The sequence below is a fragment of the Hesperophylax consimilis genome, unplaced genomic scaffold (assembly GCF_061612785.1).
Source record: "Hesperophylax consimilis isolate HC1 unplaced genomic scaffold, BYU_Hcon_1.0 scaffold_72, whole genome shotgun sequence".
In the NCBI taxonomy this organism is placed as follows: domain Eukaryota; kingdom Metazoa; phylum Arthropoda; class Insecta; order Trichoptera; family Limnephilidae; genus Hesperophylax; species Hesperophylax consimilis.
Window position 1 is genome coordinate 6,687 of NW_028301301.1, and position 144,179 is coordinate 150,865.

The window sequence follows — 144,179 nt, forward strand, 5'->3', positions numbered from 1 at the left end:
AACCATTAAAAAGTGTTTAATCGTCGTATTAAACTAAAAATCATTGAAAAACCCTTATAAGAGCGTTAAATCGTCGTAAAATCGTGAAAATACCAGAAAAACCTTATAAGAGCGTTAAATCGTCTTAAAACGCTGGAAAATATAGAAAAACCATTAAAAAGTGTTATATCGTCGAATTACACTAAAAATCATTGAAAAACCCTTAAAATTTGTCAAATCGTCGTAAAACAGTGAAAATACCAGATAAACCTGACAAGAGCGTTAAATCGTCGTAAAACAGTGAAAATACCAGAAAAACCTTATAAGAGCGTTAAATCGTCGTAAAACAGTGAAAATACCAGAAAAACCTAATAAAAGCGGTAAATCGTCTTAAAACGCTGGAAAATATAGAAAAACCATTAAAAAGTGTTAAATCGTCGAATTACACTAAAAATCATTGAAAAACCCTTAAAATTTGTCAAATCGTCGTAAAACAGTTAAAATATCAGAAAAACCTCATAAGAGCGTTAAATTGTCGTAAAACGGTGAATAGACCAGAAAAACCTTATTAGAGCGTTAAATCGTCTTAAAAATGTGAAAATACCAGAAAATCCTTAAGAGAGCGTTAAATCGTCTTAAAACGCTGGAAAATATAGAAAAACCATTAAAAAGGGTTTAATCGTCGTACTACACTAAAAATCATTGAAAAATCCTTAAAATTTCTTAAATCCTCGTAAAACAGTGAAAATACCAGAAAAACCTTATAAGAGCGTCAAATCGTCGTAAAACAGTGAAAATACCAGAAAAACCTTATAAGAGCGTTTAATCGTCGTAAAGCAGTGAAAATACCAGAAAAACCATATAAGAGCGTTAAATGGTCTTAAAACGCTGGAAAATATAAAAAACCATTCAAAAGTGTTTAACCGTCGTAATACACTAAAAATCATTGAGAAACCCTTATTAGAGCGTTTAATCGTCGTAAAACAGTGAAAATACCAGAAAAACCTTAAAAGAGCGTTAGATCGTCGTAAAGCAGTGACAATACCAGAAAAACCTTATAAGAGCGTTAAATGGTCTAAAAACGCTGGAAAATATAGAAAAACCATTAAAAAGTTTTTAATCGTCGTATTATACTAAAAATCATTGAAAAACCCTTATAAGAGCGTTAAATCGTCGTAAAACCGTGAAAATACCAGAAAAACCTTATAAGAGCGTTAAATCGTCGTAAAGCAGTGAAAATACCAGAAAAACCTTATATGAGCGTTATATCGTCGTAAAGCAGTGAAAATACCAGAAAAACCTTATAAGAGCGTTAAATGGTCTTAAAACGCTGGAAAATACAGAAAAACCATTAAAAAGTGTTTAATCGTCGTATAACACTACTAATCATTGAAAACCCCTAAAATTTGTCAAATCGTAGTAAAACAGTAAAATAACAGAAAAGCCTTATAAGAGCGTTAAATCGTCGAAAATCAGTGAAAATACCAGAAAAACCTTATAAGAGCGTTAAATCGTCGTAAAACAGTGAATTACCAGAAAAACCTTATAAGAGCGTTAAATCGTCGTAAAACAGTAAAAATACCAGAAAAACCTTATAAGAGCGTTAAATCGTCGAAAAATAGTGACAATACCAGAAAAACCTTATTAGAGCGTTTAATGGTCTTAAAACGCTGGAAAATATAGAAAAACCATTAAAAAGTGTATAACCGTCGTATTACACTTAAAATTATTGAGAAACCCTTACAATTTGTCAAATCGTCGTAAAACAGTGAAAATATCAGAAAAACCTCATAAGAGCGTTAAATCGTCGTAAAACAGTGAAAATACCAGAAAAACCTTAAAAGAGCGTTAAATCGTCTTAAAACGCTGGAAAATATTAAAAAACCATTAAAAAGTGTTTAATCGTCGTATTACGCTAAAAATCATTGAAAACCCCTTAAAATTTGTCAAATCGTCGTAAAACAGTGAAAATAACAGAAAAACCTTATAAGAGCGTTAAATCGTCGTAAAACAGTGAAAACACAAGGAAAAACATTATAAGAGCGTTAAATCGTCGTAAAATAGTGACAATACCAGAAAAACCTTATTAGAGCGTTGAATGGTCTTAAAACGCTGGAAAATATAGAAAAACCATTAAAAAGTGTTAAATCGTCGAATTACACTAAAAATCATTGAAAAACCCTTAAAATTTTTCAAATCGTCGTAAAACAGTTAAAATATCAGAAAAACCTCATAAGAGCGTTAAATTGTCGTAAAACGGTGAAAAGACCAGAAAAACCTTATTAGAGCGTTAAATCGTCGTAAAACCGTGAAAATACCAGAAAAACCTTATAAGAGCGTTAAATCGTCTTAAAACGCTGGAAAATATAGAAAAACCATTAAAAAGTGTTAAATCGTCGAATTACACTAAAAATCATTGAAAAACCCTTAAAAATTGTCAAATCGTCGTAAAACAGTTAAAATATCAGAAAAACCTCATAAGAGCGTTAAATTGTCGTAAAACGGTGAAAACACCAGAAAAACCTTATTAGAGCGTTAAATCGTCGTAAAACCGTGAAAATACCAGAAAAACCTTATAAGAGCGTTAAATCGTCTTTAAACGCTGGAAAATATAGAAAAACCATTAAAAAGTGTTATATCGTCGAATTACACTAAAAATCATTGAAAAACCCTTAAAATTTGTCAAATCGTCGTAAAACAGTGAAAATACCAGATAAACCTGACAAGAGCGTTAAATCGTCGTAAAACAGTGAAAATACGAGAAAAACCTTAAAAGAGCGTTAAATCGTCGTAAAACAGTGAAAATACCAGAAAAACCTTATAAAAGCGGTAAATCGTCTTAAAACGCTGGAAAATATAGAAAAACCATTAAAAAGTGTTAAATCGTCGAATTACACTAAAAATCATTGAAAAACCCTTAAAATTTGTCAAATCGTCGTAAAAATGTTAAAATATCAGAAAAACCTCATAAGAGCGTTAAATTGTCGTAAAACGGTGAATAGACAAGAAAAACCTTATTAGAGCGTTATATCGTCTTAAAAATGTGAAAATACCAGAAAATCCTTAAGAGAGCGTTAAATCGTCTTAAAACGCTGGAAAATATAGAAAAACCATTAAAAAGGGTTTAATCGTCGTATTACACTAAAAATCATTGAAAAATCCTTAAAATTCCTTAAATCCTCGTAAAACAGTGAAAATACCAGAAAAACCTTATAAGAGCGTCAAATCGTGGTAAAACAGTGAAAATACCAGAAAAACCTTATAAGAGCGTTAAATCGTCGTAAAGCAGTGAAAATACCAGAAAAACCTTATAAGAGCGTTAAATGGTCTTAAAACGCTGGAAAATATAAAAAACCATAAAAAAGTGTTTAACCGTCGTATTACACTTAAAATCATTGAGAAACCCTTAAAATTTGTCAAATCGTCGTAAAACAGTGAAAATATCAGAAAAACCTCATAAGAGCGTTAAATCGTAGTAAAACAGTGAAAATACCAGAAAAACCTTAAAAGAGCGTTAAATCGTCTTAAAACGCTGGAAAATATTGAAAAACCATTAAAAAGTGTTTAATCGTCGTATTACGCTAAAAATCAATGAAAACCCCTTAAAATTTGTCAAATCGTCGTAAAACAGTGAAAATACCAGAAAAACCTTATTAGAGCGTTAAATGGTCTTAAAACGCTAGAAAATATAAAAAATATTAAAAAGTGTTTAACCGTCGTAATACACTAAAAATCATTGAGAAACCCTTGTAAGAGCGTTTAATCGTCGTAAAACAGTGAAAATACCAGAAAAACCTTATAAGAGCGTTAAATCGTCGTAAAGCAGTGACAATACCAGAAAAACCTTATAAGAGCGTTAAATGGTCTAAAAACGCTGGAAAATATAGAAAAACCATTAAAAAGTGTTTAATCGTCGTATTAAACTAAAAATCATTGAAAAACCCCTATAAGAGCGTTAAATCGTCGTAAAACCGTGAAAATACCAGAAAAACCTTATAAGAGCGTTAAATCGTCTTAAAACGCTGGAAAATATAGAAAAACCATTAAAAAGTGTTAAATCGTCGAATTACACTAAAAATCATTGAAAAACCCTTAAAATTTGTCAAATCGTCGTAAAACAGTGAAAATACCAGATAAACCTGACAAGAGCGTTAAATCGTCGTAAAACAGTGAAAATACCAGAAAAACCTTATAAGAGCGTTAAATCGTCGTAAAAAAGTGAAAATACCAGAAAAACCTTATAAAAGCGGTAAATCGTCTTAAAACGCTGGAAAATATAGAAAAACCATTAAAAAGTGTTAAATCGTCGAATTACACTAAAAATCATTGAAACACCCTTAAAATTTGTCAAATCGTCGTAAAACAGTTAAAATATCAGAAAAACCTCATAAGAGCGTTAAATTGTCGTAAAACGGTGAATAGACCAGAAAAACCTTATTAGAGCGTTAAATCGTCTTAAAAATGTGAAAATACCAGAAAATCCTTAAGATAGCGTTAAATCGTCTTAAAACGCTGGAAAATATAGAAAAACCATTAAAAAGGGTTTAATCATCGTACTACACTAAAAATCATTGAAAAATCCTTAAAATTTCTTATATCCTCGTAAAACAGTGAAAATACCAGAAAAACCTTATAAGAGCGTCAAATCGTCGTAAAACAGTGAAAATTCCAGAAAAACCTTATAAGAGCGTTAAATCGTCGTAAAGCAGTGAAAATATCAGAAAAACCTTACAAGAGCGTTAAATGGTCTTAAAACGCTGGAAAATATAAAAAACCATTCAAAAGTGTTTAACCGTCGTAATACACTAAAAATCATTGAGAAACCCTTATAAGAGCGTTTAATCGTCGTAAAACAGTGAAAATACCAGAAAAACCTTAAAAGAGCGTTAGATCGTCGTAAAGCAGTGACAATACCAGAAAAACCTTATAAGAGCGTTAAATGGTCTAAAAACGCTGGAAAATATAGAAAAACCATTTAAAAGTGTTTAATCGTCGTATTATACTAAAAATCATTGAAAAACCCTTATAAGAGCGTTAAATCGTCGTAAAACCGTGAAAATACCAGAAAAACCTTATAAGAGCGTTAAATCGTCGTTAAGCAGTGAAAATACCAGAAAAACCTTATAAGAGCGTTAAATGGTCTTAAAACGCTGGAAAATACAGAAAAACCATTAAAAAGTGTTTAATCGTCGTATTACACTACTAATCATTGAAAACCCCTAAAATTTGTCAAATCGTAGTAAAACAGTAAAATAACAGAAAAGCCTTATAAGAGCGTTAAATCGTCGTAAATCAGTGAAAATACCAGAAAAACCTTATAAGAGCGTTAAATCGTCGTAAAACAGTGAATTACCAGAAAAACCTTATAAGAGCGTTAAATCGTCGTAAAACAGTAAAAATACCAGAAAAACCTTATAAGAGCGTTAAATCGTCGTAAAATAGTGACAATACCAGAAAAACCTTATTAGAGCGTTAAATGGTCTTAAAACGCTGGAAAATATAGAAAAACCATTAAAAAGTGTTTAACCGTCGTATTACACTTAAAATTATTGAGAAACCCTTACAATTTGTCAGATCGTCGTAAAACAGTGAAAATATCAGAAAAACCTCATAAGAGCGTTAAATCGTCGTAAAACAGTGAAAATACCAGAAAAACCTTAAAAGAGCGTTGAATCGTCTTAAAACGCTGGAAAATATAAAAAAACTATTAAAAAGTGTTTAATCGTCGTATTACGCTAAAAATCATTGAAAACCCCTTAAAATTTGTCAAATCGTCGTAAAACAGTGAAAATAACAGAAAAACCTTATAAGAGCGTTAAATCGTCGTAAAGCAGTGACAATACCAGAAAAACCTTATAAGAGCGTTAAATGGTCTAAAAACGCTGGAAAATGTAGAAAAACCATTAAAAAGTGTTTAATCGTCGTATTCAACTAAAAATTATTGAAAAACCCTTATAAGGGCGTTAAATGGTCTTAAAACGCTGGAAAATATAGAAAAACCATTAAAAAGTGTTTAACCGTCGAATTACACTAAAAATCATTGAGAAACCCTTAAAATTTGTCAAATCGTCGTAAAACAGTGAAAATATCAGAAAAACCTCATAAGAGCGTTAAATCGTAGTAAAACAGTGAAAATACCAGAAAAACCTTAAAAGAGCGTTAAATCGTCTTAAAACGCTGGAAAATATTGAAAAACCATTAAAAAGTGTTTAATCGTCGTATTACGCTAAAAATCAATGAAAACCCCTTAAAATTTGTCAAATCGTCGTAAAACAGTGAAAATACCAGAAAAACCTTATTAGAGCGTTAAATGGTCTTAAAACGCTAGAAAATATAAAAAATATTAAAAAGTGTTTAACCGTCGTAATACACTAAAAATCATTGAGAAACCCTTGTAAGAGCGTTTAATCGTCGTAAAACAGTGAAAATACCAGAAAAACCTTATAAGAGCGTTAAATCGTCGTAAAGCAGTGACAATACCAGAAAAACCTTATAAGAGCGTTAAATGGTCTAAAAACGCTGGAAAATATAGAAAAACCATTAAAAAGTGTTTAATCGTCGTATTAAACTAAAAATCATTGAAAAACCCCTATAAGAGCGTTAAATCGTCGTAAAACCGTGAAAATACCAGAAAAACCTTATAAGAGCGTTAAATCGTCTTAAAACGCTGGAAAATATAGAAAAACCATTAAAAAGTGTTAAATCGTCGAATTACACTAAAAATCATTGAAAAACCCTTAAAATTTGTCAAATCGTCGTAAAACAGTGAAAATACCAGATAAACCTGACAAGAGCGTTAAATCGTCGTAAAACAGTGAAAATACCAGAAAAACCTTATAAGAGCGTTAAATCGTCGTAAAAAAGTGAAAATACCAGAAAAACCTTATAAAAGCGGTAAATCGTCTTAAAACGCTGGAAAATATAGAAAAACCATTAAAAAGTGTTAAATCGTCGAATTACACTAAAAATCATTGAAACACCCTTAAAATTTGTCAAATCGTCGTAAAACAGTTAAAATATCAGAAAAACCTCATAAGAGCGTTAAATTGTCGTAAAACGGTGAATAGACCAGAAAAACCTTATTAGAGCGTTAAATCGTCTTAAAAATGTGAAAATACCAGAAAATCCTTAAGATAGCGTTAAATCGTCTTAAAACGCTGGAAAATATAGAAAAACCATTAAAAAGGGTTTAATCATCGTACTACACTAAAAATCATTGAAAAATCCTTAAAATTTCTTATATCCTCGTAAAACAGTGAAAATACCAGAAAAACCTTATAAGAGCGTCAAATCGTCGTAAAACAGTGAAAATTCCAGAAAAACCTTATAAGAGCGTTAAATCGTCGTAAAGCAGTGAAAATATCAGAAAAACCTTACAAGAGCGTTAAATGGTCTTAAAACGCTGGAAAATATAAAAAACCATTCAAAAGTGTTTAACCGTCGTAATACACTAAAAATCATTGAGAAACCCTTATAAGAGCGTTTAATCGTCGTAAAACAGTGAAAATACCAGAAAAACCTTAAAAGAGCGTTAGATCGTCGTAAAGCAGTGACAATACCAGAAAAACCTTATAAGAGCGTTAAATGGTCTAAAAACGCTGGAAAATATAGAAAAACCATTTAAAAGTGTTTAATCGTCGTATTATACTAAAAATCATTGAAAAACCCTTATAAGAGCGTTAAATCGTCGTAAAACCGTGAAAATACCAGAAAAACCTTATAAGAGCGTTAAATGGTCTTAAAACGCTGGAAAATACAGAAAAACCATTAAAAAGTGTTTAATCGTCGTATTACACTACTAATCATTGAAAACCCCTAAAATTTGTCAAATCGTAGTAAAACAGTAAAATAACAGAAAAGCCTTATAAGAGCGTTAAATCGTCGTAAATCAGTGAAAATACCAGAAAAACCTTATAAGAGCGTTAAATCGTCGTAAAACAGTGAATTACCAGAAAAACCTTATAAGAGCGTTAAATCGTCGTAAAACAGTAAAAATACCAGAAAAACCTTATAAGAGCGTTAAATCGTCGTAAAATAGTGACAATACCAGAAAAACCTTATTAGAGCGTTAAATGGTCTTAAAACGCTGGAAAATATAGAAAAACCATTAAAAAGTGTTTAACCGTCGTATTACACTTAAAATTATTGAGAAACCCTTACAATTTGTCAGATCGTCGTAAAACAGTGAAAATATCAGAAAAACCTCATAAGAGCGTTAAATCGTCGTAAAACAGTGAAAATACCAGAAAAACCTTAAAAGAGCGTTGAATCGTCTTAAAACGCTGGAAAATATAAAAAAACTATTAAAAAGTGTTTAATCGTCGTATTACGCTAAAAATCATTGAAAACCCCTTAAAATTTGTCAAATCGTCGTAAAACAGTGAAAATAACAGAAAAACCTTATAAGAGCGTTAAATCGTCGTAAAGCAGTGACAATACCAGAAAAACCTTATAAGAGCGTTAAATGGTCTAAAAACGCTGGAAAATGTAGAAAAACCATTAAAAAGTGTTTAACCGTCGAATTACACTAAAAATCATTGAAAAACCCTTAAAATTTGTCAAATCGTCGTAAAACAGTGAAAATATCAGAAAAACCTCATAAGAGCGTTAAATCGTCGTAAAACAGTGAAAATACCAGAAAAACCTTATTAAAGCGGTAAATCGTCTTAAAACGCTGGAAAATATAGAAAAACCATTAAAAAGTGTTAAATCGTCGAATTACACTAAAAATCATTGAAAAACCCTTAAAATTTGTCAAATCGTCGTAAAACAGTGAAAATATCAGAAAAACCTCATAAGAGCGTTAAATCGTCGTAAAACAGTGAAAATACCAGAAAAACCTTATTAAAGCGGTAAATCGTCTTAAAACGCTGGAAAATATAGAAAAACCATTAAAAAGTGTTAAATCGTCGAATTACACTAAAAATCATTGAAAAACCCTTAAAATTTGTCAAATCGTCGTAAAACAGTGAAAATATCAGAAAAACCTCATAAGAGCGTTAAATCGTCGTTAAACAGTGAAAATACCAGAAAAACGTTAAAAGAGCGTTAAATCGTCTAAAAACGCTGGAAAATATAGAAAAACCATTAAAAAGTGTTTAATCGTCGTATTTAACTAAAAATCATTGAAAAACCCTTATAAGAGCGTTAAATGGTCTTAAAACGCTGGAAAATATAGAAAAACCATTAAAAAGTGTTTAACCGTCGAATTACACTAAAAATCATTGAAAAACCCTTAAAATTTGTCAAATCGTCGTAAAACAGTAAAAATATCAGAAAAACCTCATAAGAGCGTTAAATTGTCGTAAAACAGTGAAAATACCAGAAAAACCTTATAAAAGCGGTAAATCGTCTTAAAACCCCGGAAAATATAGAAAAACCATTAAAAAGTGTTAAATCGTCGAATTACACTAAAAATCATTGAAAAACCCTTAAAATTTGTCAAATCGTCGTAAAACAGTGAAAATATCAGAAAAACCTCAAAAGAGCGTTAAATCGTCGTAAAACAGTGAAAATACCAGAAAAACCTTAAAAGAGCGTTTAATCGTCTTAAAACACTGGAAAATATTGAAAAACCATTAAAAAGTATTTAATCGTCGAATTACGCTAAAAATCATTGAAAACCCCTTAAAATTTGTCGAATCGTCGTAAAACAGTGAAAATAACAGAAAAGCCTTATAAGAGCGTTAAATCGTCGTAAATCAGTGAAAATACCAGAAAAACCTTATAAAGGCGTTAAATCGTCGTAAAACAGCGAAAATACCAGAAAAACCTTATAAGAGCGTTAAATCGTCGTAAAACAGTGAAAACACAAGGAAAAACATTATAAGAGCGTTAAATCGTCGTAAAATAGTGACAATACCAGAAAAACCTTATTAGAGCGTTAAATGGTCTTTAAACGCTGGAAAATATAAAAAACCATTAAAAAGTGTTTAACCGTCGTAATACACTAAAAATCATTGAGAAACCCTTATCAGAGCGTTTAATCGTCGTAAAGCAGTGACAATACCAGAAAAACCTTATAAGATCGTTAAAGGGTCTAAAAACGCTGGAAAATATAGAAAAACCATTAAAAAATGTTTAATGGTCGTATTAAACTAAAAATCATTGAAAAACCCTTATAAGAGCGTTAAATCGTCGTAAAACCGTGAAAATACCAGAAAAACCTTATAAGAGCGTTAAATCGTCGTAAAGCAGTGAAAATACCAGAAAAACCTTATAAGAGCGTTTAATCGTCGTAAAGCAGTGAAAATACCAGAAAAACCTTATAAGAGCGTTAAATCGTCGTAAAACAGTAAAAATACCAGAAAAACCTTATAAGAGCGTTAAAACGTCGTAAAATAGTGACAATACCTGAAAAACCTTATTAGAGCGTTAAATGGTCTTAAAACGCTAGAAAATATAGAAAAACCATTAAAAAGTGTTTAACCGTCGTATTTCACTTAAAATCATTGAGAAACCCTTAAAATTTGTCAAATCTTCGTAAAACAGTGAAAATATCAGAAAAACCTCATTAGAGCGTTAAATCGTCGTAAAACAGTGAAAATACCAGAAAAACCTTAAAAGAGCGTTAAATCGTCTTAAAACGCTGGAAAATATTGAAAAACCATTAAAAAGTGTTTAATCGTCGAATTACGCTAAAAATCATTGAAAACCCCTTAAAATTTGTCAAATCGTCGTAAAACAGTGAAAATAACAGAAAAGCCTTATAAGAGCGTTAAATCGTCGTAAATCAGTGAAAATACCAGAAAAACCTTATAAAGGCGTTAAATCGTCGTAAAACAGTGAAAATACCAGAAAAACCTTATAAGAGCGTTAAATCGTCGTAAAACAGTGAAAACACAAGGAAAAACATTATAAAAGCGTTAAATCGTCGTAAAATAGTGACAATACCAGAAAAACCTTATTAGAGCGTTAAATGGTCTTAAAACGCTGGAAAATATAGAAAAACCATTAAAAAGTGTTTAACCGTCGTATTACACTTAAAATCATTGAGAAACCCTTTAAATTTGTCAAATCTTCGTAAAACAGTGAAAATACCAGATAAACCTTACAAGAGCGTTAAATCGTCGTAAATCAGTGAATATACCAGAAAAACCTTATAAGAGCGTTAAATCGTCGTAAAACAGTGAAAATACCAGAAAAACCTTATAAGAGCGTTAAATCGTCTTAAAACGCTGGAAAATATAGAAAAACCATTAAAAAGTGTTACATCGTCGAATTACACTAAAAATCATTGAAAAACCCTTAAAATTTGTCAAATCGTCGTAAAACAGTGAAAATACCAGATAAACCTGACAAGAGCGTTAAATCGTCGTAAAACAGTGAAAATACCAGAAAAACCTTATAAGAGCGTTAATTCGTCGTAAAACAGTGAAAATACCAGAAAAAACTTATAAAAGCGGTAAATCGTCTTAAAACGCTGGAAAATAAAGAAAAACCATTAAAAAGTGTTAAATCGTCGAATTACACTAAAAATCATTGAAAAACCCTTAAAATTTGTCAAATCGTCGTAAAACAGTGAAAATACCAGAAAAACCTTATAACCACTGGAACGATTTCGGTCGAAAAATCGACCACTTTTATTTTTCTGCGATTGATATCGGTCCAAAAATGGACCGATTTTTCTACCATTCGTAAAATATTTATTGTAATTATTTAAAACGTTTATATGGCCAGCTACTTGTTTTATCGAATAGCTGATAATATATTCTCTTTGTCTATGAACTTATCCGTTGTCTTTGAAGTGTTATTTAACGAGTTTTCGCGGTTTTTTTATGGCGTCCTGTCAAAAACATAATTATAAATTTTCAACATTCACGAAATTTTGGACTCTTCCTTAAATGCCGTAAGTAATTAATTTATTGGGTTTTTAACGCATAATTATATATCTGTGTAATCATGATTGACTTATCTATCTTTGAAATGCGTTTTTAATTCGTTTGTTTGTATTATATTGTTTTGGTTGAAGTTTTTGTGTAAGATTACGTCAACTGAAGACGTCATCTGTTTTTGATTTACAATAATGTCTTAAATACTGCACTCGCGCATTTGAAATATAGATATTCCATCACAGTGATTCAAAACAAAGAGATATATATAAGTTTTATTTGAATTGGTTCATTATTAATACAGATATTTGCTAACCAATTATTTTAAGTCATATGTCAAAAAGTTGACTCTTTTTCACATGTAAAATGGTGTAAAGCCTTCGTCACACAATAAAAATTTAGTAATTTAGTTGTATAATTAATTAATTTGTTTACTTTTACCAAATTTGTGCAGAAACAGCTGTCGTCCAGGGAAAGGGATCACTCCAAGACCCAATAATTATTTTCAAATTTTATATTAGTGCAATATTTAACAAAATTTAAACATTTTACATTTTACATTACTTACATTAAGTGTTTTCAATTTAAAATATATAGAGTGGTGCTGACTGCAAGAGGTGGCAGAGGAAGAGGGAGAGGTGGAGTACGAGCTGGTGCCGGACTACCTGCACGTGGACGTCAACGCAGAGCTGCAATTGCAGCCTCGTCTGGAGTGTTAGTATTTTTTAATGTTTTTTTATGAAAGTACTTTGCTGTGGCCGTTGAACTCATCATATATTTGTATTTATTTAAACAGCGACCCTGCTTTGCTACTGGTGCGAGAGGATCGCGTCAAGGCCCTAAAGGCTGTTAGGGCCCTGCCTGCTTCCTTCCGGCTAGAGCTGGAAAGCCGAAAATTCAAGAAGCAGGCGGCGCGCATTTTGCTCCCTACCGCACCTCCAAGAAAAACTAAACAAAAGTAAGCAATCGTATTTAGATGCTTGATACAATATTATTGTTTTTTCCTGACAGCGTTCCACACTTACAGTGAGAGTTGGTAAGATCAGCGCTCTGTGCATTTGGCACATTCAGTGCATATTTTACTGTTTATTTACATACTGTACTTACTGTTTCACACGTGAATGAGAACAATTTATATGATTTATGTAAATGTTTTCAGAATTCCATCTCCGGAGAGAACAACGTGTCCCTTTTCACAAGGGACGCCTTCACCGTTGCCACGACCCGTACCACCACCGTGGATGTCCACACCCAATCAACGGCTCCCAATGCACCAATTATGCCTATCCGGGCAGCATCTCCCGAGCCGTTACCTGGGACATCGCGGAGTGGGGAACTCTTCTCTCCGGAGGCCGGCTATCACAGCGAGCTGTGGGTGGACTTGCCATTCTACGAAGAATTGTCGGCGTTTGGGAACGGTGAGTTTATTTTTTTAAATGTCAAACCAGGGGCTCAATATAAAATCAATTATCTATATTTTATATTGATATCCCTAGCACAGTTTCACTGTTGGTATATTGGCAGGAAATAGGCATAGTACTTAAAAATTCCACATAACAAACATACAAAATGTATTGTTGTTATGACGTGGATGCATCATTACACATCTTTTTTTTCTGTAACGGGTATTGCAGAGTGAGAAATAAGACATGCCGAACTTCTTTGCGAGGATTACATTTGATTCACCGGCTTCTAAACGGTGTAATACAGCATTTTTTTCTTAAATTGAAAAAACACTTTCGCTTCACGGGACTCATTGTGTCGAGCTTCCTAGTCAAAGCGAGGCTGTATTGGTAGGTGGGTTTTGTAACCGGACAAATTATCATTAAAATAGGTCGCTTTACGTAGTTGGTCACTTTAAACGGATACGTTTTCCTACTAAAAGCTATGAAACCTTACTAGAGTTTACATTATCGTCACTTAAAACAGTAGACCGTTAAATGCAAAGTCATTATATCCAAATTCTACTGTAAATTTGTGTTTTCTTTTATTTCAGAGTCAGACATGGGCAGAAACAGTAACGTGGACGAGGCAGCTGTACTAGAAGAGTCTGTACTTGGAAACCGTGAGTTATAAAACTAACTAACTTACCTTCACGCCATTTCGGTAGGCAGAGAGGATGAACCACCATGCAACTCGATCTTGGCACACACACTCTTTTCTTCATTCCATACCTACCTGACTGTGCTATTCTGACTCCTGACATTGCCCGCCTCAAGTATTTGATTAACTTTTTATTTATTTTTTTATATGAATACCTCACAAGAGCCTTTTTTATCAACCACAATTTAAATACTAACGCAGACCCGTGAAAAATCATTAGATATATATTTTTTATGTGCTTACCGCACATGAGTATCAATTGCTCCCAACCGTATGGAGCCAGTGAGACTATGGCATCCCCAATCGGGGTATGTTGTGAGGCTGAAGGTAGCGGGTAGGGGAAGGAGGTGTGGAAGAGGGAGGTGGAAAAGTACCTGGCTATTCAGAACTGGTCACCAAACACGGCTAAAGCCATTTCAAGCAACGTTTCAATTCTGAATGGGGTCTTACACCAGGGCGATACTATGGGTATCTTCCACTCTGGAACGTTCCGCAAATATAACATATATTATTTTTAATGAATTTTGTGTTAAAATAACACTAATTATTCAAATATAATTTATTTGATTTGATCCCGCGACCATCGTATTGCGAGTCAAAAGCCGTACCAGAGGCAGTGGGTTATCGTAATATAGACACATTAAATTAATTTGGGTTTTCTGTTGTTTCAGAAATGGATATGGACAGATCGAGCGACGATATGACGAAGCGAGCGACGTCGACCACGAAGAGAGCGATGAGGATACCTTCTGCATGCCACCAATACCTTATCATAATATTATCAACGTTTCACCTAACTCCCATAGACTTTAGTAGACAAGACCAGGTAGATAGTGAGGCAATGCGTTCGATTCTGCCGCCTGAAGGTTACTCTTTCGATTGGTCTAATGATATCTTACGGGATAAGGGAGACTTTCACAGGCACGCCAAGACCAACTTTTAATAGCGACGAAATGGGCAAACCTTTCTTAAAGTCTTTGATGCAGATTTCGTTGAACTGATCGCGAGAGAGACCAACAGGTATGCAGATCAATCAGACTTACAAACCTCAACTCGTACTAGACTATAACAAGGTAATGGGGGGGGGTTGACCGAAAAGATCAGCTTTTGTCAGGCTTCCCCATTGAACGACAGCGAAACCTGGTCTGGTACAAGAAGCTTTTCAGGAGACTACTAAGCGTTTCGGTGCAGAATGCGTATATATTGTACCGCTCAAAGCTCCGCAAGGAAAATAAACGCATTTTGTACCGAAACTTCAGGAGTGAGGTTGCGGATGAACTCCTTCTGCTGTTCTGTCGTAGTCAAATTGACACGACTGTGCGGACCATTGGCCTAATAGCTGAAGGAAAGACTCTGCGACCTATCCTGAAAGGCAACCACTTCGTGGTCCGTAGCGGGAAAAAGGTGAAATGTGCGTGGTGCAGCATAAATAACATTTTCAAAAGGACCCTTACAAAGTGTGATGTGGCATTATGCTATGATTGCATGAAGCCATATCACACTACAATATAGATTTGCTGAGGGTTTTTTTTTATTTAATTTTTTTCTTTTTTGGTTTTTTAGTTATGAAATTAAAATTTATAAATTTAATTAAATTTGTTTGAACATCAATTATGATGGCCTGGATGGTTGGACTTAATCATTTCTTTCCGCATACTCACGTCTCATGTTATGTTGTCCTCAAAGGTTCTATATGATAAGGTTCGGTGGACATTTAATATGTATATTTCAATTCTGATCATTGAAATATGCATGAACAAATGCACAGGTATTCTAATTTTTCCCTGTTTATTGTACACATTAAATAACTCGTTTTATTTTTATGTCTTAATTATATTTTGTCAATTTTTCTGTAAAGAGGCTTTTCCAGATCTAGTCACTAAACATAACTAAGCCAATTCAAGCAATGTTCAATTCTGAATGGTGGTCCCTCACCAGAGCGATACTCAGAATCTCACTCTATAGCGAGGCACAATGATATTATTATGTATTGATTTTCTTAAATTATGAATAAACCAATAAACTGAATATATTTTTATTATGACAAAGTGTGTAAACAATGTTTAAATCAATATACTGCTCTTTCATTGTAACCATACAACTGTAATATTGATTTAAAAGGATATAAGGGCTTAATAAATAAATCAATTATTGGTTCCATCAATTATTTTCCATCCCCCATTTTTTTCGATACCTTTGCGTTTAGATATAAAATTATCACTATGATTTTATTTGCCATTCTACGGTCATACAAAGGTTTGATATATATATACAAATTTATCATCATTTTACATATTCCGATTTAACCTATGTAGATTGACCTTAAGGTAGCTGTCAGAAGTGATTTTTCGTCAAATATTGGTGAATTTCATCAACTTTCAAAGTATCCCCCTGAAATATTGGCAATGTTAATATCTATGATATATATCTCACTTTAAGTCTTATTTCCTCGTTTTGCACGTAATATAAAAACATGGTTACAAATCTCCAGTTCTAATTTACAATTATTTAAAAAGTAGCACCATGATTTTGACATCGTGAAATAGGCTCTCTGTATAATTCATCAAATCAATAAAATAAAGCCAACACGGCGACTATGCTTATAAATACTTGTAGACAGTTAATGTATCTTCCTAACGTTATACCAGTTTTTGTGGTAAATTTATTATATAGCATAATACAGTAATTTCAATTTTGACGCATCACGCACTCAAATTTTACAAAATTATTTTCTGACCAAACTTTTGAAGAGATCTTAACATGCAAAAAAATATTTTTCTATTACATTCTTGCATCTGTGATTATCAAACAGGCCATAGAGAACATAAAAACGTAGAAAATATTCTATAAAGATTTTTAAAACTGCCACTGGCGGCAATTTCAAATCACAAAAACGCAAATTTCGCGCATTTATAAAGTTTAAGATTTTTTAATAATTTATCTATCAATTCTAAAAATATAGAATAGTTATTAAAATATAGGTGAATTCATTGGCTGTATAGCACTACAATCAGTTTTATGTCTCCGTATTAAAATTCGGAGGTTTGATTTTTTTAATGTTGGCGGAAAATATTCAAAATCGTCGCCAAAAAACCGCGAGCAATCGGAGAAAAAAGTTTTTTGACGCGCGATCGTTCGAGTGGTTAAGAGCGTTAAATGGTCTTAAAACGCTAGAAAATATAAAAAACCATTAAAAAGTGTTTAACCGTCGTAATACACTTAAAATCATTGAGAAACCCTTGTAAGAGCGTTTAATCGTCGTAAAACAGTGAAAATACCAGAAAAACCTTATAAGAGCGTTAAATCGTCGTAAAGCAGTGACAATACCAGAAAAACCTTATAAGAGCGTTAAATGGTCTAAGAACGCTGGAAAATATAGAAAAACCATTAAAAAGTGTTTAATCGTCGTATTAAACTAAAAATCATTGAAAAACCCTTATAAGAGCGTTAAATCGTCGTAAAATCGTGAAAATACCAGAAAAACCTTATAAGAGCGTTAAATCGTCTTAAAACGCTGGAAAATATAGAAAAACCATTAAAAAGTGTTATATCGTCGAATTACACTAAAAATCATTGAAAAACCCTTAAAATTTGTCAAATCGTCGTAAAACAGTGAAAATACCAGATAAACCTGACAAGAGCGTTAAATGGTCTTAAAACGCTGGAAAATACAGAAAAACCATTAAAAAGTGTTTAATCGTCGTATTACACTACTAATCATTGAAAACCCCTAAAATTTGTCAAATCGTAGTAAAACAGTAAAATAACAGAAAAGCCTTATAAGAGCGTTAAATCGTCGAAAATCAGTGAAAATACCAGAAAAACCTTATAAGAGCGTTAAATCGTCGTAAAACAGTAAAAATACCAGAAAAACCTTATAAGAGCGTTAAATCGTCGAAAAATAGTGACAATACCAGAAAAACCTTATTAGAGCGTTAAATGGTCTTAAAACGCTGGAAAATATAGAAAAACCATTAAAAAGTGTATAACCGTCGTATTACACTTAAAATTATTGAGAAACCCTTACAATTTGTCAAATCGTCGTAAAACAGTGAAAATATCAGAAAAACCTCATAAGAGCGTTAAATCGTCGTAAAACAGTGAAAATACCAGAAAAACCTTAAAAGAGCGTTAAATCGTCTTAAAACGCTGGAAAATATTAAAAAACCATTAAAAAGTGTTTAATCGTCGTATTACGCTAAAAATCATTGAAAACCCCTTAAAATTTGTCAAATCGTCGTAAAACAGTGAAAATAACAGAAAAACCTTATAAGAGCGTTAAATCGTCGTAAAACAGTGAAAACACAAGGAAAAACATTATAAGAGCGTTAAATCGTCGTAAAATAGTGACAATACCAGAAAAACCTTATTAGAGCGTTGAATGGTCTTAAAACGCTGGAAAATATAGAAAAACCATTAAAAAGTGTTAAATCGTCGAATTACACTAAAAATCATTGAAAAACCCTTAAAATTTGTCAAATCGTCGTAAAACAGTTAAAATATCAGAAAAACCTCATAAGAGCGTTAAATTGTCGTAAAACGGTGAAAAGACCAGTAAAACCTTATTAGAGCGTTAAATCGTCGTAAAACCGTGAAAATACCAGAAAAACCTTATAAGAGCGTTAAATCGTCTTAAAACGCTGGAAAATATAGAAAAACCATTAAAAAGTGTTAAATCGTCGAATTACACTAAAAATCATTGAAAAACCCTTAAAAATTGTCAAATCGTCGTAAAACAGTTAAAATATCAGAAAAACCTCATAAGAGCGTTAAATTGTCGTAAAACGGTGAAAACACCAGAAAAACCTTATTAGAGCGTTAAATCGTCGAATTACACTAAAAATCATTGAAAAACCCTTAAAAATTGTCAAATCGTCGTAAAACAGTTAAAATATCAGAAAAACCTCATAAGAGCGTTTAATTGTCGTAAAACGGTGAAAACACCAGAAAAACCTTATTAGAGCGTTAAATCGTCGTAAAACCGTGAAAATACCAGAAAAACCTTATAAGAGCGTTAAATCGTCTTTAAACGCTGGAAAATATAGAAAAACCATTAAAAAGTGTTGTATCGTCGAATTACACTAAAAATCATTGAAAAACCCTTAAAATTTGTCAAATCGTCGTAAAACAGTGAAAATACCAGATAAACCTGACAAGAGCGTTAAATCGTCGTAAAACAGTGAAAATACGAGAAAAACCTTAAAAGAGCGTTAAATCGTCGTAAAACAGTGAAAATACCAGAAAAACCTTATAAAAGCGGTAAATCGTCTTAAAACGCTGGAAAATATAGAAAAACCATTAAAAAGTGTTAAATCGTCGAATTACACTAAAAATCATTGAAAAACCCTTAAAATTTGTCAAATCGTCGTAAAAATGTTAAAATATCAGAAAAACCTCATAAGAGCGTTAAATTGTCGTAAAACGGTGAATAGACAAGAAAAACCTTATAAGAGCGTTATATCGTCTTAAAAATGTGAAAATACCAGAAAATCCTTAAGAGAGCGTTAAATCGTCTTAAAACGCTGGAAAATATAGAAAAACCATTAAAAAGGGTTTAATCGTCGTATTACACTAAAAATCATTGAAAAATCCTGCAAATTTCTTAAATCCTCGTAAAACAGTGAAAATACCAGAAAAACCTTATAAGAGCGTCAAATCGTGGTAAAACAGTGAAAATACCAGAAAAACCTTATAAGAGCGTTAAATCGTCGTAAAGCAGTGAAAATACCAGAAAAACCTTATAAGAGCGTTAAATGGTCTTAAAACGCTGGAAAATATAAAAAACCATTAAAAAGTGTTTAACCGTCGTAATGCACTAAAAATCATTGAGAAACCCTTATAAGAGCGTTTAATCGTCGTAAAACAGTGAAAATACCAGAAAAACCTTAAAAGAGCGTTAGATCGTCGTGAAGCAGTGACAATACCAGAAAAACCTTATAAAAGCGTTAAATGGTCTAAAAACGCTGGAAAATATAGAAAAACCATTAAAAAGTGTTTAATCGTCGTATTATACTAAAAATCATTGAAAAACCCTTATAAGAGCGTTCAATCGTCGTAAAACCGTGAAAATACCAGAAAAACCTTATAAGAGCGTTAAATCGTCTTAAAACGCTGGAAAATATAGAAAAACCATTAAAAAGTGTTAAATCGTCGAATTACACTAAAAACCATTGAAAAACCCTTAAAATTTGTCAAATCGTCGTAAAACAGTGAAAATACCAGATAAACCTGACAAGAGCGTTAAATCGTCGTAAAACAGTGAAAATACCAGAAAAACCTTATAAGAGCGTTAAATCGTCGTAAAACAGTGAAAATACCAGAAAAACCTTATAAAAGCGGTAAATCGTCTTAAAACGCTGGAAAATATAGAAAAACCATTAAAAAGTGTTAAATCGTCGAATTACACTAAAAATCATTGAAAAACCCTTAAAATTTGTCAAATCGTCGTAAAACAGTTAAAATATCAGAAAAACCTCATAAGAGCGTTAAATTGTCGTAAAACGGTGAATAGACATGAAAAACCTTATTAGAGCGTTAAATCGTCTTAAAAATGTGAAAATACCAGAAAATCCTTAAGTGAGCGTTAAATCGTCTTAAAACGCTGGAAAATATAGAAAAACCATTAAAAAGGGTTTAATCGTCGTATTACACTAAAAATCATTGAAAAATCCTTAAAATTTCTTAAATCCTCGTAAAACAGTGAAAATACCAGAAAAACCTTATAAGAGCGTCAAATCGTGGTAAAACAGTGAAAATACCAGAAAAACCTTATAAGAGCGTTAAATCGTCGTAAAGCAGTGAAAATACCAGAAAAACCTTATAAGAGCGTTAAATGGTCTTAAAACGCTGGAAAATATAAAAAACCATTAAAAAGTGTTTAACCGTCGTATTACACATAAAATCATTGAGAAACCCTTAAAATTTGTCAAATCGTCGTAAAACAGTGAAAATATCAGAAAAACCTCATAAGAGCGTTAAATCGTAGTAAAACAGTGAAAATACCAGAAAAACCTTAAAAGAGCGTTAAATCGTCTTAAAACGCTGGAAAATATTGAAAAACCATTAAAAAGTGTTTAATCGTCGTATTACGCTAAAAATCAATGAAAACCCCTTAAAATTTGTCAAATCGTCGTAAAACAGTGAAAATACCAGAAAAACCTTATTAGAGCGTTAAATGGTCTTAAAACGCTAGAAAATATAAAAAATATTAAAAAGTGTTTAACCGTCGTAATACACTAAAAATCATTGAGAAACCCTTGTAAGAGCGTTTAATCGTCGTAAAACAGTGAAAATACCAGAAAAACCTTATAAGAGCGTTAAATCGTCGTTAAGCAGTGACAATACCAGAAAAACCTTATAAGAGCGTTAAATGGTCTAAAAACGCTGGAAAATATAGAAAAACCATTAAAAAGTGTTTAATCGTCGTATTAAACTAAAAATCATTGAAAAACCCCTATAAGAGCGTTAAATCGTCGTAAAACCGTGAAAATACCAGAAAAACCTTATAAGAGCGTTAAATCGTCTTAAAACGCTGGAAAATATAGAAAAACCATTAAAAAGTGTTAAATCGTCGAATTACACTAAAAATCATTGAAAAACCCTTAAAATTTGTCAAATCGTCGTAAAACAGTGAAAATACCAGATAAACCTGACAAGAGCGTTAAATCGTCGTTAAACAGTGAAAATACCAGAAAAACCTTATAAGAGCGTTAAATCGTCGTAAAAAAGTGAAAATACCAGAAAAACCTTATAAAAGCGGTAAATCGTCTTAAAACGCTGGAAAATATAGAAAAACCATTAAAAAGTGTTAAATCGTCGAATTACACTAAAAATCATTGAAACACCCTTAAAATTTGTCAAATCGTCGTAAAACAGTTAAAATATCAGAAAAACCTCATCAGAGCGTTAAATTGTCGTAAAACGGTGAATAGACCAGAAAAACCTTATTAGAGCGTTAAATCGTCTTAAAAATGTGAAAATACCAGAAAATCCTTAAGAGAGCGTTAAATCGTCTTAAAACGCTGGAAAATATAGAAAAACCATTAAAAAGGGTTTAATCATCGTACTACACTAAAAATCATTGAAAAATCCTTAAAATTTCTTAAATCCTCGTAAAACAGTGAAAATACCAGAAAAACCTTATAAGAGCGTCAAATCGTCGTAAAACAGTGAAAATTCCAGAAAAACCTTATAAGAGCGTTAAATCGTCGTAAAGCAGTGAAAATATCAGAAAAACCTTACAAGAGCGTTAAATGGTCTTAAAACGCTGGAAAATATAAAAAACCATTCAAAAGTGTTTAACCGTCGTAATACACTAAAAATCATTGAGAAACCCTTATAAGAGCGTTTAATCGTCGTAAAACAGTGAAAATACCAGAAAAACCTTAAAAGAGCGTTAGATCGTCGTAAAGCAGTGACAATACCAGAAAAACCTTATAAGAGCGTTAAATGGTCTAAAAACGCTGGAAAATATAGAAAAACCATTTAAAAGTGTTTAATCGTCGTATTATACTAAAAATCATTGAAAAACCCTTATAAGAGCGTTTAATCGTCGTAAAACCGTGAAAATACCAGAAAAACCTTATAAGAGCGTTAAATCGTCATAAAGCAGTGAAAATACCAGAAAAACCTTATAAGAGCGTTAAATGGTCTTAAAACGCTGGAAAATACAGAAAAACCATTAAAAAGTGTTTAATCGTCGTATTACACTACTAATCATTGAAAACCCCTAAAATTTGTCAAATCGTAGTAAAACAGTAAAATAACAGAAAAGCCTTATCAGAGCGTTAAATCGTCGTAAATCAGTGAAAATACCAGAAAAACCTTATAAGAGCGTTAAATCGTCGTAAAACAGTGAATTACCAGAAAAACCTTATAAGAGCGTTAAATCGTCGTAAAACAGTAAAAATACCAGAAAAACCTTATAAGAGCGTTAAATCGTCGTAAAATAGTGACAATACCAGAAAAACCTTATTAGAGCGTTAAATGGTCTTAAAACGCTGGAAAATATAGAAAAACCATTAAAAAGTGTTTAACCGTCGTATTACACTTAAAATTATTGAGAAACCCTTACAATTTGTCAAATCGTCGTAAAACAGTGAAAATATCAGAAAAACCTCATAAGAGCGTTAAATCATCGTAAAACAGTGAAAATACCAGAAAAACCTTAAAAGAGCGTTGAATCGTCTTAAAACGCTGGAAAATATAAAAAAACTATTAAAAAGTGTTTAATCGTCGTATTACGCTTAAAATCATTGAAAACCCCTTAAAATTTGTCAAATCGTCGTAAAACAGTGAAAATAACAGAAAAACCTTATAAGAGCGTTAAATCGTCGTAAAACAGTGAAAACACAAGGAAAAACATTATAAGAGCGTTAAATCGTCGTAAAATAGTGACAATACCAGAAAAACCTTATTAGAGCGTTAAATGGTCTTAAAACGCTGGAAAATATAGAAAAACCATTAAAAAGTGTTAAATCGTCGAATTACACTAAAAATCATTGAAAAACCCTTAAAATTTGTCAAATCGTCGTAAAACAGTGAAAATACCAGATAAACCTGACAAGAGCGTTAAATCGTCGTAAAACAGTGAAAATACCAGAAAAACCTTATAAGAGCGTTAAATCGTCGTAAAAAAGTGAAAATACCAGAAAAACCTTATAAAAGCGGTAAATCGTCTTAAAACGCTGGAAAATATAGAAAAACCATTAAAAAGTGTTAAATCGTCGAATTACACTAAAAATCATTGAAAAACCCTTAAAATTTGTCAAATCGTCGTAAAACAGTTAAAATATCAGAAAAACCTCATAAGAGCGTTAAATTGTCGTAAAACGGTGAATAGACCAGAAAAACCTTATTAGAGCGTTAAATCGTCTTAAAAATGTGAAAATACCAGAAAATCCTTAAGAGAGCGTTAAATCGTCTTAAAACGCTGGAAAATATAGAAAAACCATTAAAAAGGGTTTAATCGTCGTACTACACTAAAAATCATTGAAAAATCCTTAAAATTTCTTAAATCCTCGTAAAACAGTGAAAATACCAGAAAAACCTTAAAAGAGCGTAAGATCGTCGTAAAGCAGTGACAATACCAGAAAAACCTTATAAAAGCGTTAAATGGTCTAAAAACGCTGGAAAATATAGAAAAACCATTAAAAAGTGTTTAATCGTCGTATTATACTAAAAATCATTGAAAAACCCTTATAAGAGCGTTAAATCGTCGTAAAACCGTGAAAATACCAGAAAAATTTTAAAAGAGCGTTAAATCGTCGTAAAGCAGTGAAAATACCAGAAAAACCTTATAAGAGCGTTATATCGTCGTAAAGCAGTGAAAATACAAGAAAAACCTTATAAGAGCGTTAAATCGTCGTAAAACAGTGAAAATATCAGAAAAACCTTATAAGAGCGTTAAATCGTCGTAAAACAGTGAAAATACCAGAAAAACCTTATAAGAGCGTTAAATCGTCGTAAAACAGTAAAAATACCAGAAAAACCTTATAAGAGCGTTAAATGGTCTGAAAACGCTGGAAAATATAGAAAGAGAATTAAATAGTGTTTAATCGTCATATTACACTAAAAATCATTGAAAAACCCTTAAAATTTGTCAAATCGTCGTAAAACAGTAAAAATACCAGAAAAACCTTATAAGAGCGTTAAATAGTCGTAAAACAGTGAAAATACCAGGAAAACCTTATAAGAGCGTTTAATCGTCGTAAAACAGTAAAAATACCAGAAAAACCTTATGAAGCGTTAAATGGTCTTAAAACGCTGGAAAATATAGAAAAACCATTAGAAAGTGTTTAACCGTCGTATTACACTAAAAATCATTGAGAAACCCTTAAAATTTGTCAAATCGTCGTAAAACAGTGAAAATACCAGATAAACCTTACAAGAGCGTTAAATCGTCGTAAAACAGTGAAAATTCCAGAAAAACCTTATAAGAGCGTTAAATCGTCGTAGAAAAAGTGAAAATCCCAGAAAACTCTTATAAGTGCGTTAATTCGTCGTAAAAATGTGAAAATACCAGAAAAACCTTATAAGAGCGTTAAATCGTCGTAAAACAGTGAAAATACCAGAAAAACCTTATAAGAGCGTTAAATCGTCTTAAAACGCTGGAAAATATAGAAAAAGAATTAAAAAGTGTTTAATCGTCATATTACACTAAAAATCTTTGAAAAACCCTTAAAATTTGTCAAATCGTCGTAAAACAGTAAAAATACCAGAAAAACCTTATTAGAGCGTTTAATCGTCGTAAAACAGTGAAAATACCAAAAAAACCTTATAAGAGCGTTAAATGGTCTTAAAACGCTGAAAATATAGAAAAACCATTAAAAAGTGTTTAATCGTCGTATTACACTAAAAATCATTGAGAAAACCCTAAAAATTTGTCAAATCGTCGAAAAACAGTGAAAATACCAAAAAAACCTTATAAGAGCGTTAAATCGTCGTTAAACAGTGAAAACACAAGGAAAAACATTATAAGAGCGTTAAATCGTCGTTAAACAGTGAAAATACCAGAAAAACCTTATAAGAGCGTTAAATCGTCGTAAAACAGTGAAAATACCAGGAAAACCTTATAAGAGCGTTTAATCGTCGTAAAACAGTAAAAATACCAGAAAAACCTTATAAGAGCGTTAAATGGTCATAAAACGCTGGAAAATTTAGAAAAACCATTAAAAAGTGTTTAATCGTCGTATTACACTAAAAATCATTGAGAAAACCCTAAAAATTTGTCAAATCGTCGAAAAACAGTGAAAATACCAGATAAACCTTACAAGAGCGTTAAATCGTCGTAAAACAGTGAAAATTCCAGAAAAACCTTATAAGAGCGTTAAATCGTCGTAAAATAGTGAAAATCCCAGAAAACTCTTATAAGTGCGTTAAATCGTCGTAAAAATGTGAAAATACCAGAAAAACCTTATAAGAGCGTTAAATCGTCGTAAAACAGTGAAAATACCAGAAAAACCTTATAAGAGCGTTAAATCGTCTTAAAACGCTGGAAAATATAGAAAAAGAATTAAAAAGTGTTTAATCGTCATATTACACTAAAAATCTTTGAAAAACCCTTAAAATTTGTCAAATCGTCGTAAAACAGTAAAAATACCAGAAAAACCTTATAAGAGCGTTAAATCGTCGTAAAACAGTGATAATACCAGAAAAAAGATTATAAGAGCGTTAAATGGTCTTAAAACGCTGGAAAATATAGAAAAACCATTAAAAAGTGTTAAATCGTCGTATTAAACTAAAAATCATTGAAAAACCCTTATAAGAGCGTTTAATCGTCGTAAAACCGTGAAAATACCAGAAAAACCTTATAAGAGCGTTAAATCGTCTTAAAACGCTGGAAAATATAGAAAAACCATTAAAAAGTGTTATATCGTCGAATTACACTAAAAATCATTGAAAAACCCTTAAAATTTGTCAATTCGTCGTAAAACAGTGAAAATATCAGAAAAACCTCATAAGAGCGTTAAATCGTCGTAAAACAGTGAAAATACCAGAAAAACCTTAAAAGAGCGTTAAATCGTCTTAAAACGCTGGAAAATATTGAAAAACCATTAAAAAGTGTTTAATCGTCGTATTACGCTAAAAATCATTGAAAACCCCTTAAAATTTGTCAAATCGTCGTAAAACATTGAAAATAACAGAAAAGCCTTATAAGAGCGTTAAATCGTCGTAAATCAGTGAAAATACCAGAAAAACCTCATAAAGGCGTTAAATCGTCGTAAAACAGTGAAAATACCAGAAAAACCTTAAAAAAGCGTTAAATCGTCGTAAAACAGTGAAAACACAAGGAAAAACATTGTAAGTGCGTTGAATCGTCGTAAAATAGTGACAATACCAGAAAAACCTTATTAGAGCGTTAAATGGTCTTAAAACGCTGGAAAATATAGAAAAACCATTAAAAAGTGTTAAATCGTCGAATTACACTAAAAATCATTGAAAAACCCTTAAAAATTGTCAAATCGTCGTAAAACAGTTAAAATATCAGAAAAACCTCATAAGAGCGTTAAATTGTCGTAAAACGGTGAAAACACCAGAAAAACCTTATTAGAGCGTTAAATCGTCGTAAAACCGTGAAAATACCAGAAAAACCTTATAAGAGCGTTAAATCGTCTTTAAACGCTGGAAAATATAGAAAAACCATTAAAAAGTGTTATATCGTCGAATTACACTAAAAATCATTGAAAAACCCTTAAAATTTGTCAAATCGTCGTAAAACAGTGAAAATACCAGATAAACCTGACAAGAGCGTTAAATCGTCGTTAAACAGTGAAAATACCAGAAAAACCTTATAAAAGCGTCAAATCGTCGTAAAACAGTGAAAATACCAGAAAAACCTTATAAAAGCGGTAAATCGTCTTAAAACGCTGGAAAATATAGAAAAACCATTAAAAAGTGTTAAATCGTCGAATTACACTAAAAATCATTGAAAAACCCTTAAAATTTGTCAAATCGTCGTAAAACAGTTAAAATATCAGAAAAACCTCATAAGAGCGTTAAATTGTCGTCAAACGGTGAATAGACCAGAAAAACCTAAAAGAGCGTTAAATCGTCTTAAAACGCTGGAAAATATAGAAAAACCATTAAAAAGTGTTTAACCGTCGTATTACACTTAAAATCATTGAGAAACCCTTTAAATTTGTCAAATCGTCGTAAAACAGTGAAAATATCAGAAAAACCTCATAAAAGCGTTAAATCGTCGTAAAACAGTGAAAATACCAGAAAAACCTTAAAAGAGCGTTAAATCGTCTTAAAACGCTGGAAAATATTGAAAAACCATTAAAAAGTGTTTAATCGTCGTATTACGCTAAAAATCAATGAAAACCCCTTAAAATTTGTCAAATCGTCGTAAAACAGTGAAAATAACAGAAAAGCCTTATAAGAGCGTTAAATCGTCGTAAATCAGTGAAAATACCAGAAAAACCTTATAAAGGCGTTAAATCGTCGTAAAACAGTGAAAATACCAGAAAAACCTTATAAGAGCGTTAAATCGTCGTAAAACAGTGAAAACACAAGGAAAAACATTATAAGAGCGTTAAATCGTCGTAAAATAGTGACAATACCAGAAAAACCTTATTAGAGCGTTAAATGGTCTTAAAACGCTGGAAAATATAGAACAACCATTAAAAAGTGTTTAACCGTCGTATTACACTTAAAATCATTGAGAAACCCTTAAAATTTGTCAAATCGTCGTAAAACAGTGAAAATATCAGAAAAACCTCATAAGAGCGTTAAATCGTCGTAAAACAGTGAAAATACCAGAAAAACCATAAAAGAGCGTTAAATCGTCTTAAAACGCTGGAAAATATAGAAAAACCATTAAAAAGTGTTTAACCGTCGTATTACACTAAAAATCATTGAGAAACCCTTAAAATTTGTCAAATCGTCGTAAAACAGTGAAAATATCAGAAAAACCTCATAAGAGCGTTAAATCGTCGTAAAAAAGTGAAAATACCAGAAAAACCTTAAAAGAGCGTTAAATCGTCTTAAAACGCTGGAAATATTGAAAAACCATTAAAAAGTGTTTAATCGTCGTATTACGCTAAAAATCAATGAAAACCCCTTAAAATTTGTCAAATCGTCGTAAAACAGTGAAAATAACAGAAAAGCCTTTTAAGAGCGTTAAATCGTCGTTAATCAGTTAAAATACCAGAAAAACCTTATAAAGGCGTTAAATCGTCGTAAAACAGTGAAAATACCAGAAAAACCTTATAAGAGCGTTAAATCATCGTAAAACAGTGAAAACACAAAGAAAACAATTATAAGAGCGTTAAATCGTCGTAAAATAGTTAAAATATCAGAAAAACCTCATAAGAGCGTTAAATTGTCGTAAAACGGTGAAAAGACCAGAAAAACCTTATTAGAGCGTTAATTCGTCTTAAAAATGTGAAAATACCAGAAAATCCTTAAGAGAGCGTTAAATCGTCTTAAAACGCTCGAAAATATAGAAAAACCATTAAAAAGGGTTTAATCGTCGTATTACACTAAAAATCATTGAAAAATCCTTAAAATTTCTTAAATCCTCGTAAAACAGTGAAAATACCAGAAAAACCTTATAAGAGCGTCAAATCGTCGTAAAACAGTGAAAATACCAGAAAAACCTTATAAGAGCGTTAAATCGTCGTAAAGCAGTGAAAATACCAGAAAAACCTTATAAGAGCGTTAAATGGTCTTAAAACGCTGGAAAATATAAAAAACCATTTAAAAGGGTTTAACCGTCGTAATACACTCAAAATCATTGAGAAACCCTTATAAGAGCGTTTAATCGTCGTAAAACAGTGAAAATACCAGAAAAACCTTAAAAGAGCGTAAGATCGTCGAAAAGCAGTGACAATACCAGAAAAACCTTATAAAAGCGTTAAATGGTCTAAAAACGCTGGAAAATATAGAAAAACCATTAAAAAGTGTTTAATCGTCGTATTATAATAAAAATCATTGAAAAACCCTTATAAGAGCGTTAAATCGTCGTAAAACCGTGAAAATACCAGAAAAATTTTATAAGAGCGTTAAATCGTCGTAAAGCAGTGAAAATACCAGAAAAACCTTATAAGAGCGTTATATCGTCGTAAAGCAGTGAAAATACAAGAAAAACCTTATAAGAGCGTTAAATCGTCGTAAAACAGTGAAAATATCAGAAAAACCTTATAAGAGCGTTAAATCGTCGTAAAACAGTGAAAATACCAGAAAAACCTTATAAGAGCGTTAAATCGTCGTAAAACAGTAAAAATACCAGAAAAACCTTATAAGAGCGTTAAATGGTCTGAAAACGCTGGAAAATATAGAAAGAAAATTAAATAGTGTTTAATCGTCATATTACACTAAAAATCATTGAAAAACCCTTAACATTTGTAAAATCGTCGTAAAACAGTAAAAATACCAGAAAAACCTTATAAGAGCGTTAAATCGTCGTAAAACAGTGAAAATACCAGATAAACCTTACAAGAGCGTTAAATCGTCGTAAAACAGTGAAAATTCCAGAAAAACCTTATAAGAGCGTTAAATCGTCGTAAAATAGTGACAATCCCAGAAAACTCTTATAAGTGCGTTAAATCGTCTTAAAACGCTGGAAATATTGAAAAACCATTAAAAAGGGTTTAATCGTCGTATTACGCTAAAAATCAATGAAAACCCCTTAAAATTTGTCAAATCGTCGTAAAACAGTGAAAATAACAGAAAAGCCTTTTAAGAGCGTTAAATCGTCGTAAATCAGTGAAAATACCAGAAAAACCTTATAAAGGCGTTAAATCGTCGTAAAACAGTGAAAATACCAGAAAAACCTTATAAGAGCGTTAAATCGTCGTAAAACAGTGAAAACACAAGGAAAACCATTATAATAGCGTTAAATCGTCGTAAAATAGTTAAAATATCAGAAAAACCTCATAAGAGCGTTAAATTGTCGTAAAACGGTGAAAAGACCAGAAAAACCTTATTAGAGCGTTAATTCATGTCAAATCGTCGTAAAACAGTGAAAATAACAGAAAAGCCTTTTAAGAGCGTTAAATCGTCGTAAAACAGTTAAAATATCAGAAAAACCTCATAAGAGCGTTAAATCGTCGTAAAACAGTGAAAACACAAGGAAAACCATTATAAGAGCGTAAAATAGTTAAAATATCAGAAAAACCTCATAAGAGCGTTAAATTGTCGTAAAACGGTGAAAAGACCAGAAAAACCTTATTAGAGCGTTAATTCGTCTTAAAAATGTGAAAATACCAGAAAATCCTTAAGAGAGCGTTAAATCGTCTTAAAACGCTCGAAAATATAGAAAAACCATTAAAAAGGGTTTAATCGTCGTATTACACTAAAAATCATTGAAAAATCCTTAAAATTTCTTAAATCCTCGTAAAACAGTGAAAATACCAGAAAAACCTTATAAGAGCGTCAAATCGTCGTAAAACAGTGAAAATACCAGAAAAACCTTATAAGAGCGTTAAATCGTCGTAAAGCAGTGAAAATACCAGAAAAACCTTATAAGAGCGTTAAATGGTCTAAAAACGCTGGAAAATATAGAAAAACCATTTAAAAGTGTTAAACCGTCGTAATACACTAAAAATCATTGAGAAACCCTTATAAGAGCGTTTAATCGTCGTAAAACAGTGAAAATACCAGAAAAACCTTAAAAGAGCGTAAGATCGTCGTAAAGCAGTGACAATACCAGAAAAACCTTATAAAAGCGTTAAATGGTCTAAAAACGCTAGAAAATATAGAAAAACCATTAAAAAGTGTTTAATCGTCGTATTATACTAAAAATCATTGAAAAACCCTTATAAGAGCGTTAAATCGTCGTAAAACCGTGAAAATACCAGAAAAATTTTATAAGAGCGTTAAATCGTCGTAAAGCAGTGAAAATACCAGAAAAACCTTATATGAGCGTTATATCGTCGTAAAGCAGTGAAAATACAAGAAAAACCTTATAAGAGCGTTAAATCGTCGTAAAACAGTGAAAATATCAGAAAAACCTTATAAGAGCGTTAAATCGTCGTAAAACAGTGAAAATACCAGAAAAACCTTATAAGAGCGTTAAATCGTCGTAAAACAGTAAATATACCAGAAAAACCTTATAAGAGCGTTAAATGGTCTGAAAACGCTGGAAAATATAGAAAGAGAATTAAATAGTGTTTAATCGTCATATTACACTAAAAATCATTGAATAACCCTTAAAATTTGTCAAATCGTCGTAAAACAGTAAAAATACCAGAAAAACCTTATAAGAGCGTTAAATCGTCGTAAAACAGTGAAAATACCAGATAAACCTTACAAGAGCGTTAAATCGTCGTAAAACAGTGAAAATTCCAGAAAAACCTTATAAGAGCGTTAAATCGTCGTAAAATAGTGACAATCCCAGAAAACTCTTATAAGTGCGTTAAATCGTCGTAAAAATGTGAAAATACCAGAAAAACCTAATAAGAGCGTTAAATCGTCGTAAAACAGTGAAAATACCAGAAAAACCTTATAAGAGCGTTAAATCGTCTTAAAACGCTGGAAAATATAGAAAAAGAATTAAAAAGTGTTTAATCGTCATATTACACTAAAAATCTTTGAAAAACCCTTAAAATTTGTCAAATCGTCGTAAAACAGTAAAAATACCAGAAAAACCTTATAAGAGCGTTAAATCGTCGTTAAACAGTGAAAATACCAAAAAAACCTTATAAGAGCGTTAAATGGTCTTAAAACGCTGGAAAATATAGAAAAACCATTAAAAAGTGTTTAATCGTCGTATTAAACTAAAATTCATTGAAAAACCCTTATAAGAGCGTTTAATCGTCGTAAAACCGTGAAAATACCAGAAAAACCTTATAAGAGCGTTAATACGTCTTAAAGAGCTGGAAAATATAGAAAAACCATTAAAAAGTGTTATATCGTCGAATTACACTAAAAATCATTGAAAAACCCTTAAAATTTGTCAATTCGTCGTAAAACAGGGAAAATATCAGAAAAACCTCATAAGAGCGTTAAATCGTCGTAAAACAGTGAAAATACCAGAAAAACCTTAAAAGAGCGTTAAATCGTCTTAAAACGCTGGAAAATATTGAAAAACCATTAAAAAGTGTTTAATCGTCGTATTTCGCTAAAAATCATTGAAAACCCCTTAAAATTTGTCAAATCGTCGTAAAACATTGAAAATAACAGAAAAGCCTTATAAGAGCGTTCAATCGTCGTAAATCAGTGAAAATACCAGAAAAACCTTATAAAGGCGTTAAATCGTCGTAAAACAGTGAAAATACCAGAAAAACCTTATAAGAGCGTTAAATCGTCGTAAAACAGTGAAAACACAAGGAAAAACATTATAAGAGCGTTGAATCGTCGTAAAATAGTGACAATACCAGAAAAACCTTATTAGAGCGTTAAATGGTCTTAAAACGCTGGAAAATATAGAAAAACCATTAAAAAGTGTTAAATCATCGAATTACACTAAAAATCATTGAAAAACCCTTAAAAATTGTCAAATCGTCGTAAAACAGTTAAAATATCAGAAAAACCTCATAAGAGCGTTAAATTGTCGTAAAACGGTGAAAACACCAGAAAAACCTTATTAGAGCGTTAAATCGTCGTAAAACCGTGAAAATACCAGAAAAACCTTATAAGAGCGTTAAATCGTCTTTAAACGCTGGAAAATATAGAAAAACCATTAAAAAGTGTTATATCGTCGAATTACACTAAAAATCATTGAAAAACCCTTAAAATTTGTCAAATCGTCGTAAAACAGTGAAAATACCAGATAAACCTGACAAGAGCGTTAAATCGTCGTTAAACAGTGAAAATACCAGAAAAACCTTATAAAAGCGTTAAATCGTCGTAAAACAGTGAAAATACCAGAAAAACCTTATAAAAGCGGTAAATCGTCTTAAAACGCTGGAAAATATAGAAAAACCATTAAAAAGTGTTAAATCGTCGAATTACACTAAAAATCATTGAAAAACCCTTAAAATTTGTCAAATCGTCTTAAAACAGTTAAAATATCAGAAAAACCTCATAAGAGCGTTAAATTGTCGTAAAACGGTGAATAGACCAGAAAAACCTAAAAGAGCGTTAAATCGTCTTAAAACGCTGGAAAATATAGAAAAACCATTAAAAAGTGTTTAACCGTCGTATTACACTTAAAATCATTGAGAAACCCTTAAAATTTGTCAAATCGTCGTAAACCAGTGAAAATATCAGAAAAACCTCATAAAAGCGTTAAATCGTCGTAAAACAGTGAAAAAACCAGAAAAACCTTAAAAGAGCGTTAAATCGTCTTTAAACGCTGGAAAATATTGAAAAACCATTAAAAAGTGTTTAATCGTCGTATTACGCTAAAAATCAATGAAAACCTCTTAAAATTTGTCAAATCGTCGTAAAACAGTGAAAATAACAGAAAAGCCTTATAAGAGCGTTAAATCGTCGTAAATCAGTGAAAATACCAGAAAAACCTTATAAAGGCGTTAAATCGTCGTAAAACAGTGAAAACACAAGGAAAAACATTATAAGAGCGTTAAATCGTCGTAAAACAGTGAAAATACCAGAAAAACCTTATAAGAGCGTTTAATCGTCGTAAAACAGTAAAAATACCAGAAAAACCTTATAAGAGCGTTAAATGGTCTTAAAACGCTGGAAAATATAGAAAAACCATTAAAAAGTGTTTAACCGTCGTATTACACTAAAAATCATTGAGAAACCCTTAAAATTTGTCAAATCGTCGTAAAACAGTGAAAATACCAGATAAACCTTACAAGAGCGTTAAATCGTCGTAAAACAGTGAAAATTCCAGAAAAACCTTATAAGAGCGTTAAATCGTCGTAAAATAGTGACAATCCCAGAAAACTCTTATAAGTGCGTTAAATCGTCGTAAAAATGTGAAAATACCAGAAAAACCTTATAAGAGCGTTAAATCGTCGTAAAACAGTGAAAATACCAGAAAAACCTTATAAGAGCGTTAAATCGTCTTAAAACGCTGGAAAATATAGAAAAAGAATTAAAAGTGTTAAATCGTCATATTACACTAAAAATCTTTGAAAAACCCTTAAAATTTGTCAAATCGTCGTAAAACAGTAAAAATACCAGAAAAACCTTATTAGAGCGTTAATTCGTCTTAAAAATGTGAAAATACCAGAAAATCCTTAAGAGAGCGTTAAATCGTCTTAAAACGCTCGAAAATATAGAAAAACCATTAAAAAGGGTTTAATCGTCGTATTACACTAAAAATCATTGAAAAATCCTTAAAATTTCTTAAATCCTCGTAAAACAGTGAAAATACCAGAAAAACCTTATAAGAGCGTTAAATGGTCTTAAAACGCTGGAAAATATAAAAAACCATTTAAAAGTTTTTAACCGTCGTAATACACTAAAAATCATTGAGAAACCCTTATAAGAGCGTTTAATCGTCGTAAAACAGTGAAAATACCAGAAAAACCTTAAAAGAGCGTAAGATCGTCGTAAAGCAGTGACAATACCAGAAAAACCTTAGAAAAGCGTTAAATGGTCTAAAAACGCTGGAAAATATAGAAAAACCATAAAAAGTGTTTAATCGTCGTATTATACTAAACATCATTGAAAAACCCTTATAAGAGCGTTAAATCGTCGTAAAAACCGTGAAAATACCAGAAAAATCTTATAAGAGCGTTAAATCGTCGTAAAGCAGTGAAAATACCAGAAAAACCTTATAAGAGCGTTATATCGTCGTAAAGCAGTGAAAATACCAGAAAAACCTTATAAGAGCGTTAAATCGTCGTAAAACAGTGAAAATATCAGAAAAACCTTATAAGAGCATTAAATCGTCGTAAAACAGTGAAAATACCAGAAAAACCTTATAAGAGCGTTAAATCGTCTTAAAACGCTGGAAAATATAGAAAAAGAATTAAAAAGTGTTTAATCGTCATATTACACTAAAAATCTTTGAAAAACCCTTAAAATTTGTCAAATCGTCGTAAAACAGTAAAAATACCAGAAAAACCTTATAAGAGCGTTAAATCGTCGTAAAACAGTGAAAATACCAAAAAAACCTTATAAGATCGTTAAATGGTCTTAAAACGCTGGAAAATATAGAAAAACCATTAAAAAGTGTTTAATCGTCGTATTAAACTAAAAATCATTGAAAAACCCGTATAAGAGCGTTATATCGTCGTAAAACCGTGAAAATACCAGAAAAACCTTATAAGAGCGTTAAATCGTCTTAAAACGCTGGAAAATATAGAAAAACCATTAAAAAGTGTTATATCGTCGAATTACACTAAAAATCATTGAGAAACCCTTAAAATTTGTCAAATCGTCGTAAAACAGTAAAAATACCAGAAAAACCTTATAAGAGCGTTAAATCGTCGTAAAACAGTAAAAATACCAGAAAAACCTTATAAGAGCGTTAAATGGTCTTAAAACGCTGGAAAATATAGAAAGAGAATTAAATAGTGTTTAATCGTCATATTACACTAAAAATCATTGAAAAACCCTTAAAATTTGTCAAATCGTCGTAAAACAGTAAAAATACCAGAAAAACCTTATAAGAGCGTTAAATCGTCGTAAAACAGTGAAAATACCAGAAAAACCTTATAAGAGCGTTAAATCGTCGTAAAACAGTGAAAATACCAAAAAAACCTTATAAGAGCGTTAAATGGTCTTAAAACGCTGGAAAATATAGAAAAACCATTAAAAAGTGTTTAATCGTCGTATTAAACTAAAAATCATTGAAAAACCCTTATAAGAGCGTTTAATCGTCGTAAAACCGTGAAAATACCAGAAAAACCTTATAAGAGCGTTAAATCGTCTTAAAACGCTGGAAAATATAGAAAAAGAATTAAAAAGTGTTTAATCGTCATATTACACTAAAAATCTTTGAAAAACCCTTAAAATTTGTCAAATCGTCGTAAAACAGTAAAAATACCAGAAAAACCTTATAAGAGCGTTAAATCGTCGTAAAACAGTGAAAATACCAAAAAAACCTTATAAGAGCGTTAAATGGTCTTAAAACGCTGGAAAATATAGAAAAACCATTAAAAAGTGTTTAATCGTCGTATTAAACTAAAAATCATTGAAAAACCCTTATAAGAGCGTTTAATCGTCGTAAAACCGTGAAAATACCAGAAAAACCTTATAAGAGCGTTAAATCGTCTTAAAACGCTGGAAAATATAGAAAAAGAATTAAAAAGTGTTTAATCGTCATATTACACTAAAAATCTTTGAAAAACCCTTAAAATTTGTCAAATCGTCGTAAAACAGTAAAAATACCAGAAAAACCTTATAAGAGCGTTAAATCGTCGTAAAACAGTGAAAATACCAAAAAAACCTTATAAGATCGTTAAATGGTCTTAAAACGCTGGAAAATATAGAAAAACCATTAAAAAGTGTTTAATCGTCGTATTAAACTAAAAATCATTGAAAAACCCGTATAAGAGCGTTATATCGTCGTAAAACCGTGAAAATACCAGAAAAACCTTATAAGAGCGTTAAATCGTCTTAAAACGCTGGAAAATATAGAAAAACCATTAAAAAGTGTTATATCGTCGAATTACACTAAAAATCATTGAGAAACCCTTAAAATTTGTCAAATCGTCGTAAAACAGTAAAAATACCAGAAAAACCTTATAAGAGCGTTAAATCGTCGTAAAACAGTAAAAATACCAGAAAAACCTTATAAGAGCGTTAAATGGTCTTAAAACGCTGGAAAATATAGAAAGAGAATTAAATAGTGTTTAATCGTCATATTACACTAAAAATCATTGAAAAACCCTTAAAATTTGTCAAATCGTCGTAAAACAGTAAAAATACCAGAAAAACCTTATAAGAGCGTTAAATCGTCGTAAAACAGTGAAAATACCAGAAAAACCTTATAAGAGCGTTAAATCGTCGTAAAACAGTGAAAATACCAAAAAAACCTTATAAGAGCGTTAAATGGTCTTAAAACGCTGGAAAATATAGAAAAACCATTAAAAAGTGTTTAATCGTCGTATTAAACTAAAAATCATTGAAAAACCCTTATAAGAGCGTTTAATCGTCGTAAAACCGTGAAAATACCAGAAAAACCTTATAAGAGCGTTAAATCGTCTTAAAACGCTGGAAAATATAGAAAAAGAATTAAAAAGTGTTTAATCGTCATATTACACTAAAAATCTTTGAAAAACCCTTAAAATTTGTCAAATCGTCGTAAAACAGTAAAAATACCAGAAAAACCTTATAAGAGCGTTAAATCGTCGTAAAACAGTGAAAATACCAAAAAAACCTTATAAGAGCGTTAAATGGTCTTAAAACGCTGGAAAATATAGAAAAACCATTAAAAAGTGTTTAATCGTCGTATTAAACTAAAAATCATTGAAAAACCCTTATAAGAGCGTTTAATCGTCGTAAAACCGTGACAATACCAGAAAAACCTTATAAAAGCGTTAAATGGTCTAAAAACGCTGGAAAATATAGAAAAACCATTAAAAATTGTTTAATCGTCGTATTATACTAAAAATCATTGAAAAACCCTTATAACAGCGTTAAATCGTCGTAAAAACCGTGAAAATACCAGAAAAATCTTATAAGAGCGTTAAATCGTCGTAGAGCAGTGAAAATACCAGAAAAACTTTATAAGAGCGTTATATCGTCGTAAAGCAGTGAAAATACCAGAAAAACCTTATAAGAGCGTTAAATCGTCGTAAAACAGTGAAAATATCAGAAAAACCTTATAAGAGCGTTAAATCGTCGCAAAACAGTGAAAATACCAGAAAAACCTTATAAAGGCGTTAAATCGTCGTAAAACAGTGAAAACACAAGGAAAAACATTATAAGAGCGTTAAATCGTCGTAAAATAGTTAAAATATCAGAAAAACCTCATTAGAGCGTTCAATTGTCGTAAAACGGTGAAAAGACCAAAAAAACCTTATAAGAGCGTTAAATCGTCTTAAAACGCTGGAAAATATAGAAAAACCATTAAAAAGTGTTATATCGTCGAATTACACTAAAAATCATTGAGAAACCCTTAAAATTTGTCAAATCGTCGTAAAACAGTAAAAATACCAGAAAAACCTTATAAGAGCGTTAAATCGTCGTAAAACAGTAAAAATACCAGAAAAACCTTATAAGAGCGTTAAATGGTCTTAAAACGCTGGAAAATATAGAAAGAGAATTAAATAGTGTTTAATCGTCATATTACACTAAAAATCATTGAAAAACCCTTAAAATTTGTCAAATCGTCGTAAAACAGTAAAAATACCAGAAAAACCTTATAAGAGCGTTAAATCGTCGTAAAACAGTGAAAATACCAGAAAAACCTTATAAGAGCGTTAAATCGTCGTAAAACAGTGAAAATACCAAAAAAACCTTATAAGAGCGTTAAATGGTCTTAAAACGCTGGAAAATATAGAAAAACCATTAAAAAGTGTTTAATCGTCGTATTAAACTAAAAATCATTGAAAAACCCTTATAAGAGCGTTTAATCGTCGTAAAACCGTGAAAATACCAGAAAAACCTTATAAGAGCGTTAAATCGTCTTAAAACGCTGGAAAATATAGAAAAAGAATTAAAAAGTGTTTAATCGTCATATTACACTAAAAATCTTTGAAAAACCCTTAAAATTTGTCAAATCGTCGTAAAACAGTAAAAATACCAGAAAAACCTTATAAGAGCGTTAAATCGTCGTAAAACAGTGAAAATACCAAAAAAACCTTATAAGAGCGTTAAATGGTCTTAAAACGCTGGAAAATATAGAAAAACCATTAAAAAGTGTTTAATCGTCGTATTAAACTAAAAATCATTGAAAAACCCTTATAAGAGCGTTTAATCGTCGTAAAACCGTGACAATACCAGAAAAACCTTATAAAAGCGTTAAATGGTCTAAAAACGCTGGAAAATATAGAAAAACCATTAAAAAGTGTTTAATCGTCGTATTATACTAAAAATCATTGAAAAACCCTTATAACAGCGTTAAATCGTCGTAAAAACCGTGAAAATACCAGAAAAATCTTATAAGAGCGTTAAATCGTCGAAGAGCAGTGAAAATACCAGAAAAACTTTATAAGAGCGTTATATCGTCGTAAAGCAGTGAAAATACCAGAAAAACCTTATAAGAGCGTTAAATCGTCGTAAAACAGTGAAAATATCAGAAAAACCTTATAAGAGCGTTAAATCGTCGTAAAACAGTGAAAATACCAGAAAAACCTTATAAAGGCGTTAAATCGTCGTAAAACAGTGAAAACACAAGGAAAAACATTATAAGAGCGTTAAATCGTCGTAAAATAGTTAAAATATCAGAAAAACCTCATTAGAGCGTTCAATTGTCGTAAAACGGTGAAAAGACCAAAAAAACCTTATAAGAGCGTTAAATCGTCGTAAAAATGTGAAAATACCAGAAAATCCTTATGAGAGCGTTAAATCGTCTTAAAACGCTGGAAAATATAGAAAAACCATTAGAAAGTGTTTAACCGTCGTATTACACTAAAAATCATTGAGAAACCCTTAAAATTTGTCAAATCGTCGTAAAACAGTGAAAATACCAGATAAACCTTACAAGAGCGTTAAATCGTCGTAAAACAGTGAAAATTCCAGAAAAACCTTATAAGAGCGTTAAATCGTCGTAAAATAGTGACAATCCCAGAAAACTCTTATAAGTGCGTTAAATCGTCGTAAAAATGTGAAAATACCAGAAAAACCTTATAAGAGCGTTAATTCGTCTTAAAAATGTGAAAATACCAGAAAATCCTTAAGAGAGCGTTTAATCGTCTTAAAACGCTCGAAAATATAGAAAAACCATTAAAAAGGGTTTAATCGTCGTATTACACTAAAAATCATTGAAAAATCCTTAAAATTTCTTAAATCCTCGTAAAACAGTGAAAATACCAGAAAAACCTTATAAGAGCGTTAAATGGTCTTAAAACGCTGGAAAATATAAAAAACCATTTAAAAGTGTTTAACCGTCGTAATACACTAAAAATCATTGAGAAACCCTTATAAGAGCGTTTAGTCGTCGTAAAACAGTGAAAATACCAGAAAAACCTTAAAAGAGCGTAAGATCGTCGTAAAGCAGTGACAATACCAGAAAAACCTTATAAAAGCGTTAAATGGTCTAAAAACGCTGGAAAATATAGAAAAACCATTAAAAAGTGTTTAATCGTCGTATTATACTAAAAATCATTGAAAAACCCTTATAAGAGCGTTAAATCGTCGTAAAAACCGTGAAAATACCAGAAAAATCTTATAAGAGCGTTAAATCGTCGTAAAGCAGTGAAAATACCAGAAAAACCTTATAAGAGCGTTATATCGTCGTAAAGCAGTGAAAATACCAGAAAAACCTTATAAGAGCGTTAAATCGTCGTAAAACAGTGAAAATATCAGAAAAACCTTATAAGAGCGTTAAATCGTCGTAAAACAGTGAAAATACCAGAAAAACCTTATAAGAGCGTTAAATCGTCGTAAAACAGTAAAAATACCAGAAAAACCTTATAAGAGCGTTAAATGGTCTTAAAACGCTGGAAAATATAGAAAGAGAATTAAATAGTGTTTAATCGTCATATTACACTAAAAATCATTGAAAAACCCTTAAAATTTGTCAAATCGTCGTAAAACAGTAAAAATACCAGAAAAACCTTATAAGAGCGTTAAATCGTCGTAAAACAGTGAAAATACCATAAAAACCTTATAAGAGCGTTAAATCGTCGTAAAACAGTGAGAATACCAGAAAAACCTTATAAGAGCGTTAAATCGTCTTAAAACGCTGGAAAATAAAGAAAAAGAATTAAAAATTGTTTAATCGTCGTATTACACTAAAAATCTTTGAAAAACCCTTAAAATTTGTCAAATCGTCGTAAAACAGTAAAAATACCAGAAAAACCTTATAAGAGCGTTAAATCGTCGTAAAACAGTGAAAATACCAGAAAAACCTTATAAGAGCGTTTAATCGTCGTAAAACAGTAAAAATACCAGAAAAACCTTATAAGAGCGTTAAATGGTCTTAAAACGCTGGAAAATATAGAAAAACCATTAAAAAGTGTTTAACCGTCGTATTACACTAAAAATCATTGAGAAACCCTTAAAATTTGTCAAATCGTCGTAAAACAGTGAAAATACCAGATAAACCTTACAAGAGCGTTAAATCGTCGTAAAACAGTGAAAATTCCAGAAAAACCTTATAAGAGCGTTAAATCGTCGTAAAATAGTGACAATCCCAGAAAACTCTTATAAGTGCGTTAAATCGTCGTAAAAATGTGAAAATACCAGAAAAACCTTATAAGAGCGTTAAATCGTCGTAAAACAGTGAAAATACCAGAAAAACCTTATAAGAGCGTTAAATCGTCTTAAAACGCTGGAAAATATAGAAAAAGAATTAAAAAGTGTTAAATCGTCATATTACACTAAAAATCTTTGAAAAACCCTTAAAATTTGTCAAATCGTCGTAAAACAGTAAAAATACCAGAAAAACCTTATTAGAGCGTTAATTCGTCTTAAAAATGTGAAAATACCAGAAAATCCTTAAGAGAGCGTTAAATCGTCTTAAAACGCTCGAAAATATAGAAAAACCATTAAAAAGGGTTTAATCGTCGTATTACACTAAAAATCATTGAAAAATCCTTAAAATTTCTTAAATCCTCGTAAAACAGTGAAAATACCAGAAAAACCTTATAAGAGCGTTAAATGGTCTTAAAACGCTGGAAAATATAAAAAACCATTTAAAAGTTTTTAACCGTCGTAATACACTAAAAATCATTGAGAAACCCTTATAAGAGCGTTTAATCGTCGTAAAACAGTGAAAATACCAGAAAAACCTTAAAAGAGCGTAAGATCGTCGTAAAGCAGTGACAATACCAGAAAAACCTTATAAAAGCGTTAAATGGTCTAAAAACGCTGGAAAATATAGAAAAACCATTAAAAAGTGTTTAATCGTCGTATTATACTAAACATCATTGAAAAACCCTTATAAGAGCGTTAAATCGTCGTAAAAACCGTGAAAATACCAGAAAAATCTTATAAGAGCGTTAAATCGTCGTAAAGCAGTGAAAATACCAGAAAAACCTTATAAGAGCGTTATATCGTCGTAAAGCAGTGAAAATACCAGAAAAACCTTATAAGAGCGTTAAATCGTCGTAAAACAGTGAAAATATCAGAAAAACCTTATAAGAGCGTTAAATCGTCGTAAAACAGTGAAAATACCAGAAAAACCTTATAAGAGCGTTAAATCGTCTTAAAACGCTGGAAAATATAGAAAAAGAATTAAAAAGTGTTTAATCGTCATATTACACTAAAAATCTTTGAAAAACCCTTAAAATTTGTCAAATCGTCGTAAAACAGTAAAAATACCAGAAAAACCTTATAAGAGCGTTAAATCGTCGTAAAACAGTGAAAATACCAAAAAAACCTTATAAGAGCGTTAAATGGTCTTAAAACGCTGGAAAATATAGAAAAACCATTAAAAAGTGTTTAATCGTCGTATTATACTAAAAATCATTGAAAAACCCTTATAAGAGCGTTAAATCGTCGTTAAACCGTGAAAATACCAGAAAAATCTTATAAGAGCGTTAAATCGTCGTAAAGTAGAGAAAATACCAGAAAAACCTTATAAGAGCGTTTTATCGTCGAAAAGCAGTGAAAATACCATAAAAACCTTATAAGAGCGTTAAATGGTCTTAAAACGCTGGAAAATATAGAAAAACCATTAAAAAGTGTTAAATCGTCGTATTAAACTAAAAATCATTGAAAAACCCTTAAAATTTGTCAATTCGTCGTAAAACAGTGAAAATATCAGAAAAACCTCATAAGAGCGTTAAATCGTCGTAAAACAGTGAAAATACCAGAAAAACCTTAAAAGAGCGTTAAATCGTCTTAAAACGCTGGAAATATTGAAAAACCATTAAAAAGTGTTTAATCGTCGTATTACGCTAAAAATCAATGAAAACCCCTTAAAATTAGTCAAATCGTCGTAAAACAGTGAAAATAACAGAAAAGCCTTATAAGAGCGTTAAATCGTCGTAAATCAGTGAAAATACCAGAAAAACCTTATAAAGGCGTTAAATCGTCGTAAAACAGTGAAAATACCAGAAAAACCTTATAAGAGCGTTAAATCGTCGTAAAACAGTGAAAACACAAGGAAAAACATTATAAGAGCGTTAAATCGTCGTAAAATAGTTAAAATATCAGAAAAACCTCATAAGAGCGTTCAATTGTCGTAAAACGGTGAAAAGACCAGAAAAACCTTATTAGAGCGTTAATTCGTCTTAAAAATGTGAAAATACCAGAAAATCCTTAAGAGAGCGTTAAATCGTCTTAAAACGCTCAAAAATATAGAAAAACCATTAAAAAGGGTTTAATCGTCGTATTACACTAAAAATCATTGAAAAATCCTTAAAATTTCTTAAATCCTCGTAAAACAGTGAAAATACCAGAAAAACCTTATAAGAGCGTCAAATCGTCGTAAAACAGTGAAAATACCAGAAAAACCTTATAAGAGCGTTAAATCGTCGTAAAGCAGTGAAAATACCAGAAAAACCTTATAAGAGCGTTAAATGGTCTTAAAACGCTGGAAAATATAGAAAAACCATTAAAAAGTGTTAAATCGTCGTATTAAACTAAAAATCATTGAAAAACCCTTAAAATTTGTCAATTCGTCGTAAAACAGTGAAAATATCAGAAAAACCTCCTAAGAGCGTTAAATCGTCGTAAAACAGTGAAAATACCAGAAAAACCTTGAAAGAGCGTTAAATCGTCTTAAAACGCTGGAAAATATTGAAAAACCATTAAAAAGTGTTTAATCGTCGTATTACGCTAAAAATCATTGAAAACCCCTTAAAATTTGTCAAATCGTCGTAAAACATTGAAAATAACAGAAAAGCCTTATAAGAGCGTTAAATCGTCGTAAATCAGTGAAAATAACAGAAAAACCTTATAAAGGCGTTAAATCGTCGTAAAACAGTGAAAATACCAGAAAAACCTTATAAGAGCGTTAAATCGTCGTAAAACAGTGAAAACACAAGGAAAAACATAATAAGAGCGTTGAATCGTCGTAAAATAGTGACAATACCAGAAAAACCTTATTAGAGCGTTAAATGGTCTTAAAACGCTGGAAAATATAGAAAAACCATTAAAAAGTGTTAAATCGTCGAATTACACTAAAAATCATTGAAAAACCCTTAAAAATTGTCAAATCGTCGTAAAACAGTTAAAATATCAGAAAAACCTCATTAGAGCGTTAAATTGTCGTAAAACGGTGAAAACACCAGAAAAACCTTATTAGAGCGTTAAATCGTCGTAAAACGCTGGAAAATATAGAAAAACCATTAAAAAGTGTTATATCGTCGAATTACACTAAAAATCATTGAAAAACCCTTAAAATTTGTCAAATCGTCGTAAAACAGTGAAAATACCAGATAAACCTGACAAGAGCGTTAAATCGTCGTTAAACAGTGAAAATACCAGAAAAACCTTATAAGAGCGTTAAATGGTCTTAAAACGCTGGAAAATATAAAAAACCATTAAAAAGTGTTTAACCGTCGTAATACACTAAAAATCATTGAGAAACCCTTATAAGAGCGTTTAATCGTCGTAAAACAGTGAAAATACCAGAAAAACCTTAAAAGAGCGTAAGATCGTCGTAAAGCAGTGACAATACCAGAAAAACCTTATAAAAGCGTTAAATGATCTAAAAACGCTGGAAAATATAGAAAAACCATTAAAAAGTGTTTAATCGTCGTATTATACTAAAAATCATTGAAAAACCCTTTTTTTTTCCATTATTTCTGGCTTTCACCCTTCAAGGGTGTTCTTGGCCATCATTTAAAATTATTGAGAAAGGTGTATTGAAAGGTGAATTTAAATATTAATTTTATTTAAATAGGCAAATTTCAAAATTATAATGAAAATTGGAGTCGAGTTCAGACTTAAAAGAGACGAAATGTTGAATAAAGGGGAGGCAATTTTATTTAAGGCTTGATAGAAGAGAGGATATTTGTTTAGAGAGGGACAACCAAAAAATATGTGATCTAAAGTTCCCACTTCTAGACCACAGAATGTACAATCTGGGGAGTCAAGGACGTGAATTTTAAAAAGATGGGAAGGAACGGAACAATGACCGATCCTCATTCGAATGAGTGAAGAAATTTCTTTTTTGGAAAAATGAGGGAATTGCTGAAACCACGGTTTTGATGGTATAGTCCTTTGTATTGAGGCATAGCAGGCTCCCTTGGATTGACTAGCAATGTGCCAATACTCTGACCAAACATTGCGGGATCTTTCTTTGATGATGGAAAAAATGTCAGATAAGGGAATGTGGTTTACGAGGGTAACAAGGGGGTTGGACGCTCCTTGTTTTGCCAAGGCATCCGCAATATCATTACCCATGATACCAACATGTCCAGGAATCCAAATCAGAGTTACAGATTTACCAGAGCTTTGAATGGATGCTATCATCTCTCGAATAAGGCATACAAAATGATCATCAGGATGAAGAAGAGGACTGGATTTAAGTTTTTGGAGGGAACTGAGAGAGTCAGAGAGAACGAGGGAATGTTCAAAATTATTTTTGATTATTAATTTGAGAGATTCTATTATTGCAATGCACTCAGCTGAAAATATTGAAAATTGATTTGAAATTGAATGAAATATTCTATCATTAGAATTATTGTGGTAAACGTTAATACCTATACCACAGTTAGGAGAGTCGGGAGATTTGGATCCATCAGTAAATAAAAGAGAAAAGTTGGGCCATTTAGATAAAATAATGTCATTGAACATATTATTGACAGTTCGGGCCGGGAGATTGGAATGACTTTTAAAGATTCCGATCCCTTCTAATATTTTCGGGGATAGGGTGACGTGACTATATTTTAGTTTGTATAAGGGAAGTAGATCATTTTGGATGATGTGGAGCTCTGAGAGAGACTTAAAATTTTTACAGATGTCAGGAATAGGTTTAGTTGAAGCTCTGATTGTAGATGAATGGTTTGAGTCAATGAACAACGAGAGGCTGGGGATAACCTGATGACATTTAGAATTTAAACATTTAAGAACAAATTTGTCAGCAAATAGTTGACGCCTTAAATAAAGAGGAGGATCAGAACATTCTACTTGAAGGGAATTGATGGGTGACGATTGCATCGCTCCAGTTATTATTCGCAAAGATTTAGATTGAATTTTGTCTAATTTATTAAGCACATTTTTTGAGGCAGTACTAAAAAGTGGGCAGGCATAGTCGAGATGGCTTCGAATAAGTGCATTGTAAAGCAACTTAATGCAAGTAGGGTGAGCTCCCCACCAAACGCCAGATAATGATCTGATGATATTTAAATTTTTTTCGCATTTAGTAACTAAATTATTAATATGGGAAGACCATTTAAGTTTCCTATCAAATGTTACTCCCAAAAATTTTACTTCAGAAGCGTTGGAGATTGGAGAATTTTTAAATAAAATTTGAACGGGGGGGTTTTTATGGCGGTTTGAGAAGGTGACACACTGAGTCTTTTGGATTGAAAGTTCAAGACCATGTAACGTGAGCCATGTGCAAAGGGCATTCATGGCTTCGTTAAGATATTTGACGGCAAGAGGGATGATTTTGGATGATAAGAAGAAAGCTATGTCATCTGCGAACTCGATAATTTTTATTTGTGGGGGAATAGTGACATGCATATCATATGTGTATATATTATACAGTAAGGGGGACAATACATCGCCTTGTGGTAAACCCTTCCAAATAGACCTACTTTGAGGAGAAATATCTGGAAGTTCAATGAAAATTTTTCTATCTAGAAATAGATTAATAATTGATTGGACAAACATGGGGGGAAGGCCAAGGCCTAGAAATTTTTTTTTCAGGATTGGGATGGAAACATTGTCAAAGGCGCCTTCTATATCTATAAAGACGGCAAGACAAACTTCCTGTTTAGAAATTGATAAATTAATATCAGTGCTGATGATGGCAAGGTTATCCTGAGTGGATTTTTTTTTCCTAAATCCAAATTGAGATGGAGAGAGAAGCTGTTTACTCTCGACAAAAAATTCTAATCGGTTTTTAATTAATTTTTCATAAAGTTTACTGAGGGTGGATGAAAGAGCGATTGGCCTGTAGTTGGATCCAAAATTTGGAGATTTGTTTGTTTTTAAAATAGGGATGATTATTTGAGAACTCCAGTCATCAGGCATTATACCAGTCTGGAAGATTTTATTTAAGATGCTTAAGAAGTGGTTTAGAACATTATCATTACTATTTTTGATTATGCTGTAAGGTATACCATCTCTGCCTGGAGATGAGTCCTTGACTGTTGATAAACAATTTTTTAGCTCAATTAAGGTGAATGGAGAGTCTAGCCAATGATTAGACATGGGAGTATTATAGATGGGCGTTATTTCATCTAAGTTAGGAACAGAAGGGGGGGCAATTTTGTCCAAGAATTCATCTATCCATTTAGAATGGGACGCTCGAGGAGATGGTGAACTGAAGGAGGATCGAAATCTTCGGATCATAGACCAAACTTCCGAAATTGGAGTGTTCGGAGATACTGAACTGCAAAAGTTGTACCATCCGGATCTTTTTTTTGACCTCAATACCCTTTTGGCATTGGATTCAGCGTTTTTGTATATAAGATAGTTCTCCATAGTCATATTGTAACGATAGGAAAGAGATTTAGCTTTCCGAATTCTTACTACTTTGGAACATTCCTCATCCCACCAGGGAGTTGGAGGGAGTTTTTTGAGAGATTTAGTTTTAGGGGAAGGATTTGATTTATTTATTGCAGTTATGAGCATTGATTTGAAGTTATTATAATCATCTTTGACGGAAAATATATCGGTGGCGGGTGAATTTAGTAGGAACTTGTCCATATGAGAGTTAAATTCATCCCATTTGGTGTGTTTCGTTTTAATCTTTGTCGAAATATGAGACTTGTCCGATTGGAAAGAAGTTTGATAAGTAATGATGATCGGGAAATGATCACTGGAGCAAGGGTCGGGGGACACCACCCACGAGGAGAGAGAAGCCAGACTAGTAGAACATATCGAGAGATCCACTGCACTGGGGTTTGTGCTGGGGCGTGAGATCCTAGTAGGAGATCCGTCATTCAAAAGGAAAAGGTTGGATTGATCTAGGAAATCCATCACACTTCGACCATCTTGGTCGGAGAAAGCAGAACCCCAGACGGGGGAATGGGCATTAAAATCGCCTAATATAAAGAAAGGAGGGCTTAGTTGACTTACAATTTGCAACCAAGTTTGTTTATTGAAGTGGGCTGTTGGGGGAAGATAGACTGAAATAAAGGATGTGTCCTTTATTTTAGCTGCAACCATTTGGAAGTCAGCATTGGGGGGTTTGATATTATTTATTGGGGAAAATGATATGGATTTTTTAATAAAAAGGGCAGCACCGCCACCCAAACCTTCCGGGCGATCGTCGCGGAGACAGGAATACCCTCCCACATTAAAGTGGGTGGATGGAGTAAACCAAGTCTCCGAGATAGCAGCCAAAGAAATAAAGTTGGAATTTAATAGGTTAAGGAGATCAGATTTGTTAGAAATAGCACTTCGGCTATTCCACTGAAGTATTCTGACATCCTGAAGAGCCATTTTGAATAAATGATTTTAATGTGGAAATAATAGTAGCAGCGTTGGACGGTAGATTACTTTGAGAAGAAATAAGGTCAATTAGAAGCATAATAAGAGTTTGGATAAATGAAGAATTGTCTTGGGAGAGTTTTTCAGAAAGTTTAAGAGAGTTCATTGAGGACGGATTATAATTATTTGCACACCCATTTGTGGCATTTGAAAGAGGTGAACCATTGGGATTTAAGAGCAGTGAGTTGTGTTGTTGCTGATCGTATCCAGGAGCCGGTTTAGAGATAGCGTTTTTGTATGTGAATTTAGTTGAACGAGAAGAAGTTGTTGCAGTGGAGGGAAGAGGGTTGGATGAGGAGTTGCTGGATAAAGCCTCAGCAAATGATTTTTTGACAGGCGGGAATAATTTAGAAGCCTGCAGAAAAGACAAGTTCTGAGAGGCCATTGAAATTTTAATATTTTTTTGGCGAGATTGTTCTGGGCAAGATGTGTTGATAGCTGTATGTGAGCCTGAGCAGTTAAAACATTTAGGTGAGGAGGAAGAAGGACATTGGTCAGCTGCGTGGTTTTCTCCACATTTAAAACATCTGGGTTGAGATCTGCATGCAGCTTTGGTATGACCAAAACGGCAGCAATTGAAACATTGAGTGGTGGGATATGTATACATTTCAACTGGTAATGAGTTGAAGAATAAATATACATGGGAGGGAAGAGATTGACCTTCAAAGGTGATAACAACAGATTGGGAGGGCTTCCAGGTAATTATACCCTCAGAGGAGTCCTTGTATTTTAGCCTCCTGGCTTTTATGGGATTGCCAATGTGTTGGGGGGTTGAAAGTGAAGACAGAATTTCTTCGATGGACAGATCGGTCGAGATACCTCTGACCAGGCCCATGCGAGTGACATTGAAAGTAGGGATATATGCCTTGAACTTTGAATTAGATGAAATGAAGATATTTTTGATGAAACTGTTGGCAGCTGGCCCTGAGAGGAATTCGACGGAGATTCGGAAGCGACCCTCGGCTTTTACACCTCCAGGTTTGATTGAAAGATTCTTGCTATTTGATAGGAATTTGCCAAATTCAAGAGGGTGGATGGTTTTTCCTTGCTCAGTTTTTTGGGCGTATGCTATGAATGGGCCACGGGAATGAGGAGAATAAAAGTTTGTTGGAGGAAGTTGAGAAAGTGCTGGTGGGGACAGTGAAGTCGAAGGCGAGTCAAGTTTTATTGGGGAAGAAGGAGTAAATTTCCTTTTTTTGGTAGAAGTCAATATGACAGAATCACTGTCAGAAATTTCTACATTTTCCCCGTCTGGGGGGTCTGGAGAGGGATCTGGGGGCTTTGTAGGGGGTCCAGGAGGGAAATCTTCCTCCATTATTCACAACAGTAAACAACTACAATAATAGAATGAAAAATGACAGAAGTAAAAAAGTTTATAAATATCTGGAAATCAGCAGCGAAAAGTGACTCCTGGAAGATCAGGAGGGAGAAGAAACCTCAAGGCACAACACACTACACTTTTTTTTGCCAGAAAACAAAAAAGAATGGTAAAGAATTAATTTTAGATAGAGCAAAACAAAACAACTGATGACAGCCAAATGTTATTGTTGCAATCCCTGAAAAACCCTTAAAGAGCGTTAAATCGTCGTAAAACCGTGAAAATACCAGAAAAATCTTATAAGAGCGTTAAATCGTCGTAAAGCAGTGAAAATACCAGAAAAACCTTATAAGAGCGTTATATCGTCGTAAAGCAGTGAAAATACCAGAAAAACCTTATAAGAGCGTTAAATCGTCGTAAAACAGTGAAAACATCAGAAAAACCTTATAAGAGCGTTAAATCGTCGTAAAACAGTGAAAATACCAGAAAAACCTTATAAGAGCGTTAAATCGTCGTAAAACAGTAAAAATACCAGAAAAACCTTATAAGAGCGTTAAATGGTCTTAAAACGCTGGAAAATATAGAAAGAGAATTAAATAGTGGTAAATCGTCGTATTACACTAAAAATCATTGAGAAACCCTTAAAATTTGTCAAATCGTCGTAAAACAGTGAAAATACCAGATAAACCTTACAAGAGCGTTAAATCGTCGTAAAAATGTGAAAATACCAGAAAAACCTTATAAGAGCGTTAAATCGTCGTAAAACAGTGAAAATACCAGAAAAACCTTATAAGAGCGTTAAATCGTCTTAAAACGCTGGAAAATATAGAAAAAGACTTAAATAGTGTTTAATCGTCATATTACACTAAAAATCTTTGAAAAACCCTTAAAATTTGTCAAATCGTCGTAAAACAGTAAAAATACCAGAAAAACCTTATAAGAGCGTTAAATGGTCGTAAAACAGTGAAAATACCAAAAAAACCTTATAAGAGCGTTAAATGGTCTTAAAACGCTGGAAAATATAGAAAAACCATTAATCTTTAATCGTCGTATTAAACTAAAAATCATTGAAAAACCCTTATAAGAGCGTTTAATCGTCGTAAAACCGTGAAAATACCAGAAAAACCTTATAAGAGCGTTAAATCGTCTTAAAACGCTGGAAAATATAGAAAAACCATTAAAAAGTGTTATATCGTCGAATTACACTAAAAATCATTGAAAAACCCTTAAAATTTGTCAATTCGTCGTAAAACAGTGAAAATATCAGAAAAACCTCATAAGAGCGTTAAATCGTCGTAAAACAGTGAAAATACCAGAAAAACCTTAAAAGAGCGTTAAATCGTCTTAAAACGCTGGAAAATATTGAAAAACCATTAAAAAGTGTTTAATCGTCGTATTACGCTAAAAATCATTGAAAACCCCTTAAAATTTGTCAAATCGTCGTAAAACATTGAAAATAACAGAAAAGCCTTATAAGAGCGTTAAATCGTCGTAAATCAGTGAAAATACCAGAAAAACCTTATAAAGGCGTTAAATCGTCGTAAAACAGTGAAAATACCAGAAAAACCTTATAAGAGCGTTAAATCGTCTTAAAACGCTGGAAAATATAGAAAAAGACTTAAATAGTGTTTAATCGTCATATTACACTAAAAATCTTTGAAAAACCCTTAAAATTTGTCAAATCGTCGTAAAACAGTAAAAATACCAGAAAAACCTTATAAGAGCGTTAAATGGTCGTAAAACAGTGAAAATACCAAAAAAACCTTATAAGAGCGTTAAATGGTCTTAAAACGCTGGAAAATATAGAAAAACCATTAATCTTTAATCGTCGTATTAAACTAAAAATCATTGAAAAACCCTTATAAGAGCGTTTAATCGTCGTAAAACCGTGAAAATACCAGAAAAACCTTATAAGAGCGTTAAATCGTCTTAAAACGCTGGAAAATATAGAAAAACCATTAAAAAGTGTTATATCGTCGAATTACACTAAAAATCATTGAAAAACCCTTAAAATTTGTCAATTCGTCGTAAAACAGTGAAAATATCAGAAAAACCTCATAAGAGCGTTAAATCGTCGTAAAACAGTGAAAATACCAGAAAAACCTTAAAAGAGCGTTAAATCGTCTTAAAACGCTGGAAAATATTGAAAAACCATTAAAAAGTGTTTAATCGTCGTATTACGCTAAAAATCATTGAAAACCCCTTAAAATTTGTCAAATCGTCGTAAAACATTGAAAATAACAGAAAAGCCTTATAAGAGCGTTAAATCGTCGTAAATCAGTGAAAATACCAGAAAAACCTTATAAGAGCGTTAAATCGTCTTAAAACGCTGGAAAATATAGAAAAAGACTTAAATAGTGTTTAATCGTCATATTACACTAAAAATCTTTGAAAAACCCTTAAAATTTGTCAAATCGTCGTAAAACAGTAAAAATACCAGAAAAACCTTATAAGAGCGTTAAATCGTCGTAAAACAGTGAAAATACCAAAAAAACCTTATAAGAGCGTTAAATGGTCTTAAAACGCTGGAAAATATAGAAAAACCATTAAAAAGTGTTTAATCGTCGTATTAAACTAAAAATCATTGAAAAACCCGTATAAGAGCGTTATATCGTCGTAAAACCGTGAAAATACCAGAAAAACCTTATAAGAGCGTTAAATCGTCTTAAAACGCTGGAAAATATAGAAAAACCATTAAAAAGTGTTATATCGTCGAATTACACTAAAAATCATTGAGAAACCCTTAAAATTTGTCAAATCGTCGTAAAACAGTAAAAATACCAGAAAAACCTTATAAGAGCGTTAAATCGTCGTAAAACAGTAAAAATACCAGAAAAACCTTATAAGAGCGTTAAATGGTCTTAAAACGCTGGAAAATATAGAAAGAGAATTAAATAGTGTTTAATCGTCATATTACACTAAAAATCATTGAAAAACCCTTAAAATTTGTCAAATCGTCGTAAAACAGTAAAAATACCAGAAAAACCTTATAAGAGCGTTAAATCGTCGTAAAACAGTGAAAATACCAGAAAAACCTTATAAGAGCGTTAAATCGTCGTAAAACAGTGAAAATACCAAAAAAACCTTATAAGAGCGTTAAATGGTCTTAAAACGCTGGAAAATATAGAAAAACCATTAAAAAGTGTTTAATCGTCGTATTAAACTAAAAATCATTGAAAAACCCTTATAAGAGCGTTTAATCGTCGTAAAACCGTGAAAATACCAGAAAAACCTTATAAGAGCGTTAAATCGTCTTAAAACGCTGGAAAATATAGAAAAAGAATTAAAAAGTGTTTAATCGTCATATTACACTAAAAATCTTTGAAAAACCCTTAAAATTTGTCAAATCGTCGTAAAACAGTAAAAATACCAGAAAAACCTTATAAGAGCGTTAAATCGTCGTAAAACAGTGAAAATACCAAAAAAACCTTATAAGAGCGTTAAATGGTCTTAAAACGCTGGAAAATATAGAAAAACCATTAAAAAGTGTTTAATCGTCGTATTAAACTAAAAATCATTGAAAAACCCTTATAAGAGCGTTTAATCGTCGTAAAACCGTGACAATACCAGAAAAACCTTATAAAAGCGTTAAATGGTCTAAAAACGCTGGAAAATATAGAAAAACCATTAAAAAGTGTTTAATCGTCGTATTATACTAAAAATCATTGAAAAACCCTTATAACAGCGTTAAATCGTCGTAAAAACCGTGAAAATACCAGAAAAATCTTATAAGAGCGTTAAATCGTCGTAGAGCAGTGAAAATACCAGAAAAACTTTATAAGAGCGTTATATCGTCGTAAAGCAGTGAAAATACCAGAAAAACCTTATAAGAGCGTTAAATCGTCGTAAAACAGTGAAAATATCAGAAAAACCTTATAAGAGCGTTAAATCGTCGTAAAACAGTGAAAATACCAGAAAAACCTTATAAAGGCGTTAAATCGTCGTAAAACAGTGAAAACACAAGGAAAAACATTATAAGAGCGTTAAATCGTCGTAAAATAGTTAAAATATCAGAAAAACCTCATTAGAGCGTTCAATTGTCGTAAAACGGTGAAAAGACCAAAAAAACCTTATAAGAGCGTTAAATCGTCTTAAAACGCTGGAAAATATAGAAAAACCATTAAAAAGTGTTATATCGTCGAATTACACTAAAAATCATTGAGAAACCCTTAAAATTTGTCAAATCGTCGTAAAACAGTAAAAATACCAGAAAAACCTTATAAGAGCGTTAAATCGTCGTAAAACAGTAAAAATACCAGAAAAACCTTATAAGAGCGTTAAATGGTCTTAAAACGCTGGAAAATATAGAAAGAGAATTAAATAGTGTTTAATCGTCATATTACACTAAAAATCATTGAAAAACCCTTAAAATTTGTCAAATCGTCGTAAAACAGTAAAAATACCAGAAAAACCTTATAAGAGCGTTAAATCGTCGTAAAACAGTGAAAATACCAGAAAAACCTTATAAGAGCGTTAAATCGTCGTAAAACAGTGAAAATACCAAAAAAACCTTATAAGAGCGTTAAATGGTCTTAAAACGCTGGAAAATATAGAAAAACCATTAAAAAGTGTTTAATCGTCGTATTAAACTAAAAATCATTGAAAAACCCTTATAAGAGCGTTTAATCGTCGTAAAACCGTGAAAATACCAGAAAAACCTTATAAGAGCGTTAAATCGTCTTAAAACGCTGGAAAATATAGAAAAAGAATTAAAAAGTGTTTAATCGTCATATTACACTAAAAATCTTTGAAAAACCCTTAAAATTTGTCAAATCGTCGTAAAACAGTAAAAATACCAGAAAAACCTTATAAGAGCGTTAAATCGTCGTAAAACAGTGAAAATACCAAAAAAACCTTATAAGAGCGTTAAATGGTCTTAAAACGCTGGAAAATATAGAAAAACCATTAAAAAGTGTTTAATCGTCGTATTAAACTAAAAATCATTGAAAAACCCTTATAAGAGCGTTTAATCGTCGTAAAACCGTGACAATACCAGAAAAACCTTATAAAAGCGTTAAATGGTCTAAAAACGCTGGAAAATATAGAAAAACCATTAAAAAGTGTTTAATCGTCGTATTATACTAAAAATCATTGAAAAACCCTTATAACAGCGTTAAATCGTCGTAAAAACCGTGAAAATACCAGAAAAATCTTATAAGAGCGTTAAATCGTCGTAGAGCAGTGAAAATACCAGAAAAACTTTATAAGAGCGTTATATCGTCGTAAAGCAGTGAAAATACCAGAAAAACCTTATAAGAGCGTTAAATCGTCGTAAAACAGTGAAAATATCAGAAAAACCTTATAAGAGCGTTAAATCGTCGTAAAACAGTGAAAATACCAGAAAAACCTTACAAAGGCGTTAAATCGTCGTAAAACAGTGAAAACACAAGGAAAAACATTATAAGAGCGTTAAATCGTCGTAAAATAGTTAAAATATCAGAAAAACCTCATTAGAGCGTTCAATTGTCGTAAAACGGTGAAAAGACCAAAAAAACCTTATAAGAGCGTTAAATCGTCGTAAAAATGTGAAAATACCAGAAAATCCTTATGAGAGCGTTAAATCGTCTTAAAACGCTGGAAAATATAGAAAAACCATTAGAAAGTGTTTAACCGTCGTATTACACTAAAAATCATTGAGAAACCCTTAAAATTTGTCAAATCGTCGTAAAACAGTGAAAATACCAGATAAACCTTACAAGAGCGTTAAATCGTCGTAAAACAGTGAAAATTCCAGAAAAACCTTATAAGAGCGTTAAATCGTCGTAAAATAGTGACAATCCCAGAAAACTCTTATAAGTGCGTTAAATCGTCGTAAAAATGTGAAAATACCAGAAAAACCTTATAAGAGCGTTAATTCGTCTTAAAAATGTGAAAATACCAGAAAATCCTTAAGAGAGCGTTTAATCGTCTTAAAACGCTCGAAAATATAGAAAAACCATTAAAAAGGGTTTAATCGTCGTATTACACTAAAAATCATTGAAAAACCTTAAAATTTCTTAAATCCTCGTAAAACAGTGAAAATACCAGAAAAACCTTATAAGAGCGTTAAATGGTCTTAAAACGCTGGAAAATATAAAAAACCATTTAAAAGTGTTTAACCGTCGTAATACACTAAAAATCATTGAGAAACCCTTATAAGAGCGTTTAGTCGTCGTAAAACAGTGAAAATACCAGAAAAACCTTAAAAGAGCGTAAGATCGTCGTAAAGCAGTGACAATACCAGAAAAACCTTATAAAAGCGTTAAATGGTCTAAAAACGCTGGAAAATATAGAAAAACCATTAAAAAGTGTTTAATCGTCGTATTATACTAAAAATCATTGAAAAACCCTTATAAGAGCGTTAAATCGTCGTAAAAACCGTGAAAATACCAGAAAAATCTTATAAGAGCGTTAAATCGTCGTAAAGCAGTGAAAATACCAGAAAAACCTTATAAGAGCGTTATATCGTCGTAAAGCAGTGAAAATACCAGAAAAACCTTATAAGAGCGTTAAATCGTCGTAAAACAGTGAAAATATCAGAAAAACCTTATAAGAGCGTTAAATCGTCGTAAAACAGTGAAAATACCAGAAAAACCTTATAAGAGCGTTAAATCGTCGTAAAACAGTAAAAATACCAGAAAAACCTTATAAGAGCGTTAAATGGTCTTAAAACGCTGGAAAATATAGAAAGAGAATTAAATAGTGTTTAATCGTCATATTACACTAAAAATCATTGAAAAACCCTTAAAATTTGTCAAATCGTCGTAAAACAGTAAAAATACCAGAAAAACCTTATAAGAGCGTTAAATCGTCGTAAAACAGTGAAAATACCATAAAAACCTTATAAGAGCGTTAAATCGTCGTAAAACAGTGAGAATACCAGAAAAACCTTATAAGAGCGTTAAATCGTCTTAAAACGCTGGAAAATAAAGAAAAAGAATTAAAAATTGTTTAATCGTCGTATTACACTAAAAATCTTTGAAAAACCCTTAAAATTTGTCAAATCGTCGTAAAACAGTAAAAATACCAGAAAAACCTTATAAGAGCGTTAAATCGTCGTAAAACAGTGAAAATACCAGAAAAACCTTATAAGAGCGTTTAATCGTCGTAAAACAGTAAAAATACCAGAAAAACCTTATAAGAGCGTTAAATGGTCTTAAAACGCTGGAAAATATAGAAAAACCATTAAAAAGTGTTTAACCGTCGTATTACACTAAAAATCATTGAGAAACCCTTAAAATTTGTCAAATCGTCGTAAAACAGTGAAAATACCAGATAAACCTTACAAGAGCGTTAAATCGTCGTAAAACAGTGAAAATTCCAGAAAAACCTTATAAGAGCGTTAAATCGTCGTAAAATAGTGACAATCCCAGAAAACTCTTATAAGTGCGTTAAATCGTCGTAAAAATGTGAAAATACCAGAAAAACCTTATAAGAGCGTTAAATCGTCGTAAAACAGTGAAAATACCAGAAAAACCTTATAAGAGCGTTAAATCGTCTTAAAACGCTGGAAAATATAGAAAAAGAATTAAAAAGTGTTAAATCGTCATATTACACTAAAAATCTTTGAAAAACCCTTAAAATTTGTCAAATCGTCGTAAAACAGTAAAAATACCAGAAAAACCTTATTAGAGCGTTAATTCGTCTTAAAAATGTGAAAATACCAGAAAATCCTTAAGAGAGCGTTAAATCGTCTTAAAACGCTCGAAAATATAGAAAAACCATTAAAAAGGGTTTAATCGTCGTATTACACTAAAAATCATTGAAAAATCCTTAAAATTTCTTAAATCCTCGTAAAACAGTGAAAATACTAGAAAAACCTTATAAGAGCGTTAAATGGTCTTAAAACGCTGGAAAATATAAAAAACCATTTAAAAGTTTTTAACCGTCGTAATACACTAAAAATCATTGAGAAACCCTTATAAGAGCGTTTAATCGTCGTAAAACAGTGAAAATACCAGAAAAACCTTAAAAGAGCGTAAGATCGTCGTAAAGCAGTGACAATACCAGAAAAACCTTATAAAAGCGTTAAATGGTCTAAAAACGCTGGAAAATATAGAAAAACCATTAAAAAGTGTTTAATCGTCGTATTATACTAAACATCATTGAAAAACCCTTATAAGAGCGTTAAATCGTCGTAAAAACCGTGAAAATACCAGAAAAATCTTATAAGAGCGTTAAATCGTCGTAAAGCAGTGAAAATACCAGAAAAACCTTATAAGAGCGTTATATCGTCGTAAAGCAGTGAAAATACCAGAAAAACCTTATAAGAGCGTTAAATCGTCGTAAAACAGTGAAAATATCAGAAAAACCTTATAAGAGCGTTAAATCGTCGTAAAACAGTGAAAATACCAGAAAAACCTTATAAGAGCGTTAAATCGTCTTAAAACGCTGGAAAATATAGAAAAAGAATTAAAAAGTGTTTAATCGTCATATTACACTAAAAATCTTTGAAAAACCCTTAAAATTTGTCAAATCGTCGTAAAACAGTAAAAATACCAGAAAAACCTTATAAGAGCGTTAAATCGTCGTAAAACAGTGAAAATACCAAAAAAACCTTATAAGAGCGTTAAATGGTCTTAAAACGCTGGAAAATATAGAAAAACCATTAAAAAGTGTTTAATCGTCGTATTATACTAAAAATCATTGAAAAACCCTTATAAGAGCGTTAAATCGTCGTTAAACCGTGAAAATACCAGAAAAATCTTATAAGAGCGTTAAATCGTCGTAAAGTAGAGAAAATACCAGAAAAACCTTATAAGAGCGTTATATCGTCGAAAAGCAGTGAAAATACCATAAAAACCTTATAAGAGCGTTAAATGGTCTTAAAACGCTGGAAAATACAGAAAAACCATTAAAAAGTGTTTAACCGTCGTATTACACTTAAAATCATTGAGAAACCCTTAAAATTTGTCAAATCGTCGTAAAACAGTGAAAATATCAGAAAAACCTCGTAAGAGCGTTAAATTGTCGTAAAACGGTGAATAGACCAGAAAAACCTTATTAAAGCGTTAAATCGTCTTAAAAATGTGAAAATACCAGAAAATCTTTAAGAGAGCGTTAAATCGTCTTAAAACGCTGGAAAATATAGAAAAACCATTAAAAAGGGTTTAATCGTCGTATTACACTAAAAATCATTGAAAAATCCTTAAAATTTCTTAAATCCTCGTAAAACAGTGAAAATACCAGAAAAACCTTATAAGAGCGTCAAATCGTCGTAAAACAGTGAAAATACCAGAAAAACCTTATAAGAGCGTTAAATCGTCGTAAAGCAGTGAAAATACCAGAAAAACCTTTTAAGAGCGTTAAATGGTCTTAAAACGCTGGAAAATATAAAAAACCATTAAAAAGTGTTTAACCGTCGTAATACACTAAAAATCATTGAGAAACCCTTATAAGAGCGTTTAATCGTCGTAAATCCGTGAAAATACCAGAAAAACCTTATAAAGGCGTTAAATCGTCGTAAAACAGTGAAAATACCAGAAAAACCTTATAAGAGCGTTAAATCGTCGTAAAACAGTGAAAACACAGGAAAAAACATTATAAGAGCGTTAAATCGTCGTAAAATAGTGACAATACCAGAAAAACCTTATTAGAGCGTTAAATGGTCTTAAAACGCTGGAAAATATAGAAAAACCATTAAAAATTGTTTAACCGTCGTATTACACTTAAAATCATTGAGAAACCCTTAAAATTTGTCAAATCGTCGTAAAACAGTGAAAATATCAGAAAAACCTCATAAGAGCGTTAAATCGTCGTAAAACAGTGAAAATACCAGAAAAACCTTAAAAGAGCGTTAAATCGTCTTAAAACGCTGGAAAATATAGAAAAACCATTAAAAAGTGTTTAACCGTCGTATTACACTAAAAATCATTTAGAAACCCTTAAAATTTGTCAAATCGTCGTAAAACAGTGAAAATATCAGAAAAACCTCATAAGAGCGTTAAATCGTCGTAAAACAGTGAAAATACCAGAAAAACCTTAAAAGAGCGTTAAATCGTCTTAAAACGCTGGAAATATTGAAAAACCATTAAAAAGTGTTTAATCGTCGTATTACGCTAAAAATCAATGAAAACCCCTTAAAATTAGTCAAATCGTCGTAAAACAGTGAAAATAACAGAAAAGCCTTATAAGAGCGTTAAATCGTCGTAAATCAGTGAAAATACCAGAAAAACCTTATAAAGGCGTTAAATCGTCGTAAAACAGTGAAAATACCAGAAAAACCTTATAAGAGCGTTAAATCGTCGTAAAACAGTGAAAACACAAGGAAAAACATTATAAGAGCGTTAAATCGTCGTAAAATAGTTAAAATATCAGAAAAACCTCATAAGAGCGTTCAATTGTCGTAAAACGGTGAAAAGACCAGAAAAACCTTATTAGAGCGTTAATTCGTCTTAAAAATGTGAAAATACCAGAAAATCCTTAAGAGAGCGTTAAATCGTCTTAAAACGCTCAAAAATATAGAAAAACCATTAAAAAGGGTTTAATCGTCGTATTACACTAAAAATCATTGAAAAATCCTTAAAATTTCTTAAATCCTCGTAAAACAGTGAAAATACCAGAAAAACCTTATAAGAGCGTCAAATCGTCGTAAAACAGTGAAAATACCAGAAAAACCTTATAAGAGCGTTAAATCGTCGTAAAGCAGTGAAAATACCAGAAAAACCTTATAAGAGCGTTAAATGGTCTTAAAACGCTGGAAAATATAGAAAAACCATTAAAAAGTGTTAAATCGTCGTATTAAACTAAAAATCATTGAAAAACCCTTAAAATTTGTCAATTCGTCGTAAAACAGTGAAAATATCAGAAAAACCTCCTAAGAGCGTTAAATCGTCGTAAAACAGTGAAAATACCAGAAAAACCTTGAAAGAGCGTTAAATCGTCTTAAAACGCTGGAAAATATTGAAAAACCATTAAAAAGTGTTTAATCGTCGTATTACGCTAAAAATCATTGAAAACCCCTTAAAATTTGTCAAATCGTCGTAAAACATTGAAAATAACAGAAAAGCCTTATAAGAGCGTTAAATCGTCGTAAATCAGTGAAAATAACAGAAAAACCTTATAAAGGCGTTAAATCGTCGTAAAACAGTGAAAATACCAGAAAAACCTTATAAGAGCGTTAAATCGTCGTAAAACAGTGAAAACACAAGGAAAAACATAATAAGAGCGTTGAATCGTCGTAAAATAGTGACAATACCAGAAAAACCTTATTAGAGCGTTAAATGGTCTTAAAACGCTGGAAAATATAGAAAAACCATTAAAAAGTGTTAAATCGTCGAATTACACTAAAAATCATTGAAAAACCCTTAAAAATTGTCAAATCGTCGTAAAACAGTTAAAATATCAGAAAAACCTCATTAGAGCGTTAAATTGTCGTAAAACGGTGAAAACACCAGAAAAACCTTATTAGAGCGTTAAATCGTCGTAAAACGCTGGAAAATATAGAAAAACCATTAAAAAGTGTTATATCGTCGAATTACACTAAAAATCATTGAAAAACCCTTAAAATTTGTCAAATCGTCGTAAAACAGTGAAAATACCAGATAAACCTGACAAGAGCGTTAAATCGTCGTTAAACAGTGAAAATACCAGAAAAACCTTATAAGAGCGTTAAATGGTCTTAAAACGCTGGAAAATATAAAAAACCATTAAAAAGTGTTTAACCGTCGTAATACACTAAAAATCATTGAGAAACCCTTATAAGAGCGTTTAATCGTCGTAAAACAGTGAAAATACCAGAAAAACCTTAAAAGAGCGTAAGATCGTCGTAAAGCAGTGACAATACCAGAAAAACCTTATAAAAGCGTTAAATGATCTAAAAACGCTGGAAAATATAGAAAAACCATTAAAAAGTGTTTAATCGTCGTATTATACTAAAAATCATTGAAAAACCCTTTTTTTTTTCCATTATTTCTGGCTTTCACCCTTCAAGGGTGTTCTTGGCCATCATTTAAAATTATTGAGAAAGGTGTATTGAAAGGTGAATTTAAATATTAATTTTATTTAAATAGGCAAATTTCAAAATTATAATGAAAATTGGAGTCGAGTTCAGACTTAAAAGAGACGAAATGTTGAATAAAGGGGAGGCAATTTTATTTAAGGCTTGATAGAAGAGAGGATATTTGTTTAGAGAGGGACAACCAAAAAATATGTGATCTAAAGTTCCCACTTCTAGACCACAGAATGTACAATCTGGGGAGTCAAGGACGTGAATTTTAAAAAGATGGGAAGGAACGGAACAATGACCGATCCTCATTCGAATGAGTGAAGAAATTTCTTTTTTGGAAAAATGAGGGAATTGCTGAAACCACGGTTTTGATGGTATAGTCCTTTGTATTGAGGCATAGCAGGCTCCCTTGGATTGACTAGCAATGTGCCAATACTCTGACCAAACATTGCGGGATCTTTCTTTGATGATGGAAAAAATGTCAGATAAGGGAATGTGGTTTACGAGGGTAACAAGGGGGTTGGACGCTCCTTGTTTTGCCAAGGCATCCGCAATATCATTACCCATGATACCAACATGTCCAGGAATCCAAATCAGAGTTACAGATTTACCAGAGCTTTGAATGGATGCTATCATCTCTCGAATAAGGCATACAAAATGATCATCAGGATGAAGAAGAGGACTGGATTTAAGTTTTTGGAGGGAACTGAGAGAGTCAGAGAGAACGAGGGAATGTTCAAAATTATTTTTGATTATTAATTTGAGAGATTCTATTATTGCAATGCACTCAGCTGAAAATATTGAAAATTGATTTGAAATTGAATGAAATATTCTATCATTAGAATTATTGTGGTAAACGTTAATACCTATACCACAGTTAGGAGAGTCGGGAGATTTGGATCCATCAGTAAATAAAAGAGAAAAGTTGGGCCATTTAGATAAAATAATGTCATTGAACATATTATTGACAGTTCGGGCCGGGAGATTGGAATGACTTTTAAAGATTCCGATCCCTTCTAATATTTTCGGGGATAGGGTGACGTGACTATATTTTAGTTTGTATAAGGGAAGTAGATCATTTTGGATGATGTGGAGCTCTGAGAGAGACTTAAAATTTTTACAGATGTCAGGAATAGGTTTAGTTGAAGCTCTGATTGTAGATGAATGGTTTGAGTCAATGAACAACGAGAGGCTGGGGATAACCTGATGACATTTAGAATTTAAACATTTAAGAACAAATTTGTCAGCAAATAGTTGACGCCTTAAATAAAGAGGAGGATCAGAACATTCTACTTGAAGGGAATTGATGGGTGACGATTGCATCGCTCCAGTTATTATTCGCAAAGATTTAGATTGAATTTTGTCTAATTTATTAAGTACATTTTTTGAGGCAGTACTAAAAAGTGGGCAGGCATAGTCGAGATGGCTTCGAATAAGTGCATTGTAAAGCAACTTAATGCAAGTAGGGTGAGCTCCCCACCAAACGCCAGATAATGATCTGATGATATTTAAATTTTTTTCGCATTTAGTAACTAAATTATTAATATGGGAAGACCATTTAAGTTTCCTATCAAATGTTACTCCCAAAAATTTTACTTCAGAAGCGTTGGAGATTGGAGAATTTTTAAATAAAATTTGAACGGGGGGGTTTTTATGGCGGTTTGAGAAGGTGACACACTGAGTCTTTTGGATTGAAAGTTCAAGACCATGTAACGTGAGCCATGTGCAAAGGGCATTCATGGCTTCGTTAAGATATTTGACGGCAAGAGGGATGATTTTGGATGATAAGAAGAAAGCTATGTCATCTGCGAACTCGATAATTTTTATTTGTGGGGGAATAGTGACATGCATATCATATGTGTATATATTATACAGTAAGGGGGACAATACATCGCCTTGTGGTAAACCCTTCCAAATAGACCTACTTTGAGGAGAAATATCTGGAAGTTCAATGAAAATTTTTCTATCTAGAAATAGATTAATAATTGATTGGACAAACATGGGGGGAAGGCCAAGGCCTAGAAATTTTTTTTTCAGGATTGGGATGGAAACATTGTCAAAGGCGCCTTCTATATCTATAAAGACGGCAAGACAAACTTCCTGTTTAGAAATTGATAAATTAATATCAGTGCTGATGATGGCAAGGTTATCCTGAGTGGATTTTTTTTTCCTAAATCCAAATTGAGATGGAGAGAGAAGCTGTTTACTCTCGACAAAAAATTCTAATCGGTTTTTAATTAATTTTTCATAAAGTTTACTGAGGGTGGATGAAAGAGCGATTGGCCTGTAGTTGGATCCAAAATTTGGAGATTTGTTTGTTTTTAAAATAGGGATGATTATTTGAGAACTCCAGTCATCAGGCATTATACCAGTCTGGAAGATTTTATTTAAGATGCTTAAGAAGTGGTTTAGAACATTATCATTACTATTTTTGATTATGCTGTAAGGTATACCATCTCTGCCTGGAGATGAGTCCTTGACTGTTGATAAACAATTTTTTAGCTCAATTAAGGTGAATGGAGAGTCTAGCCAATGATTAGACATGGGAGTATTATAGATGGGCGTTATTTCATCTAAGTTAGGAACAGAAGGGGGGGCAATTTTGTCCAAGAATTCATCTATCCATTTAGAATGGGACGCTCGAGGAGATGGTGAACTGAAGGAGGATCGAAATCTTCGGATCATAGACCAAACTTCCGAAATTGGAGTGTTCGGAGATACTGAACTGCAAAAGTTGTACCATCCGGATCTTTTTTTTGACCTCAATACCCTTTTGGCATTGGATTCAGCGTTTTTGTATATAAGATAGTTCTCCATAGTCATATTGTAACGATAGGAAAGAGATTTAGCTTTCCGAATTCTTACTACTTTGGAACATTCCTCATCCCACCAGGGAGTTGGAGGGAGTTTTTTGAGAGATTTAGTTTTAGGGGAAGGATTTGATTTATTTATTGCAGTTATGAGCATTGATTTGAAGTTATTATAATCATCTTTGACGGAAAATATATCGGTGGCGGGTGAATTTAGTAGGAACTTGTCCATATGAGAGTTAAATTCATCCCATTTGGTGTGTTTCGTTTTAATCTTTGTCGAAATATGAGACTTGTCCGATTGGAAAGAAGTTTGATAAGTAATGATGATCGGGAAATGATCACTGGAGCAAGGGTCGGGGGACACCACCCACGAGGAGAGAGAAGCCAGACTAGTAGAACATATCGAGAGATCCACTGCACTGGGGTTTGTGCTGGGGCGTGAGATCCTAGTAGGAGATCCGTCATTCAAAAGGAAAAGGTTGGATTGATCTAGGAAATCCATCACACTTCGACCATCTTGGTCGGAGAAAGCAGAACCCCAGACGGGGGAATGGGCATTAAAATCGCCTAATATAAAGAAAGGAGGGCTTAGTTGACTTACAATTTGCAACCAAGTTTGTTTATTGAAGTGGGCTGTTGGGGGAAGATAGACTGAAATAAAGGATGTGTCCTTTATTTTAGCTGCAACCATTTGGAAGTCAGCATTGGGGGGTTTGATATTATTTATTGGGGAAAATGATATGGATTTTTTAATAAAAAGGGCAGCACCGCCACCCAAACCTTCCGGGCGATCGTCGCGGAGACAGGAATACCCTCCCACATTAAAGTGGGTGGATGGAGTAAACCAAGTCTCCGAGATAGCAGCCAAAGAAATAAAGTTGGAATTTAATAGGTTAAGGAGATCAGATTTGTTAGAAATAGCACTTCGGCTATTCCACTGAAGTATTCTGACATCCTGAAGAGCCATTTTGAATAAATGATTTTAATGTGGAAATAATAGTAGCAGCGTTGGACGGTAGATTACTTTGAGAAGAAATAAGGTCAATTAGAAGCATAATAAGAGTTTGGATAAATGAAGAATTGTCTTGGGAGAGTTTTTCAGAAAGTTTAAGAGAGTTCATTGAGGACGGATTATAATTATTTGCACACCCATTTGTGGCATTTGAAAGAGGTGAACCATTGGGATTTAAGAGCAGTGAGTTGTGTTGTTGCTGATCGTATCCAGGAGCCGGTTTAGAGATAGCGTTTTTGTATGTGAATTTAGTTGAACGAGAAGAAGTTGTTGCAGTGGAGGGAAGAGGGTTGGATGAGGAGTTGCTGGATAAAGCCTCAGCAAATGATTTTTTGACAGGCGGGAATAATTTAGAAGCCTGCAGAAAAGACAAGTTCTGAGAGGCCATTGAAATTTTAATATTTTTTTGGCGAGATTGTTCTGGGCAAGATGTGTTGATAGCTGTATGTGAGCCTGAGCAGTTAAAACATTTAGGTGAGGAGGAAGAAGGACATTGGTCAGCTGCGTGGTTTTCTCCACATTTAAAACATCTGGGTTGAGATCTGCATGCAGCTTTGGTATGACCAAAACGGCAGCAATTGAAACATTGAGTGGTGGGATATGTATACATTTCAACTGGTAATGAGTTGAAGAATAAATATACATGGGAGGGAAGAGATTGACCTTCAAAGGTGATAACAACAGATTGGGAGGGCTTCCAGGTAATTATACCCTCAGAGGAGTCCTTGTATTTTAGCCTCCTGGCTTTTATGGGATTGCCAATGTGTTGGGGGGTTGAAAGTGAAGACAGAATTTCTTCGATGGACAGATCGGTCGAGATACCTCTGACCAGGCCCATGCGAGTGACATTGAAAGTAGGGATATATGCCTTGAACTTTGAATTAGATGAAATGAAGATATTTTTGATGAAACTGTTGGCAGCTGGCCCTGAGAGGAATTCGACGGAGATTCGGAAGCGACCCTCGGCTTTTACACCTCCAGGTTTGATTGAAAGATTCTTGCTATTTGATAGGAATTTGCCAAATTCAAGAGGGTGGATGGTTTTTCCTTGCTCAGTTTTTTGGGCGTATGCTATGAATGGGCCACGGGAATGAGGAGAATAAAAGTTTGTTGGAGGAAGTTGAGAAAGTGCTGGTGGGGACAGTGAAGTCGAAGGCGAGTCAAGTTTTATTGGGGAAGAAGGAGTAAATTTCCTTTTTTTGGTAGAAGTCAATATGACAGAATCACTGTCAGAAATTTCTACATTTTCCCCGTCTGGGGGGTCTGGAGAGGGATCTGGGGGCTTTGTAGGGGGTCCAGGAGGGAAATCTTCCTCCATTATTCACAACAGTAAACAACTACAATAATAGAATGAAAAATGACAGAAGTAAAAAAGTTTATAAATATCTGGAAATCAGCAGCGAAAAGTGACTCCTGGAAGATCAGGAGGGAGAAGAAACCTCAAGGCACAACACACTACACTTTTTTTTGCCAGAAAACAAAAAAGAATGGTAAAGAATTAATTTTAGATAGAGCAAAACAAAACAACTGATGACAGCCAAATGTTATTGTTGCAATCCCTGAAAAACCCTTAAAGAGCGTTAAATCGTCGTAAAACCGTGAAAATACCAGAAAAATCTTATAAGAGCGTTAAATCGTCGTAAAGCAGTGAAAATACCAGAAAAACCTTATAAGAGCGTTATATCGTCGTAAAGCAGTGAAAATACCAGAAAAACCTTATAAGAGCGTTAAATCGTCGTAAAACAGTGAAAACATCAGAAAAACCTTATAAGAGCGTTAAATCGTCGTAAAACAGTGAAAATACCAGAAAAACCTTATAAGAGCGTTAAATCGTCGTAAAACAGTAAAAATACCAGAAAAACCTTATAAGAGCGTTAAATGGTCTTAAAACGCTGGAAAATATAGAAAGAGAATTAAATAGTGGTAAATCGTCGTATTACACTAAAAATCATTGAGAAACCCTTAAAATTTGTCAAATCGTCGTAAAACAGTGAAAATACCAGATAAACCTTACAAGAGCGTTAAATCGTCGTAAAAATGTGAAAATACCAGAAAAACCTTATAAGAGCGTTAAATCGTCGTAAAACAGTGAAAATACCAGAAAAACCTTATAAGAGCGTTAAATCGTCTTAAAACGCTGGAAAATATAGAAAAAGACTTAAATAGTGTTTAATCGTCATATTACACTAAAAATCTTTGAAAAACCCTTAAAATTTGTCAAATCGTCGTAAAACAGTAAAAATACCAGAAAAACCTTATAAGAGCGTTAAATGGTCGTAAAACAGTGAAAATACCAAAAAAACCTTATAAGAGCGTTAAATGGTCTAAAAACGCTGGAAAATATAGAAAAACCATTAATCTTTAATCGTCGTATTAAACTAAAAATCATTGAAAAACCCTTATAAGAGCGTTTAATCGTCGTAAAACCGTGAAAATACCAGAAAAACCTTATAAGAGCGTTAAATCGTCTTAAAACGCTGGAAAATATAGAAAAACCATTAAAAAGTGTTATATCGTCGAATTACACTAAAAATCATTGAAAAACCCTTAAAATTTGTCAATTCGTCGTAAAACAGTGAAAATATCAGAAAAACCTCATAAGAGCGTTAAATCGTCGTAAAACAGTGAAAATACCAGAAAAACCTTAAAAGAGCGTTAAATCGTCTTAAAACGCTGGAAAATATTGAAAAACCATTAAAAAGTGTTTAATCGTCGTATTACGCTAAAAATCATTGAAAACCCCTTAAAATTTGTCAAATCGTCGTAAAACATTGAAAATAACAGAAAAGCCTTATAAGAGCGTTAAATCGTCGTAAATCAGTGAAAATACCAGAAAAACCTTATAAAGGCGTTAAATCGTCGTAAAACAGTGAAAATACCAGAAAAACCTTATAAGAGCGTTAAATCGTCGTAAAACAGTGAAAACACAAGGAAAAACATTATAAGAGCGTTGAATCGTCGTAAAATAGTGACAATACCAGAAAAACCTTATTAGAGCGTTAAATGGTCTTAAAACGCTGGAAAATATAGAAAAACCATTAAAAAGTGTTAAATCGTCGAATTACACTAAAAATCATTGAAAAACCCTTAAAAATTGCCAAATCGTCGTAAAACAGTTAAAATATCAGAAAAACCTCATAAGATCGTTAAATTGTCGTAAAACGGTGAAAACACCAGAAAAACCTTATTAGAGCGTTAAATCGTCGTAAAACCGTGAAAATACCAGAAAAACCTTATAAAGGCGTTAAATCGTCGTAAAACAGTGAAAATACCAGAAAAACCTTAAAAGAGCGTTAAATCGTCGTAAAACAGTGAAAACACAAGGAAAAACATAATAAGAGCGTTGAATCGTCGTAAAATAGTGACAATACCAGAAAAACCTTATCAGAGCGTTAAATGGTCTTAAAACGCTGGAAAATATAGAAAAACCATTAAAAAGTGTTAAATCGTCGAATTACACTAAAAATCATTGAAAAACCCTTAAAAATTGTCAAATCGTCGTTAAACAGTTAAAATATCAGAAAAACCTCATTAGAGCGTTAAATTGTCGTAAAACGGTGAGAACACCAGAAAAACCTTATTAGAGCGTTAAATCGTCGTAAAACCGTGAAAATACCAGAAAAACCTTATAAGAGCGTTAAATCGTCTTTAAACGCTGGAAAATATAGAAAAACCATTAAAAAGTGTTATAACGTCGAATTACACTAAAAATCATTGAAAAACCCTTAAAATTTGTCAAATCGTCGTAAAACAGTGAAAATACCAGATAAACCTGACAAGAGCGTTAAATCGTCGTTAAACAGTGAAAATACCAGAAAAACCTTATAAAAGCGTTAAATCGTCGTAAAACAGTGAAAATACCAGAAAAACCTTATAAAAGCGGTAAATCGTCTTAAAACGCTGAAAAATATAGAAAAACCATTAAAAAGTGTTAAATCGTCGAATTACACTAAAAATCATTGAAAAACCCTTAAAATTTGTCAAATCGTCGTAAAACAGTTAAAATATCAGAAAAACCTCATAAGAGCGTTAAATTGTCGTAAAACGGTGAATAGACCAGAAAAACCTAAAAGAGCGTTAAATCGTCTTAAAACGCTGGAAAATATAGAAAAACCATTAAAAAGTGTTAAATCGTCGAATTACACTAAAAATCATTGAAAAACCCTTAAAATTTGTCAAATCGTCGTAAAACAGTGAAAATATCAGAAAAACCTCATAAAAGCGTTAAATCGTCGTAAAACAGTGAAATTACCAGAAAAACCTTATAAGAGCGTTAAATCGTCGTAAAACAGTGAAAACACAAGGAAAAACATTATAAGAGCGTTAAATCGTCGTAAAATAGTGACAATACCAGAAAAACCTTATAAGAGCGTTAAATGGTCTTAAAACGCTGGAAAATATAGAAAAACCATTAAAAAGTGTTTAACCGTCGTATTACACTTAAAATCATTGAGAAACCCTTAAAATTTGTCAAATCGTCGTAAAACAGTGAAAATATCAGAAAAACCTCATAAGAGCGTTAAATCGTCGTAAAACAGTGAAAATACCAGAAAAACCTTAAAAGAGCGTTAAATCGTCTTAAAACGCTGGAAATATTGAAAAACCATTAAAAAGTGTTTAATCGTCGTATTACGCTAAAAATCAATGAAAACCCCTTAAAATTTGTCAAATCGTCGTAAAACAGTGAAAATAACAGAAAAGCCTTATAAGAGCGTTAAATCGTCGTAAATCAGTGAAAATACCAGAAAAACCTTATAAAGGCGTGAAATCGTCGTAAAACAGTGAAAATACCAGAAAAACCTTATAAGAGCGTTAAATCGTCGTAAAACAGTGAAAACACAAGGAAAAACATTATAAGAGCGTTAAATCGTCGTAAAATAGTTAAAATATCAGAAAAACCTCATAAGAGCGTTCGATTGTCGTAAAACGGTGAAAAGACCAGAAAAACCTTATAAGAGCGTTAATTCGTCTTAAAAATGTGAAAATACCAGAAAATCCTTAAGAGAGCGTTAAATCGTCTTAAAACGCTCGAAAATATAGAAAAACCATTAAAAAGGGTTTAATCGTCGTATTACACTAAAAATCATTGAAAAATCCTTAAAATTTCTTAAATCCTCGTAAAACAGTGAAAATACGAGAAAAACCTTATAAGAGCGTCAAATCGTCGTAAAATAGTGAAAATACCAGAAAAACCTTATAAGAGCGTTAAATCGTCGTAAAGCAGTGAAAATACCAGAAAAACCTTATAAGAGCGTTAAATGGTCTTAAAACGCTGGAAAATATAAAGAACCATTTAAAAGTGTTTAACCGTCGTAATACACTACAAATCATTGAGAAACCCTTATAAGAGCGTTTAATCGTCGTAAAACAGTGAAAATACCAGAAAAACCTTAAAAGAGCGTAAGATCGTCGTAAAACAGTGACAATACCAGAAAAACCTTATAAAAGCGTTAAATGGTCTAAAAACGCTGGAAAATATAGAAAAACCATTCAATAGTGTTAAATCGTCGTATTATACTAAAAATCATTGAAAAACCCTTATAAGAGCGTTAAATCGTCGTCAAACCGTGAAAATACCAGAAAAATCTTATAAGAGCGTTAAATCGTCGTAAAGCAGTGAAAATACCAGAAAAACCTTATAAGAGCGTTATATCGTCGTAAAGCAGTGAAAATACCAGAAAAACCTTATAAGAGCGTTAAATCGTCGTAAAACAGTGAAAATATCAGAAAAACCTTATAAGAGCGTTAAATCGTCGTAAAACAGTGAAAATACCAGAAAAACCTTATAAGAGCGTTAAATCGTCGTAAAACAGTAAAAATACCAGAAAAACCTTATAAGAGCGTTAAATGGTCTTAAAACGCTGGAAAATATAGAAAGAGAATTAAATAGTGTTTAATCGTCATATTACACTAAAAATCATTGAAAAACCCTTAAAAGTTTGTCAAATCGTCGTAAAACAGTAAAAATACCAGAAAAACCTTATAAGAGCGTTAAATCGTCGTAAAACAGTGAAAATACCAGAAAAAACTTATAAGAGCGTTAAATCGTCGTAAAACAGTGAGAATACCAGAAAAACCTTATAAGAGCGTTAAATCGTCTTAAAACGCTGGAAAATAAAGAAAAAGAATTAAAAACTGTTTAATCGTCGTATTACACTAAAAATCATTGAAAAACCCTTAAAATTTGTCAAATCGTCGTAAAACAGTAAAAATACCAGAAAAACCTTATAAGAGCGTTAAATCGTCGTAAAACAGTGAAAATACCAGAAAAACCTTATAAGAGCGTTAAATCGTCGTAAAACAGTAAAAATACCAGAAAAACCTTATAAGAGCGTTAAATGGTCTTAAAACGCTGGAAAATATAGAAAAACCATTAAAAAGTGTTTAACCGTCGTATTACACTAAAAATCATTGAGAAACCCTTAAAATTTGTCAAATCGTCGTAAAACAGTAAAATTACCAGAAAAACCTTATAAGAGCGTTAAATCGTCGTAAAACAGTGAAAATTCCAGAAAAACCTTATAAGAGCGTTTAATCGTCGTAAAACAGTAAAAATACCAGAAAAACCTTATAAGAGCGTTAAATGGTCTTAAAACGCTGGAAAATATAGAAAAACCATTAAAAAGTGTTTAACCGTCGTATTACACTAAAAATCATTGAGAAACCCTTAAAATTTGTCAAATCGTCGTAAAACAGTGAAAATATCAGAAAAACCTCATAAGAGCTTTAAATCGTCGTAAAAATGTGAAAATACCAGAAAAACCTTATAAGAGCGTTAAATCGTCGTAAAACAGTGAAAATACCAGAAAAACCTGATAAGAGCGTTAAATCGTCTTAAAACGCTGGAAAATATAGAAAAATAATTAAATAGTGTTTAATCGTCATATAACACTAAAAATCTTTGAAAAACCCTTAAAATTTGTCAAATCGTCGTAAAACAGTAAAAATACCAGAAAAACCTTATAAGAGCGTTAAATCGTCGTAAAACAGTGAAAATACCAGAAAAACCTTATAAGAGCGTTAAAACGTCGTAAAACAGTGAGAATACCAGAAAAACCTTATAAGAGCGTTAAATCGTCTTAAAACGCTGGAAAATAAAGAAAAAGAATTAAAAACTGTTTAATCGTCGTATTACACTAAAAATCATTGAAAAACCCTTAAAATTTGTCAAATCGTCGTAAAACAGTAAAAATACCAGAAAAACCTTATAAGAGCGTTAAATCGTCGTAAAACAGTGAAAATACCAGAAAAACCTTAAAAGAGCGTTTAATCGTCGTAAAACAGTAAAAATACCAGAAAAACCTTATAAGAGCGTTAAATGGTCTTAAAACGCTGGAAAATATAGAAAAACCATTAAAAAGTGTTTAACCGTCGTATTACACTAAAAATCATTGAGAAACCCTTAAAATTTGTCAAATCGTCGTAAAACAGTGAAAATATCAGAAAAACCTCATAAGAGCTTTAAATCGTCGTAAAAATGTGAAAATACCAGAAAAACCTTATAAGAGCGTTAAATCGTCGTAAAACAGTGAAAATACCAGAAAAACCTTATAAGAGCGTTAAATCGTCTTAAAACGCTGGAAAATATAGAAAATGAATTAAATAGTGTTTAATCGTCATATTACACTAAAAATCTTTGAAAAACCCTTAAAATTTGTCAAATCGTCGTAAAACAGTAAAAATACCAGAAAAACCTTATAAGAGCGTTAAATCGTCGTAAAACAGTGAAAATACCAAAAAAACCTTATAAGAGCGTTAAATGGTCTTAAAACGCTGGAAAATATAGAAAAACCATTAATCTTTAATCGTCGTATTAAACTAAAAATCATTGAAAAACCCTTATAAGAGCGTTTAATCGTCGTAAAACCGTGAAAATACCAGAAAAACCTTATAAGAGCGTTAAATCGTCTTAAAACGCTGGAAAATATAGAAAAACCATTAAAAAGTGTTATATCGTCGAATTACACTAAAAATCATTGAAAAACCCTTAAAATTTGTCAATTCGTCGTAAAACAGTGAAAATATCAGAAAAACCTCATAAGAGCGTAAAATCGTCGTAAAACAGTGAAAATACCAGAAAAACCTTAAAAGAGCGTTAAATCGTCTTAAAACGCTGGAAAATATTGAAAAACCATTAAAAAGTGTTTAATCGTCGTATTACGCTAAAAATCATTGAAAACCCCTTAAAATTTGTCAAATCGTCGAAAACATTGAAAATAACAGAAAAGCCTTATAAGAGCGTTAAATCGTCGTAAAACAGTGAAAACACAAGGAAAAACATAATAAGAGCGTTGAATCGTCGTAAAATAGTGACAATACCAGAAAAACCTTATTAGAGCGTTAAATGGTCTTAAAACGCTGGAAAATATAGAAAAACCATTAAAAAGTGTTAAATCGTCGAATTACACTAAAAATCATTGAAAAACCCTTAAAAATTGTCAAATCGTCGTAAAACAGTTAAAATATCAGAAAAACCTCATTAGAGCGTTAAATTGTCGTAAAACGGTGAAAACACCAGAAAAACCTTATTAGAGCGTTAAATCGTCGTAAAACCGTGAAAATACCAGAAAAACCTTATAAGAGCGTTAAATCGTCTTTAAACGCTGGAAAATATAGAAAAACCATTAAAAAGTGTTATATCGTCGAATTACACTAAAAATCATTGAAAAACCCTTAAAATTTGTCAAATCGTCGTAAAACAGTGAAAATACCAGATAAACCTGACAAGAGCGTTAAATCGTCGTTAAACAGTGAAAATACCAGAAAAACCTTATAAAAGCGTTAAATCGTCGTAAAACAGTGAAAATACCAGAAAAACCTTATAAAAGCGGTAAATCGTCTTAAAACGCTGGAAAATATAGAAAAACCATTAAAAAGTGTTAAATCGTCGAATTACACTAAAAATCATTGAAAAACCCTTAAAATTTGTCAAATCGTCGTAAAACAGTTAAAATATCAGAAAAACCTCATAAGAGCGTTAAATTGTCGTTAAACGGTGAATAGACCAGAAAAACCTAAAAGAGCGTTAAATCGTCTTAAAACGCTGGAAAATATAGAAAAACCATTAAAAAGTGTTTAACCGTCGTATTACACTTAAAATCATTGAGAAACCCTTAAAATTTGTCAAATCGTCGTAAAACAGTGAAAATATCAGAAAAACCTCATAAAAGCGTTAAATCGTCGTAAAACAGTTAAAATACCAGAAAAACCTTAAAAGAGCGTTAAATCGTCTTAAAACGCTGGAAAATATTGAAAAACCATTGAAAAGTGTTTAATCGTCGTATTACGCTAAAAATCAATGAAAACCCCTTAAAATTTGTCAAATCGTCGTAAAACAGTGAAAATAACAGAAAAGCCTTATAAGAGCGTTAAATCGTCGTAAATCAGTGAAAATACCAGAAAAACCTTATAAAGGCGTTAAATCGTCGTAAAACAGTGAAAATACCAGAAAAACCTTAGAAGAGCGTTAAATCGTCGTAAAACAGTAAAAACACAAGGAAAAACATTATAAGAGCGTTAAATCGTCGTAAAAAAGTGACAATACCAGAAAAACCTTATTAGAGCGTTAAATGGTCTTAAAACGCTGGAAAATATAGAAAAACCATTAAAAAGGGTTTAATCGTCGTATTACACTAAAAATCATTGAAAAATCCTTAAAATTTCTTAAATCCTCGTAAAACAGTGAAAATACCAGAAAAACCTTATAAGAGCGTCAAATCGTCGTAAAACAGTGAAAATACCAGAAAAACCTTATAAGAGCGTTAAATCGTCGTAAAGCAGTGAAAATACCAGAAAAACCTTATAAGAGCGTTATATCGTCGTAAAGCAGTGAAAATACCATAAAAACCTTAAAACAGCGTTAAATGGTCTTAAAACGCTGGAAAATACAGAAAAACCATTAAAAAGTGTTTAACCGTCGTATTACACTTAAAATCATTGAGAAACCCTTAAAATTTGTCAAATCGTCGTAAAACAGTGAAAATATCAGAAAAACCTCATAAGAGCGTTAAATTGTCGTAAAACGGTGAATAGACCAGAAAAACCTTATTAGAGCGTTAAATCGTCTTAAAAATGTGAAAATACCAGAAAATCCTTATGAGAGCGTTAAATCGTCTTAAAACGCTGGAAAATATAGAAAAACCATTAAAAAGGGTTTAATCGTCGTATTACACTAAAAATCATTGAAAAATCCTTAAAATTTCTTAAATCCTCGTAAAACAGTGAAAATACCAGAAAAACCTTATAAGAGCGTCAAATCGTCGTAAAACAGTGAAAATACCAGAAAAACCTTATAAGAGCGTTAAATCGTCGTAAAACAGTGAAAACACAAGGAAAAACATTAAAAGAGCGTTAAATCGTCGTAAAATAGTGACAATACCAGAAAAACCTTATTAGAGCGTTAAATGGTCTTAAAACGCTGGAAAATATAGAAAAACCATTAAAAAGTGTTTAACCGTCGTATTACACTTAAAATCATTGAAAAACCCTTAAAATTTGTCAAATCGTCGTAAAACAGTGAAAATATCAGAAAAACCTCATAAGAGCGTTAAATCGTCGCAAAACAGTGAAAATACCAGAAAAACCTTAAAAGAGCGTTAAATCGTCTTAAAACGCTGGAAAATATAGAAAAACCATTAAAAAGTGTTTAACCGTCGTATTACACTTAAAATCATTGAGAAACCCTTAAAATTTGTCAAATCGTCGCAAAACAGTGATAATATCAGAAAAACCTCATAAGAGCGTTAAATTGTCGTAAAACGGTGAATAGACCAGAAAAACCTTATTAGAGCGTTAAATCGTCTTAAAAATGTGAAAATACCAGAAAATCCTTAAGAGAGCGTTAAATCGTCTTAAAACGCTGGAAAATATAGAAAAACCATTAAAAAGGGTTTAATCGTCGTATTACACTAAAAATCATTGAAAAATCCTTAAAATTTCTTAAATCCTCGTAAAACAGTGAAAATACCAGAAAAACCTTATAAGAGCGTCAAATCGTCGTAAAACAGTGAAAATACCAGAAAAACCTTATAAGAGCGTTAAATCGTCGTAAAGCAGTGAAAATACCAGAAAAACCTTTTTAGAGCGTTAAATGGTCTTAAAACGCTGGAAAATATAAAAAACCATTAAAAAGTGTTTAACCGTCGTAATACACTAAAAATCATTGAGAAACCCTTATAAGAGCGTTTAATCGTCGTAAAACAGTGAAAATACCAGAAAAACCTTAAAAGAGCGTAAGATCGTCGTAAAGCAGTGACAATACCAGAAAAACCTTATAAAAGCGTTAAATGGTCTAAAAACGCTGGAAAATATAGAAAAACCATTAAAAAGTGTTTAATCGTCGTATTATACTAAAAATCATTGAAAAACCCTTATAAGAGCGTTAAATCGTCGTTAAACCGTGAAAATACCAGAAAAATATTATAAGAGCGTTAAATCGTCGTAAAGCAGAGAAAATACCAGAAAAACCTTATAAGAGCGTTATATCGTCGTAAAGCAGTGAAAATACCATAAAAACCTTATAAGAGCGTTAAATGGTCTTAAAACGCTGGAAAATACAGAAAAACCATTAAAAAGTGTTTAACCGTCGTATTACACTTAAAATCATTGAGAAACCCTTAAAATTTGTCAAATCGTCGTAAAACAGTGAAAATATCAGAAAAACCTCATAAGAGCGTTAAATTGTCGTAAAACGGTGAATAGACCAGAAAAACCTTATTAGAGCGTTAAATCGTCTTAAAAATGTGAAAATACCAGAAAATCCTTAAGAGAGCGTTAAATCGTCTTAAAACGCTGGAAAATATAGAAAAACCATTAAAAAGTGTTTAACCGTCGTATTACACTTAAAATCATTGAGAAACCCTTAAAATTTGTCAAATCGTCGTAAAACAGTGAAAATATCAGAAAAACCTCATAAGAGCGTTAAATTGTCGTAAAACGGTGAATAGACCAGAAAAACCTTATTAGAGCGTTAAATCGTCTTAAAAATGTGAAAATACCAGAAAATCCTTAAGAGAGCGTTAAGTCGTCTTAAAACGCTGGAAAATATAGAAAAACCATTAAAAAGGGTTTAATCGTCGTATTACACTAAAAATCATTGAAAAATCCTTAAAATTTCTTAAATCCTCGTAAAACAGTGAAAATACCAGAAAAACCTTATTAGAGCGTTAAATCGTCGTAAAACAGTGAAAATACCAGAAAAACCTTATAAAAGCGGTAAATCGTCTTAAAACGCTGGAAAATATAGAAAAACCATTAAAAAGTGTTGAATCGTCGAATTACACTAAAAATCATTGAAAAACCCTTAAAATTTGTCAAATCGTCGTAAAACAGTTAAAATATCAGAAAAACCTCATAAGAGCGTTAAATTGTCGTAAAACGGTGAATAGACCAGAAAAACCTTATTAGAGCGTTAATTCGTCTTAAAAATGTGAAAATACCAGAAAATCCTTAAGAGAGCGTTAAATCGTCTTAAAACGCTGGAAAATATAGAAAAACCATTAAAAGGTGTTTAACCGTCGTAATACACTAAAAATCATTGAGAAACCCTTATAAGAGCGTTTAATCGTCGTAAAACAGTGAAAATACCAGAAAAACCTTAAAAGAGCGTTAGATCGTCGTAAAGCAGTGACAATACCAGAAAAACCTTATAAAAGCGTTAAATGGTCTAAAAACGCTGGAAAATATAGAAAAACCATTAAAAAGTGTTATATCGTCGAATTACACTAAAAATCATTGAAAAACCCTTAAAATTTGTCAAATCGTCGTAAAACAGTGAAAATACCAGATAAACCTGACAAGAGCCTTAAATCGTCGTAAAACAGTGAAAATACCAGAAAAACCTTATAAGAGCGTTAAATCGTCGTAAAACAGTGAAAATACCAGAAAAACCTTATAAAAGCGGTAAATCGTCTTAAAACGCTGGAAAATATAGAAAAACCATTAAAAAGTGTTGAATCGTCGAATTACACTAAAAATCATTGAAAAACCCTTAAAATTTGTCAAATCGTCGTAAAACAGTTAAAATATCAGAAAAACCTCATAAGAGCGTTAAATTGTCGTAAAACGGTGAATAGACCAGAAAAACCTTATTAGAGCGTTAATTCGTCTTAAAAATGTGAAAATACCAGAAAATCCTTAAGAGAGCGTTAAATCGTCTCAAAACGCTGGAAAATATAGAAAAACCATTAAAAAGTGTTTAACCGTCGTAATACACTAAAAATCATTGAGAAACCCTTATAAGAGCGTTTAATCGTCGTAAAACAGTGAAAATACCAGAAAAACCTTAAAAGAGCGTTAGATCGTCGTAAAGCAGTGACAATACCAGAAAAACCTTATAAAAGCGTTAAATGGTTTAAAAACGCTGGAAAATATAGAAAAACCATTAAAAAGTGATTAATCGTCGTATTATACTAAAAATCATTGAAAAACCCTTATAAGAGCGTTAAATCGTCGTAAAACCGTGAAAATACCAGAAAAACCTTATAAGAGCGTCAAATCGTCGTAAAACAGTGAAAATACCAGAAAAACCTTATAAGAGCGTTAAATCGTCGTAAAGCAGTGAAAATACCAGAAAAACCTTATAAGAGCGTTAAGTGGTCTTAAAACGCTGGAAAATATAAAAAACCATTAAAAAGTGTTTAACCGTCGTAATACACTAAAAATCATTGAGAAACCCTTATAAGAGCGTTTAATCGTCGTAAAACAGTGAAAATACCAGAAAAACCTTAAAAGAGCGTAAGATCGTCGTAAAGCAGTGACAATACCAGAAAAACCTTTTAAAAGCGTTAAATGGTCTAAAAACGCTGGAAAATATAGAAAAACCATTAAAAAGTGTTTAATCGTCGTGTTATACTAAAAATCATTGAAAAACCCTTATAAGAGCGTTAAATCGTCGTTAAACCGTGAAAATACCAGAAAAATCTTATAAGAGCGTTAAATCGTCGTAAAGCAGAGAAAATACCAGAAAAGCCTTATAAGAGCGTTATATCGTCGTAAAGCAGTGAAAATACCATAAAAACCTTATAAGAGCGTTAAATGGTCTTAAAACGCTGGAAAATACAGAATAACCATTAAAAAGTGTTTAACCGTCGTATAACACTTAAAATCATTGAGAAACCCTTAAAATTTGTCAAATCGTCGTAAAACAGTGAAAATATCAGAAAAACCTCATAAGAGCGTTAAATTGTCGTAAAACGGTGAATAGACCAGAAAAACCTTATTAGAGCGTTAAATCGTCTTAAAAATGTGAAAATACCAGAAAATCCTTAAGAGAGCGTTAAATCGTCTTAAAACGCTGGAAAATATAAAAAACCATTAAAAAGTGTTTAACCGTCGTGATACACTAAAAATCATTGAGAAACCCTTATAAGAGCGTTTAATCGTCGTAAATCCGTAAAAATACCAGAAAAACCTTATAAAGGCGTTAAATCGTCGTAAAACAGTGAAAATACCAGGAAAACCTTATAAGAGCGTTAAATCGTCGTAAAACAGTGAAAACACAAGGAAAAACATTATAAGAGCGTTAAATCGTCGTAAAATAGTGACAATACCAGAAAAACCTTATTAGAGCGTTAAATGGTCTTAAAACGCTGGAAAATATAGAAAAACCATTAAAAAGTGTTATATCGTCGAATTACACTAAAAATCATTGAAAAACCCTTAAAATTTGTCAAATCGTCGTAAAACAGTGAAAATACCAGATAAACCTGACAAGAGCCTTAAATCGTCGTAAAACAGTGAAAATACCAGAAAAACCTTATAAGAGCGTTAAATCGTCGTAAAACAGTGAAAATACCAGAAAAACCTTATAAAAGCGGTAAATCGTCTTAAAACGCTGGAAAATATAGAAAAACCATTAAAAAGTGTTAAATCGTCGAATTACACTAAAAATCATTGAAAAACCCTTAAAATTTGTCAAATCGTCGTAAAACAGTTAAAATATCAGAAAAACCACATAAGAGCGTTAAATTGTCGTAAAACGGTGAATAGACCAGAAAAACCTTATTAGAGCATTAATTCGTCTTAAAAATGTGAAAATACCAGAAAATCCTTAAGAGAGCGTTAAATCGTCTTAAAACGCTGGAAAATATAAAAAAACCATTAAAAAGTGTTTAACCGTCGTAATACACTAAAAATCATTGAGAAACCCTTATAAGAGCGTTGAATCGTCGTAAAACAGTGAAAATACCAGAAAAACCTTATAAAAGCGTTTAATGGTCTAAAAAAGGCTGGAAAATATAGGAAAACCATTAAAAAGTTTTTAATTGTCGTATTATACTAAAAATCATTGAAAAACCCTTATAAGAGCGTTAAATCGTCGTAAAACCGTGAAAATACCAGAAAAACCTTATAAGAGCGTCAAATCGTCGTAAAACAGTGAAAATACCAGAAAAACCTTATAAGAGCGTTAAATCGTCGTAAAGCAGTGAAAATACCAGAAAAACCTTATAAGAGCGTTAAATGGTCTTAAAACGCTGGAAAATATAAAAAACCATTAAAAAGTGTTTAACCGTCGTAATACACTAAAAATCATTGAGAAACCCTTATAAGAGCGTTTAATCGTCGTAAAACAGTGAAAATACCAGAAAAACCTTAAAAGAGCGTTAGATCGTCGTAAAGCAGTGACAATACCAGAAAAACCTTATAAAAGCGTTAAATGGTCTAAAAACGCTGGAAAATATAGAAAAACCATTAAAAAGTGTTATATCGTCGAATTACACTAAAAATCATTGAAAAACCCTTAAAATTTGTCAAATCGTCGTAAAACAGTAAAAATACCAGATAAACCTGACAAGAGCCTTAAATCGTCGTAAAACAGTGAAAATACCAGAAAAACCTTATAAGAGCGTTAAATCGTCGTAAAACAGTGAAAATACCAGAAAAACCTTATAAAAGCGGTAAATCGTCTTAAAACGCTGGAAAATATAGAAAAACCATTAAAAAGTGTTGAATCGTCGAATTACACTAAAAATCATTGAAAAACCCTTAAAATTTGTCAAATCGTCGTAAAACAGTTAAAATATCAGAAAAACCTCAAAAGAGCGTTAAATTGTCGTAAAACGGTGAATAGACCAGAAAAACCTTATTAGAGCGTTAATTCGTCTTAAAAATGTGAAAATACCAGAAAATCCTTAAGAGAGCGTTAAATCGTCTCAAAACGCTGGAAAATATAGAAAAACCATTAAAAAGTGTTTAACCGTCGTAATACACTAAAAATCATTGAGAAACCCTTATAAGAGCGTTTAATCGTCGTAAAACAGTGAAAATACCAGAAAAACCTTAAAAGAGCGTTAGATCGTCGTAAAGCAGTGACAATACCAGAAAAACCTTATAAAAGCGTTAAATGGTTTAAAAACGCTGGAAAATATAGAAAAACCATTAAAAAGTGATTAATCGTCGTATTATACTAAAAATCATTGAAAAACCCTTATAAGAGCGTTAAATCGTCGTAAAACCGTGAAAATACCAGAAAAACCTTATAAGAGCGTCAAATCGTCGTAAAACAGTGAAAATACCAGAAAAACCTTATAAGAGCGTTAAATCGTCGTAAAGCAGTGAAAATACCAGAAAAACCTTATAAGAGCGTTAAGTGGTCTTAAAACGCTGGAAAATATAAAAAACCATTAAAAAGTGTTTAACCGTCGTAATACACTAAAAATCATTGAGAAACCCTTATAAGGGCGTTTAATCGTCGTAAAACAGTGAAAATACCAGAAAAACCTTAAAAGAGCGTAAGATCGTCGTAAAGCAGTGACAATACCAGAAAAACCTTTTAAAAGCGTTAAATGGTCTAAAAACGCTGGAAAATATAGAAAAACCATTAAAAAGTGTTTAACCGTCGTATTACACTTAAAATCATTGAGAAACCCTTAAAATTTGTCAAATCGTCGTAAAACAGTGAAAATATCAGAAAAACCTCATAAGAGCGTTAAATTGTCGTAAAACGGTGAATAGACCAGAAAAACCTTATTAGAGCGTTAAATCGTCTTAAAAATGTGAAAATACCAGAAAATCCTTAAGAGAGCGTTAAATCGTCTTAAAACGCTGGAAAATATAAAAAACCATTAAAAAGTGTTTAACCGTCGTGATACACTAAAAATCATTGAGAAACCCTTAAAATTTGTCAAATCGTCGTAAAACAGTGAAAATATCAGAAAAACCTCATAAGAGCGTTAAATTGTCGTTAAACGGTGAATAGACCAGAAAAACCTAAAAGAGCGTTAAATCGTCTTAAAACGCTGGAAAATATAGAAAAACCATTAAAAAGTGTTTAACCGTCGTATTACACTTAAAATCATTGAGAAACCCTTAAAATTTGTCAAATCGTCGTAAAACAGTGAAAATATCAGAAAAACCTCATAAAAGCGTTAAATCGTCGTAAAACAGTTAAAATACCAGAAAAACCTTAAAAGAGCGTTAAATCGTCTTAAAACGCTGGAAAATATTGAAAAACCATTGAAAAGTGTTTAATCGTCGTATTACGCTAAAAATCAATGAAAACCCCTTAAAATTTGTCAAATCGTCGTAAAACAGTGAAAATAACAGAAAAGCCTTATAAGAGCGTTAAATCGTCGTAAATCAGTGAAAATACCAGAAAAACCTTATAAAGGCGTTAAATCGTCGTAAAACAGTGAAAATACCAGAAAAACCTTAGAAGAGCGTTAAATCGTCGTAAAACAGTAAAAACACAAGGAAAAACATTATAAGAGCGTTAAATCGTCGTAAAAAAGTGACAATACCAGAAAAACCTTATTAGAGCGTTAAATGGTCTTAAAACGCTGGAAAATATAGAAAAACCATTAAAAAGGGTTTAATCGTCGTATTACACTAAAAATCATTGAAAAATCCTTAAAATTTCTTAAATCCTCGTAAAACAGTGAAAATACCAGAAAAACCTTATAAGAGCGTCAAATCGTCGTAAAACAGTGAAAATACCAGAAAAACCTTAAGAGAGCGTTAAATCGTCTTAAAACGCTGGAAAATATAAAAAAACCATTAAAAAGTGTTTAACCGTCGTAATACACTAAAAATCATTGAGAAACCCTTATAAGAGCGTCAAATCGTCGTAAAACAGTGAAAATACCAGAAAAACCTTATAAGAGCGTTAAATCGTCGTAAAGCAGTGAAAATACCAGAAAAACCTTATAAGAGCGTTAAATGGTCTTAAAACGCTGGAAAATATAAAAAACCATTAAAAAGTGTTTAACCGTCGTAATACACTAAAAATCATTGAGAAACCCTTATAAGAGCGTTTAATCGTCGTAAAACAGTGAAAATACCAGAAAAACCTTAAAAGAGCGTTAGATCGTCGTAAAGCAGTGACAATACCAGAAAAACCTTATAAAAGCGTTAAATGGTCTAAAAACGCTGGAAAATATAGAAAAACCATTAAAAAGTGTTATATCGTCGAATTACACTAAAAATCATTGAAAAACCCTTAAAATTTGTCAAATCGTCGTAAAACAGTGAAAATACCAGATAAACCTGACAAGAGCCTTAAATCGTCGTAAAACAGTGAAAATACCAGAAAAACCTTATAAGAGCGTTAAATCGTCGTAAAACAGTGAAAATACCAGAAAAACCTTATAAAAGCGGTAAATCGTCTTAAAACGCTGGAAAATATAGAAAAACCATTAAAAAGTGTTGAATCGTCGAATTACACTAAAAATCATTGAAAAACCCTTAAAATTTGTCAAATCGTCGTAAAACAGTTAAAATATCAGAAAAACCTCAAAAGAGCGTTAAATTGTCGTAAAACGGTGAATAGACCAGAAAAACCTTATTAGAGCGTTAATTCGTCTTAAAAATGTGAAAATACCAGAAAATCCTTAAGAGAGCGTTAAATCGTCTCAAAACGCTGGAAAATATAGAAAAACCATTAAAAAGTGTTTAACCGTCGTAATACACTAAAAATCATTGAGAAACCCTTATAAGAGCGTTTAATCGTCGTAAAACAGTGAAAATACCAGAAAAACCTTAAAAGAGCGTTAGATCGTCGTAAAGCAGTGACAATACCAGAAAAACCTTATAAAAGCGTTAAATGGTTTAAAAACGCTGGAAAATATAGAAAAACCATTAAAAAGTGATTAATCGTCGTATTATACTAAAAATCATTGAAAAACCCTTATAAGAGCGTTAAATCGTCGTAAAACCGTGAAAATACCAGAAAAACCTTATAAGAGCGTCAAATCGTCGTAAAACAGTGAAAATACCAGAAAAACCTTATAAGAGCGTTAAATCGTCGTAAAGCAGTGAAAATACCAGAAAAACCTTATAAGAGCGTTAAGTGGTCTTAAAACGCTGGAAAATATAAAAAACCATTAAAAAGTGTTTAACCGTCGTAATACACTAAAAATCATTGAGAAACCCTTATAAGGGCGTTTAATCGTCGTAAAACAGTGAAAATACCAGAAAAACCTTAAAAGAGCGTAAGATCGTCGTAAAGCAGTGACAATACCAGAAAAACCTTTTAAAAGCGTTAAATGGTCTAAAAACGCTGGAAAATATAGAAAAACCATTAAAAAGTGTTTAATCGTCGTATTATACTAAAAATCATTGAAAAACCCTTATAAGAGCGTTAAATCGTCGTTAAACCGTGAAAATACCAGAAAAATCTTATAAGAGCGTTAAATCGTCGTAAAGCAGAGAAAATACCAGAAAAGCCTTATAAGAGCGTTATATCGTCGTAAAGCAGTGAAAATACCATAAAAACCTTATAAGAGCGTTAAATGGTCTTAAAACGCTGGAAAATACAGAATAACCATTAAAAAGTGTTTAACCGTCGTATTACACTTAAAATCATTGAGAAACCCTTAAAATTTGTCAAATCGTCGTAAAACAGTGAAAATATCAGAAAAACCTCATAAGAGCGTTAAATTGTCGTAAAACGGTGAATAGACCAGAAAAACCTTATTAGAGCGTTAAATCGTCTTAAAAATGTGAAAATACCAGAAAATCCTTAAGAGAGCGTTAAATCGTCTTAAAACGCTGGAAAATATAAAAAACCATTAAAAAGTGTTTAACCGTCGTGATACACTAAAAATCATTGAGAAACCCTTAAAATTTGTCAAATCGTCGTAAAACAGTGAAAATATCAGAAAAACCTCATAAGAGCGTTAAATTGTCGTTAAACGGTGAATAGACCAGAAAAACCTAAAAGAGCGTTAAATCGTCTTAAAACGCTGGAAAATATAGAAAAACCATTAAAAAGTGTTTAACCGTCGTATTACACTTAAAATCATTGAGAAACCCTTAAAATTTGTCAAATCGTCGTAAAACAGTGAAAATATCAGAAAAACCTCATAAGAGCGTTAAATTGTCGTAAAACGGTGAATAGACCAGAAAAACCTTATTAGAGCGTTAAATCGTCTTAAAAATGTGAAAATACCAGAAAATCCTTAAGAGAGCGTTAAGTCGTCTTAAAACGCTGGAAAATATAGAAAAACCATTAAAAAGGGTTTAATCGTCGTATTACACTAAAAATCATTGAAAAATCCTTAAAATTTCTTAAATCCTCGTAAAACAGTGAAAATACCAGAAAAACCTTATAAGAGCGTTAAATCGTCGTAAAACAGTGAAAATACCAGAAAAACCTTATAAAAGCGGTAAATCGTTTAAAAAAAGGGAAAATATAGAAAAACCATTAAAAAGTGTTGAATCGTCGAATTACACTAAAAATCATTGAAAAACCCTTAAAATTTGTCAAATCGTCGTAAAACAGTTAAAATATCAGAAAAACCTCATAAGAGCGTTAAATTGTCGTAAAACGGTGAATAGACCAGAAAAACCTTATTAGAGCGTTAATTCGTCTTAAAAATGTGAAAATACCAGAAAATCCTTAAGAGAGCGTTAAATCGTCTTAAAACGCTGGAAAATATAGAAAAACCATTAAAAGGTGTTTAACCGTCGTAATACACTAAAAATCATTGAGAAACCCTTATAAGAGCGTTTAATCGTCGTAAAACAGTGAAAATACCAGAAAAACCTTAAAAGAGCGTTAGATCGTCGTAAAGCAGTGACAATACCAGAAAAACCTTATAAAAGCGTTAAATGGTCTAAAAACGCTGGAAAATATAGAAAAACCATTAAAAAGTGTTATATCGTCGAATTACACTAAAAATCATTGAAAAACCCTTAAAATTTGTCAAATCGTCGTAAAACAGTGAAAATACCAGATAAACCTGACAAGAGCCTTAAATCGTCGTAAAACAGTGAAAATACCAGAAAAACCTTATAAGAGCGTTAAATCGTCGTAAAACAGTGAAAATACCAGAAAAACCTTATAAAAGCGGTAAATCGTCTTAAAACGCTGGAAAATATAGAAAAACCATTAAAAAGTGTTGAATCGTCGAATTACACTAAAAATCATTGAAAAACCCTTAAAATTTGTCAAATCGTCGTAAAACAGTTAAAATATCAGAAAAACCTCATAAGAGCGTTAAATTGTCGTAAAACGGTGAATAGACCAGAAAAACCTTATTAGAGCGTTAATTCGTCTTAAAAATGTGAAAATACCAGAAAATCCTTAAGAGAGCGTTAAATCGTCTCAAAACGCTGGAAAATATAGAAAAACCATTAAAAAGTGTTTAACCGTCGTAATACACTAAAAATCATTGAGAAACCCTTATAAGAGCGTTTAATCGTCGTAAAACAGTGAAAATACCAGAAAAACCTTAAAAGAGCGTTAGATCGTCGTAAAGCAGTGACAATACCAGAAAAACCTTATAAAAGCGTTAAATGGTTTAAAAACGCTGGAAAATATAGAAAAACCATTAAAAAGTGATTAATCGTCGTATTATACTAAAAATCATTGAAAAACCCTTATAAGAGCGTTAAATCGTCGTAAAACCGTGAAAATACCAGAAAAACCTTATAAGAGCGTCAAATCGTCGTAAAACAGTGAAAATACCAGAAAAACCTTATAAGAGCGTTAAATCGTCGTAAAGCAGTGAAAATACCAGAAAAACCTTATAAGAGCGTTAAGTGGTCTTAAAACGCTGGAAAATATAAAAAACCATTAAAAAGTGTTTAACCGTCGTAATACACTAAAAATCATTGAGAAACCCTTATAAGAGCGTTTAATCGTCGTAAAACAGTGAAAATACCAGAAAAACCTTAAAAGAGCGTAAGATCGTCGTAAAGCAGTGACAATACCAGAAAAACCTTTTAAAAGCGTTAAATGGTCTAAAAACGCTGGAAAATATAGAAAAACCATTAAAAAGTGTTTAATCGTCGTATTATACTAAAAATCATTGAAAAACCCTTATAAGAGCGTTAAATCGTCGTTAAACCGTGAAAATACCAGAAAAATCTTATAAGAGCGTTAAATCGTCGTAAAGCAGAGAAAATACCAGAAAAGCCTTATAAGAGCGTTATATCGTCGTAAAGCAGTGAAAATACCATAAAAACCTTATAAGAGCGTTAAATGGTCTTAAAACGCTGGAAAATACAGAATAACCATTAAAAAGTGTTTAACCGTCGTATAACACTTAAAATCATTGAGAAACCCTTAAAATTTGTCAAATCGTCGTAAAACAGTGAAAATATCAGAAAAACCTCATAAGAGCGTTAAATTGTCGTAAAACGGTGAATAGACCAGAAAAACCTTATTAGAGCGTTAAATCGTCTTAAAAATGTGAAAATACCAGAAAATCCTTAAGAGAGCGTTAAATCGTCTTAAAACGCTGGAAAATATAAAAAACCATTAAAAAGTGTTTAACCGTCGTGATACACTAAAAATCATTGAGAAACCCTTATAAGAGCGTTTAATCGTCGTAAATCCGTAAAAATACCAGAAAAACCTTATAAAGGCGTTAAATCGTCGTAAAACAGTGAAAATACCAGGAAAACCTTATAAGAGCGTTAAATCGTCGTAAAACAGTGAAAACACAAGGAAAAACATTATAAGAGCGTTAAATCGTCGTAAAATAGTGACAATACCAGAAAAACCTTATTAGAGCGTTAAATGGTCTTAAAACGCTGGAAAATATAGAAAAACCATTAAAAAGTGTTATATCGTCGAATTACACTAAAAATCATTGAAAAACCCTTAAAATTTGTCAAATCGTCGTAAAACAGTGAAAATACCAGATAAACCTGACAAGAGCCTTAAATCGTCGTAAAACAGTGAAAATACCAGAAAAACCTTATAAGAGCGTTAAATCGTCGTAAAACAGTGAAAATACCAGAAAAACCTTATAAAAGCGGTAAATCGTCTTAAAACGCTGGAAAATATAGAAAAACCATTAAAAAGTGTTAAATCGTCGAATTACACTAAAAATCATTGAAAAACCCTTAAAATTTGTCAAATCGTCGTAAAACAGTTAAAATATCAGAAAAATCACATAAGAGCGTTAAATTGTCGTAAAACGGTGAATAGACCAGAAAAACCTTATTAGAGCATTAATTCGTCTTAAAAATGTGAAAATACCAGAAAATCCTTAAGAGAGCGTTAAATCGTCTTAAAACGCTGGAAAATATAAAAAAACCATTAAAAAGTGTTTAACCGTCGTAATACACTAAAAATCATTGAGAAACCCTTATAAGAGCGTTGAATCGTCGTAAAACAGTGAAAATACCAGAAAAACCTTATAAAAGCGTTTAATGGTCTAAAAAAGGCTGGAAAATATAGGAAAACCATTAAAAAGTTTTTAATTGTCGTATTATACTAAAAATCATTGAAAAACCCTTATAAGAGCGTTAAATCGTCGTAAAACCGTGAAAATACCAGAAAAACCTTATAAGAGCGTCAAATCGTCGTAAAACAGTGAAAATACCAGAAAAACCTTATAAGAGCGTTAAATCGTCGTAAAGCAGTGAAAATACCAGAAAAACCTTATAAGAGCGTTAAATGGTCTTAAAACGCTGGAAAATATAAAAAACCATTAAAAAGTGTTTAACCGTCGTAATACACTAAAAATCATTGAGAAACCCTTATAAGAGCGTTTAATCGTCGTAAAACAGTGAAAATACCAGAAAAACCTTAAAAGAGCGTTAGATCGTCGTAAAGCAGTGACAATACCAGAAAAACCTTATAAAAGCGTTAAATGGTCTAAAAACGCTGGAAAATATAGAAAAACCATTAAAAAGTGTTATATCGTCGAATTACACTAAAAATCATTGAAAAACCCTTAAAATTTGTCAAATCGTCGTAAAACAGTGAAAATACCAGATAAACCTGACAAGAGCCTTAAATCGTCGTAAAACAGTGAAAATACCAGAAAAACCTTATAAGAGCGTTAAATCGTCGTAAAACAGTGAAAATACCAGAAAAACCTTATAAAAGCGGTAAATCGTCTTAAAACGCTGGAAAATATAGAAAAACCATTAAAAAGTGTTGAATCGTCGAATTACACTAAAAATCATTGAAAAACCCTTAAAATTTGTCAAATCGTCGTAAAACAGTTAAAATATCAGAAAAACCTCAAAAGAGCGTTAAATTGTCGTAAAACGGTGAATAGACCAGAAAAACCTTATTAGAGCGTTAATTCGTCTTAAAAATGTGAAAATACCAGAAAATCCTTAAGAGAGCGTTAAATCGTCTCAAAACGCTGGAAAATATAGAAAAACCATTAAAAAGTGTTTAACCGTCGTAATACACTAAAAATCATTGAGAAACCCTTATAAGAGCGTTTAATCGTCGTAAAACAGTGAAAATACCAGAAAAACCTTAAAAGAGCGTTAGATCGTCGTAAAGCAGTGACAATACCAGAAAAACCTTATAAAAGCGTTAAATGGTTTAAAAACGCTGGAAAATATAGAAAAACCATTAAAAAGTGATTAATCGTCGTATTATACTAAAAATCATTGAAAAACCCTTATAAGAGCGTTAAATCGTCGTAAAACCGTGAAAATACCAGAAAAACCTTATAAGAGCGTCAAATCGTCGTAAAACAGTGAAAATACCAGAAAAACCTTAAGAGCGTTAAATCGTCGTAAAGCAGTGAAAATACCAGAAAAACCTTATAAGAGCGTTAAGTGGTCTTAAAACGCTGGAAAATATAAAAAACCATTAAAAAGTGTTTAACCGTCGTAATACACTAAAAATCATTGAGAAACCCTTATAAGGGCGTTTAATCGTCGTAAAACAGTGAAAATACCAGAAAAACCTTAAAAGAGCGTAAGATCGTCGTAAAGCAGTGACAATACCAGAAAAACCTTTTAAAAGCGTTAAATGGTCTAAAAACGCTGGAAAATATAGAAAAACCATTAAAAAGTGTTTAATCGTCGTATTATACTAAAAATCATTGAAAAACCCTTATAAGAGCGTTAAATCGTCGTTAAACCGTGAAAATACCAGAAAAATCTTATAAGAGCGTTAAATCGTCGTAAAGCAGAGAAAATACCAGAAAAGCCTTATAAGAGCGTTATATCGTCGTAAAGCAGTGAAAATACCATAAAAACCTTATAAGAGCGTTAAATGGTCTTAAAACGCTGGAAAATACAGAATAACCATTAAAAAGTGTTTAACCGTCGTATTACACTTAAAATCATTGAGAAACCCTTAAAATTTGTCAAATCGTCGTAAAACAGTGAAAATATCAGAAAAACCTCATAAGAGCGTTAAATTGTCGTAAAACGGTGAATAGACCAGAAAAACCTTATTAGAGCGTTAAATCGTCTTAAAAATGTGAAAATACCAGAAAATCCTTAAGAGAGCGTTAAATCGTCTTAAAACGCTGGAAAATATAAAAAACCATTAAAAAGTGTTTAACCGTCGTGATACACTAAAAATCATTGAGAAACCCTTAAAATTTGTCAAATCGTCGTAAAACAGTGAAAATATCAGAAAAACCTCATAAGAGCGTTAAATTGTCGTTAAACGGTGAATAGACCAGAAAAACCTAAAAGAGCGTTAAATCGTCTTAAAACGCTGGAAAATATAGAAAAACCATTAAAAAGTGTTTAACCGTCGTATTACACTTAAAATCATTGAGAAACCCTTAAAATTTGTCAAATCGTCGTAAAACAGTGAAAATATCAGAAAAACCTCATAAAAGCGTTAAATCGTCGTAAAACAGTTAAAATACCAGAAAAACCTTAAAAGAGCGTTAAATCGTCTTAAAACGCTGGAAAATATTGAAAAACCATTGAAAAGTGTTTAATCGTCGTATTACGCTAAAAATCAATGAAAACCCCTTAAAATTTGTCAAATCGTCGTAAAACAGTGAAAATAACAGAAAAGCCTTATAAGAGCGTTAAATCGTCGTAAATCAGTGAAAATACCAGAAAAACCTTATAAAGGCGTTAAATCGTCGTAAAACAGTGAAAATACCAGAAAAACCTTAGAAGAGCGTTAAATCGTCGTAAAACAGTAAAAACACAAGGAAAAACATTATAAGAGCGTTAAATCGTCGTAAAAAAGTGACAATACCAGAAAAACCTTATTAGAGCGTTAAATGGTCTTAAAACGCTGGAAAATATAGAAAAACCATTAAAAAGGGTTTAATCGTCGTATTACACTAAAAATCATTGAAAAATCCTTAAAATTTCTTAAATCCTCGTAAAACAGTGAAAATACCAGAAAAACCTTATAAGAGCGTCAAATCGTCGTAAAACAGTGAAAATACCAGAAAAACCTTATAAGAGCGTTAAATCGTCGTAAAGCAGTGAAAATACCAGAAAAACCTTATAAGAGCGTTATATCGTCGTAAAGCAGTGAAAATACCATAAAAACCTTAAAACAGCGTTAAATGGTCTTAAAACGCTGGAAAATACAGAAAAACCATTAAAAAGTGTTTAACCGTCGTATTACACTTAAAATCATTGAGAAACCCTTAAAATTTGTCAAATCGTCGTAAAACAGTGAAAATATCAGAAAAACCTCATAAGAGCGTTAAATTGTCGTAAAACGGTGAATAGACCAGAAAAACCTTATTAGAGCGTTAAATCGTCTTAAAAATGTGAAAATACCAGAAAATCCTTATGAGAGCGTTAAATCGTCTTAAAACGCTGGAAAATATAGAAAAACCATTAAAAAGGGTTTAATCGTCGTATTACACTAAAAATCATTGAAAAATCCTTAAAATTTCTTAAATCCTCGTAAAACAGTGAAAATACCAGAAAAACCTTATAAGAGCGTCAAATCGTCGTAAAACAGTGAAAATACCAGAAAAACCTTATAAGAGCGTTAAATCGTCGTAAAACAGTGAAAACACAAGGAAAAACATTATAAGAGCGTTAAATCGTCGTAAAATAGTGACAATACCAGAAAAACCTTATTAGAGCGTTAAATGGTCTTAAAACGCTGGAAAATATAGAAAAACCATTAAAAAGTGTTTAACCGTCGTATTACACTTAAAATCATTGAAAAACCCTTAAAATTTGTCAAATCGTCGTAAAACAGTGAAAATATCAGAAAAACCTCATAAGAGCGTTAAATCGTCGCAAAACAGTGAAAATACCAGAAAAACCTTAAAAGAGCGTTAAATCGTCTTAAAACGCTGGAAAATATAGAAAAACCATTAAAAAGTGTTTAACCGTCGTATTACACTTAAAATCATTGAGAAACCCTTAAAATTTGTCAAATCGTCGCAAAACAGTGATAATATCAGAAAAACCTCATAAGAGCGTTAAATTGTCGTAAAACGGTGAATAGACCAGAAAAACCTTATTAGAGCGTTAAATCGTCTTAAAAATGTGAAAATACCAGAAAATCCTTAAGAGAGCGTTAAATCGTCTTAAAACGCTGGAAAATATAGAAAAACCATTAAAAAGGGTTTAATCGTCGTATTACACTAAAAATCATTGAAAAATCCTTAAAATTTCTTAAATCCTCGTAAAACAGTGAAAATACCAGAAAAACCTTATAAGAGCGTCAAATCGTCGTAAAAAGGTGAAAATACCAGAAAAACCTTATAAGAGCGTTAAATCGTCGTAAAGCAGTGAAAATACCAGAAAAACCTTTTTAGAGCGTTAAATGGTCTTAAAACGCTGGAAAATATAAAAAACCATTAAAAAGTGTTTAACCGTCGTAATACACTAAAAATCATTGAGAAACCCTTATAAGAGCGTTTAATCGTCGTAAAACAGTGAAAATATCAGAAAAACCTCATAAGAGCGTTAAATTGTCGTAAAACGGTGAATAGACCAGAAAAACCTTATTAGAGCGTTAAATCGTCTTAAAAATGTGAAAATACCAGAAAATCCTTAAGAGAGCGTTAAATCGTCTTAAAACGCTGGAAAATATAGAAAAACCATTAAAAAGTGTTTAACCGTCGTATTACACTTAAAATCATTGAGAAACCCTTAAAATTTGTCAAATCGTCGTACAACAGTGAAAATATCAGAAAAACCTCATAAGAGCGTTAAATTGTCGTAAAACGGTGAATAGACCAGAAAAACCTTATTAGAGCGTTAAATCGTCTTAAAAATGTGAAAATACCAGAAAATCCTTAAGAGAGCGTTAAGTCGTCTTAAAACGCTGGAAAATATAGAAAAACCATTAAAAAGGGTTTAATCGTCGTATTACACTAAAAATCATTGAAAAATCCTTAAAATTTCTTAAATCCTCGTAAAACAGTGAAAATACCAGAGAAACCTTATAAGAGCGTCAAATCGTCGTAAAACAGTGAAAATACCAGAAAAACCTTATAAGAGCGTTAAATCGTCGTAAAACAGTGAAAATACCAGAAAAACCTTATAAAAGCGGTAAATCGTCTTAAAACGCTGGAAAATATAGAAAAACCATTAAAAAGTGTTGAATCGTCGAATTACACTAAAAATCATTGAAAAACCCTTAAAATTTGTCAAATCGTCGTAAAACAGTTAAAATATCAGAAAAACCTCATAAGAGCGTTAAATTGTCGTAAAACGGTGAATAGACCAGAAAAACCTTATTAGAGCGTTAATTCGTCTTAAAAATGTGAAAATACCAGAAAATCCTTAAGAGAGCGTTAAATCGTCTCAAAACGCTGGAAAATATAGAAAAACCATTAAAAAGTGTTTAACCGTCGTAATACACTAAAAATCATTGAGAAACCCTTATAAGAGCGTTTAATCGTCGTAAAACAGTGAAAATACCAGAAAAACCTTAAAAGAGCGTTAGATCGTCGTAAAGCAGTGACAATACCAGAAAAACCTTATAAAAGCGTTAAATGGTCTAAAAACGCTGGAAAATATAGAAAAACCATTAAAAAGTGTTATATCGTCGAATTACACTAAAAATCATTGAAAAACCCTTAAAATTTGTCAAATCGTCGTAAAACAGTGAAAATACCAGATAAACCTGACAAGAGCCTTAAATCGTCGTAAAACAGTGAAAATACCAGAAAAACCTTATAAGAGCGTTAAATCGTCGTAAAACAGTGAAAATACCAGAAAAACCTTATAAAAGCGGTAAATCGTCTTAAAACGCTGGAAAATATAGAAAAACCATTAAAAAGTGTTGAATCGTCGAATTACACTAAAAATCATTGAAAAACCCTTAAAATTTGTCAAATCGTCGTAAAACAGTTAAAATATCAGAAAAACCTCATAAGAGCGTTAAATTGTCGTAAAACGGTGAATAGACCAGAAAAACCTTATTAGAGCGTTAATTCGTCTTAAAAATGTGAAAATACCAGAAAATCCTTAAGAGAGCGTTAAATCGTCTCAAAACGCTGGAAAATATAGAAAAACCATTAAAAAGTGTTTAACCGTCGTAATACACTAAAAATCATTGAGAAACCCTTATAAGAGCGTTTAATCGTCGTAAAACAGTGAAAATACCAGAAAAACCTTAAAAGAGCGTTAGATCGTCGTAAAGCAGTGACAATACCAGAAAAACCTTATAAAAGCGTTAAATGGTTTAAAAACGCTGGAAAATATAGAAAAACCATTAAAAAGTGATTAATCGTCGTATTATACTAAAAATCATTGAAAAACCCTTATAAGAGCGTTAAATCGTCGTAAAACCGTGAAAATACCAGAAAAACCTTATAAGAGCGTCAAATCGTCGTAAAACAGTGAAAATACCAGAAAAACCTTATAAGAGCGTTAAATCGTCGTAAAGCAGTGAAAATACCAGAAAAACCTTATAAGAGCGTTAAGTGGTCTTAAAACGCTGGAAAATATAAAAAACCATTAAAAAGTGTTTAACCGTCGTAATACACTAAAAATCATTGAGAAACCCTTATAAGAGCGTTTAATCGTCGTAAAACAGTGAAAATACCAGAAAAACCTTAAAAGAGCGTAAGATCGTCGTAAAGCAGTGACAATACCAGAAAAACCTTTTAAAAGCGTTAAATGGTCTAAAAACGCTGGAAAATATAGAAAAACCATTAAAAAGTGTTTAATCGTCGTATTATACTAAAAATCATTGAAAAACCCTTATAAGAGCGTTAAATCGTCGTTAAACCGTGAAAATACCAGAAAAATCTTATAAGAGCGTTAAATCGTCGTAAAGCAGAGAAAATACCAGAAAAGCCTTATAAGAGCGTTATATCGTCGTAAAGCAGTGAAAATACCATAAAAACCTTATAAGAGCGTTAAATGGTCTTAAAACGCTGGAAAATACAGAATAACCATTAAAAAGTGTTTAACCGTCGTATTACACTTAAAATCATTGAGAAACCCTTAAAATTTGTCAAATCGTCGTAAAACAGTGAAAATATCAGAAAAACCTCATAAGAGCGTTAAATTGTCGTAAAACGGTGAATAGACCAGAAAAACCTTATTAGAGCGTTAAATCGTCTTAAAAATGTGAAAATACCAGAAAATCCTTAAGAGAGCGTTAAATCGTCTTAAAACGCTGGAAAATATAAAAAACCATTAAAAAGTGTTTAACCGTCGTGATACACTAAAAATCATTGAGAAACCCTTATAAGAGCGTTTAATCGTCGTAAATCCGTAAAAATACCAGAAAAACCTTATAAAGGCGTTAAATCGTCGTAAAACAGTGAAAATACCAGGAAAACCTTATAAGAGCGTTAAATCGTCGTAAAACAGTGAAAACACAAGGAAAAACATTATAAGAGCGTTAAATCGTCGTAAAATAGTGACAATACCAGAAAAACCTTATTAGAGCGTTAAATGGTCTTAAAACGCTGGAAAATATAGATAAACCATTAAAAAGTGTTATATCGTCGAATTACACTAAAAATCATTGAAAAACCCTTAAAATTTGTCAAATCGTCGTAAAACAGTGAAAATACCAGATAAACCTGACAAGAGCCTTAAATCGTCGTAAAACAGTGAAAATACCAGAAAAACCTTATAAGAGCGTTAAATCGTCGTAAAACAGTGAAAATACCAGAAAAACCTTATAAAAGCGGTAAATCGTCTTAAAACGCTGGAAAATATAGAAAAACCATTAAAAAGTGTTAAATCGTCGAATTACACTAAAAATCATTGAAAAACCCTTAAAATTTGTCAAATCGTCGTAAAACAGTTAAAATATCAGAAAAACCACATAAGAGCGTTAAATTGTCGTAAAACGGTGAATAGACCAGAAAAACCTTATTAGAGCATTAATTCGTCTTAAAAATGTGAAAATACCAGAAAATCCTTAAGAGAGCGTTAAATCTTCTTAAAACGCTGGAAAATATAAAAAAACCATTAAAAAGTGTTTAACCGTCGTAATACACTAAAAATCATTGAGAAACCCTTATAAGAGCGTTGAATCGTCGTAAAACAGTGAAAATACCAGAAAAACCTTAAAAGAGCGTTAGATCGTCGTAAAGCAGTGACAATACCAGAAAAACCTTATAAAAGCGTTTAATGGTCTAAAAAAGGCTGGAAAATATAGGAAAACCATTAAAAAGTTTTTAATTGTCGTATTATACTAAAAATCATTGAAAAACCCTTATAAGAGCGTTAAATCGTCGTAAAACCGTGAAAATACCAGAAAAACCTTATAAGAGCGTCAAATCGTCGTAAAACAGTGAAAATACCAGAAAAACCTTATAAGAGCGTTAAATCGTCGTAAAGCAGTGAAAATACCAGAAAAACCTTATAAGAGCGTTAAATGGTCTTAAAACGCTGGAAAATATAAAAAAACCATTAAAAAGTGTTTAACCGTCGTAATACACTAAAAATCATTGAGAAACCCTTATAAGAGCGTTTAATCGTCGTAAAACAGTGAAAATACCAGAAAAACCTTAAAAGAGCGTTAGATCGTCGTAAAGCAGTGACAATACCAGAAAAACCTTATAAAAGCGTTAAATGGTCTAAAAACGCTGGAAAATATAGAAAAACCATTAAAAAGTGTTATATCGTCGAATTACACTAAAAATCATTGAAAAACCCTTAAAATTTGTCAAATCGTCGTAAAACAGTGAAAATACCAGAAAAACCTTATAAGAGCGTTAAATCGTCGTAAAACAGTGAAAATACCAGAAAAACCTTATAAAAGCGGTAAATCGTCTTAAAACGCTGGAAAATATAGAAAAACCATTAAAAAGTGTTGAATCGTCGAATTACACTAAAAATCATTGAAAAACCCTTAAAATTTGTCAAATCGTCGTAAAACAGTTAAAATATCAGAAAAACCTCAAAAGAGCGTTAAATTGTCGTAAAACGGTGAATAGACCAGAAAAACCTTATTAGAGCGTTAATTCGTCTTAAAAATGTGAAAATACCAGAAAATCCTTAAGAGAGCGTTAAATCGTCTCAAAACGCTGGAAAATATAGAAAAACCATTAAAAAGTGTTTAACCGTCGTGATACACTAAAAATCATTGAGAAACCCTTATAAGAGCGTTTAATCGTCGTAAAACAGTGAAAATACCAGAAAAACCTTAAAAGAGCGTTAGATCGTCGTAAAGCAGTGACAATACCAGAAAAACCTTATAAAAGCGTTAAATGGTTTAAAAACGCTGGAAAATATAGAAAAACCATTAAAAAGTGATTAATCGTCGTATTATACTAAAAATCATTGAAAAACCCTTATAAGAGCGTTAAATCGTCGTAAAACCGTGAAAATACCAGAAAAACCTTATAAGAGCGTCAAATCGTCGTAAAACAGTGAAAATACCAGAAAAACCTTATAAGAGCGTTAAATCGTCGTAAAGCAGTGAAAATACCAGAAAAACCTTATAAGAGCGTTAAGTGGTCTTAAAACGCTGGAAAATATAAAAAACCATTAAAAAGTGTTTAACCGTCGTAATACACTAAAAATCATTGAGAAACCCTTATAAGGGCGTTTAATCGTCGTAAAACAGTGAAAATACCAGAAAAACCTTAAAAGAGCGAAAGATCGTCGTAAAGCAGTGACAATACCAGAAAAACCTTTTAAAAGCGTTAAATGGTCTAAAAACGCTGGAAAATATAGAAAAACCATTAAAAATTGTTTAATCGTCGTATTATACTAAAAATCATTGAAAAACCCTTATAAGACCGTTAAATCGTCGTTAAACCGTGAAAATACCAGAAAAATCTTATAAGAGCGTTAAATCGTCGTAAAGCAGAGAAAATACCAGAAAAGCCTTATAAGAGCGTTATATCGTCGTAAAGCAGTGAAAATACCATAAAAACCTTATAAGAGCGTTAAATGGTCTTAAAACGCTGGAAAATACAGAATAACCATTAAAAAGTGTTTAACCGTCGTATTACACTTAAAATCATTGAGAAACCCTTAAAATTTGTCAAATCGTCGTAAAACAGTGAAAATATCAGAAAAACCTCATAAGAGCGTTAAATTGTCGTAAAACGGTGAATAGACCAGAAAAACCTTATTAGAGCGTTAAATCGTCTTAAAAATGTGAAAATACCAGAAAATCCTTAAGAGAGCGTTAAATCGTCTTAAAACGCTGGAAAATATAAAAAACCATTAAAAAGTGTTTAACCGTCGTGATACACTAAAAATCATTGAGAAACCCTTATAAGAGCGTTTAATCGTCGTAAATCCGTAAAAATACCAGAAAAACCTTATAAAGGCGTTAAATCGTCGTAAAACAGTGAAAATACCAGGAAAACCTTATAAGAGCGTTAAATCGTCGTAAAACAGTGAAAACACAAGGAAAAACATTATAAGAGCGTTAAATCGTCGTAAAATAGTGACAATACCAGAAAAACCTTAAGTTAAAATATCAGAAAAACCACATAAGAGCGTTAAATTGTCGTAAAACGGTGAATAGACCAGAAAAACCTTATTAGAGCATTAATTCGTCTTAAAAATGTGAAAATACCAGAAAATCCTTAAGAGAGCGTTCAATCGTCTTAAAACGCTGGAAAATATAAAAAAACCATTAAAAAGTGTTTAATTTTCGTATTACGCTAAAAATCATTGAAAACCCCTTAAAATTTGTCAAATCGTCGTAAAACAGTGAAAATACCAGAAAAACCTTAAAAGAGCGTTAGATCGTCGTAAAGCAGTGACAATACCAGAAAAACCTTATAAAAGCGTTTAATGGTCTAAAAAAGGCTGGAAAATATAGGAAAACCATTAAAAAGTTTTTAATTGTCGTATTATACTAAAAATCATTGAAAAACCCTTATAAGAGCGTTAAATCGTCGTAAAACCGTGAAAATACCAGAAAAACCTTACAAGAGCGTTAAATCGTCGTAAAACAGTGAATATACCAGAAAAACCTTATAAGAGCGTTAAATCGTCGTAAAACAGTGAAAATACCAGAAAAACCTGAAAAGAGCGTTTAATCGTCTTAAAACGCTGGAAAATATAGAAAAACCTTTAAAAAGTATTTAACCGTCGTATTACACTTAAAATCATTGAGAAACCCTTAAAATTTGTCAAATCGTCGTAAAACAGTGAAAATATCAGAAAAACCTCATAAGAGCGTTAAATCGCCGTAAAACACTGAAAATACCAGAAAAACCTTAAAAGAGCGTTAAGTCGTCTTAAAACGCTGGAAAATATTGAAAAACCATTAAAAAGTGTTTAATCGTCGTATTACGCTAAAAATCAATGAAAACCCCTTAAAATTTGTCAAATCGTCGTAAAACAGTGAAAATAACAGAAAAGCCTTATAAGAGCGTTAAATCGTCGTAAATCAGTGAAAATACCAGAAAAACCTTATAAAGGCGTTAAATCGTCGTAAAACAGTGAAAATACCAGAAAAACCTTATAAGAGCGTTAAATCGTCGTAAAACAGTGAAAACACAAGGAAAAACATTATAAGAGCGTTAAATCGTCGTAGAATAGTGACAATACCAGAAAAACCTTATTAGAGCGTTAAATGGTCTTAAAACGCTGGAAAATATAGAAAAACCATTAAAAAGTGTTATATCGTCGAATTACAATAAAAATCATTGAAAAACCCTTAAAATTTGTCAAATCGTCGTCAAACAGTGAAAATACCAGATAAACCTGACAAGAGCGTTAAATCGTCGAAAAACAGTGAAAATACCAGAAAAACCTTATAAGAGCGTTAAATCGTCGTAAAATAGTGACAATCCCAGAAAACTCTTATAAGTGCGTTAAATCGTCGTAAAAATGTGAAAATACCAGAAAAACCTTATAAGAGCGTTAAATCGTCGTAAAACAGTGAAAATACTTACTCTGTAATCGAAATACTTGACCTAGGCATATTGTTTGATCAAAAACTCTGCTTTGTATCTCACATAACTTCTATCGCTAACAGGGCTATGAAAATGTTAGGTTTTTTAGTAAGAATTTCCAAGGATTTTCAAAATATCAACACATTAAAAATTCTGTTCACATCTCTCGTTAGAAGTATTCTAGAATTCAACTGTACAATTTGGTCACCTGTCTTTAATAATCACATTAATACCATTGAAAGAGTCCAACGCAAATTTTTGAGATGTATTAATTTTAGGCTTGGAATTCCTTTAGAAACAATAGATTATGATTTCTTATTATATTCATTGAAATTGCTTAAGTTAAGTGATAGAAGAAAAATTTTTGATCTTATATTCTTATACAAAATTATAAATTGTCAGTTGGACAGCTCTGACATATTAATGTTGATTCAATTTCATGTACCTACCATTAGATCAAGGTCCTCTAATATGTATTATTGTGACAATTACACCACAATCTCGGGATATAACTCAGTTATAAACAGATTGCACACACTTGGGAACTTTTATGCTAAAATCGCAGATACTTTTAATATTCCCCTTGTAAAATATAAAGCTGCACTAATATCACATTTTAGCGCCACTTATATTAATGAGGTCACCACATAACAGGCTATTGTCATTGCTTCTTTCTTTGCTGTTATTTTATTTGTTATGTTTTTACTAAATTTTTCTTTAAATTTTTCATCAAAATTAAATACTGCACTATGTATATGTAAAAAAATAAAATGAAAACTTTGTATGTAAATGGCACTTGTGCCGTAAATTCTTAATAAATAAATAAATAAATAAAATACCAGAAAAACCTTATAAGAGCGTTTAATCGTCTTAAAACGCTGGAAAATATAGAAAAAGAATTAAAAAGTGTTTAATCGTCATATTACACTAAAAATCATTGAAAAACCCTTAAAATTTGTCAAATCGTCGTAAAACAGTAAAAATACCAGAAAAACCTTATAAGAGCGTTAAATCGTCGTAAAACAGTGAAAATACCAGAAAAACCTTATAAGAGCGTTTAATGGTCTTAAAACGCTGGAAAATATAGAAAAACCGTTAAAAAGTGTTTAACCGTCGTATTACACTAAAAATCATTGAGAAATCCTTAAAATTTGTCAAATCGTCGTAAAACAGTGAAAATACCGAATAAACCTTACAAGAGCGTTAAATCGTCGTAAAACAGTGAATATACCAGAAAAACCTTATAAGAGCGTTAAATCGTCGTAAAACAGGGAAAATACTAGAAAAACCTGATAAGAGCGTTAAATCGTCTTAAAACGCTGGAAAATATAGAAAAACCATTAAAAAGTGTTACATCGTCGAATTACACTAAAAATCATTGAAAAACCCTTAAAATTTGTCAAATCGTCGTAAAACAGTGAAAATATCAGAAAAACCTCATAAGAGCGTTAAATTGTTGTAAAACGGTGAAAAGACCATAAAAACCTTCTAAGAGCGTTAAATCGTCGTAAAAATGTGAAAATACCAGAAAATCCTTAAAAGAGCGTTAAATCGTCTTAAAACGCTGGAAAATATAGAAAAACCATTAGAAAGTGTTTAACCGTCGTATTACACTAAAAATCATTGAGAAACCCTTAAAATTTTTCAAATCGTCGCAAAACAGTGAAAATACCAGATAAACCTTACAAGAGCGTTAAATCGTCGTAAAACAGTGAAAATTCCAGAAAAACCTTATAAGAGCGTTAAATCGTCGTAAAACAGTGAAAATACCAGAAAAACCTTATAAGAGCGTTAAATCGTCTTAAAACGCTGGAAAATATAGAAAAAGAATTAAAAAGTGTTTAATCGTCATATTACACTAAAAATCATTGAAAAACCCTTAAAATTTGTCAAATCGTCGTAAAACAGTAAAAATACCAGAAAAACCTTATAAGAGCGTTAAATCGTCGTAAAACAGTGAATATACCAGAAAAACCTTATAAGAGCGTTAAATCGTCGTAAAACAGTGAAAATACCAGAAAAACCTTATAAGAGCGTAAAATGGTCTTAAAACGCTGGAAAATATAGAAAGAGAATTAAATAGTGTTTAATCGTCGTAATACACTAAAAATCATTGAGAAAACCCTTAAAAATTATCAAATCGTCGTAAAACAGTGAAAATACCAGAAAAACCCTACAAGAGCGTTAAATCGTCGTAAAACAGTGAATATACCAGAAAAACCTTATAAGAGCGTTAAATCGTCTTAAAACGCTGGAAAATATAGAAAAACCATTAGAAAGTGTTTAACCGTCGTATTACACTAAAAATCATTGAGAAACCCTTAAAATTTTTCAAATCGTCGCAAAACAGCGAAAATACCAGATAAACCTTATAAGAGCGTTAAATCGTCGTAAAACAGTTAAAATTCCAGAAAAACCTTATAAGAGCGTTAAATCGTCGTAAAACAGTGAAAATACCAGAAAAACCTTATAAGAGCGTTAAATCGTCTTAAAACGCTGGAAAATATAGAAAAAGAATTAAAAAGTGTTTAATCGTCATATTACACTAAAAATCATTGAAAAACCCTTAAAATTTGTCAAATCGTCGTAAAACAGTAAAAATACCAGAAAAACCTTATAAGAGCGTTAAATCGTCGTAAAACAGTGAAAATACCAGAAAAACCTTATAAGAGCGTTTAATGGTCTTAAAACGCTGGAAAATATAGAAAGAGAATTAAATAGTGTTTAATCGTCGTATTACACTAAAAATCATTGAGAAAACCCTTAAAAATTATCAAATCGTCGTAAAACAGTGAAAATACCAGAAAAACCCTACAAGAGCGTTAAATCGTCGTAAAACAGTGAATATACCAGAAAAACCTTATAAGAGCGTTAAATCGTCGTAAAACAGTGAGAATACCAGAAAAACCTTATAAAAGCGGTAAATCGTCTTAAAACGCTGGAAAATATAGAAAACCATTAAAAAGTGTTAAATCGTCGAATAACACTAAAAATCATTGAAAAACCCTTAAAATTTGTCAAATCGTCGTAAAACAGTTAAAATATCAGAAAAACCTCATAAGAGCGTTAAATTGTCGTAAAACGGTGAAAAGACCAAAAAAACCTTCTAAGAGCTTTAAATCGTCGTAAAACAGTGAAAATACCAGATTAACCTGACAAGAGCGTTAAATCGTCGTAAAACAGTGAAAATACCAGAAAAACCTTATAAGAGCGTTAAATCGTCGTAAAACAGTGAAAATACCAGAAAAACCTTATAAAAGCGGTAAATCGTCTTAAAACGCTGGAAAATATAGAAAAACAGTTAAAAAGTGTTAAATCGTCGAATTACACTAAAAATCATTGAAAAACCCTTAAAATTTGTCAAATCGTCGTAAAACAGTTAAAATATCAGAAAAACCTCATAAGAGCGTTAAATTGTCGTAAAACGGTGAATAGACCAGAAAAACCTTATTAGAGCGTTAATTCGTCTTAAAAATGTGAAAATACCAGAAAATACTTAAGAGAGCGTTAAATCGTCTTAAAACGCTGGAAAATATAGAAAAACCATTAAAAAGGGTTAAATCGTCGTATTACACTAAAAATCATTGAAAAATCCTTAAAATTTCTTAAATCCTCGTAAAACAGTGAAAATACCAGAAAAACCTTATAAAAGCGTCAAATCGTCGTAAAACAGTGAAAATACCAGAAAAACCTTATAAGAGCGTTAAATCGTCGTAAAGCAGTGAAAATACCAGAAAAACCTTATCAGAGCGTTAAATGGTCTTAAAACGCTGGAAAATATAAAAAACCATTTAAAAGTGTTTAATCGTCGTATTATACTAAAAATCATTGAAAAACCCTTATATGAGCGTTAAATCGTCGTAAAACCGTGAAAATACCAGAAAAATCTTATAAGAGCGTTAAATCGTCGTAAAGCAGTGAAAATACCAGAAAAACCTTATTAGAGCGTTATATCGTCGTAAAGCAGTGAAAATACCAGAAAAACCTTATAAAAGCGTTAAATGGTCTAAAAACGCTGGAAAATATAGAAAAACCATTAAAAAGTGTTTAATCGTCGTATTATACTAAAAATCATTGAAAAACCCTTATAAGAGCGTTAAATCGTCGTAAAACCGTGAAAATACCAGAAAAATCTTATAAGAGCGTTAAATCGTCGTAAAGCAGTGAAAATACCAGAAAAACCTTATTAGAGCGTTATATCGTCGTAAAGCAGTGAAAATACCAGAAAAACCTTATAAGAGCGTTAAATGGTCTTAAAACACTGGAAAATACAGAAAAACCATTAAAAAGTGTTTAATCGTCGTATAACACTAAAAATCATTGAAAACCCCTAAAATTTGTCAAATCGTAGTAAAAAAGTAAAATAACAGAAAAGCCTTATAAGAGCGTTAAATCGTCGTAAAACAGTGAGAATACCAGAAAAACCTTATAAAAGCGGTAAATCGTCTTAAAACGCTGGAAAATATAGAAAAACCATTAAAAAGTGTTAAATCGTCGAATAACACTAAAAATCATTGAGAAACCCTTAAAATTTGTCAAATCGTCGTAAAACAGTTAAAATATCAGAAAAACCTCATAAGAGCGTTAAATTGTCGTAAAACGGTGAAAAGACCAAAAAAACCTTCTAAGAGCTTTAAATCGTCGTAAAACAGTGAAAATACCAGATTAACCTGACAAGAGCGTTAAATCGTCGTAAAACAGTGAAAAGACCAGAAAAACCTTATAAGAGCGTTAAATCGTCGTAAAACAGTGAAAATACCAGAAAAACCTTAAAAAAGCGGTAAATCGTCTTAAAACGCTGGAAAATATAGAAAAACCATTAAAAAGTGTTATATCGTCGAATTACACTAAACATCATTGAAAAACCCTTAAAATTTGTCAAATCGTCGAAAACAGTTAAAATATCAGAAAAACCTCATAAGAGCGTTAAATTGTCGTAAAACGGTGAATAGACCAGAAAAACCTTTTAAGAGCGTTAATTCGTCTTAAAAATGTGAAAATACCAGAAAATCCTTAAGAGAGCGTTAAATCGTCTTAAAACGCTGGAAAATATAGAAAAACCATTAAAAAGGGTTTAATCGTCGTATTACACTAAAAATCATTGAAAAATCCTTAAAATTTCTTAAATCCTCGTAAAACAGTGAAAATACCAGAAAAACCTTATAAGAGCAAATCGTCGTAAAACAGTGAAAATACCAGAAAAACCTTATAAGAGCGTTAAATCGTCGTAAAGCAGTGAAAATACCAGAAAAACCTTATAAGAGCGTTAAATGGTCTGAAAACGCTGGAAAATATAAAAAACCATTAAAAAGTGTTTAACCGTCGTAATACACTAAAAATCATTGAGAAACCCTTATAAGAGCGTTTAATCGTCGTAAAACAGTGAAAATACCAGAAAAACTTTAAAAGAGCGTTAGATCGTCGTAAAGCAGTGACAATACCAGAAAAACCTTATAAAAGCGTTAAATGGTCTAAAAACGCTGGAAAATATAGAAAAACCATTAAAAGTGTTTAATCGTCGTATTATACTAAAAATCATTGAAAAACCCTTATAAGAGCGTTAAATCGTCGTAAAACCGTGAAAATACCAGAAAAATCTTATAAGAGCGTTAAATCGTCGTAAAGCAGTGAAAATACCAGAAAAACCTTATAAGAGCGTTATATCGTCGTAAAGCAGTGAAAATACCAGAAAAACCTTATAAGAGCGTTAAATCGTCGTAAAACAGTGAGAATACCAGAAAAACCTTATAAAAGCGGTAAATCGTCTTAAAACGCTGGAAAATATAGAAAAACCATTAAAAAGTGTTAAATCGTCGAATAACACTAAAAATCATTGAAAAACCCTTAAAATTTGTCAAATCGTCGTAAAACAGTTAAAATATCAGAAAAACCTCATAAGAGCGTTAAATTGTCGTAAAACGGTGAAAAGACCAAAAAAACCTTCTAAGAGCTTTAAATCGTCGTAAAACAGTGAAAATACCAGATTAACCTGACAAGAGCGTTAAATCGTCGTAAAACAGTGAAAATACCAGAAAAACCTTATAAGAGCGTAAAAGCGTCGTTAAACAGTGAAAATACCAGAAAAACCTTATAAAAGCGGTAAATCGTCTTAAAACGCTGGAAAATATAGAAAAACCATTAAAAAGTGTTACATCGTCGAATTACACTAAAAATCATTGAAAAACCCTTAAAATTTGTCAAATCGTCGTAAAACAGTTAAAATATCAGAAAAACCTCATAAGAGCGTTAAATTGTCGTAAAACGGTGAATAGACCAGAAAAACCTTATTAGAGCGTTAATTCGTCTTAAAAATGTGAAAATACCAGAAAATCCTTAAGAGAGCGTTAAATCGTCTTAAAACGCTGGAAAATATAGAAAAACCATTAAAAAGGGTTTAATCGTCGTATTACACTAAAAATCATTGAAAAATCCTTTAAATTTCTTAAATCCTCGTAAAACAGTGAAAATACCAGAAAAACCTTATAAGAGCTTCAAATCGTCGTAAAACAGTGAAAATACCAGAAAAACCTTATAAGAGCGTTAAATCGTCGTAAAGCAGTGAAAATACCAGAAAAACCTTATAATAGCGTTAAATGGTCTTAAAACACTGGAAAATACAGAAAAACCATTAAAAAGTGTTTAATCGTCGTATTACACTAAAAATCATTGAAAACCCCTAAAATTTGTCAAATCGTAGTAAAACAGTAAAATAACAGAAAAGCCTTATAAGAGCGTTAAATCGTCGTAAAACAGTGAGAATACCAGAAAAACCTTATAAAAGCGGTAAATCGTCTTAAAACGCTGGAAAATATAGAAAAACCATCAAAAAGTGTTAAATCGTCGAATAACACTAAAAATCATTGAAAAACCCTTAAAATTTGTCAAATCGTCGTAAAACAGTTAAAATATCAGAAAAACCTCATAAGAGCGTTAAATTGTCGTAAAACGGTGAAAAGACCAAAAAAACCTTCTAAGAGCTTTAAATCGTCGTAAAACAGTGAAAATACCAGATTAACCTGACAAGAGCGTAAAATCGTCGTAAAATAGTGAAAATACCAGAAAAACCTTATAAGAGCGTTAAATCGTCGTAAAACAGTGAAAATACCAGAAAAACCTTATAAAAGCGGTAAATCGTCTTAAAACGCTGGAAAATATAGAAAAACCATTAAAAAGCTTTAAATCGTCGAATTACACTAAACATCATTGAAAAACCCTTAAAATTTGTCAAATCGTCGTAAAACAGTTAAAATATCAGAAAAACCTCATAAGAGCGTTAAATTGTCGTAAAACGGTGAATAGACCAGAAAAACCTTATTAGAGCGTTAATTCGTCTTAAAAATGTGAAAATACCAGAAAATCCTTAAGAGAGCGTTAAATCGTCTTAAAACGCTGGAAAATATAGAAAAACCATTAAAAAGGGTTTAATCGTCGTATTACACTAAAAATCATTGAAAAATCCTTAAAATTTCTTAAATCCTCGTAAAACAGTGAAAATACCAGAAAAACCCTATAAGAGCGTCAAATCGTCGTAAAACAGTGAAAATACCAGAAAAACCTTATAAGAGCGTTTAATCGTCGTAAAGCAGTGAAAATACCAGAAAAACCTTATAAGAGCGTTAAATGGTCTGAAAACGCTGGAAAATATAAAAAACCATTAAAAAGTGTTTAACCGTCGTAATACACTAAAAATCATTGAGAAACCCTTATAAGAGCGTTTAATCGTCGTAAAACAGTGAAAATACCAGAAAAACCTTAAAAGAGCGTTAGATCGTCGTAAAGCAGTGACAATACCAGAAAAACCTTAAAAAAGCGGTAAATCGTCTCTAAACGCTGGAAAATATAGAAAAACCATTAAAAAGTGTTAAATCGTCGAATTACACTAAATATCATTGAAAAACCCTTAAAATTTGTCAAATCGTCGAAAACAGTTAAAATATCAGAAAAACCTCATAAGAGCGTTAAATTGTCGTAAAACGGTGAATAGACCAGAAAAACCTTTTAAGAGCGTTAATTCGTCTTAAAAATGTGAAAATACCAGAAAATCCTTAAGAGAGCGTTAAATCGTCTTAAAACGCTGGAAAATATAGAAAAACCATTAAAAAGGGTTTAATCGTCGTATTACACTAAAAATCATTGAAAAATCCTTAAAATTTCTTAAATCCTCGTAAAACAGTGAAAATACCAGAAAAACCTTATAAGAGCGTCAAATCGTCGTAAAACAGTGAAAATACCAGAAAAACCTTATAAGAGCGTTAAATCGTCGTAAAGCAGTGAAAATACCAGAAAAACCTTATAAGAGCGTTAAATGGTCTGAAAACGCTGGAAAATATAAAAAACCATTAAAAAGTGTTTATCCGTCGTAATACACTAAAAATCATTGAGAAACCCTTATAAGAGCGTTTAATCGTCGTAAAACAGTGAAAATACCAGAAAAACTTTAAAAGAGCGTTAGATCGTCGTAAAGCAGTGACAATACCAGAAAAACCTTATAAAAGCGTTAAATGGTCTAAAAACGCTGGAAAATATAGAAAAACCATTAAAAAGTGTTTAATCGTCGTATTATACTAAAAATCATTGAAAAACCCTTATAAGAGCGTTAAATCGTCGTAAAACCGTGAAAATACCAGAAAAATCTTATAAGAGCGTTAAATCGTCGTAAAGCAGTGAAAATACCAGAAAAACCTTATAAGAGCGTTATATCGTCGTAAAGCAGTGAAAATACCAGAAAAACCTTATAAGAGCGTTAAATCGTCGTAAAACAGTGAGAATACCAGAAAAACCTTATAAAAGCGGTAAATCGTCTTAAAACGCTGGAAAATATAGAAAAACCATTAAAAAGTGTTAAATCGTCGAATAACACTAAAAATCATTGAAAAACCCTTAAAATTTGTCAAATCGTCGTAAAACAGTTAAAATATCAGAAAAACCTCATAAGAGCGTTAAATTGTCGTAAAACGGTGAAAAGACCAAAAAAACCTTCTAAGAGCTTTAAATCGTCGTAAAACAGTGAAAATACCAGATTAACCTGACAAGAGCGTTAAATCGTCGTAAAACAGTGAAAATACCAGAAAAACCTTATAAGAGCGTAAAAGCGTCGTAAAACAGTGAAAATACCAGAAAAATCTTATAAAAGCGGTAAATCGTCTTAAAACGCTGGAAAATATAGAAAAACCATTAAAAAGTGTTACATCGTCGAATTACACTAAAAATCATTGAAAAACCCTTAAAATTTGTCAAATCGTCGTAAAACAGTTAAAATATCAGAAAAACCTCATAAGAGCGTTAAATTGTCGTAAAACGGTGAATAGACCAGAAAAACCTTATTAGAGCGTTAATTCGTCTTAAAAATGTGAAAATACCAGAAAATCCTTAAGAGAGCGTTAAATCGTCTTAAAACGCTGGAAAATATAGAAAAACCATTAAAAAGGGTTTAATCGTCGTATTACACTAAAAATCATTGAAAAATCCTTAAAATTTCTTAAATCCTCGTAAAACAGTGAAAATACCAGAAAAACCTTATAAGAGCTTCAAATCGTCGTAAAACAGTGAAAATACCAGAAAAACCTTATAAGAGCGTTAAATCGTCGTAAAGCAGTGAAAATACCAGAAAAACCTTATAAGAGCGTTAAATGGTCTTAAAACACTGGAAAATACAGAAAAACCATTAAAAAGTGTTTAATCGTCGTATTACACTAAAAATCATTGAAAACCCCTAAAATTTGTCAAATCGTAGTAAAACAGTAAAATAACAGAAAAGCCTTATAAGAGCGTTAAATCGTCGTAAAACAGTGAGAATACCAGAAAAACCTTATAAAAGCGGTAAATCGTCTTAAAACGCTGGAAAATATAGAAAAACCATCAAAAAGTGTTAAATCGTCGAATAACACTAAAAATCATTGAAAAACCCTTAAAATTTGTCAAATCGTCGTAAAACAGTTAAAATATCAGAAAAACCTCATAAGAGCGTTAAATTGTCGTAAAACGGTGAAACGACCAAAAAAACCTTCTAAGAGCTTTAAATCGTCGTAAAACAGTGAAAATACCAGATTAACCTGACAAGAGCGTAAAATCGTCGTAAAATAGTGAAAATACCAGAAAAACCTTATAAGAGCGTTAAATCGTCGTAAAACAGTGAAAATACCAGAAAAACCTTATAAGAGCGTTAAATCGTCGTAAAACAGTAAAAATACCAGATAAACCTTACAAGAGCGTTAAATCGTCGTAAAACAGTGAATATACCAGAAAAACCTTACAAGAGCGTGAATTCGTCGTAAAACAGTGAAAATACCAGAAAAACCTTATAAGAGCGTTAAATCGTCTTAAAACGCTGGAAAATATAAAAAAACCATTTAAAAGTGTTATATCGTCGAATAACACTAAAAATCATTGAAAAACCCTTAAAATTTGTCAAATCGTCGTAAAACAGTGAAAATACCAGATAAACCTGACAAGAGCGTTAAATCGTCGTAAAACAGTGAAAATAGCAGAAAAACCTTATAAAAGCGGTAAATCGTCTTAAAACGCTGGAAAATACAGAAAAACCATTAAAAAGTGTTAAATCGTCGAATTACACTAAAAATCATTGAAAAACCCTTAAAATTTGTCAAATCGTCGTAAAACAGTGAAAATATCAGAAAAACCTCATAAGAGCGTTAAATTGTCGTAAAACGGTGAATAGACCAGAAAAACCTTACAAGAGCGTTAAATCGTCTTAAAAATGTGAAAATACCAGAAAATCCTTAAAAGAGCGTTAAATCGTCTTAAAACGCTGGAAAATATAGAAAAACCATTAAAAAGTCTTTAATCGTCGTATTATACTAAAAATCATTGAAAAACCCTTATAAGAGCGTTAAATCGTCGTTAAACCGTGAAAATACCAGAAAAATCTTATAAGAGCGTTAAATCGTCGTAAAGCAGTGAAAATACCAGAAAAACCTTATAAGAGCGTAATATCGTCGTAAAGCAGTGAAAATACCAGAAAAACCTTATAAGAGCGTTAAATGGTCTTAAAACGCTGGAAAATACAGAAAAACCATTATTTTTTTTTTTTTTTTTTATAGTCGGAGGCGGTTTACTTACGTTCCCCGCGAGCACTTAGGCCATAGGCCCATTGTACTATCTCCCATTTTACCTCATTCCCTTGCCAGTAACCCGGTCCCTTTTATGAAGTTCACCAGGGCTGTCATTGGATATGTGGCGATGTCTTCTGGTTCCACACTGTGTCTTCCCAGGTATCTGAGCCTTATTCCCAGCAGAGCGGGACATTGGCACCATAGGTGAATTGGAGTCTCTTCCTCCTCTTCACATTTCCTACAGATGTTGGTGTTTTCCACTCCCAACAGTTGCATGTGTCTCCTGAGATGGCAGTGTCCCGTTAATAGTCCTACCAGTTCCCTCAGTGAGTTTCTGTCCATATCGAGTAGTTGCCTGGTTCGGTTAGGGTCCGGTCCGTTTATGAGTACTTTAGATTGCCTCATTCCGGGTGCCTTCTTCCATTCCTTCCAGTGTTGGGATTTGACCCACCTCTTGATATGTAGTTTGGTGTGGCAAGCTGCTACTCCTACGGCCGGCTCAGATCCCACAAGTGGTGCTTTCGCCCCTTTCCTTGCTAGTTCGTCAGCCCGCTCGTTGCCCTCAATACCTTTATGTCCTGGTACCCAGAGCAGGGTTACTTTATTGATGGTCGCCAGTTCTATTAGGATAGTCCTGCATTCCATCACCAGTCTGGAGTCGCATCGGTTACTTTCCAGTGCCATTAAGGCCGCCTGGCTATCAGAACATATGTTTATGTTCTTATTTCTGTACCCGATACTCATATTCTCCTGTGCGCAGACTAAGATGGCTTTCATCTCAGCTTGAAACACAGTGCAGTGCATTCCTAGAGGTATACTGAGTTCCCTCTTAGATCCCTGTAGACAGACTCCGGCCCCTGTTCCTTCCTCCATCTTGGACCCGTCTGTGAACCAGATTAGTTCCTGTTTGGAGTTTGGACCTGGGACCGTGTCCCATTCCTCCCTTGTGGGGTACGTCACTTTAAACAGCTGTCCGAAGAAGTATTCGGCTTGTTTGCCGTCCTGCTTCATCCCAGCCGTCGGACTAATTGCCCTCAGTCTTATTCCTATCTCCGTGTGACTGTTTCTGGGCAACTCTCCTCTCCATTGGCCATTGCAATGTAACCTGTAGGCTGCCGCCATCGCCGCCCCCTCTATTTCTATGTTTAGTGGGGGTAGGTTCAGCAGCACTCCCATGGCTAGTATTGGAGTGGTTCTCATGGCTCCTGTGATGCTTCTGCATGCAAGTCCCTGTATGTGATTGAGTGTGACCATCACTGTTTTCAGTGTTGTTCTCCTCCACCAGACCAGGGCTGCGTGCATGATCCTTGGTTTTACAACGGCTGTGTAAAGCCATTGCATCATTTTAGGTTTGAGACCCCACGTTCTGCCGCAGATTCGCCTAGTTGCCCACATCAGAGCACAGGCCTTTCTGCCTACAGTTTCCACCTGGTTTTTCCAGCTCAGTTTGGCATCTATGATGACTCCGAGGTACTTAACCGTGTCAGAGGGTTCTAATTCCTTTCCATAGAAGGTTGGATTGCTCCAACCTTCTAGTTTCCTTTTACGCGTAAAGATTACTAGTTCTGTCTTGTCTGGGTTGACTGACAGTCCTGTTTCTTCACACCATTCTTCCACTGTTGCCAGTGTTGACTGTATAAGGCCTCGGGTTGTGTCTGCATCCCAACACCTTATTATGGTTGCAATGTCATCCGCATACCCTTGCGTATATAGGCCCCTGTTGTTGAGTTTCCGGATGAGGTTGTCCACCACCAGGCTCCACAGCAAGGGTGATAAGACCCCTCCCTGTGGACACCCTCGTGTCACCAGCACTTTGATGCTTACCTCACCCCTTGTCACCGTAAGTATCCGGCCTGAGAGCATGTTCCTCAGCCACCTTCTGGTGGTTTTGTCGAGTCCATGTCTTTCTGCCGCTTCATCAATGGATTTAATAGTGGTGCAGTTAAATGCTCCCTCTATATCCAGGAATAGCCCTACCGCCAGTTCCCCAGTCGCTTGTGCCTGCTCCAGTTTGTACACCAACCTGTGCAGTGCCGCATCGACTGACTTACCTGCTTGGTAAGCAAACTGTAACTCGTGGAGGGGCTTCTCTTTCAGTGCCCCGTCCCTTATGTGCCTGTCCATTAGCCTCTCCATTGTCTTCAAAAGAAATGAGGTGAGGCTAATTGGGCGGAATGCACCTGGTTGGTCGTAGTCAGCTCTCCCCGGTTTGGGTATGAACACTACCCTTGTCTTCCGCCATGGTATGGGGATGTATCCGAGGGCACAGCATGCCCTCAGGATCTTCGTCACCGGAAGTAGGATTGTATCTAGGCCCCTCTGTAGAAGTGCCGGAAAGATTCCATCCTCTCCTGCGCTTTTAAAAGGGTCAAACCCTCTGATTGCCCATTTAACTCTGGAGGGAGTAACTATTTTAGCCGCAGTGTCCCAGTCCTTACCTTCCCGTGTAACTCGGGCTGGTGGTGGACCGGTATCATCTGCTTCTAACTTTTTGTAGCCGGGAAAATGTTTCCCCAGCAGTACCTCCAACTCCTCCTCCCAACTGTTGGTATATCCTCCATCAGCTTTTTTGAATGGGCCTTTTGCTGCCCCTGGGTCTTTTGCAAGAATTTTTTGGATTCTTGCAGTCTGTGGGATGGTTTCCACCTCCCCACAGTATTTCTCCCAGGAGCATGTTTTGGCTTTCTGGATTGCCACCTTGTACTCTTTCTGGTATTGCTTGTGGGCATCCCAGTTTCCTGACTTTTTGGCCTTGTTGAAAGCTTGCCTTACTATTTTCCGTAGCTCCTGCAGTCTTCTGCTCCACCACGGTGTTTTGTCCCTGGTACTTGTCTTCAGAGGGCAGCTATTTTCGTATGCCCTTATCATTGAGTCCCTCAGTACTTCTACTGCGTCCTCAATTTCTTCGGGGCAGCCGTATTTAGCTGGGAATCTTGTCATTCCTATATTTAGTTCCTCCGAGTATCTAGTCCAGTCAGTTGCTTTTGGGTTCCTATATGTATCGGTCCCCGTTTTGCTTGTTTCTCCCTCTAGTTTAAATTCTATGTGTCGGTGGTCCGACAGGGATGGTTCGTCCGATACTCTCCATCCTGAGACTCTTAATGTTCCTAGGGTCAGGTCTATCACCTCCTGTCTGTTACTTATAACGAAGGTGGGTTCCCTGCCTCTATTAAGAATCTCAAGGTTCACTGTCATCAGGTATTCCAGGAGGTCCTGTCCTCGTTTGTTGATGTCCGTACTCCCCCACACAGTGTGGTGCGAGTTAGCATCTGCTCCGAGTATCAGTTCCCTACCCTTCTCCCTGCAGTCTTGGACGAGTCTCGTTATTTCCCTTGAGGGTGGTGGTTCCACAGAGTCATAGGGCATGTATGCTGATGCCACAACTACTTCCCTGCTTCTTTGGTTCAGCGTGACCTGTAGCTTCACAGCCACTAAGTCCCTACTGCAGTGTTCGGGTAGCAGTGTGCCAGGTATCCCTCTGATGAGAATACAGGCCCTGGGTCTGTCCCCCGACTCGTTATAATAGATTAGACCTTGGTTCATGTTTAGTCCTCTGACCTTCCCCCTATAAGTCCAGGGTTCTTGGATCAGCGCGACGTCCACACTGTCCCGAGTGACTCTACTGCTAAGCACTGCAGTCGCTGCCGGACTGCGGTGCAAGTTTATTTGAATGAACTGTAAGTTTTTAGCCATTACTGCCTAATCCTTAAGTCATTCCTCCTATTTACGCTCCTCGGTGTTAGGAGAGCGCACCGTGAAAGTGGCCTTCCTTATCCCGACATGCGCCGTCATCCCCATCTCCCTCAGCACCTTCACACTTTCCTCGTCCACACTCATGATCAGGCGATACATGTTCTTATCCCTGATCGAGTCGTGGACGATCCATTTTTTTGTGTGTAGCCGGGGAGTCTGGTTCTCCAGCAGTTGTAGCAACCTCTCGGTGCTTACTGCTCCATTTTCGGGGATTACTGCCATAACCTTTACGTACTTTGGCAGTTCCTGCAACCCCACCACCTCCAGGTCGCAGCCCTGCCATTTCCGTATGGTCGGCACCATCTCCCTCAGCCATGTCTCTGACTCCTTGTCGGAGCAGGTCATTTTCAGGACGCCCCTCTGAGTGAAGCATTCGTCGAATCTGGGTTTGAACTGCCCCTTTGGGATGCTCAAAATCAGATCCGCGGCCGCCTCACTCACGAGGGCCTCCTGCTCTTTTGTAAATTCTTCCTCTCTGTTCCTATGTACAACAGCCACTCGAATTTTATTTCCAGCGGCTTCCGCATAGGTAGCAGAGGTGAGAATTCCTCGGGGCTTTTTCCTGGAATTTCCCGGTGAAAGCCCCAAGGGTTTAGGTTCTGGTGAGGTTCTTCTCCTCTTCCCAGCCTTCTTTTCCCCGGGCGTTCCAGGTTGCTCCCGGTTACCTTCTGCGGTCCCCGTTAGCTTCCGGTCTGTCCCTGGTTTGCCTTGCCTGGTTCCGGCCTTCGAGGTCCCTGGTTGTCCCCAGCGGACTTTTACAGTCCCTGGTTGTTCCCGGTTTCCTTCCTGCCGCCCCTGCTTCTCTCTTTTGAGTTTTCTCCTCGCAGCCCCACTGAGTTTCTTCCCACTGATGTGAATTTTTTTCACATCGTCTGACAGGGACTTTACCTTGTCTTCCTCAGCGGTGGTTGTTGGAGTGAGTCTCTTCTTTAAGTCCCCCCCTCTCCGCTGGTTCCCCGAGGGCCCCAGTTGGAGTCGGGGGTTCTTAAAGAAGTTATTTTCCAGGTCCCCTGATGGTCCCTGCATTTCCACGTCTGGATCCCCTGGGGGATCCCGCCGTGTTGCGTCCGTCGGAGGTCCTTCTTTATAGTTCCCAGAGGGCCCCTCAAGGGAAGAGTCCACCAGGGTGGTCCCATCTCTCCTCTCCACTTCCTCTTGGTTCCTCAAAGGCCCCAAGAGGGATGAGTCCACCGAGGCGGCCTCAACTCCTCCTTCCACTCCCCCTAGGTTCCTTAAAGGTCCCTCGTCAGTGTTGTTTTGGTTTTTGTTTTTACAGTCCATATTTGGTCCCACGAGTATCTAGGGAAATAAAAGGTCCACCCCAGCAGAGCCCCGAATGCTGGGGTAAGGTCTGTATACTCCGAGATGCGACCTTGTGTCTCGGAGGAACCGTTCGTGACACTGTTCCCCAGTGTCATTCAGCCCTGAGCACGGTATCTCACACCTTAGCTTGGGATGGCTATTGCAGGTCGTGTTTCCACTCCCTGAGCGATGGGTTCGCCACACTCCCTACGCTAAGAAAAACCATTAAAAAGTGTTTAACCGTCGTATTACACTTAAAATCATTGAGAAACCCTTAAAATTTGTCAAATCGTCGTAAAGCAGTGAAAATACCAGAAAAACCTTATAAGAGCGTAATATCGTCGTAAAGCAGTGAAAATACCAGAAAAACCTTATAAGAGCGTTAAATGGTCTTAAAACGCTGGAAAATATAGAAAAACCATTAAAAAGTGTTTAATCGTCGTATTACACTAAAAATCATTGAAAACCCCTTAAAATTTGTCAAATCGTCGTAAAGAAGTAAAAATAACAGAAAAGCCTTATAAGAGCGTTAAATCGTCGTAAATCAGTGAAAATACCAGAAAAACCTTATAAGAGCGTTAAATCGTCGTAAATCAGTGAAAACACAAGGAAAAACATTATAAGAGCGTTTAATCGTCGTAAAATAGTTACAATACCAGAAAAACCTTATAAGAGCGTTAAATGGTCTTAAAACGCTGGAAAATATAGAAAGAGAATTAAATAGTGTTTAATCGTCGTATTACACTAAAAATCATTGAGAAAACCCTTAAAAATTATCAAATCGTCGTAAAACAGTGAAAATACCAGAAAAACCCTACAAGAGCGTTAAATCGTCGTAAAACAGTGAATATACCAGAAAAACCTTATAAGAGCGTTAAATCGTCGTAAAACAGTGAGAATACCAGAAAAACCTTATAAAAGCGGTAAATCGTCTTAAAACGCTGGAAAATATAGAAAAACCATTAAAAAGTGTTAAATCGTCGAATAACACTAAAAATCATTGAAAAACCCTTAAAATTTGTCAAATCGTCGTAAAACAGTTAAAATATCAGAAAAACCTCATAAGAGCGTTAAATTGTCGTAAAACGGTGAAAAGACCAAAAAAACCTTCTAAGAGCTTTAAATCGTCGTAAAACAGTGAAAATACCAGATTAACCTGACAAGAGCGTTAAATCGTCGTAAAACAGTGAAAATACCAGAAAAACCTTATAAGAGCGTTAAATCGTCGTAAAACAGTGAAAAAACCAGAAAAACCTTATAAAAGCGGTAAATCGTCTTAAAACGCTGGAAAATATAGAAAAACAGTTAAAAAGTGTTAAATCGTCGAATTACACTAAAAATCATTGAAAAACCCTTAAAATTTGTCAAATCGTCGTAAAACAGTTAAAATATCAGAAAAACCTCATAAGAGCGTTAAATTGTCGTAAAACGGTGAATAGACCAGAAAAACCTTATTAGAGCGTTAATTCGTCTTAAAAATGTGAAAATACCAGAAAATCCTTAAGAGAGCGTTAAATCGTCTTAAAACGCTGGAAAATATAGAAAAACCATTAAAAAGGGTTAAATCGTCGTATTACACTAAAAATCATTGAAAAATCCTTAAAATTTCTTAAATCCTCGTAAAACAGTGAAAATACCAGAAAAACCTTATAAAAGCGTCAAATCGTCGTAAAACAGTGAAAATACCAGAAAAACCTTATAAGAGCGTTAAATCGTCGTAAAGCAGTGAAAAAAACAGAAAAACCTTATCAGAGCGTTAAATGGTCTTAAAACGCTGGAAAATATAAAAAACCATTAAAAAGTGTTTAACCGTCGTAATACACTAAAAATCATTGAGAAACCCTTATAAGAGCGTTTAATCGTCGTAAAACAGTGAAAATACCAGACAAACCTTAAAAGAGCGTTAGATCGTCGTAAAGCAGTGACAATACCAGAAAAACCTTATAAAAGCGTTAAATGGTCTAAAAACGCTGGAAAATATAGAAAAACCATTAAAAAGTGTTTAATCGTCGTATTATACTAAAAATCATTGAAAAACCCTTATAAGAGCGTTAAATCGTCGTAAAACCGTGAAAATACCAGAAAAATCTTATAAGAGCGTTAAATCGTCGTAAAGCAGTGAAAATACCAGAAAAACCTTATTAGAGCGTTATATCGTCGTAAAGCAGTGAAAATACCAGAAAATCCTTATAAGAGCGTTAAATGTTCTTAAAACACTGGAAAATACAGAAAAACCATTAAAAAGTGTTTAATCGTCGTATTACACTAAAAATCATTGAAAAATCCTTAAAATTTCTTAAATCCTCGTAAAACAGTGAAAATACCAGAAAAACCTTATAAGAGCGTCAAATCGTCGTAAAACAGTGAAAATACCAGAAAAACCTTATAAAAGCGGTAAATCGTCTTAAAACGCTGGAAAATATAGAAAAACCATTAAAAAGTGTTAAATCGTCGAATAACACTAAAAATCATTGAAAAACCCTTAAAATTTGTCAAATCGTCGTAAAACAGTTAAAATATCAGAAAAACCTCATAAGAGCGTTAAATTGTCGTAAAACGGTGAAAAGACCAAAAAAACCTTCTAAGAGCTTTAAATCGTCGTAAAACAGTGAAAATACCAGATTAACCTGACAAGAGCGTTAAATCGTCGTAAAACAGTGAAAAGACCAGAAAAACCTTATAAGAGCGTTAAATCGTCGTAAAACAGTGAAAATACCAGAAAAACCTTATAAAAGCGGTAAATCGTCTTAAAACGCTGGAAAATATAGAAAAACCATTAAAAAGTGTTAAATCGTCGAATAACACTAAAAATCATTGAAAAACCCTTAAAATTTGTCAAATCGTCGTAAAACAGTTAAAATATCAGAAAAACCTCATAAGAGCGTTAAATTGTCGTAAAACGGTGAAAAGACCAAAAAAACCTTCTAAGAGCTTTAAATCGTCGTAAAACAGTGAAAATACCAGATTAACCTGACAAGAGCGTTAAATCGTCGTAAAACAGTGAAAAGACCAGAAAAACCTTATAAGAGCGTTAAATCGTCGTAAAACAGTGAAAATACCAGAAAAACCTTATAAAAGCGGTAAATCGTCTTAAAAGGCTGGAAAATATAGAAAAACCATTAAAAAGTGTTAAATCGTCGAATTACACTAAACATCATTGAAAAACCCTTAAAATTTGTCAAATCGTCGTAAAACAGTTAAAATATCAAAAAAACCTCATAAGAGCGTTAAATTGTCGTAAAACGGTGAATAGACCAGAAAAACCTTATAAGAGCGTTAATTCGTCTTAAAAATGTGAAAATACCAGAAAATCCTTAAGAGAGCGTTAAATCGTCTTAAAACGCTGGAAAATATAGAAAAACCATTAAAAAGGGTTTAATCGTCGTATTACACTAAAAATCATTGAAAAATCCTTAAAATTTCTTAAATCCTCGTAAAACAGTGAAAATACCAGAAAAACCTTATAAGAGCGTCAAATCGTCGTAAAACAGTGAAAATACCAGAAAAACCTTATAAGAGCGTTAAATGGTCTGAAAACGCTGGAAAATATAAAAAACCATTAAAAAGTGTTTAACCGTCGTAATACACTAAAAATCATTGAGAAACCCTTATAAGAGCGTTTAATCGTCGTAAAACAGTGAAAATACCAGAAAAACCTTAAAAGAGCGTTAGATCGTCGTAAAGCAGTGACAATACCAGAAAAACCTTATAAAAGCGTTAAATGGTCTAAAAACGCTGGAAAATATAGAAAAACCATTAAAAAGTGTTTAATCGTCGTATTATACTAAAAATCATTGAAAAACCCTTATAAGAGCGTTAAATCGTCGTAAAACCGTGAAAATACCAGAAAAATCTTATAAGAGCGTTAAATCGTCGTAAAGCAGTGAAAATACCAGAAAAACCTTATAAGAGCGTTATATCGTCGTAAAGCAGTGAAAATACCAGAAAAACCTTATAAGAGCGTTAAATCGTCGTAAAACAGTGAGAATACCAGAAAAACCTTATAAAAGCGGTAAATCGTCTTAAAACGCTGGAAAATATAGAAAAACCATAAAAAAGTGTTAAATCGTCGAATAACACTAAAAATCATTGAAAAACCCTTAAAATTTGTCAAATCGTCGTAAAACAGTTAAAATATCAGAAAAACCTCATAAGAGCGTTAAAATGTCGTAAAACGGTGAAAAGACCAAAAAAACCTTCTAAGAGCTTTAAATCGTCGTAAAACAGTGAAAATACCAGATTAACCTGACAAGAGCGTTAAATCGTTGTAAAACAGTGAAAATACCAGAAAAACCTTATAAGAGCGTTAAATCGTCGTAAAACAGTGAAAATACCAGAAAAACCTTATAAAAGCGGTAAATCGTCTTAAAACGCTGGAAAATATAGAAAAACCATTAAAAAGTGTTAAATCGTCGAATTACACTAAAAATCATTGAAAAACCCTTAAAATTTGTCAAATCGTCGTAAAACAGTTAAAATATCAGAAAAACCTCATAAGAGCGTTAAATTGTCGTAAAACGGTGAATAGACCAGAAAAACCTTACAAGAGCGTTAAATTGTCTTAAAAATGTGAAAATACCAGAAAATCCTTAAAAGAGCGTTAAATCGTCTTAAAACGCTGGAAAATATAGAAAAACCATTAAAAAGGGTTTAATCGTCGTAGTACACTAAAAATCATTGAAAAATCCTTAAAATTTCTTAAATCCTCGTAAAACAGTGAAAATACCAGAAAAACCTTATAATAGCGTCAAATCGTCGTAAAACAGTGAAAATACCAGAAAAACCTTAAAAGAGCGTTAGATCGTCGTAAAGCAGTGACAATACCAGAAAAACCTTATAAGAGCGTTAAATGGTCTAAAAACGGTGGAAAATATAGAAAAACCATTAAAAAGTGTTTAATCTTCGTATTAAACTAAAAATCATTGAAAACCCCTTAAAATTTGTCAAATCGTCGTAAAACAGTGAAAATAACAGAAAAGCCTTATAAGAGCGTTAAATCGTCGTAAATCAGTGAAAATACCAGAAAAACCTTATAAAGGCGTTATTTCGTCGTAAAACAGTAAAAATACCAGAAAAACCTTATAAGAGCGTTAAATCGTCGTAAAACAGTGAAAACACAAGGAAAAACATAAAAAGAGCGTTAAATCGTCGTAAAATAGTGACAATACCAGAAAAACCTTATGAGAGCGTTAAATGGTCTTAAAACGCTGGAAAATATAGAAAAACCATTAAAAAGTGTTTAACCGTCGTATTACACTTAAAATCATTGAGAAACCCTTTAAATTTGTCAAATCGTCGTAAAACAGTGAAAATACCAGATAAACCTTACAAGAGCGTTAAATCGTCGTAAAACAGTGAATATACCAGAAAAACCTTACAAGAGCGTTAATTCGTCGTAAAACAGTGAAAATACCAGAAAAACCTTATAAGAGCGTTAAATCGTCTTAAAACGCTGGAAAATATAGAAAAACCATTTAAAAGTGTTATATCGTCGAATAACACTAAAAATCATTGAAAAACCTTAAAATTTGTCAAATCGTCGTAAAACAGTGAAAATACCAGATAAACCTGACAAGAGCGTTAAATCGTCGTAAAACAGTGAAAATACCAGAAAAACCTTATAAAAGCGGTAAATCGTCTTAAAACGCTGGAAAATACAGAAAAACCATTAAAAAGTGTTAAATCGTCGAATTACACTAAAAATAATTGAAAAACCCTTAAAATTTGTTAAATCGTCGTAAAACAGTGAAAATATCAGAAAAACCTCATAAGAGCGTTAAATTGTCGTAAAACGGTGAATAGACCAGAAAAACCTTACAAGAGCGTTAAATCGTCTTAAAAATGTGAAAATACCAGAAAATCCTTAAAAGAGCGTTAAATCGTCTTAAAACGCTGGAAAATATAGAAAAACCATTAAAAAGGGTTTAATCGTCGTATTACACTAAAAATCATTGAAAAATCCTTAAAATTTCTTAAATCCTCGAAAAACAGTGAAAATACCAGACAAACCTTATTAGAGCGTTAAATCGTCGTAAAATAGTGACAATACCAGAAAAACCTTATAAGAGCGTTAAATGGTCTTAAAACGCTGGAAAATATAAAAAACCATTAAAAAGTGTTTAACCGTCGAATTACTCTAAAAATCATTGAGAAACCCTTATAAGAGCGTTTAATCGTCGTAAAACAGTGAAAATACCAGAAAAACCTTATAAGAGCGTCAAATCGTCGTAAAGCAGTGACAATACCAGAAAAACCTTATAAGAGCGTTTAATGGTCTAAAAACGCTGGAAAATATAGAAAAACCATTAAAAAGTGTTCAATCGTCGTATTAAACTAAAAATCATTGAAAAACCCTTATAAGAGCGTTAAATCGTCGTAAAACCGTGAAAATACCAGAAAAACCTTATAAGAGCGTTAAATCGTCTTAAAACGCTGGAAAATATAGAAAAACCATTTAAAAGTGTTATATCGTCGAATTACACTAAAAATCATTGAAAAACCCTTAAAATTTGTCAAATCGTCGTAAAACAGTGAAAATATAAGAAAAACCTCATAAGAGCGTTAAATTGTCGTAAAACGGTGAAAAGACTAAAAAAACCTTCTAAGAGCGTTAAATCGTCGTAAAAATGTGAAAATACCAGAAAATCCTTATTAGAGCGTTAAATCGTCTTAAAACGCTGGAAAATATAGAAAAACCATTAGAAAGTGTTAAACCGTCGTATTACACTAAAAATCATTGAGAAACCCTTAAAATTTGTCAAATCGTCGTAAAACAGTGAAAATACCAGATAAACCTTACAAGAGCGTTAAATCGTCGTAAAACAGTGAAAATACCAGAAAAACCTTATAAGAGCCTTAAATCGTCGTAAAACAGTGAAAATTCCAGAAAAACCTTATAAGAGCGTTAAATCGTCGTAAAACAGTAAAAATACCAGAAAAACCTTATAAGAGCGTTAAATGGTCTTAAAACGCTGGAAAATATAGAAAAACCATAAAAAAGTGTTAAATCGTCGAATTACAATAAAAATCATTGAAAAACCCTTAAAATTTGTCAAATCGTCGTAAAACAGTGAAAATATCAGAAAAACCTCATAAGAGCGTTAAATTGTCGTAAAACAGTGAAAACAACAGAAAAACCTCATAAGAGCGTTAAATCGTCGTAAAACAGTGAAAATACCAGAAAAACCTTATAAAAGCGGTAAATCGTCTTAAAACGCTGGAAAATATAGAAAAACCATTAAAAAGTGTTTAATCGTCGAATTACACTAAAAATCATTGAAAAACCCTTAAAATTTGTCAAATCGTCGTAAAACAGTGAAAATATCAGAAAAACCTCATAAGAGCGTTAAATTGTCGTAAAACTGACTAAAATTGACCAGAAAAACCTTATTAGAGCGTTAAATCGTCTTAAAAATGTGAAAATACCAGAAAATCCTTAAGAGAGCGTTAAATCGTCTTAAAACGCTGGAAAATATAGAAAAACCATTAAAAAGGGTTTAAACGTCGTATTACACTAAAAATCATTGAAAAATCCTTAAAATTTCTTAAATCCTCGTAAAAGAGTGAAAATACCAGAAAAACCTTATAAGAGCGTCAAATCGTCGTAAAACAGTGAAAATACCAGTAAAACCTTATAAGAGCGTTAAATCGTCGTAAAGCAGTGAAAATACCAGAAAAACCTAATAAGAGCGTTAAATGGTCTTAAAACGCTGGAAAATATAAAAAACCATTAAAAAGTGTTTAACCGTCGTAATACACTAAAAATCATTGAGAAACCCTTATAAGAGCGTTTAATCGTCGTAAAACAGTGAAAATACCAGAAAAACCTTAAAAGAGCGTTAAATCGTCGTAAAGCAGTGAAAATACCAGAAAAACCTTATAAGAGCGTTATATCGTCGTAAAGCAGTGAAAATACCAGAAAAACCTTATAAGAGCGTTAAATGGTCTTAAAACGCTGGAAAATACAGAAAAACCATTAAAAAGTGTTTAATCGTCGTATTTCACTTAAAATCATTGAGAAACCCTTAAAATTTGTCAAATCGTCGAAAAACAGTGAAAATATCAGAAAAACCTCATAAGAGCGTTAAATTGTCGTAAAACGGTGAATAGACCAGAAAAACCTTGAAAGAGCGTTAAATCGTCTTAAAACGCTGGAAAATATTGAAAAACCATTAAAAAGTGTTAAACCGTCGTATTACGCTAAAAATCATTGAAAACCCCTTTAAATTTGTCAAATCGTCGTAAAACAGTGAAAATAACAGAAAAGCCTTATAAGAGCGTTAAATCGTCGTAAATCAGTGAAAATACCAGAAAAACCTTATAAAAGCGGTAAATCGTCTTAAAACGCTGGAAAATATAGAAAAACCATTAAAAAGTGTTAAATCGTCGAATTACACTAAAAATCATTGAAAAACCCTTAAAATTTGTCAAATCGTCGTAAAACATTTAAAATATCAGAAAAACCTCATAAGAGCGTTAAATTGTCGTAAAACGGTGAATAGACCAGAAAAACCTTAAAAGAGCGTTAAATCGTCTTAAAACGCTGGAAAATATAGAAAAACCATTAAAAAGTGTTTAACCGTCGTATTACACTTAAAATCATTGAGAAACCCTTAAAATTTGTCAAATCGTCGTAAAACAGTGAAAATATCAGAAAAACCTCATAAGAGCGTTAAATCGTCGTAAAACAGTGAAAATACCAGAAAAACCTTAAAAGAGCGTTAAATCGTCTTTAAACGCTGGAAAATATTGAAAAACCATTAAAAAGTGTTTAATCGTCGTATTACGCTAAAAATCATTGAAAACCCCTTTAAATTTGTCAAATCGTCGTAAAACAGTGAAAATAACAGAAAAGCCTTATAAGAGCGTTAAATCGTCGTAAATCAGTGAAAATACCAGAAAAACCTTATAAAGGCGTTAAATCGTCGTAAAACAGTGACAATACCAGAAAAACCTTATAAGAGCGTTAAATCGTCGTAAAACAGTGAAAACACAAGGAAAAACATTAAAAGAGTGTTAAATCGTCGTAAAATAGTGACAATACCAGAAAAACCTTATTAGAGCGTTAAATGGTCTAGAAACGCTGGAAAATATAGAAAAACCATTAAAAAGTGTTAAATCGTCGAATTACACTAAAAATCATTGAAAAACCCTTAAAATTTGTCAAATCATCGTAAAACAGTTAAAATATCAGAAAAACCTCATAAGAGCGTTAAATTGTCGTAAAACGGTGAAAAGACCAGAAAAACCTTATTAGAGCGTTAAATCGTCGTAAAACCGTGAAAATACCAGAAAAACCTTATAAGAGCGTTCAATCGTCTTAAAACGCTGGAAAATATAGAAAAACCATTAAAAAGTGTTATATCGTCGAATTACACTAAAAATCCTTGAAAAACCCTTAAAATTTGTCAAATCGTCGTAAAACAGTGAAAATACCAGATAAACCTGACAAGAGCGTTAAATCGTCGTAAAACAGTGAATATACCAGAAAAACCTTATAAGAGCGTTAAATCGTCGCAAAACAGTGAGAATACCAGAAAAATCTTATAAGAGCGTTAAATCGTCTTAAAACGCTGGAAAATATAGAAAAAGAATTGAAAGTGTTAAGTCGTCATATCACACTAAAAATCATTGAAAAACCCTTAAAATTTGTCAAATTGTCGTAAAACAGTAAAAATACCAGAAAAACCTTATAAGAGCGTTAAATCGTCGTAAAACAGTGAAAATACCAGAAAAACCTTATAAGAGCGTTAAATCGTCGTAAAACAGTGAAAATACCAGAAAAACCTTATAAGAGCGTTAAATCGTCGTAAAACAGTAAAAATACCAGAAAAACCTTACTAAGGCGTTAAATGGTCTTTAAACGCTGGAAAATATAGAAAAACCATTAAAAAGTGTTAAATCGTCGAATTACACTAAAAATCATTGAAAAACCCTTAAAATTTGTCAAATCGTCGTAAAACAGTTAAAATATCAGAAAAACTTCATAAGAGCGTTAAATTGTCGTAAAATGGTGAAAAGACCAGAAAAACCTTATTGGAGCGTTAAATCGTCGTAAAACCGTGAAAATACCAGAAAAACCTTATAAGAGCGTTAAATCGTCTTAAAACGCTGGAAAATATAGAAAAACCATTAAAAAGTGTTATATCGTCGAATTACACTAAAAATCATTGAAAAACCCTTAAAATTTGTCAAATCGTCGTAAAACAGTGAAAATACCAGATAAACCTGACAAGAGCGTTGAATCGTCGTTAAACAGTGAAAATACCAGAAAAACCTTATAAGAGCGTTAAATCGTCGTAAAACAGTGAAATTACCAGAAAAACCTTATAAAAGCGGTAAATCGTCTTAAAACGCTGGAAAATATAGAAAAACCATTAAAAAGTGTTAAATCGTCGAATTACACTAAAAATCATTGAAAAACCCTTAAAAATTATCAAATCGTCGTAAAACAGTGAAAATACCTGAAAAACCTTACAAGAGCGTTAAATCGTCGTAAAACAGTGAATATACCAGAAAAACCTTATAAGAGCGTTAAATCGTCGCAAAACAGTGAGAATACCAGAAAAATCTTATAAGAGCGTTAAATCGTCTTAAAACGCTGGAAAATATAGAAAAAGAATTGAAAGTGTTAAGTCGTCATATCACACTTAAAATCATTGAAAAACCCTTAAAATTTGTCAAATCGTCGTTAAACAGTAAAAATACCAGAAAAACCTTATAAGAGCGTTAAATCGTCGTAAAACAGTGAAAATACCAGAAAAACCTTATAAGAGCGTTAAATCGTCGTAAAACAGTGAAAATACCAGAAAAACCTTATAAGAGCGTTAAATCGTCGTAAAACAGTAAAAATACCAGAAAAACCTTATAAGAGCGTTAAATCGTCGTAAAACAGTGAAAATACCAGAAAAACCTTATAAGAGCGTTAAATCGTCGTAAAACAGTGAAAATACCAGAAAAACCTTATAAGAGCGTTAAATCGTCGTAAAATAGTAAAAATACCAGAAAAACCTTATAAGAGCGTTAAATGGTTTTAAAACGCTGGAAAATATAGAAAAACCATTAAAAAGTGTTATATCGTCGAATTACACTAAAAATCATTGAAAAACCCTTAAAATTTGTCAAATCGTCGTAAAACAGTGAAAATATAAGAAAAACCTCATAAGAGCGTTAAATTGTCGTAAAACGGTGAAAAGACCAAAAAAACCTTCTAAGAGCGTTAAATCGTCGTAAAAATGTGAAAATACCAGAAAATCCTTATTAGAGCGTTAAATCGTCTTAAAACGCTGGAAAATATAGCAAAACCATTAGAAAGTGTTAAACCGTCGTATTACACTAAAAATCATTGAGAAACCCTTAAAATTTGTCAAATCGTCGTAAAACAGTGAAAATACCAGATAAACCTTACAAGAGCGTTAAATCGTCGTAAAACAGTGAAAATTCCAGAAAAACCTTGTAAGAGCGTTAAATCGTCGTCAAATAGTGACAATCCCAGAAAACTCTTATAAGTGCGTTAAATCGTCGTAAAAATGTGAAAATACCAGAAAAACCTTATAAGAGCGTTAAATCGTCGTAAAACAGTGAAAATACCAGAAAAACCTTATAAGAGCGATAAGTCGTCTTAAAACGCTGGAAAATATAGAAAAAGAATTAAAAAGTGTTTAATCGTCATATTACACTAAAAATCATGGAAAAACCCTTAAAATTTGTCAAATCGTCGTAAAACAGTAAAAATACCAGAAAAACCTTATAAGAGCGTTAAATCGTCGTAAAACAGTGAAAATACCAAAAAAACCTTATGAGAGCGTTAAATCGTCGTAAAACCGGAAAATTCCAGAAAAACCTTATAAGAGCGTTAAATCGTCGTAAAATAGTGACAATCCCAGAAAACTCTTATAAGAGCGTTAAATCGTCGTAAAAATGTGAAAATACCAGAAAACTCTTATAAGAGCGTTAAATCGTCGTAAAAATGTGAAAATACCAGAAAAACCTTATAAGAGCGTTAAATCGTCGTAAAACAGTGAAAATACCAGAAAAACCTTATAAGAGCGTTAAATCGTCTTAAAACGCTGGAAAATATAGAAAAAGAATTAAAAAGTGTTTAATCGTCATATTACACTAAAAATCATTGAAAAACCCTTAAAATTTGTCAAATCGTCTTAAAACAGTAAAAATACCAGAAAAACCTTATAATAGCGTTAAATCGTCGTAAAACAGTGAAAATACCAGAAAAACCTTATAAGAGCGTTAAATCGTCGTAAAACAGTAAAAATACCAGAAAAATCTTATAAGAGCGTTAAATGGTCTTAAAACGCTGGAAAATATAGAAAGAGAATTAAATAGTGTTAAATCGTCGTATTACACTAAAAATCATTGAGAAAACCCTTATAAATTATCAAATCGTCGTAAAACAGTGAAAATACCAGAAAAACCTTACAAGAGCGTTTAATCGTCGTAAAACAGTGAATTTACCAGAAAAACCTTATAAGAGCCTTAAATCGTCGTAAAACAGTGAAAATACCAGAAAAACCTTATAAGAGCGTTCAATCGTCGTAAAACAGTAAAAATACCAGAAAAACCTTATAAGAGCGTTAAATGGTCTTAAAACGCTGGAAAATATAGAAAAACCATTAAAAAGTGTTTTACCGTCGTATAACACTAAAAATTATTGAGAAACCCTTAAAATTTGTCAAATCGTCGTAAAACAGTGAAAATACCAGAAAAACCTTTAAGAGCGTTAAATCGTCGTAAAATAGTGACAATACCAGAAAAACCTTATAAAAGCGTTAAATGGTCCTAAATCGCTGGAAAATATAGAAAAAACATTAAAAAGTGTTTAACCGTCGTATTACACTAAAAATCATTGAGAAACTCTTAAAATTTGTCAAATCGTCGTAAAACAGTGAAAATACCAGATTAACCTTACAAGAGCGTTAAATCGTCTTAAAACAGTGAAAATACCAGAAAAACCTTAAAAGAGCGTTAAGTCGTCGTTAAACAGTGAAAATACTAGAAAAACCTGATAAGAGCGTTAAATCGTCTGAAAACGCTGGAAAATATAGAAAAACCATAAAAAAGTGTTAAATCGTCGAATTACAATAAAAATCATTGAAAAACCCTTTAAATTTGTCAAATCGTCGTAAAACAGTGAAAATATCAGAAAAACCTCATAAGAGCGTTAAATTGTCGTAAAACAGTGAAAACAACAGAAAAACCTTATAAGAGCGTTAAATCGTCGTAAAACAGTGAAAATACCAGAAAAACCTTATTAGAGCGTTAAATCGTCGTAAATCAGTGAAAACACAAGGAAAAACATTATAAGAGCGTTTAATCGTCGTAAAATAGTAACAATACCAGAAAAACCTTATAAAAAAGTTAAATGGTCCTTAATCGCTGGAAAATATAGAAAAAACATTAAAAAGTGTTTAACCGTCGTATAACACTAAAAATCAATGAGAAACCCTTAAAATTTCTCAAATCGTCGTAAAACAGTGAAAATACCAGATAAACCTCATAAGAGCGTTAAATTGTCGTAAAACAGTGAAAACACCAGAAAAACTTTATAAGAGCGTTAAATCGTCGTAAAACAGTGAAAATACCAGAAAATCCTCATAAGAGCGTTAAATGGTCTTAAAACGCTGGAAAATATAGAAAAACCATTAAAAAGTGTTAAATCTTCGTATTACACTAAAAATCATTGAAAACCCCTTAAAATTTGTCAAAACGTCGTAAAACACTGAAAATAACAGAAAAGCCTTAAAAGAGCGTTAAATGGTCTAAAAACGCTGGAAAATATAGAAAAACCATTAAAAAGTGTTTAATCGTCGTATTACACTAAAAATCATTGAAAAACCCTTAAAAATTGTCAAATCGTCGTAAAACAGTGAAAATACCAGAAGAAATTAAAAGAGCGGTAAATCGTCTAAAAACGCTGGAAAATATAGAAAAAACATTAATATGTGTTAACTCGTCGAATTACACTAAAAATCATTGAAAAAACCCTTAAAATTTGTCAAATCGTCGTAAAACAGTGAAAATATCAGAAAAACCTCATAAGAGCGTTAAATTGTCGTAAAACAGTGAAAACACCAGAAAAACCTTATAAGAGCGTTAAATCGTCGTAAAACAGTGAAAATACCAGAAAATCCTCATCAGAGCGTTAAATGGTCTAAAAACGCTGGAAAATATAGAAAAACCATTAAAAAGTGTTTAATCGTCGTATTACACTAAAAATCATTGAAAACCCCTTAAAATTTGTCAAATCGTCGTAAAGAAGTAAAAATAACAGAAAAGCCTTATAAGAGCGTTAAATCGTCGTAAATCAGTGAAAATACCAGAAAAACCTTATAAGAGCGTTAAATCGTCGTAAATCAGTGAAAACACAAGGAAAAACATTATAAGAGCGTTTAATCGTCGTAAAATAGTAACAATACCAGAAAAACCTTATAAGAGCGTTAAATGGTCTTAAAACGCTGGAAAATATAGAAAGAGAATTAAATAGTGTTTAATCGTCGTATTACACTAAAAATCATTGAGAAACCCTTCAAATTTGTCAAATCGTCGTAAAACAGTGAAAATACCAGAAAAACCTTAAAAGAGCGTTAATTCGTCGTAAATCAGTGAATACACAAGGAAAAACATTATAAGAGCGTTAAATCGTCGTAAAACAGTAAAAATACCAGAAAAACCTTATAAGAGCGTTAAATGGTCTTAAAACGCTGGAAAATATAGAAAGAGAATTAAATAGTGTTTAATCGTCGTATTACACTAAAAATCATTGAGAAACCCTTAAAATTTGTCAAATCGTCGTAAAACAGTGAAAATACCAGATAAACCTTACAAGAGCGTTAAATCGTCGTAAAACAGTGAAAATACCAGATAAACCTTACAAGAGCGTTAAAGGGCATTCGACAACGCGTGGTGGCCCCACCTTAAAATGCAATTAGCCAAAAAAGACTGTCCACTAAACATATACAAAGTTTTTAAAGACTACCTGTCGGACAGAATGGTAGAAACAATTTACGCAGGCACGTGGGCACAAAAACACTCGAACAAGGGCTGTATACAAGGATCTGCCTGTGGACCGATTCTATGGAACATAGTTCTGGACGAACTGCTAAATCTCAAATTTGACTCTAACGTTCGCATACAGGCATTTGCTGACGACGTCTTAGTTATAATAATTCATAAAGATACGGCAGAACTACAGAAAATAATTAAAGATACTCTCTCCTTAATAACAGACTGGGGGGAAAAAGTAAAACTGCAATTCTCGGAGGAAAAAACAAAAGCACTATTCATCAGTAAGAGGAAAACACTCCCACCAAACATTGTGATGAATGGTAAAATTGTTCCACTTTCTCGGGATTGCAAAATTTTAGGGATAGTCATAGACGACAAGTTAAATTGGAGCAAGCATGTGGACATGGTATGCCAAACAGCTGTCAATATAACCAAGAAACTTGCATTTATTGCAAAACCTACTTGGGGACTAAGTTCTGAGATATTAAGGACAATCTACATAGGAGTAGTCGAACCAATAATAACTTACGCCGCGACGGTATGGGCAACAGCTGCAAAAGGCTCTATGGTACCAAATGGGCTGAAATTTTCGAAAAGTGGTGAGGATCGTGGTACAAATCGAATTCAGTCTTAAAATCTCCAATAACTTTGATTATTAGAAAAATCATGACTTTTATGGACGCTCATTTCAGACATGGGTTCGAACTTTGGAAGCAGTTTTCTCTGGCTCTGTGGTACCAAATGGGCTGAAATTTTGGAAAAGTGATAAGAATCGTGGTTAAAAGTAAGTAAGGAAAAAAAAAAAAAAAAAAAAAAAACCTAACCTAACCTAACCTAACCTAACCTAACCTAACCTAACCTAACCTAACCTAACCTAACCTAACCTAACCTAACCTAACCTAACCTAACCTAACCTAACCTAACCTAACCTAACCTAACCTAACCTAACCTAACCTAACCTAACCTAACCTAACCTAACCTAACCTAACCTAACCTAACCTAACCTAACCTAACCTAACCTAACCTAACCTAACCTAACCTAACCTAACCTAACCTAACCTAACCTAACCTAACCTTGTGTTAAAATGTGAGCTTAAGTATGAGGTTGTGATACCGTGTTGCCAGCTCCAACCCTCTGAGCTAACATTAACGTATCATTTTTTTATATTTAAAGTGGTTTTCTTCGTTTAGCTCTGGTGTATCCGTCAATTACCGGATACCAAGAACTATTAAGCTTAGCTCCATCGTCTCTATTAATGTTTACGGGATTTTTATGAATTTCAATGGCCTCCGTAATCAGCCGTGCTCTATTAGTTTTCGGTCTCCCCAGGATTTCAGGAACAAATCCAAAGTAATGCCCGGTGTCAATCAAATGCTCAGCTATTCTGAGTCAGCTATTCTTTTTAATTGGTGTAATAGTTTTTGATGGTTTTTATACGATGCATTTGGTGGGCAATAGACACCAGCTAGGATATTTTTGAGATGGTCTTTATGCATGTCAATGAATAATGCGTCAATTTGTGGGTAATTACTAGAACTGTTTTTCACCTGGGCTGAGATTGTCAGGCCTATGGTCCTTTTCTTCACATATATTGCTTCACCACCTCCTCGTTTTTTACACTCTATTACAATTACGACGCACACCAACACAATACAAGAAATCACAACAAACTTCATATACCAAAAATCAAATCAACAAAATATGGACTAAGATCCCTAGAATACATAACTCACACAAAATATAATCAACTACCCAACGAGATCAAATGTGCAAGTCAATGTAAAAAGATCCAAACTAACATGCAATTAAGTTTGCGCAGGCAAACCTACAGAGATGTGAAGCTGCCACCGTCAACTTCTTGCAAAACGCCATTAACAGAAAAATAGATATCGTGATCATACAGGAGCCGTATACAGGAAATACAGGAAAAATTAATAAATCATCCTTCAACGGACTCATCTTTCAAAAAACAAGTGTGGACTGCCCAGTAAAGGCTGCAATAATAGTATTAAATAAAAGTATCGCTGACACCTGTATCCTACTCCACAAATTCAGCAACAACTGTAATATATTTATTGAAGCGCAAATTCAGGGAACCCCACTAATCATAGGATCAATATACTGTCCCCCAAATGAAGATATCGACTTCAGCCTAGAAAAATCGAACAGGATAATAGACACTCACAACAAGAAAATAATCATTGGAGCGGATGTCAATGCAAAAAGTATATGGTGGGGCAGCAAAAAGACAGACAAAAGAGGCGACAAACTGAGCGACTTTATTGCCCAGAAACACCTACATATCGTCAACGAAGGAACAACACCGACATTTGAAACCGTTCGACAAAACATGCTACTGAGCAGCGTGATCGACGTAACCTTGTGTTCCGACAGCGTAATTGGACACATAAAGAACTGGAAAGTAGACAAAAGAATCGCTGCCATGTCGGACCATAATGGAATAACTTTCAACGCGCAATTCAATAAATCATCTACAGAAGAAATTCCAAAATCAACATTCCTATATAAGACCAATAAGGCAGATTGGATGGAATTCGACAAGTCTCTAAAATCCAATGTTGAAGGCAAGGGAATAACAGTTCAGGCAATTGAAGCGAACAATCAACCTTGTTCCCTCAACAGACAAGTCTCAGACCTCATGGATGCCATGTCGGATGCATGCAGAATGGCAATCCCTCCACTGAAAAAATCTAGACAAAAAATCTGCCCCTGGTGGAATGATAAATTGGAAAAGCGGAAAAAAGACCTTCTCGCCGCAAAGAGGAAGCTAATGAACTCAGGACCAGCAAGAAGAGATGCGGTCACACTACCAGCCTACCTCGAGCTAAAAGAACAATACAAGGAGGAAATTGCTACAGCAAAAATACAAAACTGGAAAGAATTTTGCAGCAATCAAGGAAAAGATACAGTCTGGTCCACGGTACTAAGAGTACTTAAGGCAACACAAAAGTCACCACCGGAAACGCTTCAAGTCAATTCAGTGTCCACAACGTCAGCCCAAGAGACGGCGTCCACACTTTTAGATCATTTCTTCCCTAATGACTCTCCAGTCAGGGAAACAGCGGAACAAATACGTATTCGGAATAATGAGGAAGAAGACCGCCTTAGCGAAATTGACCCCCCATTTACAAGATCCGAAATAAGGAAAATACTTGTATCCATAGATATAAAGAAGTCCCCAGGAAGAGATCACTTTACAGCCGATATATGCCAAAAGGCGTTCGAAAGTGTTCCAGAAATTTTTACGGCATTATACAACGCGTGCCTCCGAATTGGCTGCTTCCCAATCCTTTGGAAGGTCGCTAGAATCAAGGTAATTCCAAAGCCGGGAAAAGAAGACTACGGTAACATCTCTTCATACAGACCTATAGGTCTTCTCCCGGTATTTGGCAAGGTACTAGAGAAATTACTCATCAAGAGAGTAACCTGGCACTTCAGCACGAAGGGGAAACTTAATTCAAACCAATACGGGTTCACGCAACAAAAAAGCACAGAAGACGCAATGCTTGATGCCGTCAACCACATCAAGAAAGCGAATAAAGAAGGACTTCATGCATGCCTAATATCACTGGACATAAAGGGGGCATTCGACAACGCGTGGTGGCCCCACCTTAAAATGCAATTAGCCAAAAAAGACTGTCCACTAAACATATACAAAGTTTTTAAAGACTACCTGTCGGACAGAATGGTAGAAACAATTTACGCAGGCGCGTGGGCACAAAAACACTCGAACAAGGGCTGTATACAAGGATCTGCCTGTGGACCGATTCTATGGAACATAGTTCTGGACGAACTGCTAAATCTCAAATTTGACTCTAACGTTCGCATACAGGCATTTGCTGACGACGTCTTAGTTATAATAATTCATAAAGATACGGCAGAACTACAGAAAATAATTAAAGATACTCTCTCCTTAATAACAGACTGGGGGGAAAAAGTAAAACTGCAATTCTCGGAGGAAAAAACAAAAGCACTATTCATCAGTAAGAGGAAAACACTCCCACCAAACATTGTGATGAATGGTAAAATTGTTCCACTTTCTCGGGATTGCAAAATTTTAGGGATAGTCATAGACGACAAGTTAAATTGGAGCAAGCATGTGGACATGGTATGCCAAAAAGCTGTCAATATAACCAAGAAACTTGCATTTATGGCAAAACCTACTTGGGGACTAAGTTCTGAGATATTAAGGACAATCTACATAGGAGTAGTCGAACCAATAATAACTTACGCCGCGACGGTATGGGCAACAGCTGCAAAAGGCTCTATGGTACCAAATGGGCTGAAATTTTTGAAAAGTGGTGAGGATCGTGGTACAAATCGAATTCAGTCTTAAAATCTCCAATAACTTTGATTATTAGAAAAATCATGACTTTTATGGACGCTCATTTCAGACATGGGTTCGAACTTTGGAAGCAGTTTTCTCTGGCTCTGTGGTACCAAAAGGGCTGAAATTTTGGAAAAGTGGTAAGAATCGTGGTTAAAAGTAAGTAAGGAAAAAAAAAAAAAAAAAAAAAAAAAAAAAAAACCTAACCTAACCTAACCTAACCTAACCTAACCTAACCTAACCTAACCTAACCTAACCTAACCTAACCTAACCTAACCTAACCTAACCTAACCTAACCTAACCTAACCTAACCTAACCTAACCTAACCTAACCTTACCTAACCTAACCTAACCTAACCTTGTGTTAAAATGTGAGCTTAAGTAGGAGGTTGTGATACCGTGTTGCCAGCTCCAACCCTCTGAGCTAACATTAACGTATCATTTTTTTATATTTAAAGTGGTTTTCTTCGTTTAGCTCTGGTGTATCCGTCAATTACCGGATACCAAGAACTATTAAGCTTAGCTCCATCGTCTCTATTAATGTTTACGGGATTTTTATGAATTTCAATGGCCTCCGTAATCAGCCGGGCTCTATTTGTTTTCGGTCTCCCCAGGATTTCAGGAACAAATCCAAAGTAATGCCCGGTGTCAATCAAATGCTCAGCTATTCTGAGTCAGCTATTCTTTTTAATTGGTGTAATAGTTTTTGATGGTTTTTATACGATGCATTTGGTGGGCAATAGACACCAGCTAGGATATTTTTGAGATGGTCTTTATGCATGTCAATGAATAATGCGTCAATTTGTGGGTAATTACTAGAACTGTTTTTCACCTGGGCTGAGATTGTCAGGCCTATGGTCCTTTTCTTCACATATATTGCTTCACCACCTCCTCGTTTTTTACACTCTATTACAATTACGACGCACACCAACACAATACAAGAAATCACAACAAACTTCATATACCAAAAATCAAATCAACAAAATATGGACTAAGATCCCTAGAATACATAGCTCACACAAAATATAATCAACTACCCAACGAGATCAAATGTGCAAGTCAATGTAAAAAGATCCAAACTAACATGCAATAAAGTTTGCGCAGGCAAACCTACAGAGATGTGAAGCTGCCACCGTCAACTTCTTGCAAAACGCCATTAACAGAAAAATAGATATCGTGATCATACAGGAGCCGTATACAGGAAATACAGGAAAAATTAATAAATCATCCTTCAACGGACTCATCTTTCAAAAAACAAGTGTGGACTGCCCAGTAAAGGCTGCAATAATAGTATTAAATAAAAGTATCGCTGACACCTGTATCCTACTCCACAAATTCAGCAACAACTGTAATATATTTATTGAAGCGCAAATTCAGGGAACCCCACTAATCATAGGATCAATATACTGTCCCCCAAATGAAGATATCGACTTCAGCCTAGAAAAATCGAACAGGATAATAGACACTCACAACAAGAAAATAATCATTGGAGCGGATGTCAATGCAAAAAGTATATGGTGGGGCAGCAAAAAGACAGACAAAAGAGGCGACAAACTGAGCGACTTTATTGCCCAGAAACACCTACATATCGTCAACGAAGGAACAACACCGACATTTGAAACCGTTCGACAAAACATGCTACTGAGCAGCGTGATCGACGTAACCTTTTGTTCCGACAGCGTAATTGGACACATAAAGAACTGGAAAGTAGACAAAAGAATCGCTGCCATGTCGGACCATAATGGAATAACTTTCAACGCGCAATTCAATAAATCATCTACAGAAGAAATTCCAAAATCAACATTCCTATATAAGACCAATAAGGCAGATTGGATGGAATTCGACAAGTCTCGAAAATCCAATGTTGAAGGCAAGGGAATAACAGTTCAGGCAATTGAAGCGAACAATCAACCTGGTTCCCTCAACAGACAAGTCTCAGACCTCATGGATGCCATGTCGGATGCATGCAGAATGGCAATCCCTCCACTGAAAAAATCTAGACAAAAAATCTGCCCCTGGTGGAATGATAAATTGGAAAAGCGGAAAAAAGACCTTCTCGCCGCAAAGAGGAAGCTTATGAACTCAGGACCAGCAAGAAGAGATGCGGTCACACTACCAGCCTACCTCGAGCTAAAAGAACAATACAAGGAGGAAATTGCTACAGCAAAAATACAAAACTGGAAAGAATTTTGCAGCAATCAAGGAAAAGATACAGTCTGGTCCACGGTACTAAGAGTACTTAAGGCAACACAAAAGTCACCACCGGAAACGCTACAAGTCAATTCAGTGTCCACAACGTCAGCCCAAGAGACGGCGTCCACACTTTTAGATCATTTCTTCCCTAATGACTCTCCAGTCAGGGAAACAGCGGAACAAATACGTATTCGGAATAATGAGGAAGAAGACCGCCTTAGCGAAATTGACCCCCCATTTACAAGGTCCGAAATAAGGAAAATACTTGTATCCATAGATATAAAGAAGTCCCCAGGAAGAGATCACTTTACAGCCGATATATGCCAAAAGGCGTTCGAAAGTGTTCCAGAAATTTTTACGGCATTATACAACGCGTGCCTCCGAATTGGCTGCTTCCCAATCCTTTGGAAGGTCGCTAGAATCAAGGTAATTCCAAAGCCGGGAAAAGAAGACTACGGTAACATCTCTTCATACAGACCTATAGGTCTTCTCCCGGTATTTGGCAAGGTACTAGAGAAATTACTCATCAAGAGAGTAACCTGGCACTTCAGCACGAAGGGGAAACTTAATTCAAACCAATACGGGTTCACGCAACAAAAAAGCACAGAAGACGCAATGCTTGATGCCGTCAACCACATCAAGAAAGCGAATAAAGAAGGACTTCATGCATGCCTAATATCACTGGACATAAAGGGATCATTCGACAACGCGTGGTGGCCCCACCTTAAAATGCAATTAGCCAAAAAAGACTGTCCACTAAACATATACAAAGTTTTTAAAGACTACCTGTCGGACAGAATGGCAGAAACAATTTACGCAGGCGCGTGGGCACAAAAACACTCGAACAAGGGCTGTATACAAGGATCTGCCTGTGGACCGATTCTATGGAACATAGTTCTGGACGAACTGCTAAATCTCAAATTTGACTCTAACGTTCGCATACAAGCATTTGCTGACGACGTCTTAGTTATAATAATTCATAAAGATACGGCAGAACTACAGAAAATAATTAAAGATACTCTCTCCTTAATAACAGACTGGGGGGAAAAAGTAAAACTGCAATTCTCGGAGGAAAAAACAAAAGCACTATTCATCAGTAAGAGGAAAACACTCCCACCAAACATTGTGATGAATGGTAAAATTGTTCCACTTTCTCGGGATTGCAAAATTTTAGGGATAGTCATAGACGACAAGTTAAATTGGAGCAAGCATGTGGACATGGTATGCCAAAAAGCTGTCAATATAACCAAGAAACTTGCATTTATGGCAAAACCTACTTGGGGACTAAGTTCTGAGATATTAAGGACAATCTACATAGGAGTAGTCGAACCAATAATAACTTACGCCGCGACGGTATGGGCAACAGCTGCAAAAGGCTCTGTGGTACCAAATGGGCTGAAATTTTTAAAAAGTGGTAAGAATCGTGGTTAAAAGTAAGTAAGGAAAAAAAAAAAAAAAAAAAAAAAAAACCTAACCTAACCTAACCTAACCTAACCTAACCTAACCTAACCTAACCTAACCTAACCTAACCTAACCTAACCTAACCTAACCTAACCTAACCTAACCTAACCTAACCTAACCTAACCTAACCTAACCTAACCTAACCTAACCTAACCTAACCTAACCTAACCTAACCTAACCTAACCTAACCTAACCTAACCTAACCTAACCTAACCTAACCTAACCTAACCTAACCTAACCTAACCTAACCTTACCTAACCTAACCTAACCTAACCTTGTGTTAAAATGTGAGCTTAAGTATGAGGTTGTGATACCGTGTTGCCAGCTCCAACCCTCTGAGCTAACATTAACGTATCATTTTTTTATATTTAAAGTGGTTTTCTTCGTTTAGCTCTGGTGTATCCGTCAATTACCGGATACCAAGAACTATTAAGCTTAGCTCCATCGTCTCTATTAATGTTTACGGGATTTTTATGAATTTCAATGGCCTCCGTAATCAGCCGTGCTCTATTAGTTTTCGGTCTCCCCAGGATTTCAGGAACAAATCCAAAGAAATGCCCGGTGTCAATCAAATGCTCAGCTATTCTGAGTCAGCTATTCTTTTTAATTGGTGTAATAGTTTTTGATGGTTTTTATACGATGCATTTGGTGGGCAATAGACACCAGCTAGGATATTTTTGAGATGGTCTTTATGCATGTCAATGAATAATGCGTCAATTTGTGGGTAATTACTAGAACTGTTTTTCACCTGGGCTGAGATTGTCAGGCCTATGGTCCTTTTCTTCACATATATTGCTTCACCACCTCCTCGTTTTTTACACTCTATTACAATTACGACGCACTGACCAACACAATACAAGAAATCACAACAAACTTCATATACCAAAAATCAAATCAACAAAATATGGACTAAGATCCCTAGAATACATAGCTCACACAAAATATAATCAACTACCCAACGAGATCAAATGTGCAAGTCAATGTAAAAAGATCCAAACTAACATGCAATTAAGTTTGCGCAGGCAAACCTACAGAGATGTGAAGCTGCCACCGTCAACTTCTTGCAAAACGCCATTAACAGAAAAATAGATATCGTGATCATACAGGAGCCGTATACAGGAAATACAGGAAAAATTAATAAATCATCCTTCAACGGACTAATCTTTCAAAAAACAAGTGTGGACTGCCCAGTAAAGGCTGCAATAATAGTATTAAATAAAAGTATCGCTGACACCTGTATCCTACTCCACAAATTCAGCAACAACTGTAATATATTTATTGAAGCGCAAATTCAGGGAACCCCACTAATCATAGGATCAATATACTGTCCCCCAAATGAAGATATCGACTTCAGCCTAGAAAAATCGAACAGGATAATAGATACTCACAACAAGAAAATAATCATTGGAGCGGATGTCAATGCAAAAAGTATATGGTGGGGCAGCAAAAAGACAGACAAAAGAGGCGACAAACTGAGCGACTTTATTGCCCAGAAACACCTACATATCGTCAACGAAGGAACAACACCGACATTTGAAACCGTTCGACAAAACATGCTACTGAGCAGCGTGATCGACGTAACCTTTTGTTCCGACAGCGTAATTGGACACATAAAGAACTGGAAAGTAGACAAAAGAATCGCTGCCATGTCGGACAATAATGGAATAACTTTCAACGCGCAATTCAATAAATCATCTACAGAAGAAATTCCAAAATCAACATTCCTATATAAGACCAATAAGGCAGATTGGATGGAATTCGACAAGTCTCGAAAATCCAATGTTGAAGGCAAGGGAATAACAGTTCAGGCAATTGAAGCGAACAATCAACCTGGTTCCCTCAACAGACAAGTCTCAGACCTCATGGATGCCATGTCGGATGCATGCAGAATGGCAATCCCTCCACTGAAAAAATCTAGACAAAAAATCTGCCCCTGGTGGAATGATAAATTGGAAAAGCGGAAAAAAGACCTTCTCGCCGCAAAGAGGAAGCTAATGAACTCAGGACCAGCAAGAAGAGATGCGGTCACACTACCAGCCTACCTCGAGCTAAAAGAACAATACAAGGAGGAAATTGCTACAGCAAAAATACAAAACTGGAAAGAATTTTGCAGCAATCAAGGAAAAGATACAGTCTGGTCCACGGTACTAAGAGTACTTAAGGCAACACAAAAGTCACCACCGGAAACGCTTCAAGTCAATTCAGTGTCCACAACGTCAGCCCAAGAGACGGCGTCCACACTTTTAGATCATTTCTTCCCTAATGACTCTCCAGTCAGGGAAACAGCGGAACAAATACGTATTCGGAATAATGAGGAAGAAGACCGCCTTAGCGAAATTGACCCCCCATTTACAAGATCCGAAATAAGGAAAATACTTGTATCCATAGATATAAAGAAGTCCCCAGGAAGAGATCACTTTACAGCCGATATATGCCAAAAGGCGTTCGAAAGTGTTCCAGAAATTTTTACGGCATTATACAACGCGTGCCTCCGAATTGGCTGCTTCCCAATCCTTTGGAAGGTCGCTAGAATCAAGGTAATTCCAAAGCCGGGAAAAGAAGACTACGGTAACATCTCTTCATACAGACCTATAGGTCTTCTCCCGGTATTTGGCAAGGTACTAGAGAAATTACTCATCAAGAGAGTAACCTGGCACTTCAGCACGAAGGGGAAACTTAATTCAAACCAATACGGGTTCACGCAACAAAAAAGCACAGAAGACGCAATGCTTGATGCCGTCAACCACATCAAGAAAGCGAATAAAGAAGGACTTCATGCATGCCTAATATCACTGGACATAAAGGGGGCATTCGACAACGCGTGGTGGCCCCACCTTAAAATGCAATTAGCCAAAAAAGACTGTCCACTAAACATATACAAAGTTTTTAAAGACTACCTGTCGGACAGAATGGTAGAAACAATTTACGCAGGCGCGTGGGCACAAAAACACTCGAACAAGGGCTGTATACAAGGATCTGCCTGTGGACCGATTCTATGGAACATAGTTCTGGACGAACTGCTAAATCTCAAATTTGACTCTAACGTTCGCATACAGGCATTTGCTGACGACGTCTTAGTTATAATAATTCATAAAGATACGGCAGAACTACAGAAAATAATTAAAGATACTCTCTCCTTAATAACAGACTGGGGGGAAAAAGTAAAACTGCAATTCTCGGAGGAAAAAACAAAAGCACTATTCATCAGTAAGAGGAAAACACTCCCACCAAACATTGTGATGAATGGTAAAATTGTTCCACTTTCTCGGGATTGCAAAATTTTAGGGATAGTCATAGACGACAAGTTAAATTGGAGCAAGCATGTGGACATGGTATGCCAAAAAGCTGTCAATATAACCAAGAAACTTGCATTTATGGCAAAACCTACTTGGGGACTAAGTTCTGAGATATTAAGGACAATCTACATAGGAGTAGTCGAACCAATAATAACTTACGCCGCGACGGTATGGGCAACAGCTGCAAAAGGCTCTATGGTACCAAATGGGCTGAAATTTTTGAAAAGTGGTGAGGATCGTGGTACAAATCGAATTCAGTCTTAAAATCTCCAATAACTTTGATTATTA

At 33.0% G+C, this 144,179-nt stretch overlaps 2 protein-coding genes and 1 long non-coding RNA gene across 3 annotated transcripts; 2 read left to right on the forward strand and 1 right to left on the reverse strand.

The window, feature by feature from the left end:
* Positions 1-12,352: 12,352 nt before the first annotated feature.
* On the forward strand, positions 12,353-13,095 carry LOC149408775 (uncharacterized). The gene is made up of 3 exons (XR_016305393.1): positions 12,353-12,524; positions 12,607-12,768; positions 12,970-13,095. It is a non-coding gene; the product is annotated as an uncharacterized LOC149408775 (long non-coding RNA).
* Positions 13,096-13,125: 30 nt separating this feature from the next.
* On the forward strand, positions 13,126-16,258 carry LOC149408776 (uncharacterized). Its single transcript, XM_089650453.1, has 3 exons — positions 13,126-13,228; positions 13,807-13,875; positions 14,585-16,258. The coding sequence occupies exons 2-3, from the start codon at positions 13,815-13,817 to the stop codon at positions 14,854-14,856; spliced, it is 333 nt and encodes a 110-aa protein (XP_089506579.1). The 5' UTR covers positions 13,126-13,228; positions 13,807-13,814; the 3' UTR covers positions 14,857-16,258.
* LOC149408777 (uncharacterized) lies at positions 15,246-116,210 on the reverse strand. The gene is made up of 2 exons (XM_089650452.1): positions 115,041-116,210; positions 15,246-15,278 (listed from the first exon to the last, which is right to left on the reverse strand). Exons 1-2 carry the CDS (start codon positions 116,208-116,210, stop codon positions 15,246-15,248), a joined length of 1,203 nt encoding a protein of 400 aa, XP_089506578.1.
* Between the last annotated feature and the right edge of the window lie 27,969 nt (positions 116,211-144,179).

Excerpts from the sequence above, each read along its gene's own strand:
- LOC149408776 (XM_089650453.1), top strand. The coding sequence starts at position 13,815 with ATGGGCAGAAACAGTAACGTGGACGAGGCAGCTGTACTAGAAGAGTCT. Across the intron at positions 13,876-14,584 it reads AGAGTCTGTACTTGGAAACC|AAATGGATATGGACAGATCG; the intron begins GTGAGTTATAAA and ends CTGTTGTTTCAG.
- LOC149408777 (XM_089650452.1), bottom strand. The coding sequence starts at position 116,210 with ATGGCTAAAAACTTACAGTTCATTCAAATAAACTTGCACCGCAGTCCG. Across the intron at positions 15,279-115,040 it reads GTTGGGAGGAGGAGTTGGAG|GATAGGTCGCAGAGTCTTTC; the intron begins GTACTGCTGGGG and ends GTTGCCTTTCAG.